This window comes from Strongylocentrotus purpuratus, unplaced genomic scaffold (genome assembly GCF_000002235.5).
Source record: "Strongylocentrotus purpuratus isolate Spur 01 unplaced genomic scaffold, Spur_5.0 spur5_contig_847, whole genome shotgun sequence".
Lineage (NCBI taxonomy): Eukaryota > Metazoa > Echinodermata > Echinoidea > Camarodonta > Strongylocentrotidae > Strongylocentrotus > Strongylocentrotus purpuratus.
In genome coordinates, this window is record NW_022145554.1 from 1,774,598 (window position 1) to 1,884,064 (window position 109,467).

Genomic DNA, 109,467 nt, shown 5'->3' on the forward strand with positions numbered 1-109,467 from the left:
CTTTCTTTCCTCTCTTTCTTTCTTTTTCTGTTTTATTCCTTCGCCTTTTCTTTCTTCTTTTTATTGTTCTTCTTCTTCGTTTTTTTTTCTGTCTCTGTCTCTGTTCCTTTCTGTTTGTTCTCTCTTTTACCCGCTAGTCCTTTCACTACAACCTTAATGTAAAAACATCAAATAATTTCTTACTTATCAAATACCCCATACCAATGTGCCGTTTTCGGGGGGGGGGGGGGAGGACATGTTTAAATGATAAAATACGAAAATCCAGAATTTCTCTGTTACAAACATGTACATTTTAAATGATGCTGAAATTTAAATTGGTAAAAATAGATTACAATCACAAACTGCAAAGGTTATTACCCTCCTTAATTACAGCACGAATTGATGGATGTGGATATGATACAGCAACCTTGTCGACCACTTCAGTCAAATGTAAATATTACTCTTCCTTTCCTTTGTTTTTACGAGATTTGTTTTGATTTGATGCAATATTAAGCAATTATATGCCGCTCTGTACCGTCATACACCCTTGTAAATCTGGGGCGTTTACTGGTTCCTTAGTATTAAGGGGGATGGGGGGGGGGGGTGGGGAGAGATGGACATCGTTTTTATATGAAAATATGCAGTGCCTAACGTGGACATGGCTACCAAGTATTCAAGTATTCAATATTCACGTATTTGTAAGGACAGAAATCTTCTTTCTATTTCATCTACGTGTTTACAAGATTGATAAGCCGAGTGTTGTACTGCAATGTATATTGGAAATGCATGTACACATATTACCCAGAGAATCTAATACCGCAAGACTTACCTACACTCAATATTATATTTTGAAACTAATATCATCTATTTTATCTATATGATCAACGTGAAACCCATTCTAAAATCACATGTAGGAAGCGACGATACAAAAACTTAAGCTCTTATCGTGTTTTATTTTGCAATATCATACTGATCGAGAGGTGGGGGAACGGATATCCAATGTCCCCTTTCTCACGTGTCTGACTCCAATGCCTTATCATTTTCATAATGATTAGCGATTACCTCGATAAAAGTCATGACGATAGACATCCACTCGGGATTAAAAAGTGACAATAATCACATTAATTGAAAATAATCAGGCCACAAAACTGCACCAATTATGTGCTAAAAAAAGAAGGTCAGATATAATTATCGCCTCCATTCCGGAGCATTAATTTCATGTTTGTGTTCACCAGCACAACTCGCGGTGTTATTGTTTCTCATTTTCTGGAAAGGACAAATATATTCACTTATCGAATTATTTTACCACAAGTTAAAGCTTGTGGAGATGTATAGAATTTATAGTATGTTGCTTTTCTTACTGCAAATATCTTGCAAACACACTGTAGTTATGATATACCTAATTACAAAACAATCGAGTGCTTTAAATCATCACTATGTGTACTTTAAGAATAACACCCAAAAAATCGACATGTTTTATTCTATTCTGTTTTTCATAACTTCGTTTGTTTGTTTTATTTCAATACGGTATAAAAAAAAACCTACCTTCAGCCACAAAAGAAGACAGCTTTACAAAAAAGAACATCAATAACAATTACATATTATCTACAAAGAAAAAAAAATGAATTACAAAAAAGATAAATCCATGTTACATACAATTGAAGAAAAAAATAAAAGAAAAAACAGGATTAACAAACAAAAAAGTTCTTCGACAAACGTTCGAGAATGGTATTTATATAATTCATGCGTGTATGTACGCTTTGACTGTTTTGGTAAACAATAATAGATTAGATCGGTTTATTTCTTTTTACTCTTCTTTTTCGAAGAAATATAAAGTGATGGGAAGGTCAAAAATTATTATATTTGTTTTTAAACAGATACTTACCTATATAGTACAGAAACTTAGTGAGATACATCTGGCTTAAAATGCATTAGTTCAAGATTGATACTAAAGTTTATTTGTAAACAATAGAATCTGTGTGCTTTTGATCGAAAAGAGGTGCGATCATTCATTTTACCTCATTCCAAAATGGCGCCTTACTCTACACCATCGGGTGTATCAGAAACCAATCACGGGCTTGCTATATTAATACTCTATTCTGAAAGGGGATTCCTTCTTGGTCGGGATAACAACAATGGCGAGCAAAGTGGGCCATTTCCCTGGGCTAAGTTTCCGGTCTTTTTCTCTGTAGGTATCATTTCTTATTTCCCATTTTAGAGTGTTGATTAATCAAAAAGCAAGGCGCAGAGAATGGGTGTTGGCAGGGTGTAGCTCCTCCCTGTAAGTAAATTAGACACTCCATTTCCACAGAAAATACTTGTAGATCAGGTTTTATTTGCGATTATTCTACTTTCCAAGGGTGTTCATTTTTGTACTGATTTTCTCTATTTCAAGTGTAATAACATTTTGGTAACATTTTGCAAAGTATTGATTATTATGATATTATTTTTTGGAAATAAAAACAAAAAAATCAATGCAATGAAATGAACTAAAATGAAATGAAATAAAACTCATCGAATAACTCTCATCGTCGTCCTTAGATAGAAATAGAATATCACATCAGTATAATTATGCAAATGAGGGGATGCATTAGATGAGTACATACTTCAAAAATACAAAGAAGCAAACGAACCAAGGACACGGTGCATGTTGTGTATGTTTAATTAATTATTCTCATACGGTGTTGCTGAAAATATGTGTATGTATATCCGATACACTCTATGCACTCCACACTACATGGACTTAGTAACGTTTGTAATATGTTCATTTGAAATATAGAAATTACTCCTTATATACCCATACCTAAGATCTAGAAATTATGACGCTAAAAGTTGAGGATGATCTTATCGCATGTATCTGTATCGTCATAAGACCAACCCCCCTAAGCCCTAACCACCTTCCTATGCCCCTGATTTTTGACGCAAACCAAATATGATTTCGGGCTATCCCGGAGAAGCGATGGATGATAATATAGAGCTCCTTGAGTCGCCGCCGCAAGGAGGAGGGTTTAGTTAAGAACCCGATGGCTTCAGGGACGGATAGCTTCCCACCATCTAAACGCAAATCTCGCCATATTTAATATCACCCGTTTTTTCCTTTTCATCTTTAATTGAAAGAAAATGGGCTTCAAAAGTACACGTTCTATCATCGGCGCGAGAAAAAGTGCATTAACAGGTTCCTCTCCTATTACGTTGTTATCACAATAATCATTTCATATTCTATTGTGACTAACTGTTTCATTTGTTGAATTGGTGTATAAAGTAAAGAACAGTTATGTGAGACTTGTCTTGTGCTGTATATATCGAAACGACTTAATTGTTATTAATTCAATAAAGCATTTCGCAACTTTCAGGAGTCTTGTATTTATGGCGCACAATCCACAATTTTTTTTTCTCCATCTTTGGAAGATGGGAATAGTATACTGATGGGGTTTCGAGATATAAGATTAGTATTAAAAATATACTTCAATGATGTAATTGCTTACCCAGTACTCATGAAAAATCAAAATTCAATCATTCATCGATAATCAGCAGTAGCTCAACTTGACTGTTTTTATTTTCTTCCCTACGTTTGAAGGGCTTGATGGGGGCAGAAACAGAAATAACATACAAATTACTATATTATGCGTTCATTCTATTCATCAGGGATGTACGTTAAACAAACATCAAATATCATTCCATCAAAGAGTAAATATCAAATACCTGAACCCCCTGCCCCATCTCTTTATTTCTTTTCATTTCAAATAGCTGCGGGCCTCGAGTCACTCCAACCATCGTCCGATGCGGCTACAATTGAACTACCCGATGGCAGCATTATCAAGGAAGAGTTTCCCGGAGAACAGCCCATCTCTGCCGATGGCTCTCCGCTACCAACCAGTCGACTGGAAGGTCAGCTAGAGACGCAATTATCTCTGGAGGTAAGGGTGTGCCCAGGATAGATATTGTAGCATAATAATAAAGGTGTGTGTGTGCGGGGGGGGGGGGGGGGGAGTAGCCTTTTGATTTTGTTTAAACTCTCTTGGAAATGAGGTATAAACATATATCACAGAAGTATACAATTATTTTCTGATTATTACGAACCTCTTTTCTCAGCGTCTTGTCATTCTCTTAAAACGAAAATCTCCGCCAATGCATCCCCTATTTCAGAAACAATCTTGTTTGATTTTTAAAAAACTCTTTTAGGAAATGAGGTATATATATATATATATATATATATATATATATATATATATATATATACATATATATATCACTGAAGAATACAATTCCTTTTGGTTATTCCCGGAAGCTCTTTTTTCAGCGTCTTGTCATTCTCTTAAAAAATAACAAGTTGTTCTCAACTCATATTTCTAATTTGTCAAACTTAACGTTTGACATCACAATTCATATCTCTACCGTCATTATTTCTCTCGTTAATAACTTTTTTCAAAGACCCCGACACATCTTTTTCTGTAAATCTTAATTTCTAAAGTTTTCTCAGTTCCTCTCTTTATCTGCCTTTCTGTCTCTTTGCTATCAACTTTCTCTCTCTCTCTCTCTCTCTCTCTCTCTCTCTCTCTCTCTCTCTCTCTCTCTCTCTCTCTATCTCTCTCTCTCTCACCCTCTCTCCTTGTCTTCTCACCCCTTTCTACTAGATTTTCCTCGTTATTCGTCCTTATCTTTACATCTCAGATACCGAATATGGGTCAATAGTGTAACTCAGGTCTGGTCAAACTCTCAAACCTTCTTGAGCTAGCCGTCATATCTAACAGTTTGTTTAAGACGAGTCGGATGTTTTTACCAATTCTCATTCAGTTCGCGTCGAAAACACTCGAGAAAATCTCCCACAATGTACACAAGACGTCAAGGGTAGTGGCCTTTTTAACACCGTCATCGTGAATTGAGGGGGTGAGAGATAGAGAGACAGACAAAATGAGAGAAAGAGAGAGAGAGAGAGAGGGAGGGAGGAAGGGAGAGAGAGAGAGAGAGAGAGAGAGAGAGAGAGGGGGGGAGATGGAAGAGAAACGGACAGAGATACAGAGAGATAAAATGACAGAGAGAGCGACATAAGAGGACAATCATAGGAGATAGATATGTAGAGATTGATAAAGATAAAGATAATTATATAGAGAAAGAGAGAGGCAGTTATAGTTGAGGGGGAGAGATAGATAGATACAGAGATAGAGGGAGAGAGAGGAGAGAGAGAGAGAGAGAGAGAGATAGAGATAGAGAGGCAAATAGAGTGGGGAGAGACAGATGAAAAAAGGATATGCAGCTCTTTGGTTGATGTTTGCTAGATTAATCTGATAGACAAATGCCCATTTCAGACTTTGATTCTTTAAACAGGCCCGGCCGCCCACTCCCTTGTTAAAAATAAACCACACACACTCAACGTGCCTGGGTGCTGTTGATACATACACCGTATACAGACATCTTTCGATGGAAAGCAAGATAACAATCCGTGATGACAAATTCTAAAAGTATATCACCCTTTATTCATGTAACATGAGTAGAACACATGTACAACAACATGTATTCAATATTGATGACAAAACATGTAACCATAATAATAATTAAATCTACCTCATTGTATCTATCGATGGCAACTGCATGTGGCTAAGGTGAAAGGCAATTAAGATAATGTCACATAATCATCTTCTATGAGAATACAATTAGGCCTATTCTGATAGACTCAACATTGTACATATATTTCAGGATCAGACTGCCATGTCTATATGTACCTGCACATGATTTAGATTTTGCCCATACTGTAGAACCTAAAGCGGTAAAACAAACATACACATTTTTTTATTGGCATAATCTCTACCAGGTCATTGCATAATGAATTCCATATGTAACAATAAAAGAACAGTGTGTTCAAACCCTGTGGTTAAGAGAATTACGTTTACACTACATGTGCTGTACTCTTTACAGCCCTTATACAGGCTTGACATGTTTGATAAACTATGTAGCTAAGCTAGACATCTATATAATTATATATATAATTGAAAATTCATGAATGTAAAAGAGACAATTCTATTGGACTTTATACTGTCAGTTATCACACAATTGATTATGACTGTATATTTTACATTACAATATTGTATTATTTGTAAACCAAATGAACAAAACATTGACTGTAAATGAAATGAATGAACTCAGGGATGCCTGCTCATCAAAACATCCAAGCTTTTACAATGCATGACTTGCAAACACTTTAGTTTTACTTTAAATAACAAGAAAATTAAAAATGAACAGTAAAAAGACAATAAATGGCATATGCTGAGACACCTTGTATCAAAGTAAAAAAAAATCATACTCTTCTTATACATGAAATTTTATAATAAAAAAGAGGGGGGGGGGAGGGAGATAAGCTAACATTCTAAACCATGATGCAATGTTTCAATTATATCTTCGTTTTGGAGAAGAAAAAAAATGACAGAAGTGATAGTTCTTCATTTCATCCGTAATGCAATATCAAGTTCCTTCTCAGTTTGTTTAATTAAAGCATGGTTCATGAATATAATGCGTCCAGACGGCAAGAAATGATGAAGAACTGCCATAACACGGTCCCCCTTCTCAAGCACTTCAATTGGTTGACGTACTGCCTTCACATGCTCCTGCAAATTCTTCACCAACAAACGCAATTGATTCTCCACCTGCAGACGATTTTCATGTGTCTCACAAACAAGGATAAATCCTGTCTTTCCCGCTCCTAACCAGACGGCGATTTTCTCTGTCTTAAAGGGATCGCCGGCTGCTAGTCGGAACATCCCCAGCTCTGCATCTCGCATCCAGTCCTCCTGACCACTGCTTAAGCCATCACTGTAGGTTACTCGCTCCGACACTGCTTTCTGGAAGGAGAATTCTGATTGAACTTGACGCGCCACTAGTGCCATCTGTTCTTTCCGAAGTGTTCTCATTTCCGTGACATCGCCCTCGTTCTCGATTCGATGGTCGTCAACCCCGGCATCTTCCAGTCCGAATGTGCAAGAAAACAGCACCCGACATGTATCAGGAGGTAGCGTGTGGATGATGAAAGCATACACCATGTTTGTTCCCTTATTGCTCTCTGCAAAAAGTCACACTTCGTAGTCGTACGCTAAACAGCAGCGACGTCCAATCAAGGGTTTCATATAAACACTACGCAGTTCTAAATGGCACGGGACTAAACAGACAAGATCATGCAGTTCCGTGTTACCCATTCAGAAAGGAGACGGGAAGCGTAGCTATTTCATGTCACTGATAATTGTCTCAACAATTAAAATAACGGAAATAACACAAATTGCTTACGATTGGTCCTAGGAAATCTAGATTAGAACGATATTTGTAGAATAAAAGTTAAATGGTCACAAGCGGGTGAGTGGGCGTCGCCATCTTTTGTTTACGCCGTGTTTTGTCTATGGCAAGCTATTTGTAGAGGTAAATAAATATATAAAATAATAATAATTAATTAGATCATTCAAATACTTCGTTGTCGCGGAGGAAGGAGTCGGGGGGGGGGGGGGGTGAAACATTACGTTTAGCAAGAAGGAAGTGTGCTTCTAGACGATAATTGTCGGAAACGGGTCACTAGAGGAATTTTGTGTGATGTTTTCTTGTTACAGATTTCCCTCATATCTCGTTGTGTATTGTATTTCGTCGACATTTTAAATAAAAATGGGATTCCCGTGTCGGCACCCGGTCAAGATATTAATTTCTCCGGATTGCCAAATTAATATGGTTGTGATGTCATTCTAAGGTCTGATCTTTGTAGAAAGCTAAGAAGCTACACGTGCAATTAAGAACCGTAAATAGCGATTTTATACATTCTTGATTGGGGTATTACCGGAGCACATTATCGAATTTCGGCATTTTATTGTCATGATTGTGCACAAGAAGTAACCGTATTTGAACTCGGTGCTGGAGTCAATAAGTTGGAGCTTTCCCAGCGTGTTTTTACTTTCTTTTTCTTTTTAGTATGCTGACAGATTTTTGGGGCGGTTTATTAGATCAGTATTCCCTTTGTATTAAGTAATGATGATTAAACAGTCTCGTCCCATGCAGTACGAGTTTCCTTTTCCACTCCACTTTTTTTCTCTCTCTCTAGCTCTCTCTTTCTTTCTTTTATCCCCCTTCCATTCTCTGTCTCCCTTTCCTTCTCTCTCTTTCTCTTTCCTTCTTTCTCTTTTTCTTTCCTTCTCTCGATCTCTGTCTCTTTCCTTCTCTCGATCTCTGTCTCTTTCCTTCTCTCTCTTTCTCTTTCCTTCTCTCTATCTCTCTTTCCTGTTCTCTCTTTCTATTTCCTTCTCTCTCTTTCTCTTTCCTTCTCTCGATCTCTGTCTTTTTCCTTTTCTGTCTTTCTCCCTCTCTCTCTTCGTCTTTATCTCTCATTTTCCGATTTCTTTATGTTTTAAAGTTTCTAAAATATTATTGATCATTATCTATCATGATAAATAGGCCTATTTTACCAGCCTCTTTAGATTTTTGCACAATCTTTTTGTAACCTGTCTCGGTGGTGATTTAGTGATGACGATGATGTCAAAACAAAAGTCTATCCAAAAATCTTATAAACTTATTCCTATTTCAGTGATTTTGTTAGGTCAAGTTACCGACAAATGAATAGGGAATTAAAGGCAGAGTATTCTACTAACACTTCTTCAGATTACTATACTGCTACCTGCTGCTCACAATGTCTCGATGTGTCGACAGTTACAATTTAAAGCGCTTAGAAACTCAGAATTAAGCGCTATAAAAATGTGACTATGAGTATTATTGATTGATTGATTGAGAGAGCATATAGCTCTCATTTATTTCTTCTAATATGTACACTTAAAAAAAAAACAGTATGTCATGCATAATTGCTAATAATTATGAAGTTAAAAGGTAATTTTCCATTTGTGATATTTTTCTCTCTTTTTAGGCACTCGACGGGTTCCTCCTCGTCATCACGGTGGATGGAACAATCCTCTACGCTACAGACAACATGTCGAGTCACCTTGGCTTTCATCACGTCGACCTCGTGCACCGGTGCATATACGGGATCGTTCATCCTGACGACCACCAGGAACTGCGCGTCATTCTGGAGGAAACCTTGGGTGTATCACACCAGAGACAATCCATGCAGGTAGGTTCCACACACGCCAACTCTCATCATGAGAAAATCGTTATATTGTAATAAAATAAAAACTCCTACTAGCCTAAAGTTGTGCACAGTGAAATAAATTGCTATAGAAAAAAAGAAGGGGAGGAGGAGGGGGAAGAAGAAAAAAATACATTGGACGCGAAGGAAGAAAAGAAAATTGGGAGAAGGAAGAAGAAATGGCAGAAAAAGAAGGAGGGGAATGGGTAGGAAGAGGAAGAGGGAAAAAAGAAGAAAAAGAAGATTGGGTTTATCACATCAGAGGCAATTCATGCAGTTAGGTCATTATCATTGAAACTTTTTTGAGTATAGAAGTAATAAAATAACCTCAAAAGTCCATAGCTGTTATTTATTTTCTTAACCTTAAATCCTGGTTGTATAGTGACTGCACGGATCGATAGCAGTGGATGTTGTAAGTTCAATTTACTCTTGGTTTAAGGATCTGTTTTCAGACTTGAGTGTATTTCGCATACAGATCGTGCAACTAACGCCAAAATCTGATAAAGAAATAGTAATTTGAAGTAATGATTATGGGGGACTTTGTGAAGACAAATTTTTGATAGAAATTGTACAAATAATTCTCTGTGATCTTTGTGATCTTTAGCACTATCGGTTTTAACTCTCGTTGAAAGTAGTCTTACAACATTTACAGTATGAACACTAATGACGTTACCTGGTTCTTCAGTCTATATTGTGATTAAGGATAATGAAAATGAAGACAGAATCTAAAAACTTTTGTTCTAAGACAGTATATTCTCTAGGCGTGAAAACGAGTTTTTTGAAACAAGACAATTTAATGTTTATATTACAGGGTGCTATGTCGGGAGCTGAGACCACAATGCCCTTGAGGGGTGCCGGTGCAAGCCGCGAGATTTCATTTCTCTGCAGAATGAAATGTTTCAACGGCACAAACACTGGCTTCGTGGTAAGATTCTCAACTTGTTAATAAAGAATACGTTATTGGTTTAGTCAGCCATTATTTTTTAAATATAATGTTTCTGTCAACTCTTGGATATTATAATGTTTTTGTGTTATCTTTTGAATACATAATATTTCTTGTTATAAAGAGAAGAAAGGTTTGAATAGAAATGAACTAGAAAGAGAAATTTGAATAAAAGGATTTGACTGTTGGTTGACTTTTTTGAGTTTATATGCTATGGTAATATTAATAACTATGATGAACAAAGCAATTACATGGGAATGAAGAATCAAACTAAAGATGGATTAAAACGAAAAGACGAGAATAAGAAAGAAAGCCTAGACACCGTTGTTCTTTATAATGAAAACGTATTAGATGTACAATGATCCCATTTTCACCTGATCTCTTTAATTCATTTTGTTTTATTTTATAGAAAATGCAATGTACTGGGACGATGAAGTCGCTGCCCGACGCGCAGCGGGTTGGCCACGCTCCTCATCAGGTACTGTTTGCCGCCTTTCGTCCTTTCATCCTCCTCTCGGCAGATACGGACATAGAATCAAAGCCGGGTACATTCTGGACAACACATGACCTCGATCTCAACGTCGCCTCCGTCGAGAACAGGTATATAGTCCTCACTGTCAATGCTCCTTTATATTTATCTAAAATATGTTGTACGAAAACATTATTATTATTATTATCACGATTTTTAATATTATTTTTCTTATGATTATTATTACGCAGTCAAACATCATTAAAATGACGCACCGTGGGCAATAGTCCTACGATTGCTTCATGCACACGTACCTTTAATTGATTCTTAATTCTGACGTATTATTCTGCAATCTACCTCAGTCGGCAGCTTCATTTAGACCTCATCATAATTAGAGACATTAAAACCCTATATATCTTGGCGCAATTGATTTTCAAAACGTACGATTTAATGAATTCACTTGTTATTAACAATAAACTAACAATCATTACAGCAATCGTTTTTCATACAAAAAATACGACCTCTCATCCCGGTGGGAGTCGATAAGCCAACGCCAAAAAAAAATCTCCAAAGAAATAAGATTCGATTGGAATATAATCTTATACAAATGATGAACAATGTATTCAATGATGCACTAAAGATTAGATGCACGAGTTTGAAATTGCATTGTTCAAGATTCATTGTAGAACAGATTTTAATTACCGTCGGACCCGCCCAAGGTCTATCAAGTCAAAGGCCTTATCTTGTATCTTGTTAAAAGTAGATGTAATACAAAAATAATTCGTGATCAAAATACAATATTCTTTCCTCGGCTGCTAACGACGTTCGGAGACAAAGTGGACAAAGAAAGATTTTTCTTTTTGAAATAATATTTTGATCGATAACTGCTGTGGTCTTAGATATGTATTGTTTAAGTGTTCTTGAGAAGATAAATAAATATCTTTCTTTTTGTTGTTGTTAAGAGGGCACGATACACCTTCTTACTTTTAACGCAGCCTTTTAAAAACTGCATCCTGACTACTATCTTAACTTTACCTTTAATTAAAAGCAAATCTCATGTCAACCTTTCTTCTTTTCCTTGGGATGCATGACTACTCAGTTTGGTATTGTCATCTTTCAGGCTTTCAGCTCAATTATTGTTAATACAATATCAATAAACTGGCGTATTTTTTGCAATATCTTCATGGTCTTATATTATTTTATTTCCTTTATTTACCAGGTATTGTGAGATTACTGGTATAGACTCCTCACATCTGGAAGGCAAATCTTTGTATCATCTTATTCATCCTGACGATCTGCTAGCCGTCTATGTCTGCCATAAAACATGTAAGTATTATCTTTATTCAAGGTAAAATTTTGATATTAATATATTTTTTTGTGGAAAGCAGTACGATCTTTTTTTATTATATGGGTGGTGGCATCTGTAAAGGATTTCTTTTAAATAACTTCAAATGATAAAAAATGATAACTGATATTTTTTAATACCACCTTTCCTGTTGTAAAGCTCTTTACAGCGCATTATTGCCCTGTCCTATGATTCACTTTCAATTCTGCAGCAAAATCTTTAACTCTGCTATTAAATCTTAGGCCTATATATTTATTTGGAAAAATGAATATTAGAAATGAAAACAGCTAACATTCATACATGCTTCACATGAGTGGACAGGGACGACAGTGGTTATCAATAGAATGTGGTTATCAAAAGTGAACATCATTTTATCTCAAACTCTAACTCACTCTGTCATTCTCTTTTTCTCTCTCTCTCTCGCCTTGCCCCCCCCCCCATCTTTCGGTTCCTTTCGTTTCTCTCCATGTAGTGATAGACACGGATGAGGTCCATACGATGTTCTTTCGCCTAATGCGTCTGGATGGCACCTGGCAATGGCTCCACACTAGAGGGCATGCGGTCACCAAGAATGGCCGAAAGAATTCTCTTGTCTTCGCTCACAGTCCAGTGAGGTAAGAAAGAACAGAGTGCTTTCATATTATGTTGTATGGAGTCTATGGACAACACAGTCTCTGAGTTGTATATGATCTTTAAAAGAAACCCCAAGCAAAACCTCTCACTTGCTGCACCTCAACAGTACGACAATACACCTGACGGTGGCCTGTACTGCAACTGAAGAAGAAGAAGAAGAAGAAGAAGAAGAAGAAGAAGAAGAAGAAGAAGAAGAAGAAGAAGAAGAAGAAGAAAAAAAAGAAGAAAAAAGAAGAAGAAGAAGCAGAAGAAGAATAGGAGAAGAAGCAGAAGACAAACATTGGAACTGTATTTTCAAAAAATATTTATATCTGTCGTTTCTTAAAATAACTTCTTTACAATTTAAACATCCGGCTTCTGCCGAAGGGAATGGCTACATGTAAAAGACTCCTCTACCTGAGCGTAATATATTGACCAAAATGTAGGCGTTGTGTGTGGAGGCTTCAAGTTTCTTTTTAATCTATATTTCAGAGAGGAAGACATACAGTTACTGCGCCAAGAATCTACATCCAGGAATCGTTACGGACAGGAGGACCTTTTGAAGATGTTCATGACAACGCAGTCGACGGATCAATCTGACCAACTCAGTGCAGGACCGTCAAGCAGTAGCAGTACGAGTACGAGCAACATGGACAGTGTGCCACGGAGGAGATGGATGAGCAACGACACATACGTAGTAGCGAGTCAGACAGGCCCAAAGCTCAAAGACGACTACTCTGTGTCGTTGCACAGTCCACATGGCACTTGTCCTTCAACGTTTCATCAGTCATCGGATAATCAGGGTCAGGACAACCCTGAGCATGGAGTGTTTTCAGCCAAGAGGAAGATTCAAGAAGATGCCATGAATGAAGATCATGGATTCCAAATGAGTGTTGGGACAATGCCACAGACGGACATTCCATACGCCATGGCAAGTAGTTACTACAGCCCACCGCAGTTGGGGTATGGAGATCCATCATTGTACGGCGGGTTTGAGCACCAGCCGTTGTCGATGTACCAGATGGTTGCGCACCTTCCTCCTGAGATGTACGATGCTGATTCGTATCGGAAGCACGCCATGCGTATCAGTGCAGAGATGCAGCAAGAGGACTTTCTCATCGCTTCACATGGAGGCTTCGGCTCCCAATATCACCTGCCACCAACACCACAAACATCGCCACCATCTGCCTACCCTGGAGAATCTTCCTACCACGTGCAGTACATGCCTAGCGAGCCCATGTGTGGGGTGACGGCGCCACCGTCACCGCCACCGTCGCCAATTGCGTCAGGTTACCAGGGGACAACATCAACCCCTTTGACAACAGCTAGCACCACGTCTGGTGATTGTAGCAAAAGTGGCTACGCGATGGACTGTTGCACAGGACATGTTCCTTCAAGGACAGAGTATTGTGCGTCGTATATAGTCAATGGTGCAGTACAGGTCAAGCTTGTCAGTGGTGCACAGACGGGTAACCATCCTTACACCGACTACGAGTCATCGTATTTGCCGTCGTCGTCTGCAGCGTACTCGCGGAGAGACCTCTACGACCAATGCGACAAGAAACCGTTCCAGCATTATCAGGACAAGTCCGTCTTGTCCGATTGGGAATCAGCTGTCCGTGGGTCCAGTGACTATACTGTCGGTGGGTCAAATCCTAGCTACCTTCAGAAGACATTCCTGCCATGTCCATTGGCCAGCACGAAGTCCGGTTGCTTGGCGCAGAAAACTTTCCGCCTGGATGATGCCGATTTTAAAAGCAGAGCAGCTGCCCTGTTGCACCAGGGAGCTCTCTCGGAACTGCCCCCTATTGGTAGTTTTCTCGATTTTCTCAATGAGGAACTTAATGCTTTACAGTCATAAAATGTCAACTAAAATGTATTCATTAGGATTAAAAATTATTTATCATAATTATTCTTTACACTTTGTTGTTTGGTTGATTTTTTACTAAATCAGTTTAATGATGCACTAAATGCACTGTCAAGTGTCTCCAAATTTACCACAAAATTGTTACTAAAATGACGATATTCTTAATTACTTCGTTGGCAGAAATAATAATGTAACACGGGCTGTTGGCAATTACATATGGGTGTAGGCAATTTTGCTCTTTAAGATTGCCATTTATCTTTTAATTTGATATGAAACGTCATTGTTGTTACAAAGATAAGTGTTACAAAGATAAGCTATATGCGCATAAAAAAAATGTTTCCTTGGAGCTGGTCACAAATTTAGGTCTCATGCTCAAAAATGCTAAAAACGTCCTAACAAGGATATTAATATCAATATCAAGTTCTGGCAAGAGTTAACAAAATGACATTTTTATGCCACGCCGAAACAACCATTAAAGAAATAATAACATATTTTGTCTCAAACTTTTAATGGTTGCAAATGTATTGGACATGGCGGAGTATATCATGATTTATCTTTCCATCTCTTACATAATTATAAATTAACAAAATTGCTTAAAATATGGAAACAACCGTGCAATATATTTGTGGCCATTGCAAAGTGTGCAACAAAACAGCAATCTCTTCAACCACCATTCTGAACATGAGTGATTATTTAACAAATAATTAAGCTTTACGCCACCAAAAATGTACGATAATAAAGATTTAAAAAAGGCAAAATGAAGTCAATTTAAACCATGCTGTCTTTCCTTTGCAATGTATTTGCTTGAGGAGTACGAAAACGTAATGAAATATTGAATCATAAAATTGCAGACAATCATTAGTATGTTGGTTTAGCTAGCTATAGTGAAATAGCTCGGAAATGTTTTTTAATTTTTCTATTTAATTTTATTGGGTGACATAATGTCAAAATAACGTAATACACATTCTTGTGTATTCTTGACAAGTGGAATTTTCGTAAAAACCTTTTAATTTATTATTTTCTGTCATTTCGAGTATCACAGTATATTTCATACTCATCTGAAGGTACTCTACTTATGAATTGTTGAGGTATAGCTTAAAGTTAAATTTGATATATGTTTTTCTTTTATTTGATTAAGCCAGAGTGAGCGTAATATCTGCTTTACCACGGCCTATGCTTCATTGTAGTACAACATTTGGGAATTGCTAGCAGAAAACACGATTTTTGTCCTTGTTTATCCCTTTACTATATAGCCTATTTTCATAGGTGCGCTTTTAACATTACCATTTCATCATTTAGAGACTATTTAGAAACTTGAGTATTTGATATGTATATATACTAGCTCTCATTCTGTATAAATAGATCTCAGTTTTAAAACACTTCTTTTGTACGATTCATTATACTGTATGTATATATCTATAACTTGCACTCGAGACATTGCCAAAATACCATTTGCCAAATTTGAACAAGTTTTATTTTGTAACATATTTAAATGTAGTAACTATTATCATACGGTAGGAGGAAGATTGCTCATATTGATGCCATTTAGTGTAAGTGCGTGGAATGCTGCTCTGAATGAAAACGTTGAAAGAAAAAAAAAATCAAAATGGGACTATGCTCTATTGATTTCAACTACAATTTTTAATGGGCATTGGGATTATGTTAGGGTTGGGGTGACGAAAGTTTATGTCTGGCCTATATACATAACCAGGTATCCCAACCTCTGACGTGCATACAATGCGGGGGAAAATACGTTAGCATCAAAAGGGCCGAACATGCCCCGGACCAATTTGATGTAATTAACACTGGACACAAATTAGCATGCATGCTGCTATGAGAATGAATATTGTTCGGGATATTAGCTCGTTTGGATATTCCACAGGCAGCATTCCATAGGAGGTTCACTTAGTAGAGGAATTAATGGCCCTCAAAATGTAGACCAGTACTTTATAACAGACTTTAGAGCTGAAATCATATTGATGAATTAGGGTATATTTATTTGTACATTCTTCGATAAATAAAAATCTAGATAAAAATACTGTGCCTATTTTGCGTTTGGTTGTGTTTAGCCATGTGATCTTGTTTTGTTTTGTTGACACGTTTAAAAATATTCATATAAACCATTTAGAAATCAAGACAATTCTGGAACATTTATATATTTTTAAAGCCAATTAGACCGGCCATGGTAGATATGAGGAGAAAGAGTGTTGATTAGTGAATGGCAAAAAGAGGGGATATAGAGAGAGAGAGAGAGAGAGAGAGAGAGAGAGAGAGAGAGAGAGAGAAGAGAATCAACAATAGAGTAAATATAAAGGTGGTCAATTTATGAATTTCAGTCCTAGTGAAAACGAGGTAAATATAACTATATAATATTTTCTACTGTGCTTTAAATGAAAAAGGCCTAGTGACGCTTTTCAATTCATTCTCTTATAAAGTAACCGGTTTTAGTAAAGTAAAGTGACCAGTCCTTCCAATATTGCCCGCATATTTTAGGTGCATTGCTGACTTACATACCTATGTTTATCAAAGTGATTTGATTTCGAAGTACCTAAATAGATTTAACGATATCATTCAAAATAATCCGTTTGAGAATATTATATGATATCTAGAGTTATCCAACTACTCAGGTTGTAGAAATGACATCAAAATATTTAACCTGCATGTGTTCTTTTTAATATTCATACGTTGCGCTGCACCTGACAAACTAAACTTTTGCTGCGCGCGCAACCTTACCATTGTTGACGTAGAGGCAAGCGCACATCATGATTAACAATACGCATGCGCGTATCTCTGGTAACCACTAGCCCTGCCCATACAATTTTATGACACTCTAAATTCACATTTCTTGCGCACATAGCTTTCGGAGAGTTATTGAGCGATTTTCGCAAATTCTTTCGAAACCTTTTGGCAATTTTCAAAATGGGTTCTGCTAAATCCAGACCCCGATTTTTGTCTTTCGAGGAGGAAGTTGAAGATCATTCTGAGACCCCTGAGACCTGCTGTTGGGCAGGAATCAGAAAATTGTTCTCCAAGAGCAAGAAGGTAAGGGCAGATAATGTTTGCAAAGTCCCATTTTTTCCGTTTCTTACCCAATCTGCAGTGGCGTATCCAGCATAAAATGGGGCTTGCGTATGAAGATCCAGAAAAAACATAATAAAAACCTTCCCCCCCCCCCCATACTTCAGTTCCTTGGCAGGATTTGCCCCATATATTTTATCGAAGATTTATTAAGATTCACCACTGATAGTTGATATGCCATGTCCTTTGTCAAAGGTGTATACATTCATAGGTTGAATTCAATCTGCAACTAGGTGTTTGTCGAAGAAAACACATATTTAGCGAATAATAAATGCGACTGGCGATATATAATATATACAAAATTGTTGGAAGTTTAGAGAATGAACTTTCAATTAGATACAAATTCTGTTAATTAAATATAACCACTTATTTAAGCCATAATCGTGTGATACTGTTCATTCTTGTCTTAGATATAGTCTGCCGTGAATTACATTATTTAGGGGATAAAGCAAGATAAACAAATTGATAAAACTTCAATGGTTGATTCCAACAATTTTGAAATAATTAAAGTACTTTCAATCTATTATTAATTTTGTTTAGCTATTGTATTATAGTTGCACATAATGGGGATGAAATGAACAGCGATGACAACTGTTCTTTAAATTGACAGGTTAGACCCGTTTATACAGCATTAAATGCTCAGATAGCTAAATCCGTATAGCAAGCTTTAATTATTGAAATGAATCGAATTGAGACTTTAAGCTGTCACATCTTGAATTTACAAATAAAACTGCAACATATAAAATACGTCCTAAGCACAATTTAATATACTCAAATATGAAATTAAGACATGCAGTATTCAAATTGATATGACAAAAGGAATAAAAAGAAAGAAGAAAAAGAAGAAAAATAAGGAGGAGAAAAAAGAAAAAAAAAGGGGAAAAAAAAAGAATGAAAGAATACGAAAATATGGTTGATAGTAATAAATGTTTACAAACGATGTTCATAAATAAAATTGAGTTTACAATTAGAAATTTAGTAATGAAACTGTTCATGACCAGTTTAACATTATATAAATAACTTTTTGATTAATGCAATCGCCTTGCATTGTCACTAAACATTAACATTTCTAATTACGTAGTATAATTAGAGAGACAGGCTGCTATATTATAATCATAAATATACGTATTGTTAAGAACAATTGTTCTATGCAAGTATTTTAGATTGATAGGACATAAGTTAGGAAGTACATATAAAAGTTTATACTTTGAAGGTTCAGTAAAAAAAAAAAAAAAAAATCATGCCTTGGTTGACCAAACAAACAGAGACCCCCCCCCTCCCCCCCCCAAAAAAAATACAATCTGTACAGCTGATTCCACCAATTTAGAAGAATCGAACTAGCTCCAATCTCAAAATCAAGATATATCATTATATCATGCTACAATATGCAATATCATATAATATATTTGTTTATGGTAAACTACAACAGCCAAATTCGATGGCATTGCACGTGATGGAGGACGATATGGACAGTGATGACGACAGCGATGACGTTATCCTTGTCAATGACCCCAGCGAGACATCTGCTACTTCGATCCACTCAGCCACTGGCGTCGAGCCATGGGCACTTCAGACATCTTGGTCTGCCCCTGCTGTACTTGGCCAAGATCGCCACCAGGCCATGATGCCAGCAGCACCGAGCAAGGTCGAGGAAGAGCTACCCTCTACGTCCTATCCGAAGGACGTGAGGGTTTCTTCTCAGTACTTCCTGTCCTACCGTTAGTTGCGCGGTCTAAAATTACTCCTTAACAACTGTGGCTTTGAAGGTTTCATCTTTTATTTTAAATATTTATTTAAACAACACTCTATTTATTATAAATTGGTTTCCATACCAAATAGTCTTGTTTCTGCACTTAATTGAAAAAAAAACCATGATATTGATGATGTGTGAATGAAATCAAACATATTTTTCGTAAGGAATATTATGGATTTTCCTTATGCATTCATTGTGCTGTTTTTGCATTAAAAAAACAAGAGACATTACTTACAGTCTGAACGGTTAAGAATAGTATTTAAGTCAAAATTTGTGATATTAAGTTTCGAAAAAAGGTAAGATGAAGGAGAAGCAGAAAAAGGAGAAAGAAGAAATAATAAATAAGAGATAAGAAATTCTTAATCTTTGAGAGGAGAAAATAGATTCACATACGTATTAGAAATCGGTATGTTAAGTCTTGCTCACGTCCCTCACGATAGATCGTTTCATCAATGACGAGGAGAACGATGACGAGTCGGTGACATCCGATGTCGAGTACGGGAACGAAGATGGTGACAATGCCGATGTCGAATCCAACGCTGATGACGACAAGGCTTCAGGTCCTGGCCTTGTGTATTCTGAGGATGAATGTAAGTAATCATAAGAACAAAAACAAGTGAAGGGGCAATCGAGAATAATCAACTTCAATTATGTTGAGTAAGAAAATTCAATAAAAGAGAATTTGTTTTCGGGAGATATTTAGAATTAGGACCGTACATGGAATAGATAGAACAAAGATAAACCAAGGAAAGAGAGGATAGAGAAATAGATAAAGGAATATAAATTTGTTTAATTGAGATTTACGAGAGAGAGAAAGAGAGAGAGAGAGAGAGAGAGAGAGAGAGAGAGAGAGAGGGGGGGGGGGTTGTAGTGGGATAGGGGAAATATTAATTTGATGCCTGTGGGTCTTTATACAAATAATCTTTCTTGATGAGCTAGCAATATCTTTAAAACAATTTTGCATGTCTCTTTGTCAAATCTATATTGTGTGGTTGTATTCATTATTTTCCATACCAAGACACCGACGACGATTGCAGTGTTGATCAGGAGGCCGAGCGCGAGATCAAGTATGCAATCGAAGAGTCCAGTGAGGATGACACCAGCTCACAGACTGACCAGACTATGATGGTCAAGAAGTGTGACATTGTCCATATCACCAAGGTCAAGAGTTTGGATCAGACGGGTGAGCTTTGTGTTGTTGTTGTTGTTATATTTCATTTTTTTACAAATACGTGTATAATTTCTACAATATATTGATTATAAATCATAACATGATATTACTTTGAGGTTTATCCAATGACACCTGTAAATGTGAAGGTTTGCATACTCACAACTTTTCTCCAGTCCCCCTCTCTCCATCTCTATCTCTCTCTCACACACAACAACATTTTGACCCTTTTTACAAGTTTTGAGATTTTCACCGTCCAAATCCCTGCAACGCCCTTTAATATATATTTTTAAATTTCTCACTGAAAATAGAGGAGGGTAGCAGCAGCTACCTGTCCAGCAGCTCCTCAGACAATGACGTCACCAGTGACGACGAGGCAACGTCACAGATTGGTGAAGTTTGTGTCGTTGAGATCGAGACCATGTTTTTGATCTCCCTGATCTGGACCTTGATCCGCAACCCCTTAGTATATGGCGTCTACCGGACCGGGCTCCACTTCGTCCAGAATCTCGGGATTGGGGAAGGTGAGGGTGAGATGGACGTCGACGAGGAGAGAGCCGTGGTCGTCCATGGAGAGACAAGATATCGTACCCCAAAGGTTTGTCCATGATAAATTTAATAATGATAATAATAATAATGATAATAGTCATGATAATTATTGCTAGTAATGATAATAATTAATGATGATTATGATATTAATAATTATACCATTAATAATAACAATAATAATAATAACAATAATAATAATAACAATTACAATAACAACGATTATCAAATACAAGTATACTACTTTCCTAAAGCTACCATCTCATTCAGTCGATGATTTCAAATTTATTTTCTCAATCAGGCAACCCAGAAAGATATCCTGACTTCACATTTAATATCTGGGCTTATGTTCGCAACGCTTGCGATAGCGTCTTCCAGACCGGGCCCCAGTTCGTCCAGAATATCGAGATTGGGGAGGATGGGGGTGAGATGGACGCCGCCCATGAGGAGTGCACCATTGTCGGTAGTGAAGACACAGGAGATCGCACTCCCCTTAGGTTGGTAGAAAGCAGTGGCTAATGATTAAAAAAAATAGTTTGGTGCAGAAAGAAAAACAATGAGTTATATTTTACAAAAAAGTAAAGAAAAAACCCGGAAAATTGTGTCATTTCAGCAAAATTTGTAAATCATTGGTATCGAATTAGAAATAAACCACGTTTAATTTTTTATTTATTTATTTATTTTATTATTATTATTATTATTATTATTATTATTATTATTATCATTTTTTTTTTTTTTTGGGGGGGGGGGGGACAGTACGCCGTTGCTTGTAAGAATCAGAAGCATAAAGAAAGAAAATTGAAGGGTTTATTTATCAGTAGTCTAATACAGAAAGATTCGTTATGTATCACAAAATAAGGCGAACAGTCAAAGGAACGAATACAAAACATCAATCAAAGAAAGAACCATAACAACAACAAATTAAAAACTGACCCCCCCCCCAAAAAAAAAAAAAAAAAAAAAATGTTTCCTTTAAATTAGGGGCAGAAAAAAAATAATATGACTTTTGTTATACAAATAACCAGATATGATAGTATATAAATAATAGAATCATCGGGCCGATGAAGATTTAAAAGATTTATTTTATCATACCTTCAGGTATAGTCAATGATTTCATTTTTTAAAAAAATCAGGTTGCGCTGAGAGACAGTCAGGATCTACATCTTATCTCTGGGCCGTCATCAACAACATCTGCTTAAGCGTCTCTCTGTTCATCTACGACACCTTGAAGGAGGGGAAAGAGAAGGGAGAGGAGGTGGAAGAAGAGGAGGAGTTGGAAGAAGAGGAGGAAGAGGAGGAGGTGGAAGAAGAGGAGGAAGAGGAGGAGAAGGAAGAGGAGGAGAAAGAGGAGGAGGAGGAGGAAGAGGAGGAGGAGGACGAGGAGGAGGAAGAGGAAGAGGAGGAAGAGGAGGAGGAGAGGGAAAAGGAGGAGAGGAGGAGGAGGAAGGGGAGGAGGAGGAAGAGGAAGAAGAGGAGGAGGAGGAGAGGAAGGGGAGGAAGAGGAGGAGGAGGAAGAGGAAGAAGAGGAGGAAGAGGAAGAGGGGGAAGAGGAGGAAGAGGCGGAAGAGGCGGAAGAGGAGGAGGAAGAAGAGGAAGAGGAGGAAGAGGAAGAGGAAGAGGAGGAAGAGGAAGAGGACGAGGAGGAGGAAAAGGAGGAGGAGGAGGAGGAGGAAAAGGAGGAGGAGGAGGAGGAAGAGGAGGAGGAGGAGGAGGAGAAGATGAGGAGGAGGAGGAGGAAGAAGAGGAGGAGAAGGAAGAGGAGGAGGAGGAGGAAGAAGAGGAGGAGGCGTATATATGGAAAAGACGGGCTTCGACGAGCATGGAGCAGCCACTGGGAAAACAGGGACGAGGAGGAATGAGATGGAGATACAACCACATCAAGAAGCTGTTTTGTTGCTCTGGTGAAAACAAAGATGCGGCAAAGATGTAAGCCAATCATCGGTGAGCATTACCCCCCCCCTCCCCCCCCCCCCCCCCCCCCCCGCCCCCGCCCCACTTTGATTGGTCATCATGATGGGTTTAAATCCTTTCAGATGTGAATAGTTAATAAAGTGGTTGGCAATATGGTTTAAGTTAAGAAATTCCATAGGCTAGTCTTTGCAGGTTGTTCTTTTCGTTGTCAACACATTATTGTTCTAAATATTCTATAATCATTCCAATAAAGAAATAAAATGAAATATAATCAAAATTGATCTCAATGATAAAGCTCTACATTATTAGGCTTATATAATAATTGTCAGCCTCACTGCTGCAGCAGTAATATGTGCATTGAGCACCGTCTTTGTAGCATGCCACACAGCTTAGAAGAACTACAAACATGATCACTGAAAACAAGTTCTAGTGAATTACCCTACTCTGCATTGTCATGTCATTTAAACAGCAGCATAAGCGAGCGGCCATCTTCACCAGCCGAGCCTCCTGCAAATCGGCTACATGACAGCAATGTGTAACATCCAAGCCTCGACAATAAGCATGAATAAACCTGGATGCATCTCAAGTTTATTCCTTGGTAATAAACGCGGTGATTGGGATCATAATGATGGTGGTTTGTTGCATCGGCGGAATCTAGGGGAGGAAACCGTTTCCGCCCTATTTTCATTGTGAGTATTTTCTAGCTCCTTCTATAAAAAGTCCTAAAATAATGCAAAACTTTGTTCGTCTTTGCTCTTTATAATGTGCATGTGACATTTTAACCTTCGTATATTCACTTGTTTTTCTTTCTCAATTGTTTTACCATTACAGGAAACTATTAAAGCAACATCAGCAACATAATGCATGTAGATCCAGCATAATCATCACTGCGTGCTTCTCAGCATCAATCTACCGTATTATCATGAGTACAGCCAACAGTTAGAATTGTGCCATTTTAGATTAAAAACAAAAATGGTTAAACACAGCTTTGGATAAAAGTGCAGTTGGCAAGAAAGTGCGGTTAACAGAAAACCCGCAAACATGGTCGAAGATAACAGAACGTGTCCCATGAACATGATGAGAGCCATCTTTCATTTCAGCCTCTCACGCAGGAGTTGATGGAGTCAGTCTTCTTATCAGCGGTCCGCCCAAATGTATACTGGCATGGTTTTAAATATGAAGCCTAAACTAGGGATGACATCAGACATACCTTGTCTGTACGTCTAACATTTTACTCAGAAAGATAAACAATAAGGAAACAAATCGCGAAGGAAACGAAGCCGAAGTGATGGAGAAGATGCAAGGACCCTAGCTAACTTGCATCTCAAGTTTATTCCTGGTAATAAACGCGGTGATTGGGATCATAATGATGGTGGTCTGTTGCATTGGCAGAGTCGAGTTGAGGAAACCCTATTTTCATAGTGAGTATTTTCTAGCTCTTTCCTTAAAAAGTCCGAGAATAATGTGAGCTAATCTTTAACGACGAACCTATTTCTATACCCTTGATAATATACCTGTTACATTTTAACCTTCTTATTATGATCATAAATGAGATAAAACGATTTAACTATGTGTATGTCATGTACAGTTAGTAATCACTTGTTCTTCTTTCTCAATTTGTTTACCATTGCAGGAAACTAAAGCAACATCAGCAACATAATGCATGTAGATCGAGAATAAATAATTATCGCTTGCTTCTCATCAAAAACCTGACAGGATGACTGATCTGTCAAGCCCAAAGGATGCATAAGTCAACTGGCTTACCCAGCTTCAAGAAATAGCTTGATATATAATACTACTACCTCATACGAAAGAAGAAGATGCATATGGGTGCATATGAGTACAACCAACGATTAGAATTGTGCCATGATAGATTTAACAAAAAATGGTTTAGCACAGCTTTTGATAGTTTAATGCAGTTGGCAAGAAAGTGCGGTTAACAGAAAACCGGCAAAAATGGTCGAAGAACAAATTGTGTCCCATGAACATGAAAGTTGAGAGCCGTCTTTCATTTCAGCCTCTCACGGAGGAGTTGATGGAGTCTTCTTATCAGCGGTTCCCCCCAAACTATTCTGGCATGGTTTAACAAAGCCTAAACTAGAGATGACATCAGACAAACCTCGTCTGTATGACATTTATCTCAGAAACATATATATTGAGTAATCAAATCGAGAAGGAAACGAAGCCAAAGTGATGGAGAAGAAACTTGCAACAAAATCAAAGAGTTTTCCCAACTTCTTGACAAAATCAGCTAATCTTTCATCATGACATGCAAAGACCCTATAGCTTGAAATTTGCAGATAGTGTCAAGCGACAGAAATAAAGCACAAGGCAACCTGCAGAGTACTAATATAACGTACGAATGGCCCAAACAAGACTTCCTTCTTCTACCTACTTAGTGGCCACATCGTGAAATATGTCTAAGATATCCGTTACCAGGGAGTCACAATCTCAGAGGACTTGAAATGGGAGAAACACGGTTGCAAACACCACTCAAAAGGCAAACTGGGTCCTATCCCTCCTTCGCAGAAACCTCCGCTTCTTTCCTGCAGACATTAAGCGAACAGCCTACACTGCACTTGTAAGATCTCTCCTTGAATATGGGGCTACATCCTGTGATCCATATCTGCAGAAGGACATCAACAGACCTGAAAACGTCCAAAGACGAGCAGTTCGCTTCATCACAGGAAATTATGTGACCAGAGATGAGGGCATCGTACACATCCAGATCCAGATATAGAAACTGTTGGTCACGTCTCATGGAAGAAAGATTTCCCTTTTGAATATAACAAACAAAACAAAGATTTGAATGACTTACAGTGCAAACAGCTTGTTAACAATAATTATAATGAACCAAAACTGTTATGTATGAGATTGAGCCAATGAACGACATGACCGAAGCCGTACCGATAATTTCAAAGAATAGTCAGAAAATATCAAAACCCTTGGAAAATTATTGTGATTATCAACTTAACACAAAAGCAATAAATTATGAAATACTTCAATACATTTATGTTCGATGTCGTTGTGTTTGTTTGTTGTCTATTTTTTTCTTTGACAATCAGTGCAGTTAAACGATTGACGAAAATTGTTATTGTAATAAGAAGTCAGTTATTTACGATTGAAGTTTATTTCTCAAAGTAGATAGATAGCTATATAGAATGATAAATAGATAGACAGAAAGATATCGATAGATGGATAATATAGCTAAATAAACATGGTAGGAAGGGAGAGACATGAAATAGATAGAGAGAGGGAGAGAAAGAGTGAGAGATAGAGTGAGAGATAGAAAGAGAGAGAGAGGGAGAGAGAGAATGAGAGATGGATAGATAGAGAGCGGTGAGAGATAGAATGAGAGATAAAGAGAGAGAGAGAGAGAGAGAGAGAGAGAGAGAGAGGGGGGGGGGGGCCGGGGGTGGGGGGGGGGGGTACATAAGATTAGGATAATTACAATTATAATAACGCTAAGATGTTATGTCGGCAGTGCACACAACCCATAGCATAGAGATGCAGCTAAACAAAATAAAATATTTTGATCAGTAATATAGAGCCATTTACTCCTGTGGAATCTCGCTACGAATTCCCCCTTTGATGTACACGTGCCCATTTTTTTTTCTTTTTACGTTTTGGTTCATATTTCGAGGTGAATTAAAAACTAGTTCAATTGTTCCTATCTATCATATCATCAAATTGATGTTATATTTAATTTCAACTCTCTGGTTATTTTCAAGATTAAGCAAAATATTCAACCAACACATCAAACTAGAGATTTCTGTATAATTTGTAGATCTATTCTCTTTTTTTCTCGATGTGAGACATCTGCTGCCCTCTCGTGGCTAAGGATGATCAGCTGTTGAATTACCGTAAATTTTCTTGTTAATGATGGTTGGAATTACGAAATAATTAGTGAATTTGAGGACAATTGGTCATCATGAATCGAGCGGTCAGTGTTTCCAACATGGAGAAGCTCGCTAGGTCCTTTGAGGCCTTGAAAAATCACCAGCAGAGTTCGACATCGGCTGATGATACGAGCACCAAAGATGCGAAGTGAGTATCCATTTCACTCCCATTTCATCCAATGGGGATTTGTAGGGCAGCCACAGCTCACAGTGAAGCCTTGCACTGAATGAATATGAGTTAGATCTAATGTGTACCGGTATTGTGCGTTGAAGTAGGCGTGACCGTGTAGGCCTATGGTGTAACTTAAGTCTATCTTCAAGGACATCCCATAGAAACGTAAAATGTACAATGAACACATGTTTCCATGAGATGACCACAAACTTAGACTTTTTAGAGTTAGACTGATGATGATTTTGAGAAACTGGCTCAGGAGGCCTGGCCCTGGGCTGCAATGGGACTCTCTCCCAATCATGAGCAGTAGCCAGTAGATCATCTACTGTAGCCTGTAGGGCAGTAGGGGCGCAGGTCCGAGAATGAGGATCGTCTGCATAAACGAGGATATCCTCGTATACGCGAAAAGAATGCGGGTTTCGGGTTCCCACTTCGTGCGCTGGCGATGCAAAAAAAAAAGGATTCCGCGTAATAAAATACCCCCAGTTCACCCTCTACATTTATGGTTGTCCATCTTCCCGAGGATTTATCGCTCATAACGTGAAAGTCTCTCTGAGTCTGTACAACGTCAATGTAAAATGCATCAAGAAAGTCATTGCAGAATCAATTTTTCGCTTGCCAAAACGAGTATCGGAAATCTAATTCGTCCGCGTTTACGAAGACGATCCTCGTTTGTACCGACGATCCTTATATTATTCTCGGACCAGCGCCCCTACTGATGAGAGATGGTTGTTTTTCTTGTTTTTTGGTCGGCGTTTCATTCTTTTTGAGAATGTTTACGCTTTATGGTCTTGAAGGCTCAAACTCTTATTGGAGTATAGTTTGCTTACAGTTATGAGAATAAAGGAAAGAACACCATATGGCATTAACAAGGCATTTTCTAGCAAAATTTGTACCTCACTCTGTTCATAAGCCAGTTTGTTTTGTATGTAAATTTTAACAAAAGTAGATAATATTCCCGGCCCACCCACTCAGTGTTATTTAGGGTACACGTATGCATGTTCCCTCCTTTTGAAAACACCCTCGTAAGTCTGGTGTGTAAAGTCAATACTGCCCGGATTTTTGTGTACTACGAGCTGGACTTTGGTGCTTGAAAGTACCCCTTTCCTGGACATTTTGGGAACATGCATGCAGTCCCTCCGACCCCGGAGGGGGGGGGGGGCGGGCGGGATAATATTAGTAAATATGTCAAAGTTTGCAGTCAAAATTCAAACAAAGAAAATTGGTACCGTATCCTAAATAGGAGAAAGAGAATGTCTCCCAATTTGGATACATACAAGTGTACAGATCTTAGGTTTCTTACTAAAAGTATAGACACCCTCCCAAGTAAAAAGAGTCTCTAAACAAAATGTGCTTTGTATCTCTAGGCTCTAGGCTCTACTGCCTCATGACTGCAATAGTTAAAGACATTGTAGGCTAAAAAAGTTGTAAAATCATAAATAATGTTGAAGTTCTGAACAGTGTAGAGACCCCCAAATGTTGAAAGTTAGATTGAGCCTAGCCCGGGGCGCATAAACCCTAGAAACATATATTACATGTATCTGGACTGCTGTGAAGAAAGCTTGTGATGAGCCCTATGTGAGAGATACACATTGAGATTCAAAATTTAGGGATTTTGGTGTTGTTGGTTATCTTTATGATTTCAAATCTCTTGCATCTTGTGTTTTCTTATTTCTAGGAAAAAAGATGTAACGCTAACCAAGAAGGATTATATTGCTAACCTGACCGTGATTGCAGAAGGGATTTCTACTGCCAATTTCAGGTATGAACTCTTATTGTAATTAGATATATGTAGTTTTCTTCTTAAAAGCACAACAAATCATCTACAGATTCTGAGGTAAAGGATGTAAACTTGTATTGGCTGATATATTTTTTGCCACAACCTATACCTGACATGTTGCTCGTCTCAGTGTTAACGTCATGGTTTTCAACAAATTTTGAACTGGCATTTATAAGAGATGTATTTTGACACCTGTTTCTAATTTACTATGAGATTTTACTACGTATAATTTACTACAATACTACTATTATGTTAGATCTACAACCCATTAGTTATATTTTAAATAAAGTATACCAGTTTTTTATTTCAGTGCTAGACAAGGAGATATTTGCTGGAATTTTATATGATTTGGTCTACTGTAGCTGTCTGTTCAGAAATGTGTTGGCTTAAAATTCAATCGTTTTGGAAAATACTTTTGTTGTAGATCACTTGGAGAATTTCCCAAGTTTCTTGGGATCGCCATGGAGATATTTTTGACGTCCTGTAACGATAGCGAGTCAGATATCAGACTGAAAGCAGATGAGTGTCTCAACAAGGTCATAAAGGTAATGTGTTATTCCACTAATATGGACTGCTCAAAAGGGCATGGTTAAAACTTTTGCCCAAGGTGATCTCGATACTATACTATGCCCAGATACAAAGTCGAGGGGCATAGTGCAGCCTCGAGATCACTGAGGAGCTACAGTTTATAACTATAATGGATTCAATTTTTTTTTTTACAGCATCCACAGAATCAATTGTTAGAAAGAGATATTTCCTCAAAATATGCCTGTCAAAGTCTACTTCTTTGTAGAGTCTAGGGAAATTTACCTGTCTGATAGCATTGCATATGTCTCACACCCATATCCATTGTTAACTCACTCTAGTACATGTAGCCCTAGGTTCTAATTCCACTGTCATTTTATGACCTCAACTCAAGCCAAATATATTTGCGGAAAATTACCATATTATATTATTGCAATTGATTTTTAATTCTTCTGAATATTATTACTTGAAATATGAAGTTTTTTTAAGGACATGAGGTATGTTGGGCATCAGTAACGCTGCTGTTGGCAATTTTGTTGTACAATGTATTTCTATGTATTTTTTGTCCTTTTTGTATTTTTAGGCTTGCATGGAAAGCAGTTTAGGTCGGCTGCAGTTAGAGCTGTACAAAGAAATTAAGAAGGTATGTCAGAAAATTTTACAAATTATGAAATATTCCAGAGATTGAAAACACGATTTAATACTGATTAATAATCACTTTATGTGTTACTAAAAAAAAAAATTATATTTGAATTACGTAGCATCTGTTTTAATTCCAGGAATTGTTTCTGAATAGACCGGTTTACTAACATATTACTAACAGGAAGTATCTTTCCTGTAGACGTAGTGACTAGTTATTCCATTAACCTGTTATTAATGAATGAACTACAATACTCTAAATCCAGTCTGCATATTACTCATTGGTATATCAGGCAAGCCTCAGGCAAGCTATCGGGTTGTCAAGAGCAACCTTTATTTCAAAAGTATGCATAAAACTTGAATATGTGAGTGAACCGGCCATTTTATTAGATGGAGAAGAATGATGATACATGGATTCGTCATCAGTGTTAAAATCAAAGTCATGTAGGATTTTTGGAAAGAAAGGAAAATCAGTACCACCACCGCCACAACCACCGACAACGCAACAAAATGTCATAGAATGCAGATCATACAATCATGATTTCAGAAAGGAATTCAGACCAACTGAGTCAGGTTTGTACTTTTTCGTACACTGTACATGCCTTTTTGTGTGTTCTTGAAACAAGCTTCATGTAGGGTCGTTTAATGTACACATGCTGTTGATATATTCTCACATCCAGAATGGACCTTCTCGAAGTCTTCGTGCAGCCCTATGGAGATTTGCAGAGATGGCCCACCTGATCCGCCCTCAGAAATGCAGACCTTACGTCATCAATCTCCTACCAAGTATCGCCAGGATATCCAGAAGACCAGAAGATATTGTTCAGGTAAGGATGGGATGGGATGTCAAAGCCCCTGATGAATAAAACTTAGGATTGATGGTTTCTTTGCCATTAATGGTAACTTTCATGGAAACCTTGATTTAATTGGTTGTTGAGTGATGTTGCCATGGTAAGGATATATTGAATGCTTTGAGAGGCATAGTGGTTTCTATAGGGTCAAGGGAAACTCACAACCTGCTATGATCCCAAGGCGCTTGCGCCGCGGGGTCATAGCAGGTTGTGAGTTTCCCGAGACCCTATAGAAACAACTATGCCTCGAATATTAAAAGCAGTCAATATATATTTTATATACCGAAAAAAAGGAAAATGTTGACTCACCCATTTAGGTTTCCATCTCTTTGAAGTCATGAATATTAACACAAAATGGCGATCGGTCGTCTGCGCTGCGTGGATTGGTAGATTCGTCGCCTGAATGCAGCGACCAAAATCGAATTGCACTCAAACACCGTTAACGGTATTGCGCATCGGTCATCGCACAAAAGAAACTTATACGGTAACACGTAAACCAAAATGGGGATCGCAGCAAAATGACGTCACGTTTCACAGCCATGGAAAAAGTGCTATGAAAAATGGATATAAACCGGTAGAGCCGGGAAAAATGACTATGAATTTTAATTAGCGGGCATGGTTAAGAACATGACTGCATTTTCAACCAATCAGAAGACAGGATTAGTAAAGAATCTTAAAATGAGGTATATAATAATTAATATTGATGGCAAAGTTTTAAGAAACAGGGCCCTGAAGAGTTTACAACAGATCCTCCAGTGACAATTGCTCAGCGGTTAAGTTTCCTAGACTAACTTCAACCCTGGACCAAAATCTATTCACTGTAGGTAAACATAGCCTACGTGTAAAACCTAGTTGCATCCCTATGTCTAACCCTATGTCTTTGATGAGATAAAGCCTGGAGCTTGTGTCAGAGAACCATCCAAGGCCTTGAACTATTCAATATTAAACCAAAGAATCTACTGATATTTTGTTTTCCGTCATTAGTTCTAGGCCTGAATAGAGGAATCATAGCTATAAATCCCTTGATTGCTCTGAGAAGAAAAAATGTACTCACAACTCTTGGTTTTATCGGTACTTTGAATGAGCATAAAACATGCAATGAAGCTTTTGGTACCATTATACCTTGAGTATGTGTAAATGCATAGTATGTCATGGTTATGAACACCTCAAGACTCATGAATGTATAATTATATTATGAGCTTTCATGAAGATTTTGCAAAAACCAGCAGGAAAAAAAAATTGTTCTATTTGCATATTCTGCTACACTTAGTCATTGAAAACACTAAAAATACAATTTGTCATATATCGACATAGCATTTATTAGCTCACTATTTTTGTGTGAATGTTTCTTTTGATTTGGCATTTGGCAGAGAGCAAGTTTCTTTCATTGTTTTGTCATGAAATGCTTTTGCTGTAGCAGTGGTTATCTTTACACAGTACAATAACACGATGAACTATCTTTTTCTAATTTACAGGAAGCCTTGATGAATTTCCTCATCAAAACTCTTCCAGTTCTAGGCACCTTTCTTACAGACACAGAAGTCAAGGTGATTATTTATTTCTCTTTTTATTACATTTTTTTCGATTTTTTTTTCATCTTCATACAGGTACCTGGTAAGTCGTTCCATAGAATACATTCATTCTCCTAATCTCAAAACGTGCAAGTCTGAAACAACTAATTGGAATTTGGACCTCTTTTGCCTATGTGGATAAAATGATAGTCATTCAGATTGGATTCATTCACCAGATTACATTACAAGACCAACATTGACTTTGTAATGTTGTATGCTTGTAAGGATAACGGATCAAGTATGTTTATATATATTGAACATTAATAGAATGATGTGGCTTCCCAGCCTATGCAGCCTCATTCTCTTATCTCTGCATCAAAGTCCTTAATGTCTTTTGATCATTTTCCCCAGAATTTTATGAAGAACAAATCTTCAAGCCATATAACTAATAGTCCTGAAAGATATATCACATTCTAAGAGTTTATGATCAATATCTTTTGAAATCATCTTACAGAATCTGATGAAGGTGTTATTCCCGAACCTTAAGCACACCTCGGCCACCACAAGGAGAACAGCAGCTAGGTGTATTGTCTTGATCTGTCAGTACGGTCGCAAGCCTGCCCTCTACTTCTCATGGCTTGTGCAGGCTCTACTCAGTGAGTTTGATAGTGATTACGAAGATAAACCATGTCTCATTGTGATATCTTTACATTTTTTTTCTTTACAAGATGACATATTCTTTGATATCATAGATCAAAATCACTTTTACACAGAAAAGTGCACTCAAGCTTTTTATATTTGCCTATAAATGTATATTTTTTTAATTTTTAATTTTTATTTGTTTGCACGTTTTTCATGTAGTTATGAATGAAGAACTTGCTCCTCTAACTAATCAAAATATTATTTTTATGTATAATTGGGGAATGCCAGGCATACATGTAGCAACTATTTATGTTCTGTGAAGGTTCTCATACTGAGTAGATGTTTTTTAATTAAAAACATAGATTAACATCATCGACATTGTAGTATCCTAATCAATCTACCCCTGAATCTAGTGTCCAAGCTTCAGAAGCTTCAAAACGCTGCAGCTCGTATTGTTTCTCTGACCACCAAGCGTACCCACATTTCCCCAGTTTTGCAGTCGCTACACTGGCTCCCAGTAAAAGATTGCATTGTTTTCAAAATTTTGTTGCTTACCTTTCATTGCGTTCACGGCTCTGCTCCTCAATACCTTATCTCTCTAATCCAAAACTACACTCCTGCAAGACCTCTACGCTCATCCACTTCCAATTTTCTTGTAACCCCCAAAATTACCAAAACGTGGGGGGGAAGATCATTTGCATACTCTAGTCCTAAATTATGGAATGGCCTTCCTGAAGACATCAAAAAATGTTTATCCTCTGATTCTTTCAAAACTCATCTCAAAACATTGCTTTTCAAGTCTTGATCTTTTTTCCTGTTTACACGCGCCTTGAGCACTCCACAGAGTGGATTTGGCGCGATATAAGTTACATTATTATTATTATTATTATTATTTGTATTGAAGGATGTTGGTAAATTATGTTAAAAAATGGAAAAAATGGAGGAATTAAGCGAAATGTTAGGTCAGAAAGTGTAGTCTGAAAGTTGGATGAAGTGAAGGACTATCACATTCATGAAATTTAATCAATTAAAAACATTCATCGCTATGATATTTATGCACCCAATTTCAACTAAGTGTGTAATGAAGTGGTTTGCATTCTATTCTTTTTGTAGTGTTTGTAATACCTGTGAAGGAGAGCTTCCCGGTTCAGATCCACCTTGGTGTCTTGCTCTGCTTGCGTTACACCGTCCCTCACCTGGTCATGCAGAGGGCAAAAGAACAAGGGTTAAAGGGCAGCTTTGGGGTCACCAAGAAGGAAGAGGAGACTGGAGTCAAAGATGAACAACTTGTAAAGGTATGTTTGCTTCATCAGTATTAGATTTTTGTTCGTTTGTATGAAACCTTGTATCTGGGGAAGTTAAAATGAAATTAAGTTAGAAAATCAAATGCTTCTCAATGTCATTTATGATGTGAATATCAGGGCTATTATTATTAATTAGGCGTCGCCTGAATCACTGTAACCCTCTGGTCTCTCCTCCCGGTATAACTGATTGGGGGTGTGCAGGTGGACCACTACACCTGGGTTTCCCCCTACTCTTATACGAATAGTGCAGTGGGTTCTTAAAGTGCTAAGGTAATGACTCTTCTCTACATGGGGCCTCCATTCAACGTCCTATACGAGGGACTGAGTGTTTTCCACTTAACATAGCCTGCGTCTATGAAACAATGTGAGGGGCACGTTAACACACAACGCAGGCTTCAATCTTCTGCCAGGGTGGGATTCGAACACGAGATCTTTGGTTCGACAGTCAGTTGTTTTACCGACTGAGTCAACTCACCTCCTCCTCAAGGGTTTAGTCTATTCAGTCATAAGTTATTCCCCCAAATGCTTTTAAATAGTTTGTTCCTGTCATTTATCATCATTTTCATATGCGTTTGTTTTGACACAGATCTTTGAGTACCTGATCCATTGCACCAGGCACGCTGACCACAACGTCCTGACTGCAACACTGGATGCCCTTCAGCAGCTCTTGAAGGACCCTCCCAAACCCTTACTGGACATCCTGATGTCCAAGGAGGGGATTGCCAAGATCAGCATCTATGAAGACAAGGAGAAAGGGTCTCCGAAGGATGGAGAAGGGCCTGCTGGATCAACCACAGGTAGGAATAATACAGACTGGGGGGTGTTTCACAAAGATGCTAAGTTGAACTTATCTCTAAGTTGAACTTAAATATTATGGAAAGCCATTTGTAGCCTTATAATGAAATACATTCAGAAGTAAAATTGAAGTATTTTAGACTTTTCATAAATTCCACATCAAGAATATGAAATCTCTTTCATAATAGAAAACTATGAATGATTGGAATCAACATTTTAAGCCTCTTAAAATAACTTTTTACAAAATATTTTAATAGATGTTAACAGCGTTCCAAAACTTTTAAGTCCAACTTAGAGATAAGTTCAACTTAGGATCTTTGTGAAACACCCCCCTGGACTTCTGTTCAGAAGAAAAGTTCTTCAGCGCTTGGTAGATTTCAACACCTAGGGTTCCATACTAACTCTTTTTAATAAAGGGGACTCTTTAGATTTTCATTTGCTTTCAGTGACCCCAAAGTCCCATGTTCTCTTCTTGTTCTTCTGTATAACGGTGAACTTAAGTTGATCCAGAATCTGTACATGCATGTATCCATAAGACCATGACACGTCAACAAAAAATGTTCCTCTGAAGGTCAAAACAACTCTTAATATGATTGAGATTTATTAATTAAGTAAGGAGTGGTACATATTTAGACGAATGAAAGTTACGATATCTTGAGCATATCGGTTTTCATCCCACAGAAGGTGAGGAAGGTAGCACCTTCACGACCGACTCGGGTCTCGATGAAGACCAGTACTCTACATCAGCACCATCAGAGACCTCATCTTCCGGTCTAGCGACCACACCCACCTCCGCCCGGTACTCGACCACCAGTCTAGAGTCCATCCCCTCCTCTCTCTATGCCGACGCCCAATCGGGCCGCACCTCCCGTGACCTCTCCGCGTTCGGTGACCAGAGCAACGCCAGTCTGGCCGATCTTGAGACCGAGACCTCAGAGCTCGTCATGGATGATGGAACGTCCGATTACTCCAATATGGCGATCGGTGGTGTGGAGGACAATGGAGGAGATGTTGGAAGGGTAGGGTCGGAGGGTGTAATGGAGAATGGTGGAGAGGAGGTAGAGCAAGGCATTGAGGCAGATGATTACGCTGCTACAACGCCCTCTAGTGATGAGGTCTTGGACAGTCCAGGAGATACAGATGATATCAGTCCTATACGGGACAGGACTGCCACCATTGAAGAAGGCTCACCTGATGTAGAAGTAACATTTAGACCTGGAGATATTGGTGAGTAGGAACGTTTGATGATAATCAGGGCGTAAACAATTAAACATTTGGTCGGCAAAGTTAATGACACAAAGCAAAATCCATTCATTCTTGATTAATTCCTCCTTTTGTTTGCTTAAATTCACAAATTTCAAAATAAAATATTTGTCATTGTAATTTGTATGACCTGCTACCTTCCTGGTACATATGTCCTTTGACAAGGACATCTTATCTATAGCTGTCTCTCTTTACCCAGGTGTTAATTGGTACCTGGAAGGATGTATTCCTTGAAATACCTTCTGTGCTGATACTTGTTGCTGGAGCTAAAGCGAAAGGGTTAGTACATGGGTTGGGGTGTTATATCACGTGATATGCGCTGTGCAGATACAATTTCACACATTGCATACTAAAACCGTGTAGCTCCTTTAAGAAAGTCTATGAGAATGAGATAATTCAGCAGTCAATGGGATAATATTCTTCTTCTTCATTACAGGATGCTATACTGATGAGGACTTGCCCCTGCGTCATCTCTTACGTCTACTGTCCAGCTCTTTCCTACTGACCGGTTACCAGGGGTCACTCATCCCTGACCGCAAGGCTAGGGTCAGCGTGAAGGTACTGGCCATGGGCTGTGCTGGTCATATCATCGGCATGTACCCCAGGCTTTTCTTTGACCGTCTCTTCAAAGGAACAGAAGGAGGAGTCAAAGTAGAAGGTTAATATCACCTAGTTAGGATTAGGATGATGCTGGTCTGTGGTTGTTGCTTCTTCTTGTACTTTAACAGACCAGTGATGAGATTGTAATGATGATAATAATAAGTAGATTCTTTATAACTTATTATATGCCTTATACTTGTAAAATCTCTTAGTAGTAGTTGTAGAATGTTAAAAGGTTTATTTCAAGAGAATGTCTATCAAAACAAACTAAGTCTTGCAAAAAAAAAATTGGTAGAAAAAAGAAAAAAATATTATCTGTTCATTGTGCAACTTTTTTCTTCTTCATGTATGCAATGATTCTTGAGATATCTTCAAAATCCTTTGAACAACTTTAAATGACCAATCAACAAGACATATTTGCAATTATTAATGAGCCTTGTGAAATTAGCATCATCAACCTCAGGTGGCGCTGTAAAGTGCTGCTGTGGACTTCACAACAGAACGCCATGCAACATGAGTTAACAAATGAATGAATCAATAATTGTACAAATGAAGGCATAAATAAATAAATAAATGAAAAAATGAATGAATAAATCAATAAACAAATGAAGGCATGAAAAAATGAATAAATTGATTATTTCAATTGACAGATGAGCAATACATCCGTGACCTTCTTCTGTACGTGGGTCACTCTGACCCCCAGCTGAGAGGACAAACCTTACTGCTGATTGGTCAAATGTTGAAGGCTTCTCTGATTGAATCCAATTACCTGTACACTGATTGGTGCTGGCGGATATGTGAAGAAAGTAATACAGGTAGATACCTCCACTGTACTATGAAGTACTCTTGTATTTTTGTTTATATTTTTTCCCTATCGCCATTGGATCTTGGAGTGAATCCCTTCCAGCAGCTCCTTGAAGTTATCCCAGTAGATCTTAGCCGTTATTTTAGTTTTGCTTGGTCCGTTGTGATAGTTCTACTTCTGTCCTCAAAATTGTTGTATTGTCATCTTCATGGATAAGAACCATTATTGCAGAATTACATCTGCTAGGATTATATATTGATAATGTGTAGTTTCATCAATTGTAAGTCTCACATTAAAGTGGTAATAATAATGATAATAAGAATGTATGTTGTTGGGTAGATCCGGATGTGGTACAGCCAATTAAATTACATGATTTCTTTAGCATATTACATTTAATGTAACTGGTTATTGATAACAAATTTAATGAAACATATCCAAATCATTGCCATCTCAGCAATTTCATGTCAAGCATTACAACTTATCAGTATTAAAGTATTGATATAGTATCTTGGTCCTGTCTTATGAAGAGTTTAATTTATCCAAAGCAATCACAAACCCTCTACATTTTTACCCTCTTATGTTAAAGCCCCTCTACATTGTTGGGAGCCTCAAATTTGCTTAAAATTTGATGGCATAATTTCATGTAAACTTAATGTGAAAGAGGATGTCATTTACGAAACATTTTTGCAAAGTTTCTACCCCAAAATGTATTTGAAGACAAATATTGATAAAAGAATACATAATTTAGGTTTTCTGTTGTATGCAGAAAACCTAAATTTTGTATTCTTTAATCAATATTCGACTTTGAACACATTTGTTTTGAAAATCGTTGCAGAAATGGGTCTTAAATGACATCCTCTTTCACATTATGATACATTAAGTGGAATGTTGTCATCAAATTTTGGGGGCTCTCAACACTTTAGAGAGGCTTTAAGAGATGTGATTGTAATTAACCTTTTTAAAGTTAAGTTGCTGTCAATTTAGATCAATTGCAAGTGATTAATGTATGTTTGTTCTGTGCAGATCCAGTAAGCATTGAGTATCTGGTGTCCCTGCTCTCCACATCGGTCTCGGATGATTCCTCTGTCACTGCAAGAAGTATATGTCAATCGGCCAAGGTATGTCTAAACCAGATCATCATCATCAACATCATCATCATCATCTCCATCATTTTCATCATCATCTCCATCATTGAAGTTTAAAGTTTGAAGTTTATTTATTCCACATTTTACATTAAAAAAACAGTTTAAATTCTTTTTTTTATATTTTGTATACAGGCGTATAAGAGTAGATTTCACACAAGAAAAAAATAAAATATAAAAGATTTCAAATCAAGTATAATGTACGGGAATAAGTACAAAATTTCAAAGTATATACACCACCACCATCATCATCATCATCATCACCATCATCATCATCTTTATCATCATCACCATCATCATCATCATCATCACCATCATCATCATCATCATCATCATCATCTTCATCATCATCACCATCATCATCATCATCATCATCACCATCATCATCATCATCATCACCATCTTGGCTACAGTGAACTATCAGTCAAGTTCACCCAATTATACATATCGTCGGTGGGGTGACAAAACCTCGTATCTCAAAAATCATGAATTTTCAGGAGAGCAAAAAAACATTTCCTGTCTCAACAGATTTAGTGCTGTGACACCGTCCTTTGTGTGGAATTTGTGAAAAAACCGAGACAGGAGGTGTTCCATGGATTTATCAGGTGGTGTCGTAGGCCATTAGGTACACAATTATGGAAAGAAAAAAAATCTCAAAAAATTGAGATACAAGGTTTTGTCACCCCACCGACGATATATATATTTTTAAATATCTGTTCTATTGCTTATACTCACAGTCTTTTAAATGTGCTTTGTGTCTTTATACAGCTGTGCCTTCAAGAGCTATGCAGAAGTTGTCATGGCAATTTAGGCCTGACGTTGACCTATGACCTTTTGAAACTGTCCAGTACCACGTATTGGTTGGTTCAAGTGGAGCTAATGGAATTGATTAGTGGATTTGACTTCAAGTAAGTGACGATAGATGAAAACCCATATTTAGTAGATATATTATGGATACAGATACATATAGCTTCTGCTATATTCTGAAACGCTATCTTTATGTTAGATAAAAGATGTTAAATCTCAAAACAAACTGTAATTGTTGCGGAATAAACAATTTTATTGGTGCTAGCGGAGATGTCTACTCAGCCGACTTTGTGCAGATATTAATCACTGAATTTTCTTAATAATGATTTGTTATGACAATGTACATCTTTTCACTGAACATAATATATAACATACCAATAGTTTTCATAATACCACCCCAGTTCTTATATACTACATTTAGGAATATACGTTGTTGCAACAGAAGTTGCTAGGAAATATATAACATCTGCAAAATATGCCAACAGGCAGTAGTTTGATATGATCTGCAATAGCAAAGAAATGAATTGCAGTGTCTTAGAGAAAGGCAATGCATCCTTTCCACTAGCTCCCTTCTTGTCTTATTAATGTTTCTTTACCCACTATCTCTCTTTCTCTCTGTCTGCCTGTTTGTCTCTCTCTCTTTCTGTCTGTCTGTCTGTCTGTCTGCCTGTCTCTCTCTCTTTATATATGTCTGTCTATCTCTCTCTATGTATTGTCCTGATTATGTACAGACTGCTTCACTATCTTGAGGCCAGGAAAGTGGAGGAGCTGAAGAGAGGATACACGTTCATGGTAAGCTTGTCTTAATGAAAGTAATTTGTGATTAATTGTGCTGCATGTAGCAGCAAGGAACTTTTCCTTCATTCACTATTTGTGTGAAGTTTCTATGGTAAAGCTTAAGCAAAATAGATGTTACACTGAAATGATAAACTATCAAATTCAGGAACTCACAATATAAATAGAACATCATTCAAACCTCGATTGCAACACCAACGCTAACCCTAAATCTTTGATGAAAGAATGCCCAGAGCAATTTTATTGCTGGAGCAAATGTTGAATCCCCCAAAGTGTACCACAGACTGAATAATTGTTGCCAGAGCATGTGTTGTAATATTGACAGTGGCACTCTGACTCAACTTTCAAGAATACTGACTTGAAATACTCTGTGCATCGATAACGGCGGGCGGAGCTAAAGTCTAGGTAATTCCAAAGCTCTTTTGAAGCGCATATGTGCAGGTACGTTATATCACAATGTGCTTTGCGCTATACAAGAACAGAATATTATTATTACTTATTGTTGTTGTTTTTACTTTGTTGTTACAGAGAGAAGATATTCAGAGAGTAGTCCTAGAGGAGGTGGTTCTCAAGCTCATAGGTAGTGAAGATGGCAGGGTCAGAACTGCAGCTGGAGAGGCACTTTCCAAGTAAGTCAGGAGACAGCCCCCTACCTCTCTCTTTTTGTTTCTTTATTATCACTTTATCAAAACTTTATTTTTCAGAGTCTGATTTAATTTTTATTTTTTAATGATTCCTCTGTCTATATATTTGTGGTCTGTTTGATAGAAGAGGCATTTGTGAGATTACAAATAACCGCCAAAGAAACAAGAGAAACCTGACCTCAATCACATGCATATCACTGTGAATTGATATCATTTTGTTAAGTTCAAATTTGGAACTGTTATTTTGCTGATGGTTCTTCTTTGTAGAAAGATAGGAATGATTTCAGATTAACTTGGTTCTACTGTTGGTGCAATGAATATAGCATTATAAGATTTGTATGTAATATATTTGTAACTTACTTTATTTGAAGTATGCCTGTAAGGATATGCTGGTACATGTTCTTGTAGGTACCAGTTTTTATGCAAGTATAATGTTGCAAAGCATTTGTACATTTAGGCAGAAATGATTCATCGATCTATACTTTGAATGATCAATCTGTTTATGTCTAGACTTGTACCAAAGCTGTTCTACCCAGTGGACCAACCCCACCAGGAATCCATCTCTTCCCTAGCCAAGGTCCATGTGTCCCGCTACCTGGACCCTGTGATGAGGGACCTCCAGCCATACACTCCGGCCATCACAGCCACCATGGAAAGCCTGCCGGTGTTCCAAAGCAGATCTTCAGAGGGAGGATGTGCGTTCTCTGAATCGGCTCTCTCCAGGATGGTATCTGTTCTCTTTGATGTCATGAGCAACACCATGTCCAGATACAGCACTGTGAGTCAAACTCTCGTCTTTCTATTCTTTTTTGTACGTCTATGATAAGTTTGATAAACATACAGTTCTCCTCACTTTGTATATTACAAGCCTATCCACTGATAACAATGTCTGGTGCTAAACAGTCTTCAGAGTAGGGTTGTGATGAAAAACGCTTGTTCGAAAAACAAATGCAGATGATTTAAACAAAAATGGAATAGTGCTCAAGTTCGATGCAACCTCATTCTTTGGGATGAATCAAAGCAGGAGTATGAATGAGATTGCATGAAAAATATCTGCAATAATAAAACTTATTTGTGGCTTATGTTTAAATAATTGAAATTTCTCCTAGGAAGCATTACATTTATAAAAAATCAATAAATAATTGAACTGTACTAAAATCTCCTCAGACCTACAATGTACCCTGCATGGCACGTAGTAAGAATTATGTGTATTTCTATGTAAGTGTATCTTGTATAAGTCTTGTCAGCTAGCTAGCACAAACTGAGGAACACCTTCTCAATTATTTGTTCTAGAGGGAAAGCCCAATAGTCGGAAAGGGCATAATTATGAAGCTTTACCTTACAATGCTATTTTATGATACAATGCTATTTTATGATACCGGTAGTCTTATTTATAACAATTCAAGATAACATTACTTTGAAGACTATAGTACTTTAGGAACTTGGCAACACTACAAGACATAGAATGAGAATTATTAAACGATTTGAAAGATGTTCAATATTCCTTTGTGAAATACATGTATCTCAAAGAAAGCACAAAGGTAACATTTTCTTTGCTTTCCCAATGCAGTATGGGTGTGTACGTGCCCTGGCCAGACTCTCAAGCAGTTTCCCAGTGACACAGCACCCTAGTGCTTGGGGCTGCTCTCAGAATCCTTCCTCTCTGTCTCGCTCTCATGATGGAGGAAGCCATCCCAAGCTACAGAGGCAAAGCAGTCTCACATACAAAGGAGGATCAGGCACTAGGTAACTACAGTCAAACCTGCTTTAGTGACCACCTGTATACAAAGACCACCTGTTTACAAAGACCCCCTGTCAACAAAGGCCACATCTTTTTGTTTCCCTTGAAAATGGTTTCTCTTTGAAACATGTACTAAAGGAACCTGTCTACAAAGACCACCTGTATGCAAAGACCACTTTTCTTGTCTCCCTTGGGTGGTTTTTATAGACAGGTTTTACTGTACTTTAATCAGTGTTTTCGAAGGGGACTTTCAGCCTATTCTCATTCTTGTTCCTTTTTCTAAACCATGCTGTCTTTTCTTTCCCATGTATCTCCTTTTCCAATCTCTGTCTCTCTGTCTCTGTCTCTCTCTCTCTCCCCCCTCCGTACTCTCTTTCAAATCCCCTTTCTTGCCTATCGGTAATCATCTTGTCTATATCTTATTCTCTTCATTCACTCCCTTGTTGTATAGTTCAAAGGGTAAATCTCAATACAAGGCTTTCTCTTGTAGTATTTATGGGCAAATTTCGAAGTAAAGGGACAATCTTTAAGCATTGAAAGAGGTATTTTTTTTTCATTTGGAAAAGGAGGGAAGCACTTCCCTCCACCATTATCCTTAGATTCACTGCCCCTAGTACAACTGTGTGTATATGTATAAAAAAACAAACTATTGAAATAAAAAACCTTGAGAGAATTCTCAAGGATTCTTATTTCAATTGTTTTGATTATTATTTGTATGTTGCCGTGACAGAGGATTATCAACATTAAATTTAGTTGTGCTATATATATCTATACATGTAATCCCCCCAATATTATTCCTGACCTCGAATAAAGTATCCTTTCAAAAGAATGATTCCTAAAACCTTGTTAATGCTCACAAAGTAGACTCTATCAACCAGGGTTTTTCTTCCTTTCACCTAATATTTCCATAGCATTGGAAGCACAGGTAGTGGAGTAAGTCCTGAGGAGTTGGCTGGAGGGACTGGATGCGGGAGTCTACCACTGGTTGTCTCTCTTCTCACCTCCTCTGTAGCTATGCTCGACCTTGCGGCCCAGCATGACATGCTTCAATTGGCCACCAATCTACTTCTAGGTGAGGAGATGAATCAGTAGCTTTATGATAAAGTTAACCCATCGCCTACTGGAACTGATGGGTCCCTGTATTATGCCTATGGGAAATAGGGAATTCTGTAGTCAACGTGCTATAATAATAATATTTTTGCAGAGGGTCACCTGATCCGTATTAACACTGCTCTTCCAGAGCCCTGCAATTACTATTACTCTAGCATTACCAGGTAGCCAGTTCATACACCTGCGTTACTTCAATAACGTGAAAAGTATTAAAGCAATTTCAAACAAGGCTTGGATGAAATATGTATGAGTATACAAGGATGACCTGCTTAGATTTTGGGTGGAAGAGGTTAAAGGTCATAGGTCACTGGGTAATAAAACTGTTTAAAAATACTTCTGTACTGTATTGACTTGAAAAAAAATTGGAGCAAATGAAACCAAAGTTGGCTTAAGGTTTAGACTTACTTCGGGTAAAAAGGTAAACCAGTTATTTCTGCAAAGCAAAACTTTACTTTACAAAAGACTTATTTTCTTTCTTGAACTTATCCTGACCCTTTGACAGGTGCTGCTGCCAACTCTCTCAAGAGCAGCATCTCCAAGAAGATGACCTCCCCTGCGACCTCTCCATCCCAGGAGGGGGAGGGGAGCGGAGAGAGCTGGCAATGTCTCAACAATCGACTCCTGGTGCCCATCGTGGAGCGCGTCTTGCTTCATGTCACGCGCCTGGTCAGCATCTTCAGTCATGTGATCGATAACCACCAGCCTGGCCCCGCCAAGTCACAGGTGTGTTGGAGGGAGGAAATAATTTAACTTATTTTATTGAGACGGTCCCTCTCATTTATTAGGTAGCCTTCGATTAGCCCGACCGACGTGATCTATGACATAAAATTGGCACTGAAACCTTCTGCGCACGAGTCAAGTTGATATGCGTCATTGGCTGGATCCTACGAACGCATATGGGGTTAATCTGCGTTGTGGTGAAAACGAGAAATTCAGCTGTATATTGATCTCCAAGAGTGGGTCACATGATCACAATGGTCATGTGAACAGGCCCGTTGCTGTCTAGTCCGACAATGAAACAGTTTTTTGTAAGACGGGACTTGTTAGGAGACATGACAGTAAATATCATATTGTAGATCAAGTCAGTCCTGCAAATCGTAAGCTCCTCATTATTTGTTTTGAGAAGGCAATAACAAGGCATACTTTGAGTTTATTTTCTGTCTTATTTTGGCTTTCTGTTCATTCTTGCGATTAACTCCAATGATTGAAAAACTCTAGTACTGGTATGTCCGTTTTCGTTGCTATTTTTTGATTTTGTAATAGTAATCATCTCATATGTGTGTGTGTGTATTTATGTATCTACGACAGACTGCTCTACCATCCCTCCCAGCTGGCCCTTCTCTTAGTCCTATCAAGAGGAAGAGTAAGATAGGAAGGGACAAAGACACACCAGACCAATCACCAACAACACCTCAGAATCCCAACAAACCAACACCAGGTAAAGAACTCCAACATTCTCAACCACTCAATCTTTATAATAGTCTTGGTTTCAAGGTCAAACTTTGAAGTGAACACATTGCCTACCATTGCTAAGTAGTTCCTGTGTTAAGTCTAAGAGAATGAGAAAATTGAGTAGTCATAATGTTAAAGGTACTTTTGGAACTTTCTTAATTAGAAATTCTTCTGGTTAGAACATCAGGAAAACTAATATAATCTGACAATGGATCAATAGCACTTCACAAAATATGACGTTTATATGTGATTTTGATTTTTTTTCTTCCAAATTGCTTCAAGAAATTGCAATAAGTAAACATAAGAAATTCAAAAGTAGCAACTTACTTTATTATTACACATGATAGTCTATTATATGTGCTATACTCATTCATGCAAATTAGACTCATGCCAAATTTAACTGCTTTTACTTTTTTGTACATTTTAACTTGAACTCACTGAAGGAATAATCATCCCTGTGTTTCTCTTTCTCTCCCCTCCCTCCAGATAAATCTGATACATCCGAGGAGAAGAAGTCCACCAAGTCTAGCTATGGATCCTTCTACCAGCATGCACACTACATGAGGATATATGAAACATTGAGAGGAGCTTACAAAAACTATAAGGTAGAGGCAGGCTTCCTCTTGAGAAAATTGTCTAGATTTGGTCCAAATTTAAAGTAATATGATCTTGCTTCACCCCAGGGAGTGATATGAGAGGATCAAAGTAATTATACAAGTTTTAGAGGGGAAGTCCACCTTGATATTTAGTTACATGTAGTATCAAATAATGTTTTGGGTACACTTTCAGATGTTGATATGATGTCAGATGTTGATTCCCCCCCCCCCCCCCATATTCAATACAATACAATGTAATAATCTGAATACTTCTTACTTTCAAGTGTATACTTTTTGTTGTCCTCCTTCTCTTGTTCAAATGTAATTGGTTACGAACGTACAATCTGATGTGTTATTTGATGTTCAAGAATAAAATGATTTTGAATTGAATTGAATTAGATATTTTAATTACGTTTAACTCATTGAGTTACCTTTAACTTTCATTTAACATACCTTTAAACTTTTCATCTACAGGCAACGTTAGAGCTCACCAAACCTGACAAGTTCTGCCTCTTGCTCAAGATGTCTTTATCCTGTCTCGGTCAGCTACTTGAGCTAGCTTCCATTACTGAAGTGGGCCATGTAAGTCACTTAGTGGTAGATGCAATCCATTTTGCTTTTAATTTAGACTTCTCAAAGAAAACAAGGACTTGCTCATGAGCTAGTGTAACTTCTTCTCTTGAATATGAAAAACTGATGGACAGTTTTATTCTTTATGTTAGAACAAATATTGTAAATGTAGCTTGAATTAGAATTAGAATAAGTAAAAAGAAATTGATATTGCAACTAAAAAAAAAAAAAAAAAAAAATGTCTGCCTGCTTTTCAAGATGCCATTATCTTGTCTCAGTCCGTCACTAAACTTGGGAAAAAAAAAAAAAGCTATGAAAAGTTAAGGCTGTGTATAACAAGTACTTGCCTATTTATGTTTTTTCTTTTATAGTAACAGCATTTAGATATTAAATCGTTGCATATTTCTCATACAAGTAAGGTGATGCCTTTAATTTTGTTCAAATCTCAGTTGTATGTTTTGTCTGTCATTGAATCTTTTATTTACAGTTTTAATGAGAATGTATTTGTTGTTTGTTCTCTTCTATAGTATGTTGAGGAAATTTTAGGCTATCTCAAGTCTTGTGTCACCATTGAACCTACGATGACCATATTGTGTGTTGAACAGGTATGTATGATAACGCTAGATGGGTGTGTGCATGAACCTTGCTTCATATTCTGTTTTTCGAATCAGCTGCTAAAACTGAGCGCATTTCCTATACTTAACAAATTGTATCTTTGAAATGTAATATCACATTTATAGCTGAACAGCTATTTTGACACTAGAGACTTGCAGCACATTCATTGAAAATAGGTACTGACTTCAGTGTATCTACATGCAAAATATTAAGGATGCTTTCAAAACAGCATAGATACAAAGAAAGAAAGAAAGAAAAAGGCAAAGAAAGAAAAAGAGAAAAGAAGGAAAGAGAAGGAAGAAAAAAAGAAGAAAGGAAATATGATTGACTTACAAAGCCTGATCAAGCATGCCTTCAATTTGTTTTAAATCTTCATTATTATGAGGTACTTTTGCATCAAGTCATTTAAAATGTTTCTTCTTCTTCTTGATATGCACTTCTAATCTTCTCCAAGCTCTTGAAGGCTCTATTCTTCACCAACATGGCCAGCGCTCAAGACCTCTCCTCACCTCACCATGCTCGTAAGACTGGTAAAGCTGCTCGTCTGACGTCCAACATGAAACCAGGGCTGTATCATGATTGTTTCATCGCACCCTACACGCAGTACACTCAGTGCTTAGCTTCAATGGGACCTAAGCTGACGACTACTCCGGATACAGAGAATGAAAGCGTTGGGTAAGTTGCATCACTTATATCTCCTTTTTAGATGTAGAGGGTTTAGTTGTGGCAGAGAGTCTTTTATGCGGGTCTTTCGTTTATCTGTCCTTTTATGTGGACAACATGTAAAACCGTATGTTATTTGAATCCTTTCTACCTTGTATATATTATCTATTATTTGAGTTTTATATTGAACTGGTTTCATGTGAAAAAAGATTAAGAAACTGTTCCATTGCAAGCCGGTATAACAAGGATAACTCTGAAAAGTGTTTCTTCCTTATCTTATTTCTTTCTACTTTTGTTTTTAACTGTAATACTCCTTATCCTTCCTCTGTGTTTTCTTCTCAATTTTTCTTCTCCTCTTCCTCCTCCTTCATCTCATTTCTTGTTCATGTCCTTTGTCCTGATAGGGTATTTGGTTGGATCAAGACAAGAGCAGACAGACGAGCTAGTATGACATCAAAGAGTAGTAAAGACAAGGTCAGTACATGAAACATTCATTTAAGCACTCTTACATTACATGTACATGCTTCATGCTTGATAAGCTCCTGCATATTTTCTTTGTTAAGAGATCGAATATTATTCACATTTAAATTTCAAAACATGATCTGAGGCCTTTAAGCTTTCTCTTTATTCATTCATAATCGATAGTTCTTCACATTTGAACTCAAGAATCAGATATGGTGTGTGTTAAGCATTATTCCATAGGTCGGTCAAACAAAGATGGAAATTTATCATGCTGTATTTTGTGTTGTTAATTGTTCATAAGAATCTGAGCAGATAGTGGAGGACACATACTTGACAAAGTTTGAAAGCTAGAAAGCCTACCCTGTGTAAACAAGACATATTGGGACTGAATTGTTATCTCTGTTTCATTAATTCTGAAGGGCATCACTAAAGGAGTTCGACTTTCATAGAATTTGGTTGTCATGGTTCCCTTATACGATAGTGATTGTCATTGGTGGACAAATAAAAACACTAACTTGACCAGGCTTTGAATCTTACTTGCGACCCCTGCACATTCCCTTTCCAATCAACACCATGAAACATCTATAACCATGCTTTAAAGGAGGCGCGATAGCTCAGTCGGTAGAGCAGTGATCTCCTATCTGGTGACCCTGGTTCGAAACCAAGGCGATGAGCTAGTGCCCTTTGGTAAGGCATTAATCCTCATTACCAGGTCTCTCGGAGAAGACTTTAATCCGTCGGTCCTCTGGTTGCTTACTAACAAGCATTCATGCTTTCTTAGCAGTCAGGTAAAATAACCACTACTACTACTAATACATGCTCATTTTCATATCTGTATAGACTGCAGTTCAGAACTACATCCGTCTGTTTGAGCCTCTAGTGATCCGGGCCCTGAAGCAGTACACGGTCAGCAGCTGTGTGGTCCTACAGCAACAGGTCCTACATCTCCTGGCCCAGCTGGTCCAACTCAGGGTCAACTATTGCTTGCTAGACTCAGATCAGGTACAGGAGCTGCAATATCACATTTATTTTGATTGTTTCATGTTTTCAAGTTTTGATTGTTCCACATTTAAAAACAAATTTAGACATACAAATTATACAGTGTGTCCCAGAAAAAACGAAACCGAGAAGTATCGATGTTCTATCTTAACTTAATCAAAACCATAATTAATGAATGATACATATTTGGAAAGCTTAGAGTCTCCTCTTTCATGTGATGCTACTCAGATAATGCATATTTCACGCATGAGTGATTAAAAGCAATTTGAAGGAAGGAAACCAAAAAGACATTTGGCGGGCGGTATCTGAATTTCGAAGAAAAATTCACATTTCTAGAAAGTTGAGTTTCTGCCCTTTCATATGACACCTCAATCAGGAAAAATGAGCAAGGAATGACAAGTTCTGTTTGTTTAAAGTAGTGCTTGCATTTCCATAATTTTATTAAACGAATTTGTTTTCACTGGCTGCCTGCCGTATCAATAAACGAAATTAACAAAAGACTTAACTCCGCTTCGTTGACAATCAACCGTAGACGAGAGTCTTCATGCATGGCTGATTGTTAACGAAACGGAGTTAAGTCTTTTGTCAAATCTGCTTTTGGCTACGGCAGGCACCCAGTGAAAATGAATTCGTTTGTTAAAATTATGAAAATGTAAGGGCTACTTTAAACAAACAGAACTTTGTTATTCCTGGCTTATTTTTCTTAATTGAGGTATCATATGAAAGAGCAAAAAAATGAACTTTCTAGAAATATGAATTTTTCTTTGAAATTCAGATACCGCCCGCCAAATTACTTTTTGGTTTCCTTCCTTCAAATTGCTTTTAATCACTCATGCGTGAAATATGCATCACGGGGTAGCATCAACTGAAAGAGGAGACTCTAAGCTTTCCAAATATGTATCATTCATTAATTATGGTTGTGATTAAGTTATGATAAAACATCAATACTTCTCGGTTTCGTTTTTTCTGGGACGCACTGTACAATACATGCAGCATAAATGAGCATGTCTCAATGATTCTCAATTCATATAATAAATTAAGTAGAATATGAGGAACCTATTAAAAAGCAGTGGTTGTATATTATAGGTTCCTGGAAAAAATAAGTATTGTAAATGAAAAAGCAGTAGCAGTAGAGAAAGATGTAATTTAGATGGGAGAATTTAAAACACAATGGAATAAGGAAATTTGTATACAAAATAATGCATTATCGGCAATACCCAGAGTCAGTCGGTTAAAATTGTGGGTCATGTAGAAGTGTTGTGGTCTAGTGGATAAGTCTCTGGACTGTGAACCACAATGTACGGGTTTTGAATCCTGCTGTGGCACTAATGTCATTTGGCAAGACATTAATCTAGATCTGCCACACTCCACCCAGGTGTAGTAAGTGGGTACCTGGGAGGATTCATTCCTTGAATGCACTGAGCGCTTCGGTTGCCGGAGCTAAAGCTAAAACTTTTACTGGCAATTGTACTACAATGAGTTAAAGAAACCTTCAAAACCTGGAATATTGCCAACGTGATTATGCTTAGAATGGAAACAATTTTTAAAATTTGTATACCCATTTGATATCTGTTTCATTATTTTGTCTCTTTTTGACAGATTTTCCTGAACTTTGTTATAAAGCAGTTTGAGTACTTAGAGGAAGGACTTGTCAAGTAAGTATTTTACATTTTGATGTACCCATGTATCTACAAATGTGATATTCTGTTGCAAAAACAAAAAAATCATGAAATAAGCATATTACCTAATATTCAGATATACTAATATTTATTCATGGATTAATTTGCATATCTTACCTTTAGAAAAAAGACAAAATTGAAGTCAATAGCAAGTGCACCATTGACAGTGAAATGACCAATAGATACAATCATCCCTGCAGTAACTCAGGGAAAAAAAATGCATGGAAAAAGGCGTGCAGAATACAAAAAAGGGATATTAGTGATGTTGGTGAATTAAAAGTTCTTATTTGACAAATCTGAATGAAAGTTTTGGTAATATGAAGCCTCATCAAGGCAGCAGCTGTACATGTACAGCTTATACCAGCTTAACATCTTAATGGATTGGATCTACATGTACCTCTATAGGATAGAATTATGACTTTCAACAGTTCAGCAGTTTGTGTTGCGGACACGTCTTTTCATGCCAGTATGTTTTGCTAAGCTACCTTACTTATAGTGATGATTTGATTTACAGTAGCACTCATATTTTATACAATGAAAGAATCTAGGAATGGAAAGACCTGCATAAGCAAATGAATGTATTTTTTATTATCCAGGGGATATGAAGTGCTGATTCCACACATCTTCAACTTCCTAGTTCTGTTGTCATACGAGAGGTTTCACAGCAAACCGGTCATCGCCATGCCCAAGATCATTCAGCTGTGTGACGGCATCATGGCCAGTGGACAACAAGCCTCGACCCATAGTAAGTACTCCTCTAGAAAGTGGTGGTGGTGGTGGTGATGATGATGATGATGATGGTAATGGTAATCATACTGTTCTGTTGTCATACGAGAGGTTTAACAGCAAACCAGTCATCGCCATGCCCAAGATCATTCAGCTGTGTGATGGTATTATGGCCAGTGGACAACAAGCCTCTACCCATAGTAAGTGCCATAAGAAAATGATGATAGTAACGATGATGATGACGATGAGGATGATGATGATGATGATGACGATGATGACAACAATGATGATGATGTTATTGATGATGATGTTGGTGGTGATGATAATAGTAATGATGACAATGAAGTTAGTAGTGTTGATGATGATGATGATGATGACAATGATGATGGTAGTGATAATGATGATGATGATGACAATGATGATGGTGGTGATAAATTTATGATGATGAAGATGATGATGAGAAGACATTCGATGGTACCACAGCTGTTAGAAAACAAGCTTCTCTCTACAGTTAATGCTTTTCATACCATGATGATGACAATGATACCAATCTTTATTGGGATAGGGCTGTTTCCCATCAATCAAGTTCCTCTGCATTATAACTATAGTCCTGCATTTAGTAGGAGCCTTGAAGAATAGTTTATCATCATCAGTCAAAAACAATGTAGATGTACCATAAAGCTTGGACCCTACATGCACTCCTCTACTTCTTTTCACAGTTGTCCCAGCTCTGAAGCCCCTCGTCCATGATCTCTTCATTCTGAGAGCCAACAATAAATCAGAATCAGCCAAGGAGTTAGACACACAGAGGGAGGTGGTGGTTTCTATGCTGTTGAGACTCATCCACTATAGCCAGGTAAAACATATTACAGACACACTCCACAGTTTCCATGCACAATGCTTTACAAATTGCTTTTTGTAAATACTATGCTTGGACTGTGGCAGATATTAAAGCCTTGTGCTACACAAGTTATTCAATAAAGTCTACTACCACTACCACTATGCCCAATATATATTAGATGCAGTGAAACTTGTGGCCCATCTTAAAATTACTTAGATTTTGCCTTTGTGAGATCAAGACCGTTTGGTCATGTTTTTTCTTTTTTTTTTTTTTTTGGGGGGGGGGGGGTTCATAAGGATGAATTTTCTTGACAGGGCAGTTCTTGTGAAAATTGTGCATTCTGTAGGATCTATCAGTTGCATATTAAAGTAAATTTCATTTTGGGTGATGGGTCTGTTATTAGGTGAAGCATTAAACATTCACTTCTCCACAGTGATTGAATGAAATGCCTCCAATATTCACAATATAAAGGATTAAATTTTGACTTGATAATGGTGTCAATAATACCTCAAATATTTCAATTGTAAGATTTTGTTTATGTCAAACAAGAAAAGGCTCAAGAAAGCATATTTCTTAGATAAACATGATTGTTCAGGTTTCAAATTGATAATGTTAACCATGCAAATCCATACACATTTACAAATCAGTTTTATATGTTTTCTGAACAACAAATATCTAGGTACTGGAGATGTTCACAGCAGTTCTACAGCAGGCACATCGTGAGAACGAAGAGAAGTGGAAACGACTTTCCCGACAAGTTGTAGACATGATACTCCCGCTTCTGGCCAGGCAACAGGTATATAGTATTGATGTTTATAAAATAAAAAAATAAAATAAATAATAACAGTTTTAAATTGTTGATTAAATTGTTGAATAAATCCATGATAAGTTCTTTGTGTAGCTGTCTCAATACTGAATACTTTATTTTACACTGTACTCATATTTTTAATATCGTGTGTGGATTACAAACAGTGTGTAGAAAATGTCATTAAAGATATACTTGAGGCCAGCAAAAGAAGTTGAAGCAAGACCGAGTTTTTTGGTGTAATTACAAGACCATCGGGGTAATAATATATCAGTTAAGCGCTTAGGCACATTGTTGTATCAATGTATTGGGCGCTATATTAAAGCAAAATATTACTATTATTATCTTCCTTTGTAAGAATGACTTTACAGATATAACAAGAGAACCTTTAAACTGATCTGTGATTGGTTATCGTTGAAAATTCAAACTTTTCTTTCCTACTTGCTGTTCTTTGTTCTGTCAGATTAACCTGGACAGTCCAGCTGCTCTTGATGTCCTTCACCATCTCCTAGGGACTGTAGCTCCGAGCTCCCTCAGGCCTGTTGATATCCTTCTAAAGGCTCTTCTCTTAGTTCCTTATGATCAGGTAAGAAACCTTGAGAGACACTTTTGTACAGTTACGCCACAGGTTTTCAAACTAGATCACTACATTGCAACTCATACATGAGGGGACCTTGCAGTCATGATATCAGCACCAGCACCACCACCATCATCGTCATCATCATCATCATCATCATCATATTGGTCATCATCATCATTATCATCATATTGGTCATCATCATCATTATCATCATATTGGTCATCATCATTATCATCATCACAATCACCATCATCATCACCATCATTACAGCACTATCATCTCTTCACCATCATCATCATTATAGTATCATTATCACCATCATTATTTTCATGACATCATCATCATCATCATCATCATCATGATCATCATGATCATCATGATCATGATCATGATCATCATTATCATCACACCATAATCATCATCATCACAGTCATCATCGTCTTCATCGTTGTAGTTATCGTCGTCACATTATCATCATTACTGTCCTCATCACCACCGTCATCATAAGCATTATCCCCATCATTACCATTGTCGTTTATCATCATCATCATCACCATTTTTATAATCATCATGATCATCGTTATTAATGTTAATGTCCATTATTATCATCCATATACAGGTTAGCATTGTATCCATGCAGCGTTGGCTTGCCATGGCTCTAGCCCTGCTGGGTGTCTTGACCACACAGTCCAAGGAGGAAACCATCCTGTCTCGTCTCCAGGAGCTAGGCTTGACCTCTGACCTCTTCATCTGTGTCCTGGACCCCCAGCATACAAAGGAGGATGCTCTCAACGCCAACATGACCCCTCCTGAGGAGGTTCTAGCGAGGTCAGCTGAGTAGCAAGTTTAATCAAATCAATTCTATTCATCCAATTTTCAATTTGTATCAGTTCCAATAATTTATATCAACATAATGCAATCCTATAATCCCATTCATTTTTACTCCAATCATCAGGAATTTTTGGGGGCGGTAATTGTGTGGTGGTAAACGTTCTAGGGGTAGTTGTCTTAGGATCAAATGTCAAGAGGATAGGTTTCAAATGGGGTACACATACACATGTAGTTGTAATTGGGTGGACTGGCAAGGGGGGGGGGGTGTCGGTGGACTGAATTTTAGTATATTTGTTGGGGTAGTTTGGGAAGGAGATAATTGTAGGACGCTATTGCCTGGGGGTAGTTGCCCATGGGACATTTGTCCTTATATTTGGTGTGCACTTTATTTTTCAAAGGTCATTTTATATACTGTATGTTTGTCATGAGACCAGAGCTAAATATTGTGTATGTTAACATTATCAAGTAATATTGACTGATTTCTTTTATTTGCATTGTTCTTAGATTCTTGCTGCAAATTGTAGGGTTCACTGTCACCACTGTACAGAGCTTACGATTCTCCAAGTCTATAGATGTGTCAGGTGTTCAGTCACATGACTTCCTAGCACAGGAGCTGTCCAGGCTGCTTTTGTCTATGACACACATGTTCAAATCTGGTAAGATCTATTTCTCTCTCTCTCTCTCTCTCTCTTTGTCTGTTCGTATATCTGTCTCCCTCTCTCTCTGTCCATCTTTCTATGAAATCTCTGTGATGCTTTAGTTTGTTGGACAGTATCTTTCTCTCTGTTCCTCTGTGTGTTTGCCCCTCTCCCTCTATTATTTGTAATGGACTCTCTGCATTGTGCCACTCCAATGTACTTCTATAATACTTTCTGATTCTGTGTGAATCAGTTTCTTACATCATTCTTCTTTTCTCTCTCTCTCTCTCTCTAATTCTCTGTTTTTTCCCCTTTTATCTGTGACTGTATGACAGGCCGATTCATAATTCATGAAACAATTTTGTTTTGTTTTGTTGGTGAAACTATTTCTAAATGCTATTAATCTTGAATGTTGTCCACACTATTCTTTTATAATCAGGAGCTTTCAGAAAAGTTGGAGTAATGATGGCTAGTCTAATCTCCAGACCCCAGCAGTCAAAATGCTGGTTTGCTCTAGATCATCTCAACGAAGTATTCCATTCACTGATACAGACAGACCCAGTACTGGTGCTACAATGGTGTCAGGTAAGACATGTGGTATGATGATGGAGATGGTGACGATGGTGAGGAGGATGATGGTTATTATTTTGCTGATGATGTTGGTGATGGTTGTGTTGTGGTATATGAGGTGCTGCTGGTTGTGGTGGTTGATTGATCAATGATGATCTTCATGATAATATGCCTCCTTCAATACTGAAGATTCTTGCAGATGCCGTTTCCCCCTACTCTTATACGAATAGTGCAGTGGGTTCTTAACATGCAAGGGTGGTGACTCTTCTCTACACGGGGCCTCCATTGAACGTCCTATTCGAGGGATGGAGTGTTTTCCAATTAACATAGCCTGCGTCTATGAAACAAGGGGAGGGGCACGTTAACACACAACTCAGGCTTCAGTCATCCGCCTTGGTGGTATTTGAACCCGAGATCTTTGGTTTGACAGGCAGACGCTTTACCAACTCGCCTCCTGATGCTAATGATGATCACCTTGATGATGATAATGAGTATGGTGATGATGATGATATTGATAATTTATAGAATATGATGAAGATTTATCAATGATAATGATTGTGATGATTTTAACGATGACGGTGGTGATTCTGATGAGCACAAGACAATACTATTTCACCCTCTTGACTCCCTCCAGCTGCTCCTTCTGCTGAACTACGACTTCACCGATTGGTGGATGGGAATCCTGCACACGCCCTAGAAGCCCCCTCTCTTTTATTGATTATGATGAAGGAGAAGTAGAAGATGATTATGATGATAATATTGATGAGGATTGGATGATGATTGTGATGATTTTGATATTGATGGTGATGACTATGATAATGAAAATGATTGATTGATCAACTTGATGAAGATAATGATGATGATGAGTATAAGTATGGTGATGATGATGTTGCGTATGATGTTTGATGTTGATTTAATGCTTATGATGAAGATTTATCAATGAAAATGATGATGGTGATTCTGATGATCACTACACCATTTCAACTCCTTGAATCCCCCCAGCTGCTCCTTCTGCTGAACTACGACTCCACCGACTGGTGGATGCGGATCCTGCACACACCCAAGAAGCCCCCTCTCTCTAAGTCCATGTCTTCAGGGAGCCTGGATCACCTGGAGACAAACCTGGAGCCAGAGCTCTCCACGGCGGAGGAGGTGGTCAAGCAAGGAGCCCTCGTCCTTTTCTGTGATTATGTGGTGCGTAGAATCAGTGATCAAATCGTTTTGTCAAGCGTTCTTTAATATCAAAGAGTTTCATTTGTTCCAAAATTTATTCCAAGTTACCAATCGTGCATTGAATCACTTATGATTTATTGGATTGCATGTACTTATAATTGATTGTGAACATTTGATACACATTAATAGCTACTTAATATCAAATTAAATCAATTTCTGAAAGTACAGTTCAACTTACCTCTCCGCGAGATCAATTTCTGGAACTATACTTCCAGGAATTGATTTAATTTGCTATCAATTTCTATGATACTGGAATAAATCATAATCTGCATTATTACCAATGTTTAAAGAAAGGCAGCCTTTTATTGATATTATCTGCTATATTAAAGCTAAACTAAAGAAATATTGCAAAAAAAGGGGGAGAAGTATATATATATATATATATATGATAATCTTATGTTGCCTATTAAAGAATTTTTGTACTTATCAACTATTCAAACGATTCAGACCAATCACTTCCAAACTGCAACACTGACTGTAATTCTTACCCTATGCATACTTTGTTACATCCTATATAAATAAATGTTAGTGTCCAGACTCGTAATGTTTTATCACCGTGAGTTACTAAGAGAGAGGTTTTGATGTATATGTTTCTCTATTTGTAGTGTGAGAATGAGGCTGATGCTGAGCCTCTATCATGGCTTGTAGTCAACCATGTCAACGACATCGTGCAGCTCTCATATGAACTCCCTGTTCAAGATCTTGTAAGGTAAGCTCTCACTATAGTACACTCTTAAAGGGCAATCCAACCCTTGTAAATAAATTTATTTGTATCAAAGCACAACAATAACTACAAACTATATAGTAAATAAACAGTTAGGTAAAATTAACCATATAATCTCATATTCCCATATTTGCGATATCGTCATCAATGGTGGTCTGTCAGTGTACGACGGGTTCAGTGACCCAATCAGAATTCTCCATCAAGTGTCTCTACAAGTCTCTCCAAGTACCTCGGTCTTGAGCCATCCGTTTCAGCATTTCATACCCTGTTGCTCCACATTCTGTAATTAAATCATCTAGAAAGCCTTTACAAGATCTTCCCCTCATCTTCTTTCCATGTAGACAACCTTCTATGACTCTGATCATCAAGCCATTTGCAATTTAACATTGCAAATATTGTATTTAACTTTTAATTATGATGAACACCTCATCCTTACATAGTTTTTTGTAAGAATGAAGATGTGGTACATTGTGCATCCTGTACTACATTTCACTGCTCTTTGATGAATTTAAATCATCACTTGAATAATCTGTAGGTAATCACTTATAATCATTGCCTATCATCACTGTGCATTATCTGTGTGTATCATCATACATGAATCTTAATAGAAAACTTATAAATCTTCAACATATTTATATTTCCTCTAGTGCAATTCATCGCAACTCGGCCGCTAGCGGTCTCTTCCTTCGTGCAATAAACATTCGATTCAGCCACATGAACAACCCATGTCTTGTGAGACAGACCCTGAGGTTACTAGACGGCATTCACCTTACACAGTCAGGTCAGTGGTTCAAATCCCTCATCAAGCCTTCTGCAGTATCATATGTAGTGGTTCACATATGTTGTCAAAATGCTATAAATCACCATGTGACAATTATCTTGATAATGGTGGGGATTTGCGTAAGATAGTTTAATTCAATATTCTGTTCAATATAATTTATTTCATACAAATCACATGGATTAATATATACAGAGAAATGTGAAGGATCTAACACCCTGAAAAGCATGTAGCTTGAGATAATAACAATACTAATCTTGAGCTATATAGCACTTAATAAGAAATACCGTCTCTAAGCGCTTTAAAGATATTATTACCCCGGTCATCGGATTCAACCACGCACAATATGCACCAACTCCACTCCCTAGGGAGTATTCCTACCATATGGTCACCAGAAGGGCATATGACAATTACTAACACAAAGGCTTTCGCCATCCTGCCAGGTCCCTATCTTTCTCCTTGTTGTGGAGTTGCAAAGTATATGGGATTAGAGAGATTGGACGTGGGAGGGAAACTATTTAGAGCTCCATGATTCAACCAATGACCGCATGTCCCAACTATCTCTCTCAGTATGCTATGATCAACAATTAATGAATTTATTTAACCCTCTTTCCATACAGGTATGCTTCTCACCCTCCTGATTGAGAAGTTCCTCACCACCCACTGGCAGTCGGTTGGCCGCGTGGCCAGCGGGCTAGCATGCAGGAGAGTGGAGATGCTGCTTGCTGAGAGAGTAGATCAACACTCAAAGACACAGCTCACCCACGAAGAACTGACGAAGCTGGAAGGCTTCATAACCTCAAACAGGCTGGCTCAAAAGTAAGACGGGAAAGTCATAAGCAATGCTATTGACTTTTAATTGCCTAGAAACAAGTCGATTTTTAGTATAAATTACATCAACATGACAAATTTCTAAACTGACCCAAAAGTTTATACAGATCTTTCTCAAAGCTGACTGTAGTATTTAAAATATACGGTTGAAATTGTGATATACAAAATGAAACAACTTTTATCCATTGTCAGTGGGTTTTAAAGTCATCTTTAATCAAAAATTCAAATATTATCTCATGTTAATTCAGTTTTTTGTACATTATTAGATATGAGAATTTCCTTTTTTTTGCAACACAAAAAATCATGGTTGTAATTCAAGATAATTTTGTTATGTGACTCGCATTCAAAAGTTCATGAAAGTTCTCTTTCTTTCTCTGTCCTTCCTCTTTTTTGTTTGATTTTATATGCCTTATCTCACTCTCTCTCTCTTTCTATCTCTCTATCTCCCTCTCCTACTGTCTCCCTCTAGGAACCAGAGGTTGATGTCTCTACTGAGTAGAATAAAGCTTGACCTGACTGTGGAGGAGCCAGCTCAGTCTCCCCCTGACCTGCCCACCGACTTGCCAAAGAATCTTGCAGATGTGTTCCTGGATAAGGTATAAACTTACTTGTTTGCTAGTGACCTATGACCCTTCTCATCCATGCCCTGCTGCGGAAAAAAGAACAGCTTTGGTTTCTCAATTTTGTAGCAATGTACTGAATTTTAACATAAGTTTTTGTAATCAACTACTGACGATGTATAAGCTGCAGACTGAAAATCTTTTTGTCTGGAATACATGTTCCATACACATTGTGAGTGTGGCAAAAGTTGGCTGTAACATTCCATTGCTTGTTTGTTTTGTCAGTCTAAGCGGACGAAGAGTTGAGGTCAATTCCAAGCATTACAGAATGACATTTCCAGAAAATTTTGAATTTTGAATTAAGAATATTATAGACGTTTTTTTAAATAAAATTGTACAAATTAGTGAATCAGATATTATATGCTTGGATTAACTCATATGATCTACTTTCTCAGCTTTTGGTTTCCTAACAACCATTCATCAAATGTATGACATATTTCATTTTATATAGGTTTGTTTATGGAATGACATAAAAGGTATTTTTATTTTAATTTTGCAAAATTTTGATAAAATTCTTTTTCCCAAATTGAAAAGTTTCTGGAAATGTCATTCTGTGATGCTTGGATTTGACCTTATTTGATCTTAACCAAGAATCATGTTTTTGCCTTCAGGAGTGGTATGTATCTCACGTAGAGTCGTGTTGCTGTGGAAACGGTCCGGCATCATCCAGTAGAGACTGTGCTACCATGTTGTCCAGGCTTTCCTATGAAGACATCCTGGCCATCATGACGCGTGAGGTAAAAGAATACTCTCACTTTTAACCATGCTGGTGTATGGTGGGGTAGGAGGGGGGGGGGGGGGGGAAGGGGGACACAATTGTATCAACAGCGTGTAACTGAGAGTAATTGAAAGTGCTATGCTTGGGGGCTGAAAATATTAAAAAAGGAGTGAAAAATTTGTAATTATTTGCATTCATCTTACCCAACCTTTCCTAAATATAGGGGCATGTTTTCACAAATATCAAACTTGACAAAGTGAAGTACCTGACCTTTCATGAAAGGTCATGTAACCAGACCTGACACAAAGACAAAATGGAATAAATGAAGCCCCTAAGTGATAAAAAGATTATTTGCATTCGATTTGATTTAAGTTGCGTTTTTCACAAAATCCTGATTATAATCGTGCAAATTATCTATCCCATATTAATATAGGACTTTGACCACACACTAATTGGCGAGTGCATCAGCTTAGGGTTAGCTCGCACCCAGGTTGGAGCATCTGAGCACGGTCAAACCCCATCCAGTGCTCAGCCCCCCAACGCTACCCCATCCAGCACCGCACCATCATCAGGTGGTGAACATCCCTCGCAGGCCACGCCCCTCGACGCCCTCCTGAAGGCTTCCATGCCAACCCTCATCACGCACCTGAAGGCGTTTGCTGCCCTCGTCCCACGGCCGCATCAGATCCTGGAACTGGCATCGGAGAGTCAGGAGGCGAGGGATTACTATTCCAAGATGATGGAATGTTTCCAGGATACCTTGTGGTGTAATCAGCTGGATGATATCATCTGGGCGTTATCTCGATACTTTGTGGCTTGTAGGACGTTGAAGCTTGATTTGGATATGGAAGCTTCTGAAAGCATGATGTCTCTCACTATCTCAGCACTAGAGGTAGGACTCAAAGCTTTTCATCTTAAACAATCATATCCCAATTTAAAGCTGTTATTCTTGTAATTACTTTGTTTCAATTTTTGAGCTTCTTCAAAGATATTTCTATTAACTATAGGTAAGCATTTTATAATGTACAATCATAAATGAAATATGTATGAGCATGCATGGATGAACTGATTAGATTTTGGGTGGAAGAGGTGAAATATAAAAGGTTACAGGGTCATGGAAGTGTTCAAAAATACAAAATACCAGAAAATGATACCCCTTTATATAAAGCAACAAATCCAGGAAACTTATTCTGTATCTTTTCTTCTCTTTTGTACAGTTGGTGAGTTGGAGTATATCGGAGGGTAAACCGATATCCTCTGCCCAAGCTCTCCATTCCATAGAGTGTATCGCCGAAATACTCCAGCACCCTGAGCTCTCAATTGTGATTGGTGGTTCCGATCATGTGACTTGGTTCTGTTCAGCTATTGGCTGTATCCATCACATCATTCAAGCAGGTGGGTGGGCGTGGCATATCCAAAATAAGGTTTGAGTACTGAGCATAGATGACAAATAATAAACTTTCCAAGTCTTGAAGTTGAAATGTCCTGTGAAAAAGATTTCTGTTTAAGTGCCCTCGTGTTAAATAATACAATAAGAAACTACTAAAGTTTTGGACCAAACTTTGACTTGTGTGAGTGTGTAGTTCCGTATAGTTGTTTCTGATTTCAGTGCCTGTGGTTTTTATCAATATCCTAAGAGAATCATTCTATGGTTATCCATTTTACGAGCATTGAATTTCAATTTCAGTTTTTTAACTCACTACCCTTCAAGGTTCATTCAGATATGATGCGGCGAAACCGCTGCTTTTGAAAAATTATGGCGTGAAGTATAATCTGTTTTGCAGCGGTTTTATTCCGCCATATTTAAATGAGTCTGCAGAAAGAGGGAAGAGGCAGGGTTAATCACTTTTAATTTGTGTATTTTCTTTTCATTGACCTTGATCAGGGAAAGTGTGGAAGGAAGAACACGAGCCTTTCACTGTGCCAAAGCTTCAAGAAATGCCTGGCTCTGATTCAAGTAAGCAAAAAGATTTGTCATTGCTCTCTCAGCTTCTGTTCATGTCTCCATGTTTATGTGTATGTACATATATTAATAAACATGCATCTGTCTGTCCAAAATGCATCAGTAACATATACAGGTTTAATTCTAAAACTGTTATCATTTTTCTCATCACTTAAAAGAGTCATTATGGGCTTCTTAGTTTCATGTACATGTACATGTTTGCTTCTAGCTTCCATGGAGTATTGATTACACTCAAAATTATTTTTAAAAATCATGTTTCTACAGAGAGTACCTTAAAAGGATTGTGTAACTTTGTCTCTGATTCTGAAACAAAAGCAAAAAGGCGCTCGGCTTGTAAAAGTCATGGGATTCCTGACTGACCTAAAGGTTTATAGTTATCATTGCAGCATGAGCCAAATCCAGGATTTTTTTTCAAAATCTGAGGCAACGTTACCGAGTCACTTTAATGGTGATTTTACTCTCTCGGGCTTAGATGATGCCAACAAAATAATGATAATAAGAATACATGTAAACTTCATTTGAAGATGATTCAGTGAATGGATTAAAGTTTCAGAGATAATTCCAATTAAGACAATTTTAACAATCTTGTTTGTGACTTACTGTTGTAGGGTTTGACCACCAGCTCCAAGCCTGTCACCGGATATCTGAACTCGTTGAACTCTTGAACGAGAACCCGTCCCCTAAGGATGAACAAGCCTACCTCACCAAGACGTCTCAATTCCTCAGAGAACCCATCAGGAGGGTAATGGTTGGCCTCGCCCGCTTGCCCCTGGTTAATGGGTTCGCTAGGACCCCTCCCCTTCTGTGGAAGATGGGGTGGTGTCCTAGCCCCCTGGAGCGGGCTCAAACGAACCTGCCCCCTATCCCCCTGGAGTTCCTCAAAGAAAAGCCGGTGCTCAGGAGCTTTATACAGCGGGTCAACTCAATAGGTAAGTCATCACGTCACTTTTTATTGTATGAGCACTCCGGTCTGTATTTAAAGTTTTATTTGTCATGATGGCTTTTGGCTTCTTTATTTGTTGTTTTGTAATGTTGACTTTGTAATGGTGGTTAAAAGGTTTGGATATTTTTTGAATAATTCCACTACACAGGAATATTGAACTGTTTGCTGATATTCGAATACCACTAGTCAAACCTGTCTATTGAGGCTGCCCAAGGGAAACTGAGAAAGTGACAACTGTAGAAAGTTTGCCTTTCTTGACAGATTCCACAACACATGGAGTATTTCTTTCTTGAGGGGAATAACATAAATTTCCACTATAGACAGGTGACCTTTATAGAGAGGTGACCATTGTACAAAAACATTTTTCTGTTCGCGGGAGCTCTTAAGTATTTAGTGTAGTAAAAGTGCAATTTTCTCACAGTCATATTTAACTATATTATTGTTATTTTTCCAGAGCTAAATTGCTCAGTGCTCCCGTGTATATTCAAAGTGTTTCTGTGTTTATGCAATCTTGTCCCTTCTTGAATAATAATACCCTTTTCATCACCTACTCTTTCTTTAGGATGGACAAGTCGTTTCCAGTTTGAGGAGACATGGGCCTCACTGCTAGGCCTGTTGAATCCTGCTGAGAATCCGGAAGATGTCATGTTGGAGGTAGGCTTACTCTCACTACATGTACAGTTTGTTTATCCCTTTCAAGACTGGCATTCCTCCTTCTATGGTTTGGCTCAATAACTTTTGATTCAGAGCCTTAATAACATACCACAGCCTTGTCTCATAATCAGTACAGGTTAATTGCAACTTATATGTGATTGATATCAATTACAACTAAGTACATAAGAGATAGGAGACTGCAAAATTTGTTAATGATTGGAGATACCTGGCAAGAATTGAATCCTTGAAATGCTTAAGTGGATAATGATAATGTAGCACCAGGGGAGTGTTTCACAAAGACTAAGATCCACTTTAAGTTGAATTTAAATATGGCAGGCCATTCATGCCACTAGTTCCTCTAACCATTCCTGGCATTGCTTTATCAAGGAACGTACAAAACCGTGGTCACAAATCTACAGAATTTGCCTATTTGATTTGATAGATCATTATTGAAAGAAAAAAAGTTATCTAAACATCATAATTAAGAGACCAATTGTGAGAGCAACCAGTGGCATGAATAGCCTGCCATATTTAAGTCCAAATTAAAGTCGATTTTAGTCTTTGTGAAACACTCCCCTGGAGTGCAAATGTGCCAGGCACGAGCTCTAAACAAGAACCATTATTTATTATTTCCTTTTGTAGGAGGAGATGGAGCAGAGTGAGTTGATGTGTCTAGCCATACGAGGGATCTCTTCCCTGCTCCTGAACACCATCCTACGCCCCTCTGCCGGTAATCCCATCAACAGTCGACCCCTCTGTATCCCACGACACGACAGCTTGCCCTTCCTCGCCACCCAGAAGGGTCAGAGGTTAGGTCGGCTCAGGGTACTCGTGGAACGAGAGATGCAAGCTATGCAGTCAACAAGGTCAGTCACGTTTGTTTGCTTGTTGGTTAATCAGTTCGTTCTTCTGTCCAATCGTTCGTTCGTTAGGCCGTGTGTTTGCTCGTCATTTTTATCAATTCTTAGAGCATATCAATCTTTCTAAATATCACATAATCATTGTATGCTATTGTAGCATGTTTAGTTGGAGAAAATTGCAGATTTTGTACAGGAACTTTTCTTAGTTTAACATTTGACACTGTTGAACAAATAAGGACCATCAATGTAAAAGACTAAAAGTGTGTGTGTGTGTGTGTGTAATTGGGTTTTTACAGACGTGTATCAATCAGAAATGATTATTTACGTTTGTAGGCCAAGACAGAGAGCTGACCAAGTAAATGTGCAGCTAGACCAACTCACATCTTAAAAGAAAACTTTATTCTCATTTTATAGTACGGTAATGTTTATAAATGAAATTTGGTGTCATTAGAAAGAATGATACATTTTCTACAACTTTATTACACAACATTTTGTAATATGGTAACATGGTTAAAGAAGTGCAGGCATTTAAAAGTAAGCATCAAATGTTCAAGTTTTGGTAGTATCTCAAAACATGCTTGGTACTGTAAGACTTAATGTCGTTGACTTTGGTATTAAACACAGGTCTCAAAAGACTTTGGTACCTGCTACGAGTACAGCCATGGAAGGACCGTTTGATGAGATGCTGACAGCTAACATGGAAACGGAGGGTACTCAGGACCAGTTCACCTTGGGACAGGTCAGGCACTTGGTGGAAACACTGATACCATTTTAGTTATGTAACTAAATGTATGCATATGCCTTTGTGAAGCACCTTGATATAAATTCTTTCATTCACCTGTTTAGAATAATTGTACTTCAATAGTCAAAATACGAATTGCATACATTGATTCGTATCGAAGCCTTTAAGTATAAATTTGGTTACATTACGAAAATGGCCTATCGTGGAGATGGTGATTTAATAAGCCAATTTGTAGATATTGTGTGCATGGGTAGATAAAGATCATTTGTAAAATAATTGTAAAACCCACCTAGGCGAATACGGGATATGTGCTCATGAAAGCTATTTAATCATTATTAATTTATGTACCAACGGTACATTCTATGGAACACAGGTAAAAGTGTTCTTCTCGAGAGGGAAAACAAATGGTATTCCTTAAGCTCATCCATGACTTTGGCAGTAATTAATTCAAAATGCACAAAGTGGGATTACTCTATATGTAAAAGATCTTTAGATATTTGTGGTCATTTGTACTGAAGAACAAGAAAATGACACTTGTGAGTTACGGGTAATTCAACAACAAAAATCTTTGTCGTTGTTAAAATGACCAATTACAATGAACTTGCACAGAACTAATATTTCAATGTACATATACATGTTTCATGCAAAAAAAAAGAAAAAGGAAAAGAAAAGGGAAACGATAGAACAGAATACCATTGTGATTCTTGTTTTCCACCTCCATTGTAGATCTCTGTCCATGGCATCTGGGCCATCAACAACATGATGCTACCACTCACTGAAGACCCGAACCAGAACCGGTCAGAAGCCAGCATCATCCCCCTGGGTCGTACGGCCATCCCCGCTGCCCTCAGCAGGGTTCCGTCCAATCTCGATGTCCACTCCTGTCTGGTGTTACTCCTTGAGGTGTATGGTCAGTGGCTTGCCCCTGGCTCGGCCCGCCGGACATCGCTCATGCTCCTCTGTGAGACAATCAAGTCGGTAAGAACTTCTTCATTTACATTTCTTTCTTTATTTGGGAGGGGGGGGGGGGAATGTTATGATATGAGAAAATGCTTTTCAATGGCAAATGAAGGAGAGAGTTGGAAATGATAATTATACCATTGAAGTTAGGAAAGATAATAAGCTAATAAATAGATAATTTTGAATGCAATGAACTGTATGACATTGAAATTTCTAAAATTGACTAATATGACATGACATTCTGCATCCATTTCCCTTCAATCAGGTACTGCTAATTTCTGATGTCTTCACTGAGCGATCTCAGTTTGAATGGATGTATGAGACTCTGCTGGAGCTTAACAAGATTCATCCTGTGGAAGACGAGTTAGTCACGCAGTATGTGATTCCAGGCATCTGTAAAGCAGCTTCCGTTTTAGGAATGGTAGGTCATCACCTCTTTATAAATGTATTTTGTGGGGGTAGATATGGGGTAGATTGTACTGACAGGCGGGCCCAAGACAAGTACAGTCAAACCTGCTTTAGCGACCACCTGTATAGAAAGACCACATTTTTTTCCCCCCTGTAAATGGTTTCTCATTGAAACATGTACTAAAGGAACCTGTAGATTAGGACAACCCACCGTCTCCCTTGGGTATTCTTTATAGCCAGGTTTCACTGTACAGGCAACACTGTCTTAGTGGCCACCTCTCATTAAAGGCCATCTGTTCTTAGTGGTCATTTTTTTGTCTCCCTCAAGAAAGAAATGTGTTGTAGAACGTGTCTTGAATAACCACCTGTCTACAGTTACCAATTTGTCCCTGTTTCTCTTGGGTAGCCTCAATGACTACACACGTAGATGCAAGTTAAATAAACAACTTTGTAGAGATGTCATGGTCTAGTGGTTACGTCGTTGGACTGTTGATCATATGGTTTGCGGTTCGAGTCCTTCTGCGGCACTAATGTCCTTCAGCAAGTTATTAATCTGCATTTGCCACTGTCTACTTAGGTGTTAAATGGGTACCGGTTGGAAGGAATTCCTTGAAGGCTGTGAGCATCGAAAGCGGTAGCTTAGCAGAGACAGAGCCTGGGTAATATTAGAGCACCTTTAGAACCTTGGGTGGTGGATACGTACACTATAAAAATATCTTATACTATTATTATTATTCATTATTACTATCAACTCATCCCATGCTTTTGTTACAGGACAAGGATGTCTCTGAGAAGGTCAGCAAGCTACTTGAGGTCACGTTGCGGAGCACACATCTTCCGAGCCGAGTGGGGGCGCTCTACGGGGTGCTTTACATTCTAGAGTCTGATGCTGTAGAGGATATTCAAGTCTTTGTTCCTATGGTTACTGATTACATCGCTACGAACATCAAGGCCATCTCAAAGTAAGTGAAGGCTTATGAATGACAAGTTTCAATAGGAAAGTACATTAATATCATATAATTAAGGGAAGAATGGTACTACCAGAAGCGTATGGATAATATAGAAATTGAAGACCCCAATTTATTTTTCTTTCTTTTATTTAATAGAGACTCTGAGAAAGTACACACATAACCCATTGACAAATGAATTATTCTATTCACAGGAGCTACCTGCTTTCGTAGCTAATGGGCTTCATTATATGTAGGGCTGAAGAAAAAAAGAAGAAAATATATGTATATTTATCAAATTCTATGTTTAATTCTCAAATAATTTGCTTGGATTGGAATAAAAGAAGCTATTGCACATGTGTACAAGGGGACTCTTGTTTTGAAAAACCTTTTCCGTTTGCTAATTTGCTTCCACAGAAATTATGTTTATTAATTTATGTTTTGGGAAAGCATGGATATGTTTCAAATGCACGACTCAAGCCTCGGGACCACCTCTCACTGTTGCGACTTGACTTACTTGTATGTAAAAAGTTTCTGACTCTTTTACTTGCCGTGGAATGTAACCATGGACTTCCACATTGTTTGGAGTACCGTAGTATAGGATACACATATACATGACGGTGGCAAACCTATGTTTGTTCCATCGGTTGACGTAATTTGATTAAGTGTGGGAACTACTCGTTTTAATTTATTTTATTATGTTGTTGATTTTGCAGTAGCAGTAGTTCAGCTTGTCAGAAGCATGTCTTGGTGATGCTATCAGTAGGGTTTTACATCATGGAATACTACTCTGATCTTACTGCAGGATCAGACTTCACCAAGGTCATTCTCCAGGTTAGATACAGTGTACAGATATACATGTAATGTAGGAAGTGATTAAATATGGTGGTGGTGGTGATGATTGGTGGTGATGAGGATGCTTGGTGATGCTGTCAGTAGGGTTCTACATCATGGAGTACTACTCTGATCTCACTGCAGGATCAGACTTCACCAAAGTCATTCTCCAGGTTAGATACAGTGTACAGATATAATGTAATGTTGGAAGTGATCAGATATGGTAGTGGTGGTGATGATTGGTGGTGGTGGTGGAGGTGATTGGTGGTGATGATGAGGATGCTTGGTGATACTCTCAGTAGGGTTTTACATCATGGAGTACTACTCTGATCTTACTGCAGGATCAGACTTTACCAAAGTCATTCTCCAGGTAAGATACAGTGTACAGATATGTATTTGAGCTTCTTGGCAGGATGTTGGTGTGATGGTGGAAGTGATAAAGTATGGTGGTGGTGGTGATGGTATTGATGGTACTGGTGATAATGACTAGTGGTGATGATTGTGGTGATAGTAGGGATGATTTTGATGATTGCTGTTACAAATTGATGGCAGTAATGTTGGCAATGATGGTGGTGGTGGTGGTGGTGGTGGTGGTGGTGGTGGTGGTGGTGGTGGTGGTGGTGGTGGTGATGATGATGATGATGTATATGATGATATGGTTGATGGTGATGATGATGGTGATGATGTTGATGGTGGTCGGGATGACATGTATCTAGATAAATTGTTTTTGCAGAGTACTTATCTTACAGTTTTTTTGTATTCATGATATTCTTGGGATTGATACAAGTAGTTTTTTTGTGATGATGATGTCAATGAAATCAATGATCATAAAACGATAATGATCATGATGATGATGTTAAGTTTTAAGTTGAAGATCAACAATAAATAATACAAAATGCTGTATGTAAATATTGTGTCCAGTTTTTTATCATTTAAAGTGATAATAAAAGATATGCATCAGATAACTAACTACATTATGGCTGATTTAATAAAATCCCTCTTGTGTTCTCATTTTCAGCAATGTGTAACGATGGTGCTTATGAGTGATGAATCTACATCCTGGTTGGTTTACCATGCGATTATGGTCGGCTTTGAGAGACTCCTGGTGGCACATGCACTGGGCTCTCAGGAGAGAGATATGCTCAAGAAGCTCAGCGTTGACAGGTGAGAAATCTTCAGATAAGGTGATAGTCATGAGGATGAGGGTGATGATGGTGATGGTGATGGAGATAATGATGGTGATGGTGATAATGATGATGAGGAGGAGGAGGAGGAGGAGGGAGAGGGAGAGAGAGGGGGTGACGGCGGCGATGATGGTGGTGGTGGTGATGATGGTGATGATGATGACGTCGATGATGATGATGACAAGGAAGATGATGAGAATGGGCTTAAGAATTTAAAACTAGACAAAAAGTAAGAAAAGCTTTTTGGTTTTTGAGGTCAAGTGTTAAAGGTCACAGGTTTATGGATTAATGAATGTACACAAGAGGCATATTAGATGTGCAGTCTCATTCATGTTGCTATTTTTTACATCTTTTCTAAAGGACATACATTTGTATTATCTTATAAATCAGAATATATACTAGATATTTTACATCTGGCTCTTCCAGGTTGTGTCTGCCCTCCCCCATGCATGCCCTGTCAGCATTAGGCCTGCTACTGACAAGCATGTACACTGCTGAAGATGGCAGAGGGGTTTCGTCAGATGATGATGACATCCACCAACAGATGCAACCCCAGGACCCGGAAGAAATACTACTTGCCATGGAGAGAGTCTCCATCATGTTTGATAGGTTAGTCTTTCAATATATGAAGAGCTTAATTCCAAAAGGAGCTAAATCCACTTTTGATGAAAATTGAGTTATTGATATCAGAACATTGTACACTAAGTACCCGTCTTTTAACAAAATTATTTACATAAATTTTGGGAGCAATTATGAAAAAATGCACCTTCTAATATCACTTTTCAATAGACGCCTGTACAAAATGTGGTACATTACGAAAATTCCTCGCTAGAGAGATTCCGACTTTAGTGTCCCTAACTCGGATATTGTCTCATAGAGTTTGAAAACGAGCCTGGAGAAGGACCTCCCGTTCTTATCACTTTCCTAATCCATTGCCAATAACGCGCTGATAAGACCCGTCAACAGAGTCTGGCTGAAGAGAAAATGTGAAGAAAAAAAATCCCAAAGTTACACAAATCTGTGTTTTTTTCTCCCGAAATTTGTTCTTAGGGATTCATTTGCCCCAAAAAACTTCAAAGCACAAAAATCGGGCAAGTAATACCGGAGATATGATATTGATACTCCCGAACAAATTTCAGATTTGACTCACTTCAGGAATCTTTTTCCCCCTTCTTCTCGTGGAGAGAGCTGTCAATCACGTTTCGACCGGCTGTTAAGCAGCTGCATCAGATTAAGCCCTCTTAAGACTGACCAGCTTGTATGACTGCGCATATTAGTGCACATGTTTTTTTGATTTCATGTTTTATTTTGAATTTGATTTTATTACCAGAAATTTGAAAATGAACTGCTACCTCAAATGCAATTTTGAACGGGAGAAAATGAACCAGCAAAAGCGGAGATAAATATGAGATCGTGCGCTCAGCCCACGCTGCTCAGCCTACGCTTGAGCGCAGATTGTCGCATAGACATACGGGTCTTTTCCGAGTTTCGTCCAATTTTCTAGCGAGGCACTACGTGTACGTTCTTCCCTCGCTGTAGCACGTACGGTCTCGTTAGAAAACTGTATGCGTAAGGGCACTGCGTGCGCTGGCATCAGAATCAAACTCGGAGAAGGTTGTGTGACAATTTCTGAGCTGCGTGTCTGAGCGATGTTTATGTTATTGTTGTTGAATGAGAGTAGTCTAGTTACTAGACCTTCGCTGTGTTCTCCTCATTGCTTTTGTTTTAATAAACCGACCTAAGCAGTATTCTTTCTGTCTTAAATTCATTATGTTATGTTATAACCTTTTATCACCTTCTCTAATGTTATTGTTTGTTTTTATTATTCCATTATTTCCTTTTCCTATCTTTACTTACGCTATTCTTTGTTTCTTCCTTCTATCACCTTCTTTTTTCTGTCTTTCCTTATGTTAATCTTTGTTTTTCCATCTTTCATCCTTTGTTCTATCTTTCCATTATGTATTCTTAATCATTTTCTATTTTTGTCTTAATTACTTAATGTTATTCTTTGTTCTATCATCTCTTATGTTATTGTTTGTTGTTATCATTTTATTATTTCCTCTTCCTCTCTTTCCTTTACGCTATCCTGTGTTTCTTCCTTCTACCACCTTCTCTTATGTTGTTCTTTGTCTTCATCATTTTCTCATTTTCTTTTTCTGTCTTTCCTTAAGTAATTATTAATTGTTTCTTCCTAAAATCACCTTCTCTTATTTTATTTTTTGGTCCGAAGCGCGGAAGCTTTGAAGTTTCATTACATTAGTTATAGTGGAAGAAAACGAATCGTCGTACCGTTTCGACTCTTCATCCTTGTCTTAAATAAGACCCCCCCCCCCTCCCGCGCTTTTTTACGTTTCATTAAATCATTAGACAAAGAAGGCGATTCGTTGTACCGTTCTCGACTCTAAATCTTTGTCTTAAATAAGACCTCCCCCTCCCGCGCTTTTAACGCTTCATTTAATTATTCGAGAAAGAAGGCGATTCGTTGTACCGTTCTCGACTCTAAATCCTTGTCTTAAATATTACCCCCCCCCCCCTCCCGCCCTTTGCGCGGAAGCTTCAACACTTCATGTTCGTCGTACCGTTCTCGACTCTAAATCCTTGTCTTAAATAAGACCCCCCCCCCCTTCTCCCGCGCTTTTAACGCTTCATTTTGAGAAAGAAGACGATTCTTTGTACCGTTCTCGACTCTACCAGGGCAAAGCGCAAAAGCTTTGACGTTTTATCAATAATTGAGAAAGACGATTCGTTGTATCGTTCTCTATTTTTTTACCGTTTTGGGGGGCTAGGGGGGTGGCCGGTGGATCCGTGCCTCCCCCCCACCCCCCCCCCCCACTCACGCGCAAAGCGCTGAAGCTTTGACGCTTCATTAAATTATTAGAGAAAGAAGACGATTCGTTGTACCGTTCTCGAAACTTAATTCTTGTCTTAATTACACCCCCTCCCACTCTCGCACAGAGCGTGGAAATTGAATTGGTTTCGCTTCTCTCTATTTATAATTCTCAAGCGCTGATGATATTGGCATTCATTTTCTTCATTCATTTTCTTTACTTTCCGTTGGCTTACTTTTTGTAATAAAGCCGGTAACAGCGATATTTTAATTGTTTTTGCTTCGCTCTCTCCTGCGATCCGTCTCTCTTTATATTGCTCAAGCGCTCAATTGTTATATTGACATTCATTTCTTTCTTTCCGTTGCTTACTTTTTGTCATGATAGACGGTAGTAACATCAGCCAAATTGAATTGTTTTCGCTTCTCTCGATCTCCCGCGATCTGTCTCTCTTCATAATTCTCAAGCGATGGTGATATAGGAATTCTTTTTTTCATTCATTTCTTTCTTTCCGTTGGCTTACTTATTTCATAATAGACGGTAACATCAGCTATTGAATTTTTTCGCTTCTCTCGATCTCCCGCGATCTGTCTCTCTTTAAAATTCTCAAGCGCTGATGATATTGGTATTCATTTTCTTCATTCATTTTCTTTCTTTCCGTTGCTTACTTTTTGTCATGATAGACGGTAGTAACATCAGCCAAATTGAATTGTTTTCGCTTCTCTCGATCTCCCGCGATCTGTCTCTCTTTAAAATTCTCAAGCGCTGATGATATTGGCATTCATTTTCTTCATTCATTTTCTTTACTTTCCGTTTGCTTACTTTTTGTCATGATAGACGGTAGTAACATCAGCCAAATTGAATTGTTTTCGCTTCTCTCGATCTCCCGCGATCTGTCTCTCTTTAAAATTCTCAAGCGCTGATGATATTGGCATTCATTTTCTTCATTCATTTTCTTTACTTTCCGTTTGCTTACTTTTTGTCATGATAGACGGTAGTAACATCAGCCAAATTGAATTGTTTTCGCTTCTCTCGATCTCCCGCAATCTGTCTCTCTTCATAATTCTCAAGCGATGGTGATCTAGGAATTCATTTTTTCATTCATTTCTTTCTTTCCGTTGGCTTACTTATTTCATGATAGACGGTAACATCAGCTATTGAATTTTTTCGCTTCTCTCGATCTCCCGCGATCTTTCTCTCTTTAAAATTCTCAAGCGCTGATGATATTGGCATTCATTTTCTTCATTCATTTTCTTTACTTTCCGTTGGCTTACTTTTTGTAATAAAGCCGGTAACATCAGCGATATTTTAATTGTTTTCGCTTTGCTCTCCCCCGAGATCCGTCTCTCTTTATATTGCTCAAGCGCTTAATTGTTATATTGACAAGTTCATTTTTGTTCATTCATTTCTTTCTTTCCGTTGCTTACTTTTTGTCATGATAGATGGACCAGCCAAATTGAATTGTTTTCGCTTCTCTCGATCTCCTGCAATCTGTCTCTCTTCATAATTCTCAAGCGATGGTGATATTGGAATTCATTTTCTTCATTCATTTCTTTCTTTCCGTTGGCTTACCTTTTGTCATGAAGCCGGTAACATCAGCGACATTGAATTGTTTTCGTTTCTCTCTCTCCAGCGATCTGCGTTCATTTTCTTCATTCATTTCTTTCTTTCTGTTGGCGTACTATTTGTCATATAAAATCCGGTAACATTAGCTAAATTGAATTGTTTTCGCTTCTCGATCTCCTGAGACATGTCTCTCTTTATATTTCTCAAGCGCTGGTGTTGTAGGCATTCATTTCCTTCATTCATTTTTTTTTTTCCGTTGGCATAATTTGTGTAATATTAAAAAGCCGGTAACAGCGATATTGAAATGTTTTTGCTTCTATCTCTCCCGCAATCTGTCTCAAGCGCCGGTGATATTGACGTTTATTTCCTTCATTCATTTCTTTCTTTCGGAATGCAGCGTCTCGTAAATATGCTAGTAACACTTATTGTTCGACTTGAGTTCCAAAGTTGCCAGTTGCTGGTACCACAATACATCTAATTTACTTCTCGCAGGTCCATGCTGAAACCAATAATTATTGTCTGAATTCTAGACTAACCCAACGCTCCAGGCTCACCTAAATGTACGCAAGCTCTGTTGATACAGGGATTAAGTCAGAGGGATAAGTTCACCAGCAGATAAGGAAGGGTCTTGTTTACTTAATGATAATGACTATATCAAAGTGCTTAGGACCAAACTAAAGTCTATGAGACAATTCACTGAATTTTCTCTAACGGAGAGTTTTCGTCATGAAACAATTTCTTTTTTCTCTGAAGTTACAAAAATATATTTAGCTCCTTTTGGAACTTAAACTCTTGATATACTGATATTTAAAAAGAGGACTAGTATCGCAGTGCTGTTTTTAAGAATGTCTCGCAAGGATCAAACCTATTGTTGTAGGTGACAAGGAGAAGCATTGATTTGTGCATAGTTTCTTGATTTTCTTAAATTTTCGATTATGAGTCAAGTACATGGAAATATTAAGTCTTATGATCTTATCTAGTAAAAGTAGAGCAAAAGATATGCCATTATCCACACTGCCCCCCCCCCACCCACCCGAAAGCCCAACCAAAAGGGAATTATTTTTGGTTTAGTCATGTATTTGGAGGAATAACTGTTTCACACTTTCAGTGGATGTCTATGACTGAAAACAAAGACATGTATATAACAACGATGATGATAATAATGATGTACATAAGATTTAACCAAAAAAGTTATGAAGGTATGTGACAAACAACAGCTGTTTGAAAATGTTGGTGGTGAATACTTAAGCATACTAGGTACATGTATCATCATGATTGAAGTTTTGGTCAATAAACATTCAAACTTCCAATTACAGGATACGGAAGGGATACCCATCAGAAGCGAAGGCCGTTGCGTTCATCCTCCCTCCATTCCTGAATGACTTCTTCCCACCTCAGGACATCATGAATAAGGTGATAGGAGAGTTCTTATCCAATCAGCAACCCCATCCCCAGCTCATGGCAACAGTCGTCTTCAAGGTAGGTCAAGCTGGATTCTTATCTTGATAATAATAATATACCATACTTACATAGCGCATATCACAATATTTCTCTATATAAACGCTGTAAGAAAGAGTAAGAAGGAAAGGTAGATAGAGTAACATAAGAAGAGTGAGGTATGCTCAACATACTTCCTCTCGTTAACATTGGAAAGTATTTTTGAAATGAAATGTTTTAATACATGTCTTAAAGTTGACAACTGTATTACAATTTTTAAAGATTTTCCTGTAGTTTATCCTTCTCATTCATTAGTGAAATGAAAATTGTTGCAGCAATTTATGTAGCATCTTTTCTACTAGATGGAAAAGAAAACAAATATCTTTTACTTGACAATTATCTGCAACTAAACAGAAATCATGCCATTAAGAGATCAGTTTCTCTCATATTCATTTCATGACTGGATTCATGTCATGTATTCAGATTGTTACAGAATTACAATGATTTGTACAGAGTAAAGGTGACACTTTTTGTCCAATAAATCAGGGCATTTGGTAAAAGTTAGAGTTTACCATTTGCCTGAAAAATTAATCTGTGCACAGCTAGAATGAATAAAATCAAACTAAATACACTCAACCTGGCGCTCTACAGGTTAACAGTAAAGGGATATGAAGAAATAGAGAATCACATAATGCCTCCTGCAGTCTGCCTTGGCTTTCGTATTCACCCTATGCTATGCATGCATATATGAATGCCTCGACTAGTCTACTCAATAAGTCTTTTTTATGTTTACTGAAAGTATATTTTAACTGCAATATCTCTTTGTGTAGGTGTATATTAGAAGCTTATATTTTGAATACAGTGTAGCAAGATGAAACCTATTACATCATGAGCAAAACATGTTTTGGTGATTGGTATGCTCGAAAACCAGGTTTAACTTGATCTTCCTTTAAGAACACGAGCCAAAGTGACTATTCCCTGTGAGGTAATTCATCAACAATTACAATCTAACAATTAATGATCTCTCTTTCTTCTTGTTGCAGGTCTTTGGTAACCTCCACCGGAATGGCCAGACCCAGTCCGTCCGTGACTGGGTGATGCTATCGCTCTCCAACTTCACACAGCGTACACCGGTTGCCATGGCAATCTGGAGTCTGACATGCTTCTTCATCAGTGCCTCCACAAACAAATGGCTCAGGGCCTTGTATCCTTTCAACAAATGATAAGATTTTGGGGTAAAAGGTCAAATGTCAAAGGTCAGTAAGTCAATATACATGAAATTAAGGTTCTTTTAAAAACCTAGACAGCCAAATCAATGACTGTTTGAAGCAATTTTAGCCCTGAACTTATGGATCACTGTAGGGAGACGAGTGCTCACATTTTGGAAATTGTCAGGTCAAAGGTTAAAGGTTGTAAACATCAATTGACCTTTAACTACAGGCCTTTTTCTCATCGTAATATTCCAAGAATATTCAAAGTCATGAAGCATGCTCTTGTCATTGTAAATGCCTATTTTGTTCTCAGAGAGGTACAATGATAGGTGAAGTAGGTGAATTTTTTTTATTGCTACTGTATCATCTTTCACAATAACAATGGTATTTTGACAATGCATAATTTACAAAACGTAGAGACATTAGACAGTATATCATTGCACATCAGCATTGCTTGAACAAGAACATAATCATGCATTGAGAGGTGCTGATACTGAAGGGCTCTCTAACATAGGTCGATATGCTTGCAGTCCAGTTGTTGTCATAGAGTCTATATTTATATTCCTTGACCTTCAACCTATGATCAGACTGAGTCATGTCATTAATAGGATGGGCAAGTTGGAGCCTGTGGATCGCAAGTACTTTATCCTTGCAGCCAAGGATTTCTACAATACTCAGGTGAGATATGCTTTGCTTTGATCTGCTTTAAAGACATGTATTCAGCAGTCTCCTTGTACATTGCTTCATAATTCACTTACATCGGACTTCGTTTAATTAACAATGTGTTTACACATCTAGATCTTTAGTGGCAAGTGGCCTAGTGGAAAATGATTCAAGCTGCATGTGACTCTCAAAAATGTTCTTCTGGGGGAGATTTATGATGATGGGCTTTACTTACTGATTATTTCATTTTAAGTTTGTGCATTATGTAAGAGGGTCCCTATTGCGGAAGAGAATGTAAAGCAATCTTGATAATAATTCTAATTCTCCTCCCTTGCGATAAATTACATGCAGTATAGATAAGAGAAAGATCGAAAAACAAAATTATAAAAAGAGTGCAGTATTCAGAATATTGTAATTAGTTTTATGAATACACCCCATGTACAGGTCCATTGTTGCATGTCTTTCAAACTGCATTAAAGTGTAATACCACTGATAAATGCTGTCCAATCAATGAATCTAGACATGTATAGAAATAGAGAAAAGAAGAACATTATTAAAACAATCAAACCTTTTTTAGTCACCACTTCATGTGAACATATTTAAATTCTCTCTTCAGGTAATCGATGAAGCAAGTCGGAGAGCCTTCACCGCTACATTCCAAGCAGTCAGCACAACGGATGCTGCGTATGCACTACTTGCCTAGATATCACTTCAGACTTTACCTACTGGTAGCTGAAAGTTCTAAAGAGGAATGGTCCTGTTTAAATAGGATATCAATTACTGGTAGTATTGGATATCACTTCAGACTGAACCAGAACCTTCCCTAGCTGATATGTCTAGAGAGGAACGGTCCTGTTTAAACAGGATATCAATTACTGGTAGTATTGGATCTCAACCTTACCTAGCCGATAGGTCTGGAGAGGAACAGTCCTGTTTAAACAGGATGTAAATCTCACTTCAGACTTTACCGGTACCTTCCCTGGCTGATAGTTCTGGAAAGGGACGGTCCTGTTTAATAAAGAGGATAGCAATTATCGGTAGTATTGGACTAAAATGTTCTAGTGAAACTAGAAATATTTGTGGAGTGCCAGGAATTTCAAGTCTGACACACATGAGTGCTATTATTATTATTTCTATAAGACAGGTATCCCCTGAACCTGTACTATTCACAATGTAAACAATGAAGAGTTTTTGTGATACAAATTTCGAATATACTTTATGTTCAAATGATGATGCTAGTATGAAAAGTGTCTGTATGTGGAAGAATAAGATTGAATGAATATATACACAGGTAGTAGTAGAATAAGAAGCAGAGTGAAATGGAGTTACTGTATTTATTCACATTATTTCTATGTTTTGGGTACTTTGGTTTAAATATATACACTTATCTCATCAGGAGCAACATATCATTTTATCAAAAGAAAGCTATGATTATCATTCCCTTTGTGTATATGAGTTTTTGCAATTCAGATATCTATCTCTATTATTATATTCAAATTGCTATTAGAAAGGTTCACAGTATATATGTCTTTCACAATAATGGTTTGTTTTATCTATATATATATGTTGATTTGTTGTGCGTATGTAGATTCTGGTATGGTTTTATATTGTCAAGTTTCACTCTCAATCAAATTAAATAAGATTGTGGATGAATAAAAGATGGTATGGTTTTACGTCCATGTATGGTTCCTTCAGAAATATCCTCTGCTATTACTATGTATGAAACATCAACTCTTTCGATATATATCTTAAAGTGATTGCAAAGTGGTCTACAGTTAAGGTTTCCTACAGTGAGTAACTGGCTACAGTACACGTAACCTGAAGGTGCTATAGGGTTATTTAAATATGAAACCGCTTTCTACTTACGGTACTTGTTTCGATAATTTGATCAAATGTAAAGGGACAATAATAAGTATAGATTCCTGTCCTACTGTTTTAAGATGAACTTTATAGGTGTATGTCACAACTAAGATATTCACCATTTGAATTTTGTGTATTGTCCTGTCTTTCGTGAATACACAGATAAAACCATTATGAATGAATGAATGAATTACAAATATTGTGCTTCACAGGCTTTGCTGGTATGTATGCAGTAATTATTTAAGAATTACGATTGTGGTATACACGATAAAGTTGCAGTATTGTGGAATATATTTTAGAATTGGTATTGTTTTGATTAATACAGCTTAGAAGGTACTCAAAATAACAATGTACATGAAACATCAATGAGTTGAGTTGAATCAAGTATATTTTGTGTGATTTTTGAGCTATTTTATCGAGAGATGAAATGTCTGTCATAATAAATTATATATCCAATTGCCATTATTAAGACATGTACATGACTTTGGTGTAATCGTTGAAGTAAAAGAGAATCATTAAAAATCATAGATCTTAAAAGGCCCATTCATGTATTTCCAATTGAATGTTAGCTATAAGTCTGCTCAGAATTTTGTAAGATATGCACTGTTTTAAAGCCATTCTGTACTAGACGCACCACTGCAAAGTCCCCTCTAGCGCCATCTCAGGTCAGATGTAACATACTATGGTCCCGTAACTGCTGCTTCCTTAGCTGCGCTGCTGGTTCCTGGATTTAATCCTCTTTCTACAAAGTGGAAATTAGGTATTGTGTTACTCACTGTTGGCAAGTTGACCAAGAGATGGCGCTGTGCAATAAACTGTACGCTAGGGCAGAACGTTCTTCAGTTCAGTATTGCTTTAATATGAATGTTTTTTGTAACAAGGATTGAGTGAAAAAAGTGAAAAGAAAATGGGAGGAGGGGTATACATAACTTCAACCTCCTTTAACATGTACACTGTACCTGCTTCATTTATGCCCCATCCCAGATATTTATTGTATTTATAAGTTTCATTAATTGGATGGAGTGAAAGACCTCCCCCCTTCCCCTCCCCCTCCCCCTTCCCCTTCCCCACATACTCTTACCTTACCATCATTATTGATATAATATTGACCATCATAGTGCTACATGTAGCATCACATAAGATGCGTTGTGTGTGCTGCAAGTAGCCGAGTACTATTATGCTATTAAAGGCAATACACAAAGAGTATTATACATGTATGAACAAATGTATTTCCATTGCAGTAAGAAAATTATTTAGAACATTTTATGGTCTCATGTTTTAGACAATTCAGAGCTATAACTTTATTACTTTCTCAATTTATGTTGCATAAGTTGTATGGTTTTACAAAATATACATATACATGCTTTTATACATTATCTTTTCGAAACGCACGGGCACTGTGTGATTTGATGTTTAGCTATAACAAGGAATGGAAACATGACAAACTTAAATGGCATCACTACTTGGAAGAGCAAGTGTATGAATTCCGAAGCAACAATTATTCAATTATTTAACACATTCACTTGAGAACTTGTAAGATGTTTCTCTCTATAACTTTTCTTTGATTATAACATTGGTGGTGTGATGGTTTGTGTTTAATACTTGACTGCTAAGAAAGCATGTCCATGCTTGTAAGTATAAGCAAGCAGCTAGTGGATTCCTCCCTGAGGGAATTGGTAATAAGGAATAATACTTTTTATACAAAAGGGCACTAGAGCATCAACATGGTTTCAAACCTGGGACCTCCAGGTTATGTGTGTAAGTCCACTACTTCACACTAAGTTCAGTATCGCGCCTATCGCCTCTTGATTAAATACAAATTGTAAAAAGGAATGTGATCTTTTTATGCTTGCCAAACTTGTAATTCTGCTCCTAAAAAAGTTCACACTGCTTGCCAAATTTGTATACGATTGATTAATATAATTACACAATCTGCATGTTTAAAGAGGTCAATTATTTTAATAATTTGTTCAGCCTTGTCTAAATCAATTACTATTTTTTTGATCCGATATTCAAATTAGATATCAATGGAATTTAATGTTACATCTACATGTTGGCATGACATCAGAGTCAATTTTCAGGCTTACTGGGTATTAAACCTATACTCTATGTCAATACGTTCCTCTATGATCTTCTGCACAGTGACCTCTTGAATTTTTTTTCGTATATTAGGTCATAGAATGTTGAACGAGTCTAATAGCCAGTTCAGGCTACAAGAAATTTATATGAAGAAACGTATAAAGAAACATATAATCATCATTTAATGAAAGGGGGGTACAAGCAAGAAAAAAGAAATTGTACAAAGAAACGTAATAAGTATAGCTACAGTCTTTTCAAGAAATCAATTGATAATGCCCTCACAAGAAGCCCCGCCTAGTCATACAATTTTCTTATGATTCGTCGTTCAGACTAGATCCGGACCCTTAATCTATATTGAGTTTTTGTTTTAAATGATGCTCAGATGATTACGTGTTTCACTATACAATGATTTTGTTACACGTTTCTTAATAAGACATTCAGACTATAGATAAAGATGATTAGATATATTGTGTATAGCGAGATGTATATGACTATCTTACAGCTATAAATACTTATGATTCTCTGAACATTAGAAGGAGATATAGTGTTGTCAATGATTGCAAAATGGAAATTTATCCATTCTATTGAAAAAATAATTATTTGATGTCTTGTTTTTTCTTGAACAGATATAAAAATCAATTATAATGATTATTATCATGTGAATAATAAGTAATAAAACTGTATATTGAGAACGAAATAAGTATTTGTTTTAAAATGTGATCAATTTATTTATGCAGTGGTCTAAACAACACGAGGAGTTTCTAATAGGCAACATCTTTGAAAATATAAGTGCTCAATTAATTTCAAGAAAACTTCCTAGTTGTTTGAGTATGGTCTAGAATTAATGAATTTCACACCAATTTAGGAAAGAACAGGAAGGTTGTGAGCGTGTTGGTGATCCTGAACTTATCAACAAACAAAAAACAAAAAAATGGCACAATAATGTCATCACTAGTACACAAAAAACATACGAAGCGCCTCTCTAGATCTTATATGATAAACTATATTTCTCTGACAAGAAAAAAGATCATCACATTTGTTTTGCTCATAAAAGTAATCTTTTCCTTAAACAAAATATTTTTTAAATATATAGGTTCTGATAATTTTATGAGTTGCCGCCTCAAAAGTGATACTATAATAGGCCCAATTTGCAGGGTGTATATACAGCCAAGGCACTTTCCCCGATCCGTTATGCATATTACGTAACAATTACGCTGCTATTAAACAAACTACACTCTCTTTTATTAGACCAACGGTATTACGTAATACACCCTTCTTATAATAGTAGCCTCTTGATGAACGCGACGCCATCGGCATGACTACATTACGCTGAAGCTATGGAAATTTGCACGAACGATTGATTTGCCGATGGAGTTGATTTGAAGACCGAAACAGGTACATGTACATGAAACCGTAGCTTTGTTCCGCATTATGATTGCTAAGCTGGTAAGTTTAATAACTTTAGTGTACAAAACCTTGGTATTTGCATGCTGTGTTGTCATAATTTCACTCAAATAACACTCTTAAAAATTATGTGAACGCATATGATATGTTTTGTTCGTTGCAAGCGGAACAACTCTCTAACTCGCACACCAGCGGGCAGGGGGGAAATGGCATCTGTCCCCGGCTCGATCACCTGATCGGCTGTTGCGGGATACTACTAGGCCTAAGAGCTTTCACTTCAATTCTATTCAAATTTAAGGGAATACAAAAGTCTATTGTCGAGATGAATTTTATTAAGACATGGTTATGAACAAAACCTGTACACGTCAACATACAAAATTATGTATAGAAAGTGTAATTGAAATTGGTATGAATTAAAGTAGGGAGTGGAAGGACCAAATAAAGTACAGTACTTGATGCCCTTTTGGCCTGCTTTAGTGAAGTATAGTTGAAATATGTGCTGCATGAATATTTTTATATTTTAAAACTCAGATGGAGGATAAAATAAGTAAAAGAGCAGGAGAGAGAGAGCGAGAGATTAACAAGGAGAAAGAGATTGTGTGTAATTGGGTTTTGGGAGCCGACCTATAACGTCCCCATCCTAGAGAGAGAGAAAGAGCTAGAGAAAGAAAGAGAGAGTGAGAGAGAGAGAGAGAGAGAGAGAGAGAGAGCAGGAGAATAGTAGACATACAAGGAAAACATAGAGAGGGAAATAAAAAAAAGATAATTTTGCCAAACACATATGAATACAGGAAAAAAGGTGCAGTTGTAAAGATTGTTTGTGACTCAGTCGTGAGTGACTATGAAGAATATATTATTTATGGCAAATTATACATAAAAAGTCTGGTGCCATGACTACATGTACATTATCATTATCCAGAAGGACAAACTGTTATCAGCCTAGCTGTCATTGATGAGAATCTTGGCTCAGGAAGATACATTATTGTTCTGTTTCTGTTTAACCAAGAGTAGAGGGTGACTATAGGCCTAATCCTTAACTATATTGGAAACTAGCTTTATATAAGTGCAAATAAGAAAAAATCTCAAATTAAATTTCAGTTTAAAAACAAAGAAACTGGTAGGTGTAGATGCATCTAGTTAGCAATTCTACAATCTAGGGTCTAGAGAATGTGTTTGCTGTACAAATGTATAAATAGTTGCTTAAGAAATTTAACTATAGCGTCTGGCTTGAGCGCAAGTAAAACCTGTCATGCCCAGTGTATTTACAAATTCATCTTTTATGTAAAGAAATTATTATTTTTATATGCATAGTTTCCATTTGGTAAATAATTGTGAATAGTGGATGGACTAGACTCTTACTTTAAATATTTCCTGAATCCTAAATTATGCCTGTTAATTAGCATTCGATCATTGCCTATCCGTCAAATGCACACTCATTGAAAAAGTATTATTGGTATTTCCTCATCAATGAACCTTGTCTATTCATTTTGATATGTTGTCTAATGATAATTAAAGATGCTTCTTTGATATTATGACAAAATAAAAAGTTTTTAAAACTCTTCTCCTTTTCGTAATTGTGCATGTAAATAAATTGACTTTGTTGTATATGTTATATCAACAGCTGTGCAACTTACTCTTTCCAGAACCAACAATGATCTAATTCTCTGGAGGTCTACTGATACGGATGCTTCCAGCATGGATCCACCCGGCATTTACCCAGATACTGAGTCTGTGTGCATCCAACGGAGCATCCATGGTGTGGGACGCACTTCATCACTACGACGTAGAGATACAGTGTCAGGAGATGAGGTTGACTGGGAGAAATTGGAGGAGGAGGAGAAGAAAAGGTCATTGAGACGGGGTTCATCATGGGCCAAGGTGTCATCCGTTGTCAAGGCAACACACTTTGTTGTGGATATGGCGGTAAGAATGTTTATTGTAGATTTTCAGAAATATACCGTACTTGCTCTTTTGTACATGTAAGTATTTTGATAGAAGGATAATGCAGGTCAGGATAATAGATGTATCCTACACCTTCAAGTGCCATGAGATAACTTCTTTGATTGTTGTCAGCAAAGGAAAGACTAAAAAAAGCCAAGACAAAATATGATCCATGAGTTTTATAAAGTATCCTTATCATTGTACAGGCAGGAAGAAAACAGTTATCATTGGGGTTAATTGATTGTTCAATAAAATTATGCCTATCTATTTGGATTTGGCAAGACCTTGCCATATTCAAACAAATACGTTTATCTTCAAGTTCTGCATAAATGATGAACAATCCGATGATGTGAAAAATCACTTATTATTCAGTAGATTTATTACGGAAATAACATTTCGTTACCGTACTCAGAGGAGAATTTGAATGGTGAATGGTTGAATAACTGGATCAATTTTATATGGTTAAACATTACAAAATAAGGAATAATAATACGTTCATGAGCCTTTGTATCTGTTGACCTTAATGTAAAGTTGTATACAATGGAACATTCAATTTAATTGAGAAGTTAATCCAACTTAATCAAAGTTGGTAGGTACCTATTGTTTTAGAATCTGATAGGTTTTACAATTTTTATCTTCAATCAAATTGTACACTAATATATTTGTTAGTCTCTCAGCAACAGTTCAAAGATGTTTCCAGTGTATGGTAATATAGTATTCTGTATTTTTCAAGTGAATAGTATTGAGGCTTGTTCAGATATGAAAAGTAAACCACAGCATTTAAAAAACAAGTGAATGTCAACTGCGTGCACCTAATGTCCTATGTATGTTCACAGAGTTTTGTGTTATGATACAGAAATGTGGTTCATATTACACTTACATCATCATTGAAGGAGATTTTACTGTCTTTCTTACTACTTTCTTGTCAATTATATACCTTTTTATTTCTTTGATATTAGGACCCAACACCAACCCAATCTTCTTGGATTAAAGGCAACTTTAAAAAGAAAGAATGCATCAGATATGTAATAGATCCTAAACAACTGAATGTGTAAGTATTAAATGGTCATGTATCCTTTCTGTTCAAGTGTCTTTCACTGATATTTGAAATGCTTCATTGAAAATAATAATAATATAATAATAATAAATTTATATAGCGCAGCTTTTATACAAAATATATTCATCTGCACTGGTTAAGAGCTCCTTTTTACTAAATTCTACAAAATAAGATCTCTCAGTTGAACAAATAAGTTTTTAAATTGGATTTGAAAACATTGAGAGATGGAGTGCTTCGTATTTCTATTGGCAAGCTATTCCATAGTTTGGGGGCAGCAATAGCAAAAGCACGGTCCCCAAGAGTTACTTTAGTTTTGCCATGGGAATCTGAAACAATAATTTATCTGTGGAACTGCGCAGGCTACGACTGTGTGACTGGACTTTGAGTTGAAGTAATTCTGTGATGTAATTAGGGGCTTGACCACTCAATGATTTATAGACAATTAACAATATTTTGAATGAGATTCTTTGACGGACTGGCAACCAGTGGAGTTCTCTCAGAAGAGGTGCGGTTGAAGTGAATTTCGACAAGTCTTGCACATGCATTTTGGACTCTTTGTAACTTAGCTTTCAGAGAATCAGGCATTCCAAACAGCAACCTGTTACAATAATCAAGCTTACTTGTGATAAGAGCATGTACAACCAATTTCATACTTTCATGATCAAAATATTTGCAGATACGTCTGAGATTGTACAGAAGATAGTATGTTGATTTGCATATATTTTTAATTGTATTTTTTAACATGTGTTTCTATGTATCAAAGTATACCGGTACTCCTAAATTCCTTGCTGCAACAGAGGGTATCACATTGGAGGATCCAACTCTTACACCGTCAATGCTTATTTTTGAGATCTGTTGTGGAGTTCCTATAACCAAAAATTCACTCTTACTATCGTTTAGCTTAAGATTATTATTAAGCATCCATCTATGAATGAAATTAACACATTTTTCAAATATTGAAACAATTGCATCTTGAGTACTAGTGGATGGTCTAAAGGATAAAAATAATTGTGTGTCGGCTGCATAACAGTGACAGGAGACTTCAGGAAAATTATCCTGAGTGCTCTTGATTAGATTACTCGTGTATAACATAAAAAGCAAAGGGCCGAGCCGATATACAGTTACACATTTGTTTGAATCCCGACCCCATTCCCCCCAAAACTAAACAAACTCACAACAGATATTGTCTAATAAATCCTGATATTTAAAGTTTTATTTGCTGACAGTTTGATCAGAATTGTTCTAGAATGTTGGTTCTCTTTTCTTGTATGAAATGTATTAATGGATTAATTAAAATGGATTAATTTATCCTTGCGGTGTAATGACTACAGTATGTGTGCAAATATGTGAAAACATTACTAATTAAAGGTAAAATCTAGTTCTGGTTGTGAAAGTAGAATTGGAATGAAACCTGTTAAACATATATCCTCATATTATCCCATTTGTATCAAAAGATACATGTACTAAATATCCATGGGCTTTAGGATGAAAGTCGATAAGTAGATATGTTAGATGTACCTCTCTCTAACACTTATTCCTGTCTCAATGTCAGCTGTTGTTGTGGTCGTCTGCCACGGCAGCACTGTAGGGATGCTAACTTGGATCGTAGTAGCCAGGGCTCATCAACCTGGGACAAAGACTTGGACGTAAGAGAGTACCCTACTGATGCAAACGGCCAGCTGTACTTCAAGGGAAAGATGGCAAGTCCCAAACCGGTCAAGGTAACTATAGTTTGATAGGTTTACCTAGTTGTACAGAGCTCATCATCATTTCAAGTCATCACTCAAGTATATCCCAATACTTGTATTTAGCAATATATGTCAACAAGATATTAACAACAATGTTCATAAAATTAGTTTTGTCGAAAAATTATGATGCTCACCAATTCAGGCTAATGTGCTTAATGCTGCCTTCACGTTGCTCTTGTATTTAATGAGCCTTTCATGTCCATTTAAAGCCTTGATGTTGATTTGAATTTTCTATGTCTAGTATACCATTGAAAAAAATGTTTAATAGTATCAATATAGTTTTATCTTTGCCTTGATATGCCATTTTAATAACATTTGCTTACAATCTCTTCCATTTCTCTGTTCATTAGTTATGTTATGAGCTCATAAAGCATTGCCTGTCTGATTCACTTCGTCTGTATTTCTGTCTGTCTGTCTAGCTTCCTTGTATATAGATATATTTAATTTCATATCTTAATATTTTTTTTTTTTTATCTTAGTTTCAAAAATGATTTTATGTCTTGCTTGATGATTTGCAGTTGCTGCCCAAAGTCGTGGTCAAGTGGTTTAAAGCGCTTGACTGGAGATGCGAAGGTCGAGGGTTCGAATCCCGACACAGCGCTAATATCTTTCGGCAAGATATTAACCTGCAATTGCTACTCTCCACCCATGTGGGTACCCAGTAGGATGCTACCGTTATTGTTGGTAAAACAGTTTTTGAGCATCAAGTACCGCCTGGGTGGAATGCTCCCCAGGGAGTGGAGATTGTGGAGATGACCGGGGTAATAGTATATTTGTAAAGCACTTAGAGACATATGTATTAAGCGCTATATAAAAGCTAAATATTATTGTGATCTGTTCATTTTTTGTGCAGTATGTGAGAATCTCCAACAACACTGACCCTAAGCTAGCCTTGAAGATCTTGACCAAGTACTGGAAACTCAGCATTCCTCAACTGGTCATCTCAGTCAGTGGCGGGGCAAAGAACTTTAAGCTGAACGCTCAAGACCAGGCCACCTTCAACAGAGGATTGATCAAGGTAAGCAAACAAATGCAGAGGTCACCTAAAAGCCATACTGTACTAGAAAGAACTTCTCTTTTATGTGAAAAAACTTCTGCTGTATACGAAAGAAGTTCTGTTTTTATGTGAAAGAACCTTCTGTTTTATGTGGTGGGTTTATGCAAATGGAACCAGATAAATAGGGCATGTGGCAATAATGGCCTGGCCCAGTGAACATATTCAGTTCTGCTGAAGGTTTGACCCCACCAAAACTTCATTACAATAATACAGACATTTTACCTACCGGTATATAATGTGCAACATATATCCACCCAATAGGTGCTCATGTGCTTACAACAGAGAAATTAATGAAAAAATTATAAAAATGCTAAACCCTCTTTCCCTTATTCTTATTTTGTCCTTCTGTTTGCCGTAGGCCATACAAACCATTGCAGTATGGGTGATCAGCGGGGGCACAAACGTTGGCGTGAGGAAAGTTGTGGGCACGGCCATCCGAGAGGCTCGCTCCATGTCCAGGATAGCCAAGGAAAAGATGCCAAAGTTCGCGCTCATCGGGATTCCGCCCTGGGCGTACGTGGCGGGGACTGACCGCCTCATCAATGAAAAGAATGAGGTAACACCTTAGGTAGCTTGGTGAAACATAGTGGCAGGGACAGATGCATCCAGAACATAAAAGGCATGAAAGTTAGCGATGTTTGTTAAATGAAAGTTCTTTAAAAAAATGTATATTACCCTTGCTTTGGTCTGCTTCTCGAAAGGGCTCAAAGCATTCATGCAAGTTTAAATGTAAGTAGATACATTATGTTTCCTATCACGATCATGTCTTCAAAACCATTTCTGTTGCAGGAGATACGATCTGTGTCCTACAGAGTAGACCCGGTGGTGAAGAGGGGTCAGCCCTCGCCCCTCAACCCAGACCACACCCATTTCATCATGATCGATTGTGGGAGAAAGAACAGGTATGGGGATAGCGTGGAGCTGAAGTCTAAGATACAGGAGGCTATGCTGCAACCTGAGAGTGGTGAGTAAAGGCTTATTCAGCTGTGAATTGATAATCCGCTGCGGTTGTTTTAAAAACATGTGAAATGAACGACAGCTGCAGGCAACAAAGGTTCCTTGTGTCTTCACATAGCTCTGTATTATAAGATTAATGTGAAGTATATTACACTTATCGTCGGTGGTGTGACGAAACCTCGTATCTCAATTTTTTGAGATTTTGATTTTTGTGCATAATTTTGTACCTAATGGCCTACGACACCACCTAATAAATCCATGGAATGCCTTCTTCTCCGTTTTTTCACAAATTCCACACAAACACCCTTAAACTAAACCTCGTAACTGTAACCCTTTTTGAAGCTGCACTGACAAAACCTCGTAACAAAAGATACATAATTCCTTTTCCTCGTAACTCACACACGGCCTATCAGTACCGAAGTTAGTGTATTCAAATCCTCGTAACTTATTCAACCAAATCCTCATATCTCATTCAGAGTTGAAAGTAAGAACTCGTATCTCAATTTGAATACAAACTAAAAACTTGTATCTCAATGTAGATAAACGCAAAAACTCACTTTCAAATATAAAAACAATTATTTTACTGTATTTCAACAATGACATTAAAAATTGTATGAATATTCCAGTTTTAAAAAGAAAGGACGGTGTCACAGCACTGAATTTGTTAATATAGGAATTTTTTTTCGCTCTCCTGAAAATTCATGATTTTTGAGATACAAGGTTTTATCACCCCACCGACGTTATGTCGTCATAGCAGTTGAACGCTTTATATCTGAATGACCTGTCATGGTGGTTCTATCATTGACAAGCAGTACATCACCAGGGTTGCTGGTAATAAATGTGCAAGTCAATAGTTGGTCATGCTGTTCCCCATATGCTACCAATTATTGTGGAGTTATGAATTAAAGTTCACATCAAATGTATAACTTTACTTCATATTCAATGTAGGTCTGATCCCAGCTAGAATATGGCTATTTACCCATTGACTACTAAAGTCTCTCATTACCATAGGGTTAGTACAGGAGCCACCCAGTTCCTATAGACAATGGGTTAACTTTATCATGCATTCATGATGGTGTAACTGTAACATACTTGTACTTGGCATGTGTGGCAAATTGTGTGCCAATCTGCACTGGTAGCGAAACAAAATTTTACCATGGTGGCAAAGTTGACTTTTAAGTTAGAGTTCCTTTTTATGCAATTCTAATAAAAAGATTATACAAATACGGGGCAGATGCAAATCAAATTAAGCTACCATAAAAGACCAAGGCGGTCTGGTCAATCAGATACTCCCCTTGCTATGCAATATATTTCATCCAGCTCTTGCTTATTTTCTCCATGATTCAGAGGGTGGTCTTGGTATACCGGTGGTGAATGTGATCTTAGAGGGAGGTGTAGATACCATTGATACGGTGGTCCAAGCTGTCCAGAGACGGACACCTGTCATCCTATGCAACGGTACAGGACGCGTAGCTGATATCCTCTCCTACGCAACTAGACATGCTGAAGAGAATGGGTGAGTTAGTCCCTTCTAGCTCTTGGTTGCCTAACCCTCTAATATGCAAATAGGCATGCTGAAAAGATTGGGTGACTTGTTCCTTTCTTGCGCTAAGCTGTCAAGCCCGTAAATGTACCAGTATGCCAAACTGATCAACAGTAATGTGCAATTTGTTTCCTTCCAGCTCTCAGCTGTCAAGCAATAGGTACTGGTATCTGTTTGCAGAGTCAATGGAAAATATTAGTGAGTTGCTCCCTTTCTTCCTCTAGTTGTGCTTGAATCCAAAGTATGTGAGCATACATGTACATGTGTATTTGACCTAAACCTGCAAATTGTCTACCAGTTTTCCTGAAACTGATTTGATAGATAGAAAGGTTTCTTCCAGTCATATAAATGTATAGAGTAATCTCAACTTGAGAGGTACATGATGCGAAAATGAAAGTCATTGTGTATGCCTGAGTGCACATGAATGCAAGGCAGTGGATAAGAATTGTGCCAGCTAGTAACCTATTTTTCATGAGAGTATTTATCCTTTATTATGATGCCAATGCTATTCTCTATCCTAGAGGAGTTCGTTGTGTGAAGCCATCGTGTCTGCCAATCCTACGTGAGAAGATCCATGTCCTGCTAAGCATTGGATATGAAAGCCAAGAGATGGTTGAGATTATGGATAAGATTGACCAGTGTGTTTTGGATGAAGATCTCTTGACCGTCTTTGAGATGCAGAAGAAGGAGCACACAGACCTTGACCTTGCTATTCTTACTGCTCTGCTTAAATGTGAGTTATTATTATTATTGTTATCGTTATAATTATTAAGTACTTGGCGTCACCTGTGCCTAGGAGGAGAAAAGCGAACTGAATCAATGTGACCCTCTTGTCTCTCTTCCTGCAGATTTGGGATGTGCAGGGGGTCCACTATCCAGTGGTTTTATCCCTACTCTTATTCAAATTGTATAGGACTTTAATGTATGAATGTCCGGGGCAAAGAGACCAAAATGCAGAATGGGGCTAAGGAACATCTAGGGCTGTGCGTTTGCGATCAACCCTAGAGACTTAGACACAAACATGTATATATTGATCATTATGTAGAAATTGTAGAACACATGCTCTAGAAAAAATTGTTCAGCAATCAATTCCTACACTAACCAAATTATGGACTTCACGTCAGGACCAATTGCTCTGACTCTCACCATAAACCCAACCGAGTTGTAACATTATCCTAACCATTGGTATTTTTGATGCTGTACAGCCCAGATCAAATGGTGCTGTAGCATTTGTGTCAGATCATGTGACTATGCATGACAACTATTTGGGATTGTATCTCTTTTGATTCCCAGTGCATGCAGTGACTCCACTTCACCAACTCTCACTTGCGATGTCATGGAACCGTGCAGATGTTGCAGAGAGCAAGATCTTCACTGATGATGTCTCCATTCCAGTGAGTATCTCAGTCTACAAAGTTCAAGTTTCAATTTGTCGTCATCTCATAACTAGAGATGGTTTAAATCAAGGCATTATCTAAAAGACGTTGGCTCAGTTTGATTTATTACAACCTAGCCCCAAAGACATTATGGTTAAGGTCTACAAACACAATTTGATTATTCTCCAAATCATATTTACTATTATACTGTTGGATTTTAAATTCATTTGTCATATTACAACTTTTTGTATACCAATATTACCCAGTGTAATGCCTTTAGCTACTTTACCATCCCAATTCTTTGCTTTTCAGCTACCCAAATTGCATCCATTCATCACTGATGCCCTTGTCAACAACAGGGTTGATTTTCTGCGTCTCTTCATTGAACGTGGTGCCATAATCAAGGACTATCTTACTGTGGTCAGACTCCGACGGCTCTACAACAGCGCCCCTGACACCTGCTTTCTACGAACTTTGGTAGACGATGTCTTACACAGAAAGGTATTATTGAGTGGCCTTTGTCATTTCTGTTGAAGTTTCCTTTAAATGGAAGATTTTGGTCAGGGAAACCTTGAATTTTCTTGCTGGTTATAATGAAATCAAGAAGTATCTCATTGTCTCCTGCTCAAAATAAAGTCATAGGGATCTGAAACATTGGTTTTAAGAGAGAAATAGTGCATGTCTTTCTTTCTTTCTATCAGTTCCTAATGAGCCTTGATGCAACTAATGGTATTCATATTTGCACATATTTTCACATCATGCTATTATTCATATCTAATTATGTTTTATGATGATATTAAAATTGTTTCCAGCCTGGCCAGCCAATCTTCCTTCATGATATTGGTATCCTCATCAAGTTCCTGACTGGAACACACCATGAACCCCTGTACACCAATGACCGGCACTACAGACGCAGCACCAACAGGGAGACAAGAGCTCTCCTTGTACTGTCTACAAGTCTTACAGGTAAGTGTGTATGGGGAGGGAGGGGGGGGGGGGGTCTAGGTATGTGTGGGTGTATTCATGTGTGTTCGTGGGTCTAGGTAAGAGTGGGTGTTTGTGGGTATGTGCATGGGTCTCAGTGTGTGGGTGTTTGTGGTCGTGGTGTGTGGATGTGTGCATGGGCCTCGGTGTGTGGGTGTTTGTGTTCTTGGGTCTAGGTGTGTGCATGGGTTTCGGTGGGTAGGTGTTTGTGCTCACGGTCTAGGTGTGTGCAGTGGTCTCGTGTGTGGGTGTTTGTGGTCCTATGTGTGTGGGTCTAGGTGTGTGGGTGTGTGGGAGTTTGTGTTTTTGGGTCGTGGTGTGTGGGTGTGTGCATGGGTATCAGTGTGTGGGTCTTTGTGTGTGGGTGTGTTCATAGGTCTGTATGTTTGGGTGTGTGCATGGGTCTCGGTGTGTGGGTGCTTGTGTTCGTGGGTCTAGGTGTGTGCATGGGTCTTGGTATGCAAGTATTTTTGTTTGTGTGTCTTGGTGTGAGGGTGTGTTCATGGGTCTATGTATGAGGATATTTGTGTTCACGGGTCTAGGTGTGTGGGTATTTGTGTTCATGTGTCTAGGTGTGTGGGTATTTGTGTTCATGTGTCTAGGTGTGAGGGTGTGTGCATGGGTCTCAGTGTGTGAGTGTTTGTCTTCATGGGTCTAGGTGTGTGGACATTTGTGTTCATGAGTCTAGGTATGTGGACATTTGTGTTCATGTGTCTAGGTATGTGGACATTTGTGTTCATGTGTCTAGGTATGTGGACATTTGTGTTCATGTGTCTAGGTGTGTGGGTATTTGTGTTCATGTGTCTAGGTGTGAGGGTGTGTGCATGGGTCTCAGTGTGTGAGTGTTTGTCTTCATGGGTCTAGGTGTGTGGACATTTGTGTTCATGAGTCTAGGTATGTGGACATTTGTGTTCATGTGTCTAGGTATGTGGACATTTGTGTTCATGTGTCTAGGTATGTGGACATTTGTGTTCATGTGTCTAGGTGTGTGGGTATTTGTGTTCATGTGTCTAGGTGTGAGGGTGTGTGCATGGGTCTCAGTGTGTGGGTGTTTGTCTTCATGGGTCTAGGTATGTGTGGGTGCTCATTTACTAGACCTTACTAGATACATTGCAAGTGATTATGAATAGATTTTAATAGAATTTGAGTCATGAAACTTAAGAATATGGTTTTTATTTTATTGACTGAATGGTCATGCAAATAAATAAAAGAATGTTTTTTATAAACCCTGTCAGTTGTATACAAATTCAAACCAAATATACCAGCCAGTTTCCAGTTAGGAAGATTTCCCATTAAAATACTTATCCAATAAATACATTTCCAATTTATGAAATATAAATCTAGTCTACAATAAGTCATGAATTATTCAGTGGCCTTTAGGTTTTACAGACATATATCGAACTAATCAGATTATTACATCCATGCAAAAACCTTTATACTGACCTGGCACACAGCTGTTTAGGCTGTTCAATGTAATTCTTTTAGCAACTTATCATCATTCTTCTTTTCTAATCTACCCCATAATACCTCTTACAAGACATTTTCAGTCATGCATGATTAATCAGAAAAAATACCCCAATGCACTCTTAATCGATTTTCTCACATATCCTTTTTTTTTCTCTGTTTTCCAACCAGGAATGAGCCTGTTGAATTCTGCGCAGGAAGAATATATCCACACAAAGGGTTTTAAAAACGCCCTCACCACAGGGGCTGCGCACCTCTCCATGGTGGAGTTAGCCAACCCAGGGATGCACTTCGATCACCCATTCAGGGAGCTCTTCATATGGGCCATTCTCATGGACAGGTGATATATCTTCCGAATGCGTTCACATTGCTCCAGTGCTTATCATACCTTCTGATTGTGTTCACATTGCTCCAGTGCTTATCATACCTTCTGAATGTGTTCACATTGCTCCAGTGCTTATCATACCTTCTGAATGTGTTCACATTGCTCCAGTGCTTATCATACCTGCTGAATGTGTTCACATTGCTCCAGTGCTTATCATACCTGCTGAATGTGTTCACATTGCTCCAGTGCTTATCATACCTGCTGAATGTGTTCACATTGCTCCAGTGCTTATCATACCTTCTGAATGTGTTCACATTGCTCCAGTGCTTATCATACCTTCTGAATGTGTTCACATTGCTCCAGTGCTTATCATACCTGCTGAATGTGTTCACATTGCTCCAGTGCTTATCATACCTGCTGAATGTGTTCACATTGCTCCAGTGCTTATCATACCTTCTGAATGTGTTCACATTGCTCCAGTGCTTATCATACCTTCTGAATGTGTTCACATTGCTCCAGTGCTTATCATACCTGCTGAATGTGTTCACACTGCTCCAGTGCTTATCATACCTTCTGAATGTGTTCACATTGCTCCAGTGCTTATCATACCTGCTGAATGTGTTCACATTGCTCCAGTGCTTATCATACCTTCTGAATGTGTTCACATTGCTCCAGTGCTTATCATACCTGCTGAATGTGTTCACACTGCTCCAGTGCTTATCATACCTGCTGAATGTGTTCACACTGCTCCAGTGCTTATCATACCTGCTGAATGTGTTCACATTGCTCCAGTGCTTATCATACCTTCTGAATGTGTTCACATTGCTCCAGTGCTTATCATACCTTCTGAATGTGTTCACATTGCTCCACGTTTCTATGGGATGTCTACGAACTTAGACTTATGACGGTTTTGAGAAACTGGCCCCAGGACCTCTAGCATGAGATTCAAGAGTTTTCACCATAAGTGCATTGCAAGAGATAATATTTTCATTCAACATGAAAAAGCTCTGTAAAATATTGAAAGCCAATAGGGATGATCAATCAAATATGAAAAACAGTGATTTATTTATTTAATTAATTTATTATTTATTATGTTTATATTCTATTTTACAGACCAGAGATTGCAGCCTATCTGTGGGAGCAGGTTGATGCTCCGCTTAGCTCAGCCATTACCGCAAGTGCCATCTTAACCACCATGTCAGATATACAGATTAGCCTTCCGTATTCAGATGATGATTACATCATCAACGCCAGGTATGTCAGTACAGGGGTTATAGGCCCATATTCTTGAAAGTCGCTTAACTTGTACTATGATTGCATGCATCGAGTAAGGGCACTGATTTGTGGGGTGACATTATCAACCTCATCATCTGTAAACAAGATTTCCATAGTTCTGTATTGAACGGATGTATGCAAAAGCTGTCTATGAGGTTAGATTTCACATAATAATTTTGTTGTATTTTTTATGTAATTTCTTACCGTAATTTAAATGAAAGACATATCATATTTTTAGGGCATTGCATAATTTAGTGGACTAAGGGTATCAGCTAGGTGTAAATTATGCTACTTTAGACAATACGGGCCAGAAGGTCTTGCGTAATTTTTGTCAAGCCCGCGTACCCTCCCCTGAAAGTTAGATTTCTTTGATTTAACTTTTATAGAACTTTATGCTGCTGCAGAGTATTTTCCCCTTTAAAAATAGAGTAATATTTAACCAGTCAAAACTTGTATACCTTAACCTATTTTTTATAATTTTCATTTATTCAGATATCTACAAAATAACACAATCTGTCAATGGACTGTTTACATAGTGTTTTTCATGTCATCAACTTCAGACATCAACTTCAGAAGTGGTGAAAATATTTACTTTGCTTTAATGTTGACTTCCCATACAGTCAGGTGGAATCAAGAAAACAAAAACTACTATAACCAAAGACACCCTTTTGCTTAATGAAATTTATCTGATGGATTTAGCCAGTGAGTTCAAATACATTGAGTATGAACACAAAAAGCTGACAAACGAAAGAGAACCTTGAAGCTTTTATATGTTCTTTCTTCTCTTTACTCTTCAGGAAATTTGAGCAGATGGCCATTGGTGTGACTGAGGAATGTCATGAAGTTAATGAGGAGCTAGCTCGAAAGTTGGTCTCCTTCCCCCAGGCTAGATGGAACAAATCTGTAATTCACATGGCTGCAGAGAGTCTCAACAAGGTATATACGCCAACGATATTTTAGTCATCAGTCATTTAGTTGGCCTGGGTTTATATCCCACTGCTGCCACCTTCTCTTTGAAGCAGAATTCACACATTTGATTGTAAATATGATTTTGAACATTAAATCCAGCCTAAAACTAGCCGAACAAAACATGAACATGAATCTCACCACTACAGGTTGACTTACAACAATCCTCATTTAAAGATGGCAACTGATGTACACGGTACCTAATTAGCTTGCTATGCAAATCTTCCACTTATTTCATATGCAAGAAATTTATACTTCTGCATGATATACTGTCTTTAACCCTCATTAAAACATATTACAAACAGGATTTGGGAGGTCTTTATTGACTGTTGTTGATTTTGATTCTAAGGTTACATATTGCATGATAATTCATTTCATAAGCTTAGAACCACCAACAATACATACAGTGGGAAGTTTTCATGTAACTGACACATCTTTCTTTCTCCGGTCTCTCTCTTTACCTTTCGCCCATCTTTCTTCTTTCTGTTACAACTATCAATCCTTCATTCTATGCTACTCCATTATCTCTTTCTCTTTAATTGCTCATTTTTAAAATCCCACTCCCATCTCTCGTTATGTACTCCCCCTCCCTTTCCTTTCGATCATCCTCCTCTTTTCCTCTCTTTATCATAATCCCTTTCTTTTTCTCCATCTGAATTCATTTTCTTCTTTCTCTCTTAATTATCTTACTCCAATTTCTGCCTCCTTTACTTCTGTGTATATTATTTTACTTTCCTTCTATATTTCTCCCTATATTACTTCTCTCTCTCCCCTCCACTTTCTGCTTATCTCAACAATCCCCTTTTGCTCTACCAGGAATTCATCTCGCACCCTTGTTGCCAGGGCTACGTCCATGACATCTGGCTTGGTGGTATCACTGCCAGTGACATCTACATCATCCTCACCATCTTCTTCCCCATCTTCATCCCGCTTCTCATTGGCTTCAAAGAGGAGAAGGAGGATGAGAGCAAAGAATCACAGAGGTCTAGCATCTTCAAGAAGCTCAGGATGTTCTATATGGCACCCATCACCAGATTCTATTTTTTTATGGTGAGTCAATAAGTTATCTTTATAAATAATGATAATAGTAGAAATGTTTCTTCTTCTACAAAGCAACATTAAAAATACTATGTCCCTTTTGCAGCCGACATAAGCTGTAACAGATACATGAGCATTTGTCTACATCAATAACCCACTATTGTAATGGCCAAAATTAAACTGATTTAATCTTTATGCAGCACAAAATGTACGACCCTTCTGTAAAAGGGTCTGAAAATCAGACTATTACTTAGGTGATTGCAATCACAAGATGATTCAACAACTAATGGTCGTTATTTTCCCACTAAAAGCCATTTTCAACCACTTTCAATTTGAGGGAAGTTCTAAATTAGTATAAATTGTCTTTCGAATGCCGTTGGAATTTAACCTTTTCTTTTTGGGGCCTGCAAATAGGACATGGTACCTTTAAGACAGTAGTGTGTTATTACCCCAGTCAACTGTTCAATTATGATTCTCTGATTTAAAATGATTATACCTGTACAATTGCCACTCAATTATATAATCCTCACTCAAATATGGCTGCCCGGCAGGAATGGACCATCTAGTATGCTTTTTTCTATTGATAAATCAGGTACTGTGTGTGATATTCCCAGTGCTCTGCAGCCTCTTAACGGAGCGCAGGTGCTTTGTAGAAACTAACAATCTTTTTGTTTCTATTTATTTATGTTTCAGGTTTCATACGTGTTTTTCTTAGTGCTTTATAGTCTCTTCATCATGTTCTTCTTCCGAGCTGAGCCTACGTATGTTGAGTACGCTGTGTTCATCTGGATCCTCACCCTTGCACTAGAAGAAATTGCAGAGGTATGAGTCATTTTGATTCTTTCTATTAACAACTTTGACAAAGAATATATATTCTTGTCTTGTGACGCAATACATATAATTGAACATCTGAATATCTCCCCCTAAAAAAGTGAGGAAAAAATTGAAACTATGAAATATGTTTCTTTCCTCAGATCATACTCTTGTTGATGTTAAAATCAGTTCTAAATAAATTGTATTCATAACGTTTTAGGATAGGAAATGATCGAATGATAAAAGTTGTCTTTATCATGAACAGTATGGTTTTATGAATACATGATATGCAGCTAAAAGGGAGGAATTTATATTGATAGTTTTTCACAGAATCGCATAAATACCTGTACATGTTAGGCACCACACAATATTGTTTCCATTTTGATGTTAAGATGAATTGGAAAGAGAGGATGTAAGGCTATTAATACAATTTATTTTTGCCTATTTGACAAAATAGTTATTTCTCATTTGTGTAAAATTTTCATTGTCCTATGCAACCCAAATATTCAAAATGAATGATGGATATGGAGTTTTCAGATGTCATTATCTTCTATATAAATATCAAGTGTACTGCTAAGTGCTATGTATATATTTTATTGTTCCAAATACATTTTTTGTTTTAGTTAGTATTCCGTAAAAGTGCTTAATCAATTATTATTATTATAATTAGTACACTTTATTGAGCTCTAACTGAAAAATCACAACTGCAACCTTTTGGTGGTATTTTGGTGCACGGTCAGATATGTTACTCAGATCAATCAATTGCACATAAACTGATAAGCCAGTTTAAAGCCCCTCTAAAGTGTTGGGAGCCCTAAATTTGCCATCAATTTTATGGCCAAATTTCACTTAAATTGTTTCATACTGTGAAGAGGATGTGAAATAAGACACGCTTCTGCGAAAGATCCCCCCCCCCCCCCAAAAAAAAAAAAAAAAAAAAAAAATTGTGTTTGAAGACAAATATTGATAAAACAATACATAATTTCTGTTGTATGCAGATAATACACATCAATATTCAACCTCAATTAACGAATTTGCTTTGAAAATCCTTGCAAAAATGTGTTTTAAGTGACATTCTTTTTCAAATTATGATACAATTGAAGTGACATTTTGTCATCAAATTTGTAGGGCTCCCAACACTTTTTAGGGACTTTAAGATGTGGTTAAAGAAGAAACAACAATTTTGAAATTGTTTTCTTTTCCTATTGGAAGGCAATCTTCAGCAACAGTGGGTTGGCCATCAGACAAAGCTTCAAGATCTGGTTCAAAAGTGGCTGGAACAAGTTTGATATATGCCTCCTGGCTCCTACCATATTGGCCTTTGGTCTTCATTGGTATCCACCTGCCCTTGAGATAAGCAGGTCGATCTATGCCATTGGCTGTATGCTCTTTTATGTCAGGACTCTGAGGCTATTCTCTGCCAGTACACGTCTGGGCCCCAAGATGGTCATGATCTGGAAAATGGTAGGCAATTGCTTTTGTCGGCCCGTAAAATACAAGTTTGACCGATTTAATTTTGGTTTGATATAATACACTTATTTAAGCTTTAATTCATCAAGCAACTGTAATTCAGTAACAACATGTTCAAATGAAATTAATGAAAATAGAAATGTTCGGGGTAACACCATGTAATAGTTTCAAAGGAATAAGAGCCTGTATATTCTGATTGGATATTCAGGAGATTTACTAGCTCAAATAAAGCCCAGTGGAGGCTATTTATTGCATACAAAGTGATCCGGTGTGGCCACAGCTAATTTCTGATTGGCACCCACAGGAATTGCCCACAATTTTTAACCAAGGCAGCATTCATATTCTAGTCACTGTCTGGCTCTATATGGTGTAACCCTGAAAACTGTACATTTCAGTTTCTCCACCTTGACCAGCATTGCTGACACATCACCCGTAAATAATGAATCAAGTCATAAAATGAAAATGGAGAAATAATTTTATGATCATATGATTTTTTTTCTTTGTTTACTTGACACAGATGCATGAGATGGTAACTTTCCTATGTATCTTGGCCATGTTCTTGCTTGGTTATGGTGTCGCAAGCCAATCACTGCTCTTCCCTGATCAAGACTTTGGTTGGTTTCCCTTCAAGAACGCCCTTGTTGTGCCCTATTTCCAGATTTACGGAGAGCTCTATCTTGATGCTATACAGCATGGTAGGTATTCTTGCAAGTGCTTTGAAAGATTTACTCTCTGCTACAAACTTTCTCCTCTTTTTGTCTCGCCTGCGTAGCAAAAAGCGAGACATAGGCGCCGCTTTTCCGGTGACGGCGGCGGCGACGGCGACGGCGACGGCGACGGCGACGGCGACGGCGTCAACATCAAAAACTTAACCTAAGGTTAAGTTTTTGAATTTTTGGTATAATTTTTAAAGTATAAGTTCTTAGTCAATGAAACTTTGACTATAGGGTAATCAAGTATCCCCAATCATGTGAGTAGATTTTCAGATCATAAAGTCAAGGTCAAAGGTCATTTCAGGTCAACAGACTTGGACTATGTTGTAGACTTGGACTATGTTGTAGCATCATCATCGAAAACTTAACCTAAGGTTAAGTTTTTGAATTTTTGATATAATTTTGAAAGTATAAGTTCTTAGTCAATGAAACTTGGACTATAGGGTTATCAAGTCTCCCCAATCATGTGAGTAGAATTTCAGGTCACTAAGTTAAGGTCAAAGGCCATTTAAGGTCAACAAACTTAGACTTTGTTGTGGCATCAACATTAAGATTTTCAAAATGCTTCTTCTTCGTTATTTTTCAACCGATTTTGATTCTGATTGTTTCATATGATAGGGCTAGGAGGGGATTTAAAATTTCTACACAGAATCGTGAAATTCATTATCTATGCTAATTTATGCAAATTTATTCGAAATCACAAAAAAGGCTTCTTCTCCTTCATTTCTCGACCGATTTTGATTTGGTTTGCTTTATATCGTAGAGCTAACTTTGGTACACTAAACTTCTACACAGAATTTTGAAATTGTTCTCCATTAATTAATTATGGTAATTTATGCAAATTTATTCCAAAAATAACATAAATTGCTTCTTTTCCCTCATTTCTTGACCGATTTTGCCTTATCTGGTAGAGCTAAATTTGGAATAATAAACTTCTACACAGAATTGTGAGATTTTGCTCCATTGATTATTTATGGTACTTTATGCAAATGAAATGAAATTATGTCTCTTCCAGGGCATCAAATTTCTATTTTTTGACCAGTTCAAAAGTGTACCACATAAAATTTACGATATTTGTTGTTGTGAGATGCGGATGAGTGCTACGTCATTGACGTTCTGGTTTATCATATTGAATTGCGTTATGCAGGCGAGACCGCCGAGAGCGTTTCCCTTGTTTTTCCTTCATTTCTGAAGCCCACTGCACACTGATGTGTATTGCATGTGAGAAAGAAAGTAAAAAGAACTTTTGTAATGGACATTTGAAAATGTAAAATCCTCCTAATCTAGGTTCCTAACTGTATCATGAATCTTTCCCTAGGTGTCATATCTATCAACATTGGTGATCATGCTACTGCACAGCTCTATTTCTAGTCTTTACCAAGAGCTCCATTGCCTGGTCTTTAACACTCCTCTCTCCACAAGCCAATCTCTACAGACTATCCAACCATAGTACTCTTCTTCCTCGATCCTCAGTCCTGTCAATACCAGACTCTCCGAACCTCTTTTTCAAAACAAGTGTCCCATAAAACAAGTACCTACAGATACCCTGCCTTAAATTTAGACCAGCTTCTTTACACCACTAAAAGCATTCAAGTACACCTGGGTGGAGAGCGGTAAATGTAGATTAATGATCACCCCAACCAATGAAAGTTTTTTTGTGTCAAATCTTTACTTATAGGAGATGTGGATGGATGTGGAGTAGAAGGAGGGGACCCATGTCCCACAGCGAACATGCTGGTTATTTTCCTCTTTGCCATATACCTTCTCATTGGAAACGTTCTTCTGCTCAACCTTCTTGTTGCCATATTCAGGTGAGAATTTGAATGACAAAGAGAGAGAGAGAGAGAGAGAGAGAGAGAGAGAGAGTGGGGGTAGAGAAAGGAGAAGGAAAATTGAAAGTTAAGAAAGAGATAGACAGAGAGAAAGTGAGATAAGGAAATGAGAAACAAAATTGAGGAAAGAGAGAGAGAGGTTGGAAGAGAGGATGTGGGAGAGAAATTAAGATCAGAGAGAGAGAGAGAGAGAGAGGGTAAGAGGGAAGGAGATAGAAAGAGCAGAGACTAAGAAAGATAAGTGAGAAAGTAAGGAAGCAAAATACAGCGTGGGGAAAATAAAACTTGAGTGAAAGAGAGAGAGAGAGAGAGAGAGCTTGGGGAAGTGAGAAGGAGAACCTAGAGCAGGAGCAGATAACTTTTTCCATTTACTCTCAGTTCATATATGTACTAGAAAGGGATGAGGCTTCAGGCAACCCTGATTTAATCAATAAAAACACCAAAAGCTGTTTTGATTTGTTTTAAAGAATGACATTTCCTTTTAATGAATGAACCTATTCACAATGGACTCTACTCACACTCTCTGTATTTCCTCTTCTTTGTATTGCAGTCGAATTTTCGAAGAGATCCAGGCGAATTCTCTGGTCATATGGCGCTATGAGTACTACTTCTTGGTAATGGAGTTCAAGGACAAATCTTGGTTGCCCCCACCCTTTAATGTTCTCGTCCATCTCTACAAGTCACTCCAATGGGTTTTCAGGTGCTGCATTAAGGCTTGTACCGAAGAGGTGGACAATGGAGGTAATGATAAGCTTGTATGACACAAGCTTCTGTGTCAATTTGCTCCATGATCAATATCCTGCTCTAACTAATCACAACCTTCGACTAAATACTATGACTAACCTTAATCCTAATCCTAACCCTTAACCCTAATCCATAACTCTAATCCTTACTCTTAATTCTAACCCTACCCTACCCTAATGCTATTGAAAACTTAAACTAAAATGTAATTGCAATCCTTACAAACGTACATTCTATATCTTTGACAAAATAGAGACTGGAACAATTGTTGCCAGAGCAAAGGGTAGACCACAGACATTTTTTACAGCACTTTTTTCCGCACTGAGCCCAGGTTAAGGGAATGGTCACCTAGGAGAGAGTAATTTCCTTTTCTTCTTCTTCTCCTTTTCTCCTTCTTCTCCTTCTTCTTTCCCTCCACCTCCTTCTTCTTCTCCTTCCTCTCCTTCTTCTTCTTCTTCTTCTTCTTCTTTTTCTTTTTCTTCTTCTTCTTCCTCTCCTTCTTCTTCTTCTTCTTCTTCTTCTTCTTCTTCTTCTTCTTCTTCTCCTTCCTCTCCTTCTTCTTCTTCTTCTTCTTCTTCTTCTTCTTCTTCTTCTTTTTCTTTTTCTTTTTCTTTTTCTTCTTCTTCTTCTTCTTCTTCTTCTTCTTCTTCTTCTTCTTCTTCTTCTTCTTCTTCTTCTTCTTCTTCTTCTTCTTCTTCTTCTTCTTCTTCTTCGTCTTCGTCTTCTTCTTCTTATTATTATTATAATCCGAATTTTGTAGCAAGTCATGATTGTACGGGAGCAGGAAAACATGTGAAACAGGATAATTTAAGATGTTTATGGACTAATAATTGTTGGTTCTCTCTGCAGATCAAGCAAAGAGGAAGCTTGAAGAGATTAATCTGCACCTGTTTGAGCGGGAGTGTGCGGCCCAGTTCAAGAGAGACAGGGCAGAGGATGAAGATGAGGACTTGGAGCAAAGGATGGAGCGCATGGAGAAGAAGTAAGGCAGCATGCTTAATTTATTCATTCTTTATTCATTTATTTTGCATATTTAAAACCCAAATGATTCATTCAGTATAATATTTGGTCATCCTTTTCCAAAAATATAATCAAAAATAAAATACAACCATGGAACACTTTATAAATTAACAACAATGAAAATGACAACATAACTATGAAATAAATAAGAATAACTGAATGTGTGTACAATAAAAGTTAAACAAGTAGGAGAAGAAGGAAAAAAATGGTGAAATTGCACAAGAAACTAACAGAAAAGAGAAGGGACTGTCCATAATAAGATCAGGATGAACAGACATGTTTAAACGATTGAAAAAGAATATATGTTATGTATAACATAAATCTCACCATGTGTGTGAGGGGATAATGATGCACGCCTTATCACCCATGTTTCTGTTATTGAGGTTTGGTAAAAGTTTTTGCTTAATCTTCAGGTTTCTCTTTGTAGATTTCTTTTCTGATGGACTTCTGCTTTCTTTCTATCTGATGAATATGATATAAAAAAATCCCTCATATTTTTAAATTTTTGTTCTGTGCTGAGTTGAAGTATTATTTAGGGGAGATATCTTGATATGCAAATATGTAAAACTAAGTATTTTTACTTTTTCTTCTTAATAGGCTGGACGACTTGGGAGAAGTGCTATCACATCTTATTCCAAAGGAACATATCGCAACTTCTGAAATGCACAGGAAAGTATCAACCCATTCTCAAAACAAGGCTCCTTCATCACTGCCTGCTCCAAAGCATGATATCCCTGTTTCCTCTCCAGTGGGGAGAGAACTAGATTTCAGTATGCCTTCTTCATCTCAGACAGCCAATGACTTCAAAGTGCCGAGTCCACCGTATCCAGGACATAGTACAACAATCAGGAATGACAATGAAGAGAGGAGGAGATTTGTAGAACAGATGAATGCAATGAATGACTTCCTCCAACAATCTCAGTCAAGTTCAAAGAAACCCCATATCCCACCGCTGCCACCATCAATGAGCTCACCTCTGCTTCAGCCAGGTGATTCTCACCAAAGCGGACTCTCTTTGTCTGACATGCAGTCTTTCCTGAGCCACATGCAGCACATTCCTTCCCAGAATGTAGTCGGCAGCCACATAAATCATGATGCGAACGATGAGAGTGATAACTACGTCCTAGAGCATACCATCATTGAGTCTCCTGCGGTACCTGAGACAAGACATCGTTCGCCACCGGAAGGTGGTGATGTCCCGCGGAACAGCAACAGACCCAAGAGCGCATCAAAAAAGAGGCGTAAGAAGAAGAGGGTGGCGCCAGAGTCTAAGGAAAGTTCTGCAGATGCATGGTCAATTTCGAGCAGTGAGAACAGTCCCAGAGAACCAAAGGTACCATTGTCGACTGTAAGTCATACTCATAGCTATCCAGCTTGGTACCAAAGGTCAGCATTCTCAACCATTAGAGAACAAGCAGACGAGGAGGAAAAAGAGGAACAACGACAGAGCTGAAGAATTCAGAATTCAGATTAATTATTTCATCACAGATCAGCTGTAGATAGATGTATGGGCATCAGCTTTGTGGCATCATTTGCCCCTATGTGCAAACGTATGTCTTTCTTTATAAGCTCCCTGAATCTCTGGATAACTGGGTATGTGTTTGTATATATGATTGATTACAAACAGATTAGGATTTTTTCAAAGTTAAGGACCGAAAATCTGAAAGACCACCAATGAGCATTTCTCGTGGTCACAAACATTTGTAATATGAACATATGTCTTTATTGAAATGATTCATGTAATCACTTCTCATTCCCATGTACATAACAATTTAGACTGATCAATGATACATTAGCAAGCACAAGCACCTGCAAGAAAACATTGAAGGATCCAAAAGGGGCAAAGCTCCTTTTCCAATGTAATGCTTGTGGTGCTTTCGTTCCATCCAGAACTTTGATATTCATATGTGTCAAGTGCTGAGGACTCTTATGGGCTGAAAGTTATATGCACCATACTTTTCACCTTGATGTACATATATAGCAATAAATGTATATGCAGTCATTTTTATTGTATTGCTATTTTGATATATAATTCATACATACTTCTGTAAAAGCTTTAAGTACCACTCCAGGTGTGTGTGTTTTATTGGGTATACTGCTGCCCAATATCTTGTGGTAACATACAAGTGTAAATGTATATATGTATATTTTGTTATTCCTTGAGATGAAATGTATTTTGTTTGGCAGCTGACTGACAGTGTGTGTTCAATACAAGTCCTTTCTATTCTCATCATTTTTTAATATGATGGTTTGTTCGTATAATCATCTTTCAAAATAATCTGTTTGTGCAATTCTCTCGTTATGAAGCAACAAGATTTTAATAGGGAGCTTGAATTTTAAGCTCTGCAATAATATGGAATGTTTGAACATCTAATTAAAGCAAATTATTTCGATTAATATTAACACTTTAAATCTTTGGCAAGGTAATATCTTCTTAATTACATAAAGGCTGTGTCAGTGAAAAAGATGGCAAGGACAAGTTAAGACATTTCATGTTATTTATGGTAGTTTCTTTTATACTAAATTATTTTCTTAAAGATTGTGATAGGATGCAATATATGGATGTGTGCTTAACTACATTTCATCTTGCTCTTAAACCAAAGAAATTTGTAAATTTCATTCATCTTGATCATTCTTAATGTTCAGCACTGAATCAGTCTTTTAGATGTTATGATGTTCTTTGCATTGATAATCATAGGAAGTATGTGCAATCTTTAGCTTTGCATCATTCTGCTAAAGTGTATTCTTATTGTTATTACTTATACAATGCTTTTCCCATAAGGCCCAAAGTGCTTAAGTTTTTTTCCCGCAAACTCTCTTGTTAAAGATTTTATACCCTTTCTAATACTTCATGAGAGTGTTATTACCCTTCTCAATATTTTATGTAGTGTTTCATCCTACCATGTTGGTAAAATCGTATGCAGAAATTTAACCATAATTTATTTATTTTTAACAATGTACTAAATATAATGGATAGCAAATATGTAGCTTTTGAATTTTTGATTTGTTATCTTCTCACTCTCTTTATATATTTTCTATCAGTAGTTAGGATCTTTGCTGCATTAATATATAAGGCTTATCTTATTTGTTCAGCTGTATTTCTTTCCTTGTTTATTACATTTCATCGAGCATTCTCGTGGATCTTTATATCAAACATTCCACTTCTTGAAAAACAGTACTTCCTTTTGTTTCGTGTGTGACCCATTGAGCAAGATTTGTGTATTCATGTGTATATATGTTTTCAAACAGAACATTAATTTGTTACATTGCATTGTAAATTGATTTATATGTTTATAAACAGAATATTGTTGTACATTAATGAAGTTTAATAAAAACAATACAATACATGTACATAGTAGTTTTTATAGAACCTTTGTAAAGTTTGGAATCAATGGCAATGTTGTAAATTAATGATTATAACCTCTGCAGGGCATTCGTATTGTCCTTACAGCACACATATAAAATCATAGTCGTCTCATTGATGCAGATGAACAAATATTATTTGATTAGCTAGTCAATCATGTTTTGTGTGTATGTGGCTCGAACGGACCCATCTTAAACACATTATTACTAATTTTCAAAGCATTTCCCACCCTCAAGAGAAAGAGAGAGACAGAGGGAGAAGATTCTAGGATTCTTTAGAAGCCCTCTGCTTGCATGATAGCATAAATCCACTGGAGAAAGAGTGAATCCTATTCCTATTCACAATGGATGTGTCTGCCGAGCCTGCCCTTTAAACCAACATCCCCATTGAAAAGTGGCAGGATAGTGCGATGGCAACTGCATTGCTCAAGTTGGGGGGGGGGGGGGGGAGAGAGGTCAAAATGGATTGTTCTCGTTCCATCCAAGGTCCCTCGCGACAAAAAATATACTATTGCAG

At 37.6% G+C, this 109,467-nt stretch overlaps 3 protein-coding genes across 5 annotated transcripts; all 3 read left to right on the forward strand.

Annotated features, from left to right (window-relative positions):
• Positions 1-246: 246 nt before the first annotated feature.
• Positions 247-16,360, forward strand: LOC100893459 (single-minded homolog 2). The gene is made up of 8 exons (XM_030993003.1): positions 247-429; positions 3,727-3,896; positions 8,861-9,064; positions 9,891-10,004; positions 10,432-10,622; positions 11,711-11,817; positions 12,309-12,450; positions 12,941-16,360. Exons 1-8 carry the CDS (start codon positions 297-299, stop codon positions 14,307-14,309), a joined length of 2,430 nt encoding a protein of 809 aa, XP_030848863.1. The 5' UTR covers positions 247-296; the 3' UTR covers positions 14,310-16,360.
• Positions 16,361-26,615: 10,255 nt separating this feature from the next.
• LOC373520 (huntingtin) lies at positions 26,616-82,563 on the forward strand. Its single transcript, XM_030993010.1, has 58 exons — positions 26,616-26,818; positions 28,521-28,604; positions 29,047-29,167; positions 29,731-29,790; positions 30,467-30,613; positions 32,113-32,184; positions 32,663-32,804; positions 33,904-34,085; positions 34,681-34,891; positions 35,571-36,116; positions 36,589-36,810; positions 37,403-37,567; positions 38,581-38,675; positions 39,468-39,607; positions 40,238-40,298; positions 40,830-40,930; positions 41,456-41,723; positions 42,516-42,691; positions 43,598-43,758; positions 44,299-44,519; positions 45,105-45,234; positions 45,735-45,853; positions 46,319-46,426; positions 46,942-47,019; positions 47,484-47,704; positions 48,097-48,166; positions 48,995-49,156; positions 50,753-50,808; positions 51,429-51,577; positions 52,278-52,414; positions 53,079-53,195; positions 53,668-53,790; positions 54,404-54,612; positions 55,120-55,271; positions 55,693-55,838; positions 56,826-57,017; positions 57,662-57,765; positions 58,428-58,561; positions 59,179-59,377; positions 59,859-59,985; positions 60,621-60,746; positions 61,161-61,619; positions 61,945-62,122; positions 62,613-62,684; positions 63,299-63,619; positions 64,196-64,287; positions 64,930-65,153; positions 65,772-65,886; positions 66,616-66,867; positions 67,115-67,270; positions 68,032-68,219; positions 68,921-69,038; positions 70,057-70,202; positions 70,649-70,831; positions 75,930-76,092; positions 77,094-77,254; positions 77,849-77,939; positions 78,541-82,563. The coding sequence occupies exons 1-58, from the start codon at positions 26,703-26,705 to the stop codon at positions 78,625-78,627; spliced, it is 9,156 nt and encodes a 3,051-aa protein (XP_030848870.1). The 5' UTR covers positions 26,616-26,702; the 3' UTR covers positions 78,628-82,563.
• Positions 82,564-83,201: 638 nt separating this feature from the next.
• LOC587471 (transient receptor potential cation channel subfamily M member 1) lies at positions 83,202-108,938 on the forward strand. 3 transcript variants are annotated; one of them, XM_030993019.1, is made up of 23 exons: positions 83,202-83,309; positions 84,911-85,190; positions 86,168-86,259; positions 87,818-87,986; positions 88,867-89,031; positions 89,429-89,626; positions 89,860-90,034; positions 91,375-91,543; positions 92,092-92,303; positions 92,864-92,964; positions 93,259-93,447; positions 93,759-93,912; positions 95,566-95,734; positions 96,833-96,973; positions 97,792-97,930; positions 98,777-99,010; positions 99,692-99,820; positions 101,024-101,275; positions 101,799-101,976; positions 103,673-103,805; positions 104,377-104,567; positions 105,417-105,549; positions 106,185-108,938. In XM_030993019.1, the coding sequence occupies exons 2-23, from the start codon at positions 84,963-84,965 to the stop codon at positions 107,038-107,040; spliced, it is 4,407 nt and encodes a 1,468-aa protein (XP_030848879.1). In that variant the 5' UTR covers positions 83,202-83,309; positions 84,911-84,962; the 3' UTR covers positions 107,041-108,938. The 3 variants fall into 3 exon arrangements, with proteins under 3 accessions (XP_030848879.1, XP_030848890.1, XP_030848884.1); XM_030993030.1 differs by having other exon boundaries at positions 83,202-83,258; XM_030993024.1 differs by having other exon boundaries at positions 83,208-83,309; positions 84,889-85,190.
• Positions 108,939-109,467: the final 529 nt, after the last annotated feature.

Coding starts and splice junctions, on each gene's coding strand:
- LOC587471 (XM_030993019.1), top strand. CDS start 84,963: ATGGATCCACCCGGCATTTACCCAGATACTGAGTCTGTGTGCATCCAA. Junction 93,448..93,758: donor ACGATGTCTTACACAGAAAG/GTATTATTGAGT, acceptor AATTGTTTCCAG/CCTGGCCAGCCAATCTTCCT. Junction 104,568..105,416: donor CGAAGAGGTGGACAATGGAG/GTAATGATAAGC, acceptor TTCTCTCTGCAG/ATCAAGCAAAGAGGAAGCTT.
- LOC100893459 (XM_030993003.1), top strand. CDS start 297: ATGATGCTGAAATTTAAATTGGTAAAAATAGATTACAATCACAAACTG. Junction 430..3,726: donor GTCGACCACTTCAGTCAAAT/GTAAATATTACT, acceptor CATTTCAAATAG/CTGCGGGCCTCGAGTCACTC. Junction 11,818..12,308: donor CTATGTCTGCCATAAAACAT/GTAAGTATTATC, acceptor CTCTCCATGTAG/TGATAGACACGGATGAGGTC.
- LOC373520 (XM_030993010.1), top strand. CDS start 26,703: ATGAATCGAGCGGTCAGTGTTTCCAACATGGAGAAGCTCGCTAGGTCC. Junction 32,185..32,662: donor TTACAGACACAGAAGTCAAG/GTGATTATTTAT, acceptor ATCATCTTACAG/AATCTGATGAAGGTGTTATT. Junction 65,154..65,771: donor CAAGCTATGCAGTCAACAAG/GTCAGTCACGTT, acceptor TATTAAACACAG/GTCTCAAAAGACTTTGGTAC.